Here is a 109,301-nt window from a genome sequence, read left to right as displayed (position 1 = left end):
ATGGGCGCCTATTACACGCTTTCTGAGGCTGAGACAGCTGCCCTCAGTGAGGTAGCCAAATACTTCACTGCTCAGACAATGTAAACACACACACACACACACACACACACACACACACACACACACACACACACACAAACCCACTGACACAATGCACATCGACGAGATGAAAGGGCCAATTTATCAAACCACCAGCCAAGGCAGGCCTGAGGACGTATATGCCAGCATTGGTCTGGAGACAGAGGGCAGGATGTGCCCGTGCGAGTGTGTGTTTAACTTTTCTTTACTTTTTTTCATTTTTTCCTTTTTGCCGTGACAGTTAAGTCGTTGCTCCTAACATAACAGTCACTTTTGCCTCTGGGTCATTTTCCCAAGTAAAATGCATCACCTTTAACGCTGATGCCGGCTGACGTGGCTGCTTGAACCGAGACTTTATAGTTCAGGCGATTGTCAGGTGCTTTGGAGCAAAGCGGGAAAGAGTTTTGTTAAAAAAGAAAGAGAGGAACAGTGCTCGAGTCTCTCCCATGCTATTTCTCATTAAACCGAATCAATGTTCATTCTCGGAGCTTTACAGCGTTTACAAACCCAAACTAATCCACCATTAGAGAGCTGCATGGCAGAACTGCAGAGAAGGCACAGAGCGGTGTTTGGAAAGAGTTTGGTGTTGAAATGAAAGAAGAACAGTACCAAAGCGTGTCTGCTGTTTGTATATATTCTGTCTGAACATCTCGGAGGCTTTGCACAGCACACTGTTGTGTAAGGACATCCGCACTGCATGCCATTGATCAGTCGTGTCTCTCCCTCTCTCTTTCTAAGGAGAGGGGGAGGGGGGAGAGAGATGGAGACACAAAGAGGGGGAAAAAATGGAATTTGACTTTGACGTGACAGAGCTGATATTAGCCAATGCTTAAATATTTTTCGATAGTGACACGTTGGAGGCTCTTCTTGGACTCTTTTTCATTCATTCACCCAACTTTTTACTTTTTGTGTAAATTAATAATTGATTTTCGTACATTAGTTTATCCAGATTTCCCATATTGCAGAGTTGCTGTGTTGGATCTGGGTCACAATGAGTTAAAGTGCTGCTCATCCACCTGGCGGACAAAAAACAATTGAGCATATGAGGATGTATTAATAATACACAAACCAAAGCATACTGTAACACTTATGATACAAGCATAAGATATAAGGCAAATGTATTTTGAAATATTACTGCTTATAGTATTAAAGTTAAAGATAAACTATCAACATTGCCTTTCCAAAACTCGTACAGGACTAGGTCTTTCATCTACCCCCTTGCAAAATAAAAAAAAACTTTGGTCGGAAAAGTAAAGCCACGGAGGAATAGTTACTAGAAAGGCAAAATGAAATCAGCGGAGATTAAATTGATACACCAGATTTGATTTCCACCCATGCACTAACTCCCCAGCTGAGGGAGTGTTTATATTTAGACTTGAATAACAGTGTGTTTATGTGTGAGGGAGAACATTTCAAATGTTAGTCCCCCTGTTTTTGTGATGTCGACTTCAATGTGGTGCATCTGTTGGGTTTTGGCTGCTGGGATACTGGCCTGGTCTGCTTGATGCTGCTCCAAGGTCCAGGGGTAGCCTAGCTGGCTCTGCCAGTTGGTGGCAAGCCGGAACGGGTTGGGTTCCTCATTGTAGTTGGGGGGGAGAAGAAGAAGAAGGGGGAGAAGTAAGGACAGCTCCAAGAATCATGGTCCCAAAAGCATTTCCAAACCTGATATGCCTTTTGTTTATCTCCAGGTCTGACACACAGAAATAGACGTTGACTGCTGCCTGGTCCCTGAACGTGTGCTTGTGCAATGTGTCTGCAGTGGGTTGGAAGAAAATACAAAAACAAGAAGGAAAAGGACAAATCTGGGTCCGTGTTCTCTTCAATAAAGTGTTTATTGGTGACAGGTGAGGGGTAATCCAGAGACGGAGGTTTGATTTCAGAAGCGTCAGCGTGTCTTACACTTACAGCTCAGATCACTTACAAACAGCCATATATAGAGTACAGCTGACACTTAGAGCGCACAGAAGGAGCTAAATCAAAATTAATGTGATCTTGTCACCACTCAGAACACCAGATGAGCAAGAACGAGCGAGGACAGAGGAGTAATTGATATCTTCAGTGTCAACTCCAACACAAATTTACCCTTGTGACGAATGTCGTCTTCCCCTTTTCCTTTATCCACAACTTATTATAGCAATTCAAACATAAAGTCCTGTCCTTATTTTTATTGCCAGGATTGCAATAAAAGTATGTGCCGTATGCCTTACATAAGCAAAATTAGGGAACATTTCTATTCATGAACAGCTCTACTTAAACTTAATTTCATTCCACAAGCCGTGTCACTTGATTTATGCAAACCCTGCCAGCATTGAGTTCGTTCATTTCTCAAGTCGTTAGCTTTCAACCTTTCCAATTTCTCACAACTCAAATTGCTTAACGTTGAGTCATAGCGAGGTGGCAGACGGATCGGTGTGGTGGGTACAAACATGATACCTGTCATCGGGTGTCTGGGCCTGTATTTTTACACTAACAACACCTGCAGGATTGGAATATGCATGAGGGTCTGTCATGTGGTTGATGTGTGAGCAACAAATTAATTGGAAAGTTGTGACTTCGAAGTTGTACATCATATTTCATGCCATTACTTGATTATAAGCTGCATATTTCTTGGCAACATTTACATGAATTGTAGCTTACTACAGATTTTTGTTCTTTAGTTACAACCATCGTACTACTTTTGCTTTTGGAGAGTGTTTATTTTGTTTTGTTTTTTGTTAATATTTAAGTATTGTGCTGCGCTACAAATATTGTCCCCCTTTCTCTGACCCTCCTGGTCTGCAGTTGGTTGCTATGGCCATCTAGAGGAAGAAACACCACAATGCACTTTCCGTCAGTGTGCCTCATACCAATGGTTCTCTAACTTAATTAGCTCCCCTTGTTGCAGGTTGTGGTATATATTTAACGCTTCCCTCTGAAATCGTTATATTGGAATGTTTTAGAGATACGAAGAGGTGAAATAATAATGAGTTTAAAAGAAAGGAAGTATAAATATATTTTTACACAGGAAAAATAGGACTTTTCCTCTTTTGAAATTAAATTGATGAGCCTTTGAAGCGGTTCTAACCTCCAGGAGGAGAACCATGCCATATCATTTTGACACGAGCAAGTATTTGCCCCAAGATGGAAACATCTTTGGATCTGAGTAACCCTGACACAAGTTAATATATGAGGATGAATCGATTGGATTTTCCAGCATATTAATGCTACTTGATTAACTTAATTACCATTAGGATAATCAAAAAATACTGTAGATCTGTTATAAAGGTTACTTAGCATGATTAGATCACAATATACAGAATATATAAATATGACTAAACATGCTTCAAAAAGGATTTCACAGCACCTTATTTTCCTGTTCCAAACAAAGCGGGAGAAATATCCGGCCTGTTGTAGGAGGCACAAGAAGACACAAGATGGCACCAGATCACTGCTCTGTAGCTCGCACGCTTGTGGTTTGAGAGAAGAGGAAAGAAGAACGAGAGAGACGGAGAGAGTGAAGCTGAACCTCAGCAATGTTTTTATGGCGCACAATCAGCGGAGTGCCTCCATTTAAACCAACATTAATTAAATTTACGGCGAGCTGAGTTTACACTCCGGAATTGAGTTTTCTTTACTGAAATCACTTTGAGTTGATTTACTCTAACTTTTCCACTTGGTTGCTCGTAATTAGATCCAAATGACTCAAGCCTCATTACAGACGTCTCCCTGGAATTTAAACACTCGTGTCGACTCGCTGTGCCTGCGTGTGCCTGGGGGAATTTAATTATGTTACAGTACATGATGGCATCTCTGTTCTGCGTGATTCTGTGTGATTCTGTGTTTCGTTTGTGTCCTCGTTGCTTGTTGCAGAGCATGCTGTTGCAGTGTGTTTCTCAGGCATGTGTAGTACTTTGCTCCCCGGCCAACAATCCGTATGATGGAGCTCCTCTCTGGCTTTTACCTGGAGGTGTCATCCTAATCTCTTAAAACCCCCACTCAGCTCTCCACCCCCCCGAATCCCTCCCAGTCCCAGATCCTCCCCTTGAGGATCTCATTTAGATCTCCTTGGGATATTTACACAGACGCACTGCATTAGAGGCATTTTTCCCACAAGCATCAGATTATAAAAATGCCCATATGCATGCATGCACACACAAATGTAAGATTAGTGTCCTTGCGGTACAATATGCATGCCTACAGTTGAGTTTGACTTTACACATTAATCTCTCCATCATCATTTACAAAAGGTTTGAATGGCGAGCTCTACGTCAGTTCTGTGACTTTCCATCCCCTGTGTATCCGTGCTGCTCAGAACAATGACATGATCCTCACATGGCTTTATTCTAAATCCCCAGAAATCCGTAACAACCACCGGCATGAAAGTAAAGCAGGGTAACCCTTTCCAACAAGCCATTATTCTCTTTCTTCTAAACAAAAGGGACTCTGCTTTCCAGCTAACGAGACTGAACCCATGGTCTTGTGGTTTGAACAAAAACATTTACAGGGACCGTATGCACAACTGTGTGTGTGTGTGTGTGTGTGTGTGTGTGTGTGTGTGTGTGTGTGTGTGTGTGTGTGTGTGTGTGTGTGTGTGTGTGTGTGTGTGTTAGTGGAGGTTTTTGACCTGTGCACAACATTTCTTTAGAAAGATGGTGAGATTACAGCAGTGGTTTGAGGGTCTACCTGGGGCCCTCAGCAGGGCTCCCTGGGACCGAGTGTGTTTGTGTGCATTGGTTTGTGGAGGGAAGTCAATAAACTCATGTTAGAAAGCCACCCGCCAATACAATACACACAGGTACAAAGTCATTTTTCCACTCACACCTTTGCTGGACATCCATAAACGAAAAGAAATGTGTTCTTTCATTATTATAAATAATATAAATAAATATAATATAAATATATATATATATAATATTCTCTTTCTCTTGATTTCTCTATGATTCTCCGCATTGTTGTACTACATTATTAAAAAAAAAGTACCATGATGTGCATACTTCCCCGTATACAGTCGTCTGACCCAAAGAATGCAAATGCTCCTATTTGGCAATTCTTTGGTTTTAAACCAAACTAAATAAAGGAGCCAGAAAACATGAAGAAAAGTTATTTGGAAGCAGTGCAAGTGGTAAACAGGCGATCAATTTGTGAGGGCTGCTCCAAATAGTGTAAAGTTTCATTCATAACATAACGTAATTTGAATCATTATTGTGATTCGACAATAATGCAGCGCTTCAGCAATTGTCTATAGTTGGCTCATTCTTCAGTCCAAATGTCAAAATATATTGAAAAAAGATAGATGTAATAATTTCCATATTTTGTACAGCATGTTTTCATCTAATGCAATATTCTACTCAAATATATATACAGCTTTTAAAAACATCATTTTAGCTGTGGTCAAAAAGCTATTCGCGGTCAGCTTTGCTGCACACAAAAATGGCCTCATATTAACGGGACGGTCTAACGGCCCCATAAATTACTTTTATATAACCACAACACAAACTTCTATAGGGATTTAATGGATTTAAAGCTCCGTTCAAAAACCTTTGTAGAAGCTTCAAATAAAAACAAAAATATTAGTTCATCCAAACAGTACATTGATCTCAGCATGCTGCCTCTCTCAAGTTCTGTTTTGGACCGTCACTTCATACATTGTTTTTTTTTTTTTCTTCAAGAAATAATGGCTTTTTTTCGACAGTATTTATTTTTAAATAATGGAGCTGACAGCTAAACATAACTGAGGTTGCATCGATTTACATTATGATACTTTCTAGCTCTATTCAGTAGAAATGAATATTGGGTAAATTACCTTTTGTTCAAATGTAATCTTGTAATATTCATGTTTTGATGAAAGTTGATTAAATACCATTAAGAGGAGATGTTCTAACAGTAATGTCAAATAGATATTGGAATTCCTGATAGTGTGCTCCCTAGTGGGAATTTAGTATTGTTCTTCATTTTTTCTTGGCGAAGTTGTTTTCTTTTTGTCTTCACTTTTCTATTGGTGTTTCACGTCAAAGTGTAAGGTTTTGATTCAACTGTTCTTTTATCGCTGGTAATTCTAAATCATTTTGTGCAACTTCTGCAATGCTCAACTGGATCAGATGGTTTTCAGATCAGATGTAAAAAACGTATAAATATAAAAATATGTAAATATGACTGAAGCACACTGATTGAGTTGACTTTTTTATGTGTTTATTGGCCTGGTGTCTTCGTCCATTTTGACTGATGAAGACACAGTAGTGTCTGCTTTAGCTCATTGGCTGCAATTCAGTCTCTGCGCTCCAATATTGATCATTACCAGGTGAAGCAGCGCAAAGACTTTTTTTTTTTTTGCAATATTGCCGCCAATCCCATTGCATGTCACAGACAAATTACTTGGCTGCACATCTGAACCTTCGTCTGCGGGTAGGCCAAGTAAAAGTATTTAATATCGTTATTTCCCCGGTTGTTGTTGAAAAACTGAAGGAATTTAATATGTAGAAATGTGTTCGACACAGGCCAACCGAAATGATCTCCCGCTTGAATGTGGAACTGCTGTGTTAACACCAAGATGTCTTTTATGCATTGAAATTATGTGTTTGTTTTCTGCTCCTCAAACGTTCTTCCTGTAAATGTGACAATATAATTTCTGAGGAGTGCTCCACCCAGCCGCTGTGCACATTGGGATCCACGGTGCATACTTCTTGTTGGCCAAATGGCCGATTTAGGCCTGAACAAACAGAACATTTTAATGCTACACGGCAAGTGTTTAAACAGGCTGAGAGAAATGGAAGTGGGGGCTTGTCGAAGCCATCAAACAGGATTACCTGCGAGTGCCACGCTAACCTCATTGCATGTGTACTTGTGCTTGATGTATGTGAATGTGTCATTGTGCTATTCTGCTAATTCAATATCCATCATTTTCTACAGTCTTCTCCTCCAGTTCTGGCGTGTCACTATGGACGGCTACGCCAAAGTGTTTGTCTTTGATGTGTGTTTTTGCGTTTGGCCTCTGCTCAGTGATTTATATCTCTCAGGATAACACATTGAAGCATCATGGGGAAAAATGTTACATGATACTTTACCGACATGAGCTATGTAGTTTCTCTGGGCGGGCCGTGCTTCGGTGTTGCCTCTCAGGTGAGTGCCGATTCGAGGCGTCCAGGGGAAAGGCCTACTTTTCTTGCTGCCGTGCTGCACATCCGTCATAGCTGCTGATGATAACGGGCTGTATGCTTAATTGCATCTGAAGATCCATCATGCAGCAGAGAGCTGATCACACCATTACACCAGCTCTCTCTGTTTGACTGCCGCTGTGCGTCCTGTTGCTTCACATCTGCCCTTCTCAGGCTGTTCTCAATCTGTTTTTGTTTTTTTATGACATTGCAGAAAGCCTTAATTGCCTGTTGACTCTGAAGTTTCCTCTGATTGTGGGACTTCTGTGTAGTAACTTCTGTAAAACGTTGATTACATAAAGAAAGGATTTTGGGATTGAGCTCATTATGCTTCTTTGCCGTGTGTGTGCGTGTGTGTGTGTGTGTGTGTGTGTGCGTGCGTGCGTGTGTGTGTGTGTGTGTGTGTTCTGATCTGTTAATGGAATGTGTGCCTTACTGACGTGGCATTTGGAGCGAGTAACGTTTTGGAACAAGATGCTTAGCGAGACGGAGAAATGTGTCATCAGCCGGGGACAGGGTGGGGAGGAGATTTATGTGTTGCTGAGACTGACACAGGCCTTACTCATGTTACTAACGCTCATGAAGTCTTGGAGCTAAAGAATAATCATAAACACTTACAGCCGAGAGCCTCCCAACACACACACAAACAAGGCCAACACATACATACAGCGTGTACACATGCGCGTATGCTTTCACATATAACACACACACACACACACACACACACACACAGAAACACGTTTTTTTTTTTTAAGAGACAGCGTTGCCATTCTGCTGTCCACACAGCTCTAACACATTCTAAATGAACAGACGGGGACAGGGCGGGATGACATATATTTTGTTTTTAAAAAAAAAGTATTAGCTACAGATGGGCAATTAAATTGTTACCAATCTGAGATGCAGATTGAAACATCCTCCGACTGTGTCCTCCGCCTGCAGGCCCTCGACTCTGGTATCCAGAGCCCAGGTGCTTTCGCTGTTCTGCCGCAACGTTTGTTGACCATGACGGGCTGCACTCTGGCTAGCCTCAGGCCTGGAGGTCTTGGTTAGCTCCAGATGTGGTCTTTGGACCCTGGATGATTAGGTATGTAATGGAGGGCCAACTGGACTTGGCTATTGCCTGCCTGGGGGCCCCACTCGGCCAGAAGTGAGGGCTGGGCATGTATGATTTAGATAGACCAGGCTGTCATTGCTTTTTGATGATGCAATGGGTGGTTCTGCCATGCAAGTGAATTGGTCCGATGGGTGTTCCAGCCATGCTTTATGTGTCTGTTAAGTGCACCGAGGTGTGTTTTATGGATTGTTTTGAAGCTACCAAGTGGTAACCAAGGAACAACTTAACTTCCTCTCTGGGCTTTTCTCTCTGTTGTCATTTGTATGTTTTAAATGGAGAGAAAACTGTACAGGCAACTCACATGTGCTGCAAACGTCTCCTAAATCTCTTAAAGGTGTTCTTTATCATCATTCCTGTACTTTGACGAAGTTGACATTTTTAAATTACACGATATTCATCTTCGTTTAAAGGCAGCTGGCATAAGACCTGGGACTTAAGATAATTGGGGGAGGATTAAGAGACCTTATATTAAGAGTTTTAAATGTAGGACAAACTGAATCAAAGATTATTTCAGATGAAACCTTAGCATTCGGCAGAATGCTTTTATACTGCAACATCACAAATTAACTAAATCCCTAAAAGACCGGAGACATTTTTATTTTCATCCGCAGCGCTGCGTTCCCTTAATCATTGGTTTATTTATGCAATAACAAAGCCGCGAGTGCGCATATGAGTACGCTCATGAACCACACAAACGCACCATACTGCACTCACACATGCACTCACACATGCACGCATAAATATAAGGTGCGTGTGCGTCCACATATATGCACGTAGAGCTGTGCCAACTCAAACAGGGATAAATCAAGAAACCCCACCCAGTAAGATTTACTGCCGGACTGTGTGATACGCAACCAGTGGGGTTTGAGGGGTAGCAGGAGGGTCCGCAGGTCCCAGAATGAATGCTAAACTTCCACTTAGTCTTACATTCCTCCGTTCATGTCGCTCATCTGTGTCTGATTGGCACTTAGCTGCTCCAGTGGTGATCTGTCAGTCATCTTTAATGTCCGTCTTTGTGAGGAACACCTTGACCTCGAGAGCGGTGGGGATATTTTCTGTAGAGGTTTTTCTTAATGAGGGACTTCACAAATATAGATACAAATATTTGAGTAAACGTGTGTGCTGTGCTACTTCACCCTCATAAAAAAGTTGAAACAAAACATTTATAAAAGAGGGATTATGTGCAGTTATGTGAGCTGTGGGTCAAGATTATATACTAAATAAATAAAGTAATAAATAAAAGGAGCTTTTATTTCTGTGCTTCTTGTGAAGTTATTATATGAACAGTGTACAGGACGACCGTAGTCATAATTGTTGTTCCTCATCATAAGTTTCAGGAAGATTTGCTGCAGGTCCCTTCATGGAGATCGTCTCCAGGAAATGTTTGAGGCCACAGTCCTTCTTTCAGCTGATCCACATGCTTTTAGTCCGTGCTGTCAGTCATTTAGCTGTCACACATCCAGTTGTTAAAAATCTGTTTGTTTTGTTTGGTCCAGATTTCTTCAGCCGTGTAATTGAAAAGGCACATTGCTGGATCACAGTCACAGTCTTTTCCGAGGGATCGTGTAACATTTTCTCAGGAGACGTTTACTTTAGTACGTGCCCACACCACGTGATCGAAGGTGCCTTTATCTTGGTTGCAGTGCCAACAAAGTGTGCTCCGATACTCCCATCCTGTGCAGTTGAACAGGGGTGAAGTGTATTCTATACTAAATTATAGGCTATCAATAATTTTTGTTCTTCACTGATTTAGATGCTTTATGAAGTGTTTTCCAGATATGTTCCTTCGGTTTCTATTGATATACCTAGGTCATGTTCCAATTTTTTGTGAAAATGATCACCAAATTGAAATCCAGTGATTTATGTACATGGACCCGAATTTTCCATTTATTTTTTTCCCGTGTCGCTCAGCACGAAAACCGTGCCAATGGAAAGTCAGTTTGGTTCCTTTTTCGTGGTGTACACACAACTTAATCACATTAAGTGAGATCCATTAGTTTGAAAGTCGTGCTGAGCGACACAAAACAAGAGGGAAATGTGTGTCCAAGTGTCCAGGAGATTAAAACTCATGATTATTCCACAAACTGCCTTGAAACTGTGCCGGTGCCTCAGACCAGCAGTGTGTTACTATCTATGGACATGTGTGTCTCTCTTTACATGCATTGTAATCAGGCCAAGTCAGTTCCTAACGCTGACTCACAACCTCTATTTGGGGCGACTGGATGCTCCAAGTTCCCTTTATTATAAGTGACGTAGCTTTTAGAGGAAATTAAAGGGGGGAAATAATGAACCAGACTAAACATGCTTTACCTGTGTGTTTGCATGCGTGTGTCAGACTAAACAAGATAAAGAGTCCAAGACAGTAGATGTGGTTCAGATCTACAAGTAGCCACTCTGTAAACAAACATGAGGAAATGTGCAATTAGAATAATGAGCACATGTGGAGCAGCTACAACGGCCACTGGTGGGCATCTGCATAACATTGATGCCAATTAACCACCATGGTCAAAATCAAAAGATGTTTGTGTGTGTGTGTGTGTGTGTGTGTGTGTGTGTGTGTGTGTGTGTGTGTGTGTGTGTGTGTGTGTGTGTGTGTTTGTGTGTGGCACGGCTGACTCAAGTTGAGATGTCAGTATGTGTTTGCACAGACAGTAATGATTCTGCCAGGCAGCTCTCCCATGAAGGCATTACAGTGGCAAAGGCACACACACACACACACACACACAAACACACAAACGACTGCCCCAATACATTCAACACTCCCTTCCTCTAAGGACATTATTCCCCCTTATTTACTCAGGCCAGTAGCACTGCCATGGCAACCAGCAGTGTTTTGGAGAGTGCTTGTTTAGGGAATGTGTGTCGAGGGACAGATGAGCGTACGCATGGGACCCTCTCTGCTTCTGCCGCCACCTGAGAGGGGAAGGAGTCAAACAAGGGGGAAACCTGGAAGGGCAATAAGTCTACAAGCAGAAGACCAGCACTTTTTTTTTATTGCACCTGACCTTTTATGTACACCAAAAACGTCAGTGATGAATGCCATACATAGGTTACCAGCCTACATCATCCCCAAATGTTTCTGTGCACTGTGTAATGCAGCAGCTGTACTGGCTTCTTCCTACTTAAGTATTCCAAAGCACTGTAGCCTACAGCTGAGTTGTGTTAACTCTCTGCCCTCTGATGGCAGAGAGCGAAGAAGAAAAAAAGAAACATTTTAAAATCCAAAACATTTCCTGTCGGGAGTCAAGCAACAGCACCGGTCTGCAGAGCAACCAGTGCACTACGGCTACAGTGAAAACGTGGGATTTGTTGGATGCCCACATCTGTATGAGCTGTTGTGTCAGTGAATGGCTGACCTTGTCTCTGCAGTCAGAGCACTAACTGTTTGAGCTTAAAGAGCTGAGAGCCTTTTGGAGCCACCCGGCTGCAGTTTTAAGCCTGACCAACCCAATTCACTTATTCCCTATAAAACTCAAATCCTCATGACACCTCATCAACAAAACCCCAAAAATGGCTAAACCGGTACACAATTTGCAACTGCCCGTCACTGTAAACCGTAAAAATAAATGACAGAAGTGGTTTTGCATTACAATGAATAACCAAAATGCAGAATTCTTCCTTTTGTGCATAGAAATGAAAAACGAATTAAAACCATATACTTTAGAATTCACTTAAAAGGACTGAGACCAGAAGAGGGCAGTCAAGTGCAGGATAAACAAATATTGGCAGGCTGACACCCATGCATCTCTTTAGATAAAGTTTTTACACTTCATATCATATTTTTATCTTATATGACCATATGTGTGAACAGTTTTTGCACATCATGTCTGCTGCAGGAGGGCTTCATGCCCAACCAGCGAAGAATCTGAAGAGCATGGCTCGATGAGTGAACTGGAGGTGAAGGTGTAAATCCTTCTGCTGGGCAGCAGATACACAGTAGCCCTCAAACAACCAGATTCAACCAGTTATTCTCATCCTCGTTCGTCCTGCTTGGTATGAGACGCGTGTGGTTGCTTTGTGCAGATGTAGTTGCACATCCTGCAGATGGACACGCAGTAAGCACGCGAGGCAACGCTGCCTATAACGGGACTTCAAAGGGAACGGCTGCTCCGTGTGGTTGGAGTGATGAAACTGCCCTTCAATGTAAGAATGTTAATGATCAGGGCTGTGCTGCGTTTGGGGGAAGAATATATATAGAGCCAAGTGGAGAGCGTGTGAAAGAGCCTAAGTGGGTGTACGGGTGTCTATGGTATTTCACAATAAAGGCCCAATAAAACAGTACTTGAACATAATACTTAACTAAGTAATACATGACAGAATAACAGACATAAATGGCACCGTTGGAGCTTAATGAAGTATCGGTGGAGACTGTCCAGCGTGTCTACTCTGGGTGCCGGACAGGCTTGGAGGTTACTGCAGGTTTAGAGAGTGTGACCACAGACACTGATGAATAGAGACCATGTGAAAGTGAGGCCTGCTAAGCTAGGTGAGGGGCTAACTCACAGAGCCACTCGGGGGAAATTATGAATCGGATTGTTTTCGACACTACAACTAGAATTTGGGCTCAGGGAGAGAGAGGGAGAGGGGGGGGGGATGGAAAGAATCACAGAGGATTTATGGTGTCTGAGCCCTCCTGTGAGAGGGCCTTTCCTCTGACAGGCAAGGAAATACTTCTCCAATCGGTCTCCCTGCTGACACCGGTGCGTAACAGACACAAACACCCCCGTGCCCCCTCACTTTCCCTGCATTGCTTCTCGTCTGCCCCCGTGTTTTAAATCTGCTGGTAATGATGCACCTCATTGAAAGTGGTGAGAGCAGGGGAAAGAGAGACTGGGAGGGGGGGAGAAATGAAGAGAAAAAGAGGGATCCATCCAGTCCCCGGAGCCTCAGGGATTCCCGAGCTGTGGAAAATGTGCGCTCGTTGTCTCTTCATCCTCCTCCAGAGAGCACAGTTTCCAGGAAGCGTAGGGGTTAAGCACACACGGTTTGGCACTGACCTCTCACCTCTGATTAGCCTAGCGTAGCCGCTAAGTGGTTCTCTGTGACTCCTCCACTCAGCCTGCCAGCTTCTCAGGCAATTTTCACACAGTAGCAGCAGGCGTGATGTATTTCATATGTCACGTGGCCCCGGCTATTGTGGTGAATGAATAACCAGTAGCTTGGTTTCATTTAGATATGCATGTCCGCTGACCCACTTTAGACCCGAGACATGCAAACTCACTGCAGGCTTTCGGGTCCCGTTGCTGTAAATGAAGGCCTGCAGGCAATATCAGCGACTTGTTTGTGGCTTTGCAATGTGTGATTTTTAAAGCCGTGCTGCTGTGAGCCTAACCACTTGTTCTTTCCTCTTCTCCCACAGCTGACCCATATATGACCTGTTTTTTTCTTGTCATGCCTGATATTAGAAAAGTTTAATCATTGCTGGGAGACATACAAAGAGGATTAACATTCCTGGGTCTCCTACACTCAGACGTTGCCCTTCTCCCTCCTGCTTCTCCTCAGTTTGGTCCCCCCCCCCCCCCCCTTTCTTCCTTACTTTCGCCACACTTTTTACCCAATTTCTTTCCATTGCTTGTTGCTTCAGTCTATTGCACCTTTCATAATTCTGCTAATAGTCTTATCAGCGATCAAAGATGTTATTGACTGCAGTTCTTTCACCCCTCATCTTGCTTTTACGACAGTAAATCTCTGCAAATGCAGCAGTGGACTGGTTTAATACTATCACAAGAAAGTCGTTGCAAAGACAGCATCAGATATTCCATTGTTTGTTTGCATCTGTTTTTTGTGTTTGTTTTGGATAGTTGATCTGCAATTACAGCATTTCACCACAGTGGCTTCTTTCGCTTTCAGCCTGAAGGCAGGAAGTGTGTGTGTGTGTGTGTGTGTGTGTGTGTGTGTGTGTGTGTGTGTGTGTGTGTGTGTGTGTGTGTGTGCGTGTGCGTGTGCGTGTGTGCGTGCGTGCGCGTGTGTGTGTGTGTGTGGGCTCGCTGGTGCCATGTCCTCCATAATACATACAGGATGTGTCTGCTCTCTGTGTATACTGCATCAACAGAGTATCTGTACGCTGTCACCTACTGTACACAGTGCTCTCTGTATGGACAGTAATGGCCGGGCTGCATTTCACTTAGTAATGAGTTTGAAGTGCGGTTACAGTGTACATCTCCGTGTCGCAAATCATCTCCGTGTCTCTTCTATCTATAACCGATCATGTTTATGTCTCCGCGCCCCACTGCCACACACACACACACACACACACACACACACACACACTATTTTTGAAAACATCAGAAATGTTACGGTAGATCATCGCCAACCAGCTCTTATCAGGTGGAACCGACCACCGTGCCTCTTGCCCACTTTATTTGGGTGGAGCACTTACTCCCTTCCAACGCACTCTCCAACTATTCAGCAATGGAATGATTGGATGAAAAACACACACATCAAGATAGGGGGAGTATTGAATGTTTGACATATTACTCACAGTCCAGCAGCACCGGGTGCACATTTGACCCTGGAATGTAAAGCGGGATCCGCTGTCATCTTATTTGACAGTAGAACCCTGTAATGGCTTTAAACCCGACATGTAGGTCCGGCGTGTTGATTGTGACGTGAGATCGTAACACAGATTTTGACCGTGGAAGTCCACAGTTAAAGAATTGTTAGTAGTATAAGCATTCCACGCGTATGTTTTCCATGTGAGGCCGTGTGTGGCCTGAAAACCAGATCGCTTTCTGCAGCGGCTAGAAGAGCAGGCTAGTATTTCCAGAGTGTGTTTGATGTATGATGCTATCTACTGGATGTATAGCACCACCTCGGTGCTGTCTCCAGATTGATGAGTAGTCTGCCCGAGGCTATACAGTAGAGACTCGGCTGGCCTTTGAAGTTCTTTGTTGATGGAGTCGGCCGTCATCGGTCACAGCCTCGTTTCAGCCGTCCTGCTGCATGCTTTAAGACTTGAAGTATTTTCTGGTTGTAGATCCAACTAATTTGGTACCTCATAAGTATTTTACTAGCCACGCTTTTAAAACCAAGTGCTATACAGGTAGCCAAAATGAAAAAAAAAGAAAAGAAAAAAGGAGCAAATATTAAGCTTTATTACTGTGTTGGACCTCTCCCGAGCCATCAGAACAGTTTGAATTCTGGCATCATATTCTACGAGTGTCTACCACTCTTAGATCTAACAGCACGTTTTAATTGCTGCTGGTAGTCGGTGGGAAGCGGCGCTTCGGACACCAATCCAAAATGTCCCATTTAATAAGATGTGACCGATATGGCATATGGTTCACATCATTTCTACGCCCATCAAACTGTTTTAGTGAGCACCGGGGCCCAATAGATATGACTAATGTCATCCTGCAGGCGGCCACTCCTTTCAACACATGGGATGTATTGGATCACACAGATTGGCATTCCATTTATTGATATTTTCCATGACCCGTAGCAACTCAATGGGTGTACAACATGTCAGAGAGTGGCATAGGGTGAAGACTTTAAAAATCGTATTTTACAGTAATATTAAATATTCATGACTAAATAAACCAAAAGGTTTTATTTATTAGGAGTTTAAAAGTACAAAGTCTGCTACCAGAAGTCCCAGTAAGATCCTGATTTAGAAAAGGGCATTTTTTTTTCAATTAAATTATGTCTGGTGCAACTTTCATTTCAGCAGCCGCCGTCATCATTGGCGTGTTGGGCAGGCAAGTGTTAAACGGTGAACTAGCTAGTGTCATTAGCGTTATCTCCCGTGTGCTGTGGCCCACCCGGCCACAAACTGACCCCTCTGTCTGCCTCAGCGCCGCAGCAGCTTTCATCAGTCATAGTGCTGTTCTTCTCGGCCTATCATCAGCCTATCATGCTCTGAGAGGCCCCTGCTCTTACTCACGCATGCACACACTGAGGTGACACAGCGCAGGCTATTCCTCAAGGTTAGGCTTAAATGCTTTCTCCACATGGGAGGCTTTGATACACTATTTCAGCCAGAAATCTCAGAGAATTAGAAGCATATCATCGTTTAACCATTCATTTTTTTAAAAAACTTAATTGTTTTCTAATGATTTCTGACATCTGCCTCATGTTTTGACCTTGTCGAGGAGAAAGAACCTTTACCCGGCACACACCCTAATTGATTGCTATTTGTCATTGACCATGACCGATCACAAACACATATACATGCACGTGCTGATACGGTATCTTCTCCAAAGGCATTGCTCGTTGACAGCAGGCCAATAAAGCCATCATTTTCTGAGGGACGGGATGACTTATTGCAACCATTTCTGTCTCTGTCTCACTGAATACACACATCCATCTCCCTTGTAGTTGCTTTGACAAAGACATGACCCAGATTATACCGTTAAGGCTTTCTATGGTACATATATACTTCTCCTTTTCAAATACTGTTCTTTTTTTTATCCATGGAAAGAAATGTACTCCTTAAACATTTGGCTTGGCTAATAAAACACGGGCGGTTACATGTGCTGCCCTCTGATTAAATAAATCAGACATTTACATGCCACATTATGGCGGGGCTGCTTTGTGGGAGTAGGCTGCTGCTGAATTTTGTCATGCTGTACTACGTTTTACACTTCAGAAAGCAAAGCAGTCCAAGAAACGGACGATATTGTTTATTTGTCTTTAAGAAGCTCTTAACTTGACGCTAGAAAAGTGATTCAGCATGCTCTGGCCTCTTCTGGGGCACCAGTAACCTGACTGACTCTCAGAGCCACTGTTGTATTTGTGAAAACGTGTTGATGTTTGCTTTGGCATGGGGGGGAAACCTGTATATAGTCTATTCTTAGCCTTTGAAAAATTAAATCAGGCAGCCGCCAAGCTGCTGGCTGTGAACTGGGGGACTGTTTCGTGTTGGCGCTTGGTCAACACAGATAAACACACCCATCATCAGTGACAAACCTGTGTGTTTCAAGTGTAACCGTGAGGTTAAATCACAGGTGTGTACAAATGCATGTATGTGTTTATGCTACATGTATGTACTCCCGTCTATATCTGTCTATTTGTGGATGAGCCAGTGCAGCACAGTTTGAGCATTGTGTGATGGGTTTGGCACAGGAGGCTGTTGGTTTGTTGGCTTGTTGGCCCTCTACATCGACAGCAGGTCTACAGTCAGTGAAATGGCAGCTAGAGAAGGGAAGGTGAGGGGCATCCTCCTGCAAACTGTGACCTCAGGATACAAGTTCATAAATGAATTAACCAATCATAACACTCTGCAAAGGCTCATGCTGTGGATTTTCTCAAAGGATTGAGTCTCATCATCAGTTCTCCTCTTTCCGACCTCTTATGGATATTTAATGACACATTCCACATTGGTTTTCATGGGAAAAGAGAATCCAACACTTAAAATCTTGCACCACTGTGCCATTTAGTATGCGGTGAAATCTTATTAACTGGTAACGTGTGATTCAGCAACAAAAAAACTTTGCATACACCATGAAGTTTCTCACGGCAGTGAAATGTCTAGGAATCAGGTCACTGCATCTGAATAATTATTTGAGCGGTGAGTGTTGGCGTGGATCAAAAAGCCTGACGCCATGCCTTCCAGTCAAAGGGTTGGTCCCCCGGGAAGCACCGGTGACACATCCAGCAAAGGACAGCTCATCAAAGGCACGGGGTGCTGAGTAAACAAGGACTTACTGGTCAGAGGTGATGAATGAAAGGTGGCAGGCTAGAATGTCCGTTAGGAGGAGGGTGTGCTTCCAGGAACAGGGGTTTAAGTGACAATACAGGCCGGGGTTTGAGGCGTCGGGGTGGTAGTGTGGGTTCAGTCCTCTGATACTCGAGCCAACACGTCTCGCTTTGTAAGGTAATGGCGTGTGTGTATGTGTGTGTGTCCGCAAATGTGTTTTTGTGTGTGCTGTTGACCAGTGATGCCTCATCCTTTATACGCTGGTGTTGACAGGCAGAGACAGAGGTTGTGTAGAGTGTGATGAAGGAGCCAGATAGCTGAAGGTCAAAACTACCAAGGGTTTCATCATCACTCACTCACTCATATATCGACTGCACTGACCAGAAGATGACTGCGCTCTTCCCCACCGTGGAGCTCAACAGTAGCATCCCAACTGTATGATTCATATTTGGATTGATTTTCCAACACAAACTAAAATGCAGATTACCTTATTAAAATAACACGTCATAATATGTCAAAGGAAGACCATCCCTAGATTTAATTGTAGTAGGGGGACAATTTTTTTTCTGGAAAAAATAAAAGAAGCACAAAAAGCAAGTCATGAGTCAACACACCAGGCGAGCTCAAACATTCATCTGATCATGCTTCAAAGTACAAAAGTCCTCCTTGCTTCTGCTTCTTCAGACTCCTAGTGCCTGAGAGGCTTTTACTGTGAAGTAACTGCAAGCATGCAGACAACATGAGTGTGTGAGCTACTGAGCACTGGAATGCTAACTCATTGCTCTTAATCTGGATTTGTCGCTTTTCCGTGACTTTCCTTTGTCAAAGGATCAGTTTAAAACATTGCACAGGAGGACCTCTTTACAGTTCTAAAGAAGGGGGGGGGGGGGGGGGGGGAGCAGAAGCTAGCTTCATCCATATACATCATGCAGTAGGAGGATTATATAGTCTGTCCGTATGGCTTTTAATAAGATCCCTTGATCACGTTTTATCCCATGATCCCTTGAGCTCATAACACGATTTAAGACCTTTAAAAAAACACTAGGATGCACGGTGGTCTATCTGAAGGCATGGCCGTTTCTCTTTCTGAAAAATAAACATGCACCTACATATGGAATCGGAGTTGATATGTAATTTACATGTGGCGATACAGCTGAGTGCACCTTCTGGCGCTCTCGCTAACGCACCACGTGGATTCCACTTAGTGGAAAGTTCCCCATTCTTTATGTAGGAAGTTGTTTGCCCTTTGAGCTCCCTCTGTCATATTAACTGTATCTCCACATGATGAATAAACCTGCTCCCGTTCTGCAAAAAAAAAACCCTGCAGCCACAGCACAATGTAATAGAGGCCGTGGGACGTGTTTGGAATCCATAGTAATGCACACTGTGTGGTACAGTGTAATTAAAAAAGCAGTGTAATGTCCCACTATGCGGTTTGGATCGCCGCACCGACTCCCTCTCCGCGACTGTGATCTCACTGAGTCTGTCTAAACAAATACTTCATCCCTCTGAGGAGGAGGAGGGGTGGAGTAGACACCGTGAGTGAAGGGGGAGAGAAATCTGTACCATGTAGCGTAATGAAATATGTATTAAAGGGGAGCAAAAGGAGACACGGTCGTCAAGAGAAGACGCATCCATATACAGTACCTGGCCTTGAGGGCTTCATCCTTTCATTGCATATGAATCCTGGCTCCTCATTAAGCTTCACCATGACCCACCTGAAGGGACAATATGTTGATACCAGAACATTCAAAAACATGGTTTTAGTTAAAAAATGATGCATGGTGATTTAGGTGCCCCGTAACATAATGGGAGATTGCAGTATGACTTGAGAAGCGTTTCTTGATCCTGACGGTCCAAACTAACTCTGTCACCATGTGCCGACTTCAGTGCTTTTTTGCACGTCGTTTAAGTCGTTTAAGTAATCCAGAGAGCAATGACTTCAGCAGTAAATGATTGATATAAGTGCTTTCAGCTGCACTTCCCTCACTGTATCTACACATGAAACGAGAGGACATGCTGAGGGTCTGTTCCACCATATTAGTTTCACCTTGTGCGTTTTTTACCACATGTGAGTTGGTGGTTCTCAGATTTTCAAACAATTTCTCAAAGAAACTCATATAAATAAATGTCTTTTGTAAATGAAGGTGTCATCGTTTAGACATGCTTGGACCTTGGACACCACAAAGCTACAGGTCGGGGTGTATCCTCCCAGCCTTCTCCCAGTTTGTGTATTCTATCTTTAATACCCCATTTTGTTTATATACAGTACATGTCAATATCTGTTACCCTGGCAACGGCGCTGCATCCAAGTTGCGTGACTTTTGCATGTTTGAAATACAAGCTCCAGCTCTCACATAGTTTGAGAGTGGCCTCATGAAGGCCGACTGATGAGTGGTGAAAACATGTTCCTGTGTCCTCTCTGCATGTCCTTCTCCAGAACGCTCTGCTCTCTGTCCGTCATCCATTCAACTCCCGGTCCCTGAAATAGAGACACAGATGCAGACATAGTGATGCATAGAGGGGCAGAGAATAAGTAAATAAAGATCTGGACAGAGACAACTATAGAGTAAAATGGTGACCTTGTGCTCGTCTCGGCCAGAGACCTGTATGCAGAACATGTGAGGAACACTTGCATAAAGTTAACAGGATTCAGTTCCTTCATTTGGTACATGGTCGAGAGGATCCTAAGTTTCCAAAATCATGTAAGCTGAGTGGAGAACAGAAGAAAGCAGCATAAATCATTTACATCTGGCTTGGTCCTGCTAGACAGCCACTAGAGATCTGTGGTGGAATACAGAGCTCTGTTTTCCCTGTTAACTTCGGTTTGTCTGTTTACCTATCTGCATACTTTCTGTCCTTCTGTCTACAAAGGTTTATATTCATTCCGATTCATCTGTTGTATTTTGAATCGGTAAGTGGGAAGATGATCTTTGAAAGCTTTATCGTAGGCAGGTTAGGGGAGAGGTTAAATACCTAAACTCTCCACTAGTCATTTAAAACTGAAGAAGCCTCTTGGATGAGACCAGCCCACTGCGGACAAACCCAGATCCGTCTTCGACCTGCAGCCGGATCTCCGGCGAGATTTGGAAAACTCTGCGCTGAGCAGCAGAGGTCCCCCTCCTGCCAGGAGCAGAGCTTCGCCTCACTGCTCTGCTGCTCCCAACTGGGAGCCAACACCACGCTGCTGGAGACCCAGGCCATATTGCTGGGCCCGCTGGAGGGAAGGGAGGCATGGGAGAACCAGGACTGCGCAGGGCTGCACGATTATGGCCAATCGTTGCACACATGGAGGAAATGAGATGAGCCAGGACCGGGGAGAGGATCTTCCCACACCGAATGTCCATCCCTGTCCTGCGGAGTGGGTTCCCTTGGGCAGACACGCCCACTCTCAGCAGAAAGCTGACAGGGAAACCCAGTAATATACCGTATATTACTAGCGCCGTAAGTTTCTTACAAGCTGCTGCTGTAGTGTGCCGGCATTTTTAGATGTGAATAACACAGGCGATCGTGTTGTGGAAAGGCAAAATCTAGATGTATATTAAATGTGCAGCCGTAGTGCTGCAGTAAAATGGGAGGGTTTCTAAATGTAGTTGTCAAGCCATGGGATGAGATACTCAGGAGGTATATTCTTAAGAGCCTGCAAGTGACATAGGAGGGGAGCCAAACCTGATGGCTTGTTGAATTCTGATCTAGGCAGTCCCATTTCACAGTTTGTGGGTTGGGAGCCACTTCGGATACCCAAATGTATTTACACAAGCACTGAAAAACTGCTGACATCTTTACTCGCAGCTAAAATGCTCTTACTCTTACTTAAACACCTGTTTTTCATTGCATGTCTTAGATGTCTCTGCGGTCGGACAGTTGATGTTTTGACATCCCAGGGGTACTCACCCGACCCAGACCACACAACCCTCACATCCCACACTTCTTACAAAACATTTTCCATTGAAAGTTGCTTTCTCCTCTTGCCCAAGTGCTCCGCTATGCCAAACATGTGCTGCTCTTTTGAAATGTTGGATCATTAATGTCCATAAACACTTCAAACGCCGAGGAACGATTGCTCTGAAGCTGGCTCGTTGGAGCTGCATTTGGTGGGGTTATTGTTTTAGGCAGTGGGGGAAAAGTACAAACCGTTTTTTGGACGAGCAAATCTGCTCATGGAAAGGAATCAGATAATTAAGCTTGTGCAGCCTGCATTCACACCGAGGACAAATACCAGCGGGAGACATTTAAGGAATTGGGTTATTGCAGATTTGAGTGAATATTTTTCGCTGTAGGATTTATTGTAAAAACGATAGGTTGTTCTGATATATTGTAAGATTCAATGCTTCATTCACAAATTCAAAATTCCAAACACATTTTGGAGCAATCCTGTGTTATCACGGGAGACATAGAGCTCTGCTTGCACCAAATAATTACACACCTCATTTCCCTTGTTTTGTCAACTTGAAAGAGAAAATTAGTATAATTTTAAATCCTGTGCCAAAAGCAAAACATTATATTTTCCAAGCAAAATTACATGGTCCCGAGTTCTAAAGGTATAGAACAAATACCCGTTTTGTCATCTCGGGGGCTATGTGATGATATCCTGGTATTTATTATAAGAATCCTGGCTGAAGAGACGTGTTGAGGTGCACAATAGGGTCAGTGATAATGAAACAAGACGTGCAGAGCAGAAGGCAAAACAGGCTTAAGCAGAGCTTTAAAAGACTGCTTAAACATGCCCAACAAGGCCGGATATAATGAGAACACTTGTGTAAGTAAATCCAGCTTTTCTGTCATAGTGGTGCATAGCACTGAAACAATTAGTGGATCTATTGATTACTGACAGGCACATCAAATTAAAATGAATCATTTGCATAGTTCTCAGACAACTGAACAGTGTATTCTCGGTCTATAAATCAGGCACAAACTTTTTTATTTCCATGGCTTTTTTTTTTCTTCATTGATTTGCATTTTTAGAGTGACTTCTCTTCCAGCTCATCGTCTGCCTTCCTCTCTGAGCTGAGTAGTTTTTGCCAGCGCACATGTTGGGTTTGGTAAGTGTTGGACCGGGTCCCACTACACAAGCCTCTCTCCACAGTTGGTCCGACCAGATCCAACACACTGAGAAACGAAATGCCAATAGTTCCAGAGTTATTAAGGGGACTGAAGTCTATTATTTTCAACACTTTCTCACTACATAATCTGCATACACCATTGGCCCTGATTCCACCAAATCTAACCAACACATTCACAAGATCAGAATTAATTTAAGACTCTAAACAGTAGATCTGTGTATCTTTAAGAACCCATTGAGTTAAATCATCTAGAAAGAGGACACTTGATAGCAGAGCTACCGAGGGAACAGGGACTATTTCCACCTCACAATAGCAGAATGCCACCCAAACACAGCCTCCCTGATCGGTTTGAAAAGGCACTGACAAGCAGGAGATGGGAGATTACGTCTAATGAGTGGCCAGTGTCCCACCTGACGAGACCGCCTTGTCTCTTGGGGTCTGACGGGGTCGAGGTTCACGACCTGACAGCCACAACACGGAGGCTGCTAAACCCCCCAGCCACAGAGGAGGGCTTTGACTCCGTGCACAATTTAATCAACCGGCATGCCCACACACACCAACGCACTTTCACTTCCCTGTGACCCCTCCGCTCATCCCTGCCCGACCTTGACCCGTGCCGTTGTGTGTGTGTGACAAAAAAAAAGAGAGCGAGGCGGGTCAACAGGTCTCCAGGGAAACTGATTTATTTATTGGCCGATGCTTGTGTTTCCAAACGGGTGTAAATCTGTGCGCCAGCCAGGAGCTTGTTTGTGCACGTGGGCGTGTCAAGACTATGAACTTTTGTTTCCGCTCGTGTGTTCTTGCCAGTGTTTGTTTTGTCTGTGCCTTCGCATCCTGGCACTCTCTCTGTATAAATCCATGTGGATGCGTGTTTGGCTGCACCTATGAGCATCTCCACCTCCGTCCTTTGATGTTGGTGGGTGTGTGTGTGTGTGTGTGAGGGCGTCGGTGCGTTTGTGCGTCTGTGTGCATACGTGTGTGCTTCCCGGGCGGTTGTAAATCTCAAGACTGACATGTTGCTTCAGTAGGGAAACAGCAGGTTTGGGACATACTGATGGCCTTCACAGATGGCTTCAGGACCCTGCCCATGGGAGGCCTTCTACTCCACCTATTAATTTATTCATTTTCCACTGCAGAGGAGACACAGAGGCCAATGTGATTGTTTCCGAGAGCCAGAGTCCCTTGAGAGCAGCTTGGGTGTTTTCTTATCCAGTCCCTTCTCCCCCCTCATTCTTTCCCTCTTCTGTCCCCCTGCCCTCTTTTACCCAGGATGCTGCTGTTGTGTGTGTGTGGTGTGTGTGTGTGTATTGTGTGGATATAACCTTATCACCATGGTGCAACGGGCCAGCTGACAGGCTCTGAATGTCATTGTCACAGCGTCATTGTGTCACAGAGTCGATGTTGGACACTGATCAGCATCAAGAAGAGGAAAGGCTACAATTTCACGTATTACTCCTTTCACACTCAATGTGTCTTTGTTCGATGGGCGAGAAAAGTGTCAATGCAGACCAGAGCCATTAGAGAGGAATTCCTCCGACCAACCTGAGAGGTGGGTTGTAAATCAGATTGCTCAGAGTTGTTTTAAACCGTTGGATTGCAATTTGTCTCACTCTCAAAACGTCAGCATGGGATATCCCTACAGTTCCTCTGTCAGAGCTTTACAGGAACATCCTTAATAATGGCCGACCTCGATCAATTTCCCTGTCGTGGGGTTGGGGGGGCAGAAAAACATGGAGGAAAGGAAGAGCAATTAGCATAATCTACTCCCATTCGGTCCTCATTTCACATCTTGTTATTTTATCCCGACACATTAATGTGAGCGCGTCCCAGAGAGCAGCAAATTAGCTCCGAATCTGAAAAGCAGTGATTTCATATTCCACGTGCATCCTCGAATGGCTGCGTCGCACTGGTTCATAAATGACATTACTTCATTATAATTCACATTCCTCGTGACTGATAACATTATGGAGAGATGACTCCACTATAGCTGAAACTGGCTTTTTTTTTCTTCTTTTATGCTCGCAAGCAATGTTATGGAACGCGGCCGCCTCGCTGTGTGTGTACCACATGTAGAAAGTTTCTCTTGACTTTATTATAGGGAGAAAATGATTCCCTGGCATGCTCTAGGCCTTTTTAAAGGGAGTCTAGAAAGCACACTTATGCACATCAGCAAACACACACACACACACACACATATACACACACAAATGAAATGCAACATCTTTATTGAATTTTACTGAGCAAGGCAGGCCAGGGCTCGGAGCCAGTACAGGCCTTCAGTCCATGTCCTGCAGTTTCCACCCTCTTCTTGCTCTCTTCTTCTAAATGAATGTACAATTCTCTCCGTCCTCCCTTCCTGTAGACAGGTGGTCTCGTGGTTCAGACGAGAAGGTTGTTGGCTTACTGTCTAATGCTGTTTTAATGGCACCTTGTGTGGTGGGTAGAGAGAGGCACGCTGCAGCTAATAGGTCCTCCAGAACATTATATAATGGTCTCTTTCTGTTGTGGTATGCTAGTCATATTTGATTAGCATGTGTATACTGTGTGTGTGTGTGTGTGTGTGTGTGTGTGTGTGTGTGTGTGTGTGTGTGTGTGTGTGTGTGTGTGTGTGTGTCTGCATTAATGTTTAAGTTAAAAGAAGATTTAAAAATCCATCATCTCTTTTCAAAGTAATAACATTTATCTGACTTGTTTTATATACATTAACTTACATTTTCAGTATTTGGGGTTTTTTGATAAAAAAAATAAATAAATAAGAAAAATGTAATAAGTTGCCAATGCACAATGCCTGTCCAAAGACAATGAAGTTCAAAACATCAGCTGTAAATGTCGGGCTTCTTTTTTTTTTTTTTTTTTGTCTGTTGCCCAGAATCAAAAAGTGAGGGCTTTCTTCCAGAATCTCCACCCATCCTGAAAACTGGGGTTAAGTTACAAAATCTAATTTTGAATATTGGATCACTGGATATTTGTTGTTTTTTCGTTGTGACTTGTAATACAGGGAAGAGATGAGCGTTTTACAGCCACCATATTCAGTGTTGTATGTGTGTAAAAAACAGTACACACATTCAGGCATCATTAGCTCATGTCCCAAATGAACTTCATCACACTAGAAAAATATTTTCTTAAAATCCGAAAAAAGAGTCGCAAGTGGATCGCGCACGCCCATTTCTCTGGGTTTAATCAGAAGAAGTTGTGGAAAATGGACAAAATCACCAACCTAACTGGGTGGATGCTGGAAAGTAAAATGAAAAACATCATCTCCTCAAATGAACGATGATGATGTGTGAAGATGAAAATGTGTGTGTGTGTGTGTCTTTGTGCATTTGTGTGTGTGTGTGTGTGTGTGTGTGTGTGTGTGTGTGTGTCTTTGTGCGATTGTGTGTGTGTGCGTCTTTGTGCGATTGTGTGTGTGTGTGCAGGTGAGTTAGACAGGCGGCCACTATTTAACTGTAAAAAGGTGCTGCTTATCAGCGCACTGTAATAAAGTGTGTGTGTGTGTCCGTGCTCGTGTGTGTGATGCCCTTTTTGCACTGCTTTTCTGGAACCAACCAGTGTTATAAAGTGCACGTATGATTGATAGAACTGGTGCTTGTTTAAGTGGACGTCTCAACGGAGGAAAGTGAGACAATGGGAGCTTGTAGTCATATTTTTCCCTAAGATGTGTGTCTTGTGTGTGTGTGCTGGTCCCTCATCAGGCCCTTATTAACTCCACTAAGTGACCTTTCAGGAGGCGCTGATGGGTGTCTGTGGTACTCAGCCAAGTTTCTCCCTCATCTCCTGTTTGATCTTCCCTCATTTTTATGATTTTTTTTGTCTTCGTCCACTTTGACTTCACTGATTTACCACATCTTGATCTATGAAAGCTCCCTCTAGCTCCCTCTAAGCTGCATGTAATCTACGATCTCGGAGCTGTTTCAACTCTCTGGTCAACACTTTACAACCAAGGCTTCTCCACCTGTACGGAATTTTGAATTTCTAGCTCGGTGCTTACCACGTTTGATTGCTCCCAGAGAATTTGTTGGGGTTTTGAAGTCTCCAATAAAGGCAGCGTCTACCCATTTCCCGCCTCGTTTATGTCATGTGTGCACTATCTCCACAATCAGCTGGAAAGGGCTCATCGTTCTGCTGGCGTTCACGCTTCGAGCGGTCTCCAAAAGGCTCCGCGTTTCGGGGAATATGGGCGGAAAACAATGAACATTTTACAGTGTCACAGTTGATCCATCTTGTATTCTGGAGAACAAACATGCCAAATCGTTTTATTGCAGCGAATTAGTTGTGTGCGTCTGGAGTGATTAAGGTCTGAGTGGTTTTGATAAAGTTGGTCAGTTATATTGCAGTCTGCTGTCTGTCTGCGTCACCCCTTTACTCTTTAACATTAAATACTGTTACATTCGTAGCCCAGACTTTGTGGAAGGCTGTGCCCAGTGTGGATCTGGAAGATTTTGGCATATGCACAGAGCTCAAATGACGTTTCACTTTTTTTTTCTTTTTCTTTTTCTTTTTTTTCCTCCTTTTGAAAGAAGGAATAGAGGTGGCCATGTGCACCCCCACAGTACTTCATGTACCCTTGTGTTTTTTGGGAAAATTTCAACATTTTCAAAGGAAATTAAATCGTCCAAACTTGAATTTCTTGTTCATCAGATCAATGTAAACTTTGTCCATGTTTGGACCGTTGGATTGACGAATGGAAACTAACAAAAAACTTGAAAAGTTATTTCCTATCCGTGCCATAGCTTGACTGCATCTAAGTGGCCGGTGAGAAAAATTGAAACTGTCAAACATGAAAATGCAGAACACTTTCTATTACTTTAATATTTTTTAAATGGAAAATCAAGCTAATAAGCATTACACTGACCCTGGAGAGTACATAGCTCTGTATGGAATCAAATGAGAACTGAATTAAGTGGGTGTAAGTGTGCACTCATGTGTTCTCCCAGGCAAACACGTGATAAAGTCAGAAGGTCATGGCCTGAGTATGCACTTTGTGTGTTTGATCGTAACGAATAAGAAATGGCACCTTTCAAAGAAATATTCTTTATAAAAATTTCAAATATATTTTATTAATTTCCTTTTTTGTAAAACAAAGATGTATTTCAGTAACAGAACTACTTACAGGTTAACTGATTAGAAAATATTGTCAAAGTTAAATTCTCATCTTTTACTGCTATACGGCAACAGTGGATTTCGGGTGTTATGTCTGCATGTACGATTCCTGCTTTCATACAAAACGAAGTTTAACTGAAGCAAATTCAAAAATGTAAGTACAAAACACACATCTGAAGAGTGATAAAACAGCGAGTACCAGAGACTTATCAACCCAACATTGTTGGTTCTGTCCCGAGTCTCTTTCTCTCTCTTTCTTTCTCCTCTTGTTTTACGGAAGATATCTTCTCTGCCTTAAACCTCCTTCTCTCTCCAATTGGAAAAAGCAAAAAGAATATTCAAGTTTCCCTCTTTCTGCCACGAAAAAAAAAACCCCAACAAAAAAAACATTGCTGTACAAAGTCAGTGGAAGCATCATCCAGTCCGCCAGTCCGTCTCATCCCATCGGTCTTCTTTCCCAGCAGGGATACAAGAAAAAAGCCCAGTTTTCTAAGCATCTAGTATCTGAATTACCTACTTTTTACATTATTGAAACATACACTTAAGTGGATCATCTACATATCTCTGCTTCGTTGTTGTACCTGCAAGCCCTGTGCCAGTGTGGCCCATTGCACAGCCCCACATGTACTGTAGCGGATCATTTCTTGCAGCTCATTTTACGTTGAAACAAACCCTGCCTTTCCCACTCAGCTCCCGTCCCATATATCTATACATCATTACATTAGCAAACATGTTTTCCTTCCAATAGTTGCCTCAAATCTTTAGGTTCCCATTTCTTGCCATGGATGAGATATCGTACAAGTGATTTGTGATTTGTGCTGCTATATCAGAAGAGGAAAGTACAGAACATTTTCTTATAAATTGCAGGGCGGATCAAAACAGTCTGTTTTTCTTTCTAGTTGTAAAATCTGTGGTGTCTTTATTGCTTTTATTATTGGGAGGGGGCTGCAGAGTGCGCAGCCTTTTCCCCTACAAGCATCAGGACGACCCCCTTGACAACCTGATTCATGTTAAAGCTGAAAAAATAAAAGCCTGGCTGCCCTGCAACCCCTTGACGGACTACGTTGCGGGCTTGTAACAGATTTTTATGCAGGGATCTGGGGTTCAGGGATGCAGAATTAGGATCTATGTGGATCGGGGTTGGAATGTGGGGAGCGAGCCGCGTCACTGGAAGACGGTGTGGTAGGTGGGACACTGGTGAGATTTCATGTACTTGACGGCGAACTTGAGCTCCTTGCTCTTCTTGTCCCACTTGTGAATGGACATGAGCAGCAACTGCTGGTCCACTTTGCGGCCCATGATGAGGAAGTTGGAGCCCAGGCTGTCCAGCTGGGCGCACGGGCAGTTGGCGCCGTTCTTGATGTACAGGGTCAGCTTCTTCAGGTCCTTCTTCCTCAGCACACCCTGCTTCAAGACCTTCTTCTTCTTTTGTGCTGCAATCAGCTTCCGGTCACCCTTCTCCTTCTTCACCTCCTTGATTTTCATCTTGAGGGCTGAGGGAGAAGAGGGAGAGAGATTTTTGCTCTTTATTTTTATTCTATTAAACAGATATTTACACCCTGAAGCTGTTAATGTGTCGCGTTGATTCCCCCCTGTTCCTTTTCTACTTTGAACAGCTGTGACATTTCTTCTTCCTGCAAACCAGCAGCCAGCCCAGGGCTGTGCCAAAGAGGCAGCTATTTTACACGTCTCCTGGGTATCATCATTTAACCTCTCCTGCAGCGTATAAAAACTGCATCCTGTGTGCATGTTTGTGTGTCTGACTTGAGGAAAACCTATAACTGAAAAGGGAGGACATGTTTTTGCAGTTACAACCTCTTTTGATGCACGTTCAAGTTTACGGGTTAAACATTTTAACCCACAACTGAATTCAGAATGTTTGTTACTGAGACAGTCTTTTTTAGAATATAGGCCTCACCTAATAATTACATTTGCAATGTCTGTCTGGTGCTTCCTTATTTAGATTTTACCATGTCAAATATTGGGCTTGTATGTTTTTGCTTTGAAGTAAAGCCTTGAGGAAGTTGAAGTCCAAGGTCAGTCTTAAGTGCTCTTTTTTTTGTTCTCTCTTTTTTAACATCGCATGCTCCTCTCTTGAAATAGTCTGCTTACCTTGCACTTACAGTCCAACACAGAAAACAGAACAGATAACCTCTGTACCTCTGTAACTGCGTTTAGCACACTCTGCCTTCGGTTACAGCAAAGTCCGGTCTATCAACTTAATGAAGTGCTAACTTTTGTCTCCCGCCGAGCCCCGTGTTTATAAGTCTAACGCGAGAGATTAAAAATTGAACCGCCGAGAGAGAGAGAGAGGCGAGAAGGAATTCTCTCGGTGAACATTTTGACAGGTGAAATTAATCACGGGCCGTGCGAAGGCGCGGCGTTGGTATGAAGCATCGCTATGTACCCAAGCCCCGCTGGAAGATCGCCACTTCGCTGCTCGCCTGTATAAACATCCCTCGGTACACTCTGATATGTATATGCAGCACATGCGAAGCGATAGCATGTTCCAGAAGGAATGTGTGCGTTGAGCTGCCTCTCATCCCCATCCTGATTTACATCCAGCTCCCTCACTGAAAGCGTGTGTTTCTGCGCTGCTTTTGCGTGCCTGAGCGTGTGTGTGTGTGTGTGTGTTTTGTGAATGAGTGCATTCATGTGTATGTGTGGGTTCCAGTACAGATAGGAAGGATAAAATAATTTCCCACCCTGCTTTTCGCTTTGAATGCCCACTCATATTCAGGCGTAAGTGATGTAGTAGGTGCCCAAGTCTTTATGCAAACTAACTTTCATTTGTGAGCAGAGGTGGGGGGGAGACTGGTTAACTGTCATTTTGAGGAAAAACATGGTTTCTTCCAGCTAAAGAAAGCAACCTCCCCTACCGACCAGGTGTAGGCTTTGTGTCCGTGCCCTCGCCAAACACACTTCCCTCCCCTTTTCTTCTCTACTCTTGTCACATGTGCGAGGCTGCAGGACGGTGCAGCAAAGAATGTGGAGAGATCCGACATCAAAAGTAAACCGTAATAAAACACCCGAGCACAAGAGTGTACCGAAGATGAATAGGTAACCGCATTCGTGAGGCGTGAGATCAAGCTTGTAATCAGCTATCGCCCTATAGAATAACACCGGCGAGTCATTCCTGCCTTGATCTCCAGATCCATACGTCATGGTTATCTCGACTTCTCTACTCATCCTCGTCCAGTCACATGCAAACAGCCAATAAAATGTCCGTTTCTGGCTCGCTATCCGCTTTCATTCTCATGAAAGGAAGAATCCCTCAAAGAAAGCTCACGTTGGAAGATTGAGATATGTTGCGCTGAAAGGAATCAGACGTGTAAATATCGGTGGAGTCATGATCCATTATGGGTGATGAGCCTCCGTTTTTTTTTTTGGCCGCGGCTCAGGGCGTGAGGTATGTGCACAAAGACATATTTTGTTGTTTCTGTTGGATGTGATGTGTTGGGCCGTTTATTAATTTATGATTTATAATGGGTCGTGTTCTGTATATTCAGGCCGTTTCATAGTCGTGGGCGATTGCCAGACACTTTACGAAACTTGGTGTCTTTTTAGACTGCAGACATTTCCTCTGTGGGACACGACAGCGGAGACAGTCTGGCCACATTTCATTTTCAGTTACACTTTTCTCACTGAAGCTGTTCAGAAACACAAGCCGTGAGTCTCCCAAGGTTCTGACTAGTTAACTGCTTAGAATCTCATGACCGGAGAACATAGGGAGAAGAATATCATTAACTCGATAGTCCATGCATGCAGTGATTCAGCTGCTGTGGAGTACGATGATGGGCCAAAACGCCTTGATAGAAATAATGGAATAATTATGTTCTGGCTTCGTGTTCAGGTCATTACTGTGGGGAAACAGGAATGCTGGAAAGTAGAAAGGTTAGAAAATGGCATTGAATGGACATCTGGGACTCGAAGCTGTTATATTAATTTACCAATTTATGAGAAGAAAAGACTCATGCTAACAGGGGGAAAAGTGCAAAATGAAAGTGTGTTCTGCTTGTTCATGTCTGTGCTCATTACGATTTCCTACAAACACGAACATGTGTTTTATTGGTGGAGACTGAAACATAAATATGTAATGAAAAAAATCATAAAACCAAATGATTATATTTATGTCCACCAACCAAAGATCCCTTAAAATATCGTTGGTGATTGTGTTCAGGTCATTTTAGCCATTTAAAACTCTGTTTTTTTGTTTCTTTTTACAGTAATACATTTTAATGTTGATGGATGGTTTTATTGACAATCCTGTGCTTGTGTATGAGAGTTATTTTGCTGTACTCTTACTTTTCTACACAATGGGAAATCATTATTATAGACTACTTGACAAGTTAGACTTGTAACATAACCTACTGCTTTTAGTTTCATTTTCTCAAATTTCCTGAAATATGTATTATTGTGCTTTCAAGTTATTCTCAAATTCTGTCGTTTTGGGGGAGATCTTTAAACTAACATATCACTAACTCGTGCATACTTGTACTCATCAATGGGCGTTACTCACCGAAGTCGCTGGCGCAGTAATGTTCCATGATGTTGTCTGCCTTCAGCTCATTGTCACACGGAGGGCACACCTTCGACACTGACGGGACAGAAAAGACAGAAAATATATCGTTAGCGACTCCACATAATCACATTACATAAGGTTTTATTAAAGCCAGATTAGCTCATATCTAACGGCTGAGTTGAGGTCATTGTTAATCAAGTGCAGTCAGCAAAACCAAAAGCCGCGTCGGTATGAAATCATTAAGCTCTGAGCACTTTTCAGGCACTTTGCAGCCCACCCCCCTCCTCTTGTCAGAGGCTATTTGCTGCGGAGTGAATACACAGTCCAGCACGGCGACTGATGTTTGCCCTGCAATTACACCGGACAAAATGTTTTTATTCTGGCCCTTGTATATTTTGGTGGTGCGGGCGTGGTCTCCACTGTATAGAAAGGTAAACGCTGCGACGGGAGTCGGACGAACTCAGTGAAAAGTGATTCAGTGCACAGACGCGGCGGCCACTTAGGCCACACACCAGCCACACATTGTGAAACAGCGAAGGGGAAACCGGAGCAACAAATTCAGTTTATTTTTAACTCAAAATGGTCATGCCTGCTTTGCGTAAAAAGCCTGTTTAGGCTCACCAACTTTGATTTGGCAGTTGATTGTTGTTATTGTGCACCCACGCAACATTAGAGAGACCTGCAGGCTTACACTCCGTTTGTTTACTGCGAAATCTTGCTTGTTTCTACAGGAAAGTATGGAAATTTGGATTTAATCAAACATCGCTCCTCACTTCTTCTGTCTATGCCACTTACAAAACTTGCTTTCAAATCCCTCAATCTCTCTTCTCAGACACACAAACACACTCAGACAGGCTTCTTACTGCCTTGCAATTTTCTCCAAAGGCTCTTCAATATAAAAACTTTATTATGACAATTACCACATAAACTCCATGTAATCCACGAAGGGCTGGTTGTAGCAATACACATCTAACATCAGTCCGCTCATCCGTGAAGCAGGGCCCTGGGCTAGTCGGTAGAACAAGGTATAATATTAGAACTGGTCAGGGAGAGGAGGATGTGGTGCAGAAATCTTCACCACACCACATATACACACCGAGAGGAGAGCAGCCTTTTTCGGGGATGTCTGCTTTTAGGGGGTAGCTACATTTTTCTGTCATTCGTTAACCACAATATCCCAAATATATCCAGAACCCCCCCCCCCCCCCCTCCTTTCTGTTTTCCTGCTCGACTCACACTTACAAACACACACACATGATTATTCTATCAGAGGCCGGCCCAGGCCTCTGGGTTAAAAGTCAGGGTTCAAAGGTTATCACCCCAGCCCCAAACCTCAGCGTCTGGGCAGATAATGAGAGGGGTCAGAGTTTAGCATGCTTCGCCACTCGGGTCGCGGGGAGGTGAACCCCCTAACCACCGCCGAGTGCATGTATGTATGTGTGTACGAGTTTGTGTGTGTGTGTGTGTGTGTGTGTGTGTGTGTGTTGGCGGGAGCTGAACCATGTTCTTGTGGAGTAACTGCCAGTTTTTTCTCCTCTGAGGGTTCCCATGCATTCACAGACAGGAGATCGGCGAGGCCTACAGGGTCAGGCCTCCTAATTGTTTTGTGCTGACATGAAGACTGGGACACACACACACACACACACACACACACACACACACACACACACACAGCTCATGAGAGGCCAAAAACTCTGGATTTGTCTGTTTTGAATGATTCCCTTGAAGCTGTTACATCTTATTCAGACTCCACGATAATTCATTCTGGTTTCACAGGGGTGGTATGTTGGCAGAGGGCCCAGTTACATCCATGCCAGAGCATGTGTCAGGAGAACGCAGCCCCTCCGTGAAACTTAGTTGAGTTTGGACCCGAAAACCGCCATTTGGATTTCACTGAGAAATCAATTAGGTGACGACGGCCCTCATCACGGTTCCTGCTCCCCGACGGGGGAATCTCTGCTAGGCTCCGGTGGGAATCACTGCTGCATTTCCACTCGGCTAATATTTTGACATTAGGCAATCCATGTCATCTCAAAGCAGTTTAGGGAATTTTTTGAATTTTTGAATGGTGCAAATTCGGGTTGACTTTGGCCTCGAGTGTCTCTTGTGCGCTGCGTTTTGCCATCTGTGTGCTGGCTTGTTGAGTTAAGTGTTTCCATTCACATTGACGCATTGACGTTATAATATTGTCTCTCGGAGCTGTTGTGCTGGCCGATGAGGAGGGTGGGAGTTGATGATTGAGAGTGAGAGGAAAAGGATGATGGGAGTCGGTCGAGTAGGGAGGTGGTCCGTTGGAAAGCCCTGCTGTTAATCTTCAAACAGCGAGCCAGAGTGGAAATGACGTACGGCAAGAGTCCAGTAATTTAACTGAACAGCTTCACTGAGTCATAGCTCAGAGGTTAATATCACTTACTCCATTGCAGCCTCCCTCCCCCGCTGCATCTTTTTTGTCTCTTGCCCCCCCTCCTCTCTTTCACGTAACCTGGTTTGACGTATTTTGTCCGAATGAGAGCCTGATGAAAACGATAATGCAAAAATATCCTCAGTAGTAGAAAAAAAACCTCTTAAACTCGCTTGAGAAAACATTCAATGTTAATGATAAAGTTAAAAAATGTAATTTGTCGAACAATGACGTACTTTTGGAATTGTAGGCCCCATAAAGAAACCCCATTTTACATCTATGTGAATGTTTGTCCACTGTAATCTCCAATGATGACATCACCGTAGTTATTGTTTTAATTAGTTGGTACAGCAGGAAATTGCTTTGCATTTATTTAATTTAGTGGTTTCGACACAATTCAACAAAAAAACACAATGACTATAAATCACATTTCATGATTGCATCATTTCACAAATGAGCTTAAACTCAGTTTTACAGCCCTCCCTCCTTCACATACGTGCATATCTTCACTCGACAGATCACCAGATCTATTAATATCATCATTCCATCATTGGCAGTGTTTTATGCCTCATCCCCTGCATTCCAAGCAACGCAGCCACTTCTTTTTTTTTTTTTCTTTTTGCAAAAGAACGTTCCATTTAAAGTACGGGTCACTATCTCATGCCTCATTTGGGCCCTTTAAGTTACGAGCAGCAACACTTATGACATAAAACGGTACCGTGCCGGAGATGAAATGCAGCGTGTGATTTATGTCGGAGCGCCCTAACATCTGTTTAAATGCGGCATGCGGACAGACGGAGCGGGACTCAAACACGGCCCACAGGCAGCCCCCGGGGCCCCTAAAACACGGGACCCTCCTCGCGTCTGCAGGAATCCTATACAGAAGAGAAAATACATTCTCAAAAGGCTGAGGCAGTCTTCCATGCACGGAGCATTGGATCACATTTTCCCTTTCATATAGCGGCCAGGGCCACATGAGTAGCGCCCATTGTGCTGCCGGGGACCTGACAGTGCTGCCTGTCTCCTTTAGCACAGTTGTAACTTACACTAGCCGCATCAATGAGTACGGCGAGGACAGACAATATCTTTCACACCATGCAATTTCAACGACTTCGCCGGGACAACGTGCATATTGTCCTGAAAAGCATTTTTCTGTGTAAACGTACAATTTGAGTTTCGGAGTTTACCCCTTGCACTTAAACAGATGGTGCAGGATCCTACCTACGCCCATCATACCTGTTGATTCACTGATGCTGACAGCAGCTAAATGTAGCATCCTTAAATGAGGTGGAGATGATGGGCATTAATGTGCTTTTCCAGACAGACTGAGCTTCTTCGCTCCCAGGATGCCTGGGCCCTCTTTTGTCAGCGGTTTGCTTGTCTTCCCTGGCATAATACCTACAGACTTGTGTTTCACATAATCACACCCCATGGGCCTCCGTTATACACACACACACAAGCCAAAAAATCATCCGCACACACAAGCTGAACTCGGTTCCTCTCGGTTTTCGCTATGACAGAGAGGTGGAAAGTGAATCTGACTCTGTACTGTTAGTTTCCACAGTAGCCCTCGAACCGTGCTATATCGTGTAATTGCAGAATGGCTCAGATAGCATCGGGGCTTCCCGGACAGGGAGAGCAGTGCTTAATGCTGTGATTGATCCAACTCCCCCGAGATTGACCTGGATTACCGCAAGAGTCCTCGTATGATCCTGTGTGAAGAGAATCATCCGTGTTCTTTGACACAGAAGGTTCCCAGGGAACTCGCTTCTGGGCTGAAATGCCTTTTTATTATTGCTGAATGTGTGCGCGTGCCTGTGCGTGCATGGCTGTGTGTGTGTGTGTGTGTGTGTGTGTGTGTGTGTGTGTGTGTGTGTGTGTGTGTGTGTGTGTGTGTGTGTGTGTGTGTGTGTGTGTGTGTGTGTGTGTGTGTGTGTTACAGAGCCAAAAGTTTGTCCTCAGGATGGCCTCATCGGCACATCTGAGAATCTCTGGTTCTTAACAAAATGTCAGTGACTGAGCCTTCGGGCTAGTAGTGATATGGGTTCACTCTCAGTTTCAAACTCTCACACTCTGACACACACACCCACACACACACATTCTGACACACATACTCTCTCTCTCTCTCTCTCTCTCTCTCTCTCTCTCTCTCTCTAATTGTTAAATTTCCCCAGTATTACATTTTTTGATTTCTTATTTCAAAATGTTCAGTCCTTTTCTGCTTCCCTGCATAAAACTTGCTGAGCAGCAAAGACCCCTTCCACACATGTGCATTGATCTCACACCACTCTCTGCAATCCAGTCCACCTCCGATCATTATTAGATTAGATAGGATCAACAAACAGTCGCCTGTTTGAGGAGGTGACAGATGAAGTTTTAGCCGCCGCCTCCACAGCGAGCATGTAAGAGAATGAGTTATGGCTCTGCAAAGTCAAAGTGTCACATAGTTGATCCTCGTCCCACAAAAACAGAACAGCCATTTTCCCTAATGGAATAAGTCAGCTCCGCATGAATTCACCAGAGAATCCCGAAACGATCTAAATACTTATCAGTATGCTGCAAATATTATTGATAAAAGGAGAAGATATGTCACACAAGTTATGATTGACAGGACTGAAATTATGTTTTGGCATTTTCTGGCATTCATTTGGAGTGCTTTGATAAATCAGCATAATGCATCAAGCTAAGGAAAACGCACGTACTGTGTATATCAAATGAAATAAAACACGCAGGAACATTTCTAAAAAGTAGATGAGGAATGGCGATAAATGGTTAAAGGCAATAAGTGGATTAATGAGAATAATAAACCGTTTTTCTTCGAGTCCTTATTGAAAGCAGAGAGGCAGACACTTTTTGTGCTGCAGGAAGCAGCTTTTCTCCTATTCTACACTCGGCCTGCCTCTCCTTACTCTCCCGCTTCCCTCTCCTTTCACTCCTCTCCGTTCGGCTCCTCTCAGGGACAATCTTTTCGCCATTTCCATTCTCTGCCCGCCGCTCTTGTCCTGTCATGTCGACTAATTAGTGGGAGCTCAGTAATTGGCCTTCTAGCTAATTGGCCTGCTGGCTGCCAGACCCAACAAAAGGCCTAGCAGACTGGGACACAGTGGGGACTGTCCCCCTCCACCGTCTAAAGACTCAACCCCCCCCCCAACCCCCAGCACTGACTGCTTTTGTGAAGAGGCTGCTTAAGTAGTCGCGGTGCATACACACATATGCGCACACCTTTTTCCTCTATTTCCCTCTCTTTAGTTCCCATTCACAGCACACTACTCGCCCATCTGTCTGTTCCCTTACTCCTCGACTGTGAAAAATGATATAATATTTTCCTTTTTTCCCCCCCAGAATCCCCAGAGTAGTCATTTCCCCTTCGTATTTCATCCGTCTCGACTTTTATTTGTTTATTTATTGACACTCTGCAGACAAGCTTGTGAGTTGCATGCATGACAACTTTGAAATAAGACATTCTCCTCGTCGCAAGATTGATTGATTAGCTGTTGCTGGATGTCTGCTGATAAAGGTGTGTGTGTGTGTGTGTGTATGTGTCACCTTTTCAGTTAAGATGTGTTCAACATCACAGTCCATTAATCTTAACTTGGTGAGTGATCTGGCTGTCGGAGTCTCTCAGTCTCCTGTCTCTCTGTCTCTACGTCTGTCTCTGTCCCTCCCTGAGGCGTATGGAGATGGCGGGGAGCCGTCCTGAACTGTCCACATACTCAACAACTTTCCCCTGTAGCTTCTTCCTGCTCTCGTCTCTCTCTCACTGACTCTGGATCGTCTCTCACTTAAACTTTCATCTGTCATCATTGCCGTGCGGGGAAACCACATGAGGCTCACGGCCGTTTTCAGGAGTCCTGGCATTTACACTGCAGAGAGAAACTATGCTGGTTTACTTTTGGATTTGTGTCTGCACAACACAATTTCATCTTTTTCTATGACAAGTATTCAAATATTTAACCCATTTAACTTATTTTGTAATGTGTGTATTGGTATGGTTACTTAGCACATCATTACATTATATAACATCAAACCTCAAACTGATTTGAACAATATAAACCATGTTTTGGACAGAATATTTATGAGCTACAGGAAAAGTTTTTTTTATTGATTTATTCAACTAGAATCGATTTTAAAAAAAATGTATTGTAAGATTGCAAAGTTAACTTAAGTGAAGCTAATTCAACATCTTCAGGGTGCAAACTAAAATTAAAGTTATTTAAACTATTGTGTATGTGTGCGCACATGATATGAGTGTGTGTCGGAGTGGGCGTATATATATGCACATAGCTGCCCTACCTGGTGGCTGGGTCGCATGGTTCCCAGTGAACTGCATGGGGATGCAGAGGTCGTTATCAATGGGAAACTTATCACAGGTCAGCATCTCTGGCCACGGAAAGCCGTAGGTCTCCATCACCGGTGCACAACTGTCCCTCACGGCCTCACACAGCGAGCGGCAGGGATAGATGGGCCTGTCCAGGCACACGGGTGCAAACAGCGAGCACAGGAAGACCTGGGTGTCGGCATGGCACCGTTTGGCCAGGAGGGGGACCCAGCTGCCTGCCTGCTGCTTGACCTCTGGCATGGTCTCGTGGTCCAGGAGGTTGGGCAGCCTCATCTTCTTGTAGCCCACATTGTGGCACAGGCGCAGGTCCGCTGGAATGTCCACACACTGGGGCAGCTTGGTGTAGAAGCGGCCATTGTGGAAGTTGTCTGACTGCCAGCTGTAGTAGTCGTACTCATCTGCGGCCGAGACGGTGAGGAGGAGGAGGAGGAGGGAAAAGAGCGACAGGCCCAGTGCCAGGCTGGAGGAGCCCTGGGTTAATGCCCACCTGGGGCTCTTTTGTCCGTGTGCCATGCCTCTCTGAGCCCGGACCGACAATTCAAGAAGGTTGTATCCAAAGTCTCCAAAGTGACTCAGTGAAGACAAAACGCAGAGAGAAGAGAGGAACAAGTTGGGCAGGCGTACAAGCTGTAATCCCTTTTTGTGTCCTGAGCATGGACGCCGTGGATTGAAAACAATGTGTTTAATTCCCTTCTTCCCTGGAGAGTCAGCACTCTTAAGCCTCCCTGAACACCTCCCTGTGTGTGTGTGTGTGTATGTGAGCCTCAGGTAGTGCAGTGGGGAGGCAGCAGTCAAGGAAAGGGTGAGCACAGGACTGCTTATTTTCTAACTTTCCCTGTTCACAACTTCTCACTCTCCTACCCTCTAATAAACTGTCTCCAGCCCTCCCCTTGCTCTCTGTCTATCAGTCTGTAGCTGTAATGAGGAGTACCTTAGGTTTTAAGAGGCAGTGGTAGCTTGCTCTCTGCGGCTGCCTGCCCCCTAGCAGGCTCCCAGACCACTTACCTTCCTACTGGCCTCCCCTACACTCACTCACAACAGCCTCGGCCAATCACAACACTGTGGGCGTCTCCCACCGGCCTTCAGGACACTCCCCCTACCCCCTGTCCTCCACGAAACCCCTCCTCTACAACAAGTTAACATGAGGGAGAAAAAGAGAGGGAGAAACTGCTGGCAACTGTTGTTTTTTTAATATATTGATCTCACTAATATAAGATTATTTGGTCAGAAACACACCCACTAACACTCATAGCAAGCACGGTCACCCTCTTGGGCACGCTTGTTTTTTTTCCTCTCATACATTTCTAAACTTTCTGACATCTATCATATCATCAGAGGCTCAACAAGCTCCCTGCACATTACTCCACATGACAAATTATGTCTGCTTGCCATTTGAGCCGACTCACTTCATAAGCTCAAAACAGTCTGGCATAACAGGCTTCTGCTGGCACCACAGTGTAGTTTCACACACACACACACACACACACACACACACACACACACACACACGAATGCAAGAAATCCAGGAGAAGAAAGTGAATGAAGTGGGTGGGAAAGAGCTGCAGTAAGGTTACTGAGTGTGGGTTGTGCAGCTACAGGTGGCTAGGTGGTTTACCCGCGCTATGGGAGCTATGCTAATGTGTGTGTTGGCCGTGAATAGAGGCACGCTGCTCCGTCTCTTTCTATCGCTGCCACTGATGCAGTGAGGGCCTTCGCCTTGGCAAGCGAAATCCCTACAAGGTCTACAGTCCCAGTCGAGGGCTATATAGCTGTGTGAGCAGGATGTGGGATAACATGGAAGGCGTTCTTGCATCTTCCATTTGACCTTTGTCACGCATTAACGCTCGTCCCTCATGTGAAATGCCGGTTCATGCAAATGATAGTGAAGAGTTTGTGTGCTGGTTTGCCAGCTGACATTTTCATAATCAGGATATAGTAAAAATGGTCAAGACAATCTTGGATCATACCGCGGCTGGATACTGCTGACACTGAGATGAAGTAAAAACACATGAGATTCTGGATTATTATTATTATCTGTATGTGGCAGTACAAACAAAGACTATGAAAGAGAGTGTGTGTGTGTGTGTGTGTGTGTGTGTGTGTGTGTGTGTGTGTGTGTGTGTGTGTGTGTGTGTGTGTGTGTGTGTGTGTGTGTGTGTGTGTGTGTGTGTGTGTGTGTGTGTGTGTGCTTTGCAAACAGTCGGAGGTGTACTTGGATGAGAATCAGGGACAGTATTGTTCTTCGCCTGTAGTGTAGAAGAGAAAATTCCAGAACCAGCAGTCAGTCCAGAAAATCTAATTTAATAAGAATGAAATCAAATAGATAAGATATGTGGATCAATATCAGGCGACCAGGCACATCAATAAAACCCTGCAGGTTATCAGAGCACGGGTGTAGTTTTACAGTGTCTGGACGACACTTATTTCTAAAGCGATTGTGAATAAGATTACCACTCCTTTGAATCATTGCTTTACATCGGAACGGAGATGAACCTGTTTGAAACTGACCTTCCCTGTTGACTTATTGCTGCATTGCAGACAATGAGGAGTGATTTTACTGGGAATCCAAAAAAAAAAAAGAAACTGCCGGCAGAACAAACAAGCTCAATCTTCTCTCGGTTCTCATAACCTGCAATGTGGAAATATGAGACGGCGGTGAGCTGAAGTCACCCCTAAAAATGTCGTCGTCATCACCACTAAAGGCATCGCTGAGTGGATATAAAGAGCTGCTTTGGTTCGCTTGGTTTATAGCCAACGCTCATTGACTACATTTCCTCACCTCTTCTCTCCCATCACTCGCCTCCCGCTTTCATTCTGTTTGGTTATTCACAGACAGAATACACCCCGCTAACCTTTGCACCACGGCTAATCAATATTACTCACAGCTAATAATCTGTGGACCTTACTCTTTCACGGAGGGCTCGTGAGATTGTGCACACCTCACTATCTCTGTGACGTATTTTGTATACACGTTAGTTCAGCGGTGACCTATTTTAAGACCGCTAGTGTTTCCTCTTGATACAGGCACAGTGTACTGCCTTCAAGTCGGTAACAAAAGTGTCTTTCATGGTAATCAATCAACAATGGTTGTCTCCTCTTGTTCTCCTTCCCCTTAACTGGCCCCTGTGGCCACCGGCCAATCAATTCCACTCTTCAGTTTCCGGGCTTTCTGATTGGACAAGGGCTATAAGATTAGGTCCAGCTTGTATTGTTGGGCCTAAAGGTTTAGCATGCTTTGAAAAGAGTGTCTCAGCAATTGTGTGTGTGTATGTGTGTGTGTGTGTGTGTGTGTGTGTGTGTGTGTGTGTGTGTGTGTGTGTGTGTGTGTGTGTGTGTGCGTGTGTGTGTGTGTGCGTGTGTGTGTGTGTGTGTGTGTGTGTGTGTGTGTGTGTCTGTGTGTGTGTGTGTGTGTGTGTCAGAGATGGTGGTGATTGGTACAGGCGGGTTCTGTGAGTGTGAGGGAGACTCTAAAGAGGAAAGGCTGGAGGGTGTGGGTGAGGTGGCCAGACGCCCAGATATGCTGCAAGCGGAGTTTGAATTCCAAACCACACAAGAAGATGGAGGGGATGATGTGAACGACAGGACACATCCGCACTGTTGCATGTCTTCCTCCGACTGGACTTGTACACACTGCAGCAAAGTTCAGGAGGAAACAAAGCCTTTTGTGTACTTCATTGTACTAGTAAATATATGACCTACTATTTTCCTTAAACTCAGTAATCTGCTCTTTTACACAAGTCGGAGTAAATAACTATGTAGCTTATTGAAACCTTACTTAGACGCAGAAAGTTACAGATACTTTTCAAAGAAACGTCTCTTTGCAATGAGCAGATTGTGGATTAGATTTAAAACTCGGAGTGGACTATGCAATGTTATGTAACTACAGTGTACAACAAGAAAATGTACCAGATGTGGAGCAGGCTTTATCCATGCAGTAAGAGCAAACCCCCACCTCCTCACCACACACACACACACACACACACACACACACCTCCCAGCCTCGCAACACAACAATAGGGATTAGTTAACAGAAGACTACTTTCTTTTCCTGTCTATCTCTGTCAAACACCCTGAGATTGTAGCTGTGACCTGCTAGCTGCAGGCTGCAACACATGCATTTTATAATCTGCAAAGTGCAGTTAACAAGACCCTTCTGTTTGACTACAGTTTGGTTTAGTTCTAGTTGTAGCAAGCTTTATTATCTGCAAAATCTGTGCTCTGAAATTGAATTGAATAGTGAGCAATCCATGAGTGATTAAGGTTTGTTGGGTAATCTGCCCCCCCCCCCCCCCCCTCCCTCCTTCCGCCCGCCCTTATCCTGCATGTTTGCAAACAGAAGGGTCAGTCAGTCCACAGACTGCAGTGGATGAAATGAATCAGATGTGCGCTTTAGTCCTCCAAGAATGTCACAGACTTGCACCAAAACTGGCAGCCTGGGTGCCACCAGGAAATATCAGGCTTATACGGTATGACTGATTTCTGCCTCACTTCGGCTTGTTCGCGGAGCCTCAGGCCAGGAATGACCTCGTCACCGGCGACTATTGCACGTAGTTGCTGAAATGTGATGAAATGATGTTGGAAGACTTTAGCACCACACAGTCACATCGTCGTAAAAAGCCCGTAGATGCCTGTCGCAGTGGGCAGCGGTGGAGAGAGGTGCTGACAAGTGTTTGCTCTCTCCTGACTTTGACCCTCTTGTCTTGACACCTCAAGTTTCTTTTGTGTTTGATACTCTACTCTGTCTATTTCCATCTCCACTCCTGCTTCTGTTCTTGCTCCAGTGTTTCTGCTGCAGACGTCAGGGCTAACACACGAGGTCAGAAGGTACACTTAGTCACACAATCAGACAATGTGACAATTTCTCCTCCTCCTGCCTGCCACACACACACACACACACACACACACACACCCCTCTGCACTGTCAACCTAAACCCTTATGACTGGCTTTAGCTTCCCGCCAACTGGAGTCTTTATAAAGGCGCTTTGACCAGATCACCGTCATGGAACCCAATGTAAAGAGACAGAGAGGAGAAAGGGCCTTTTTTTCGTGTGTGTGTGTGCGTGTGTGTGTGTGTGGCCAATATCTAGTCAGCTTCCAGTAAAAACCTTTCTCTGATGGGAGACCCTCTCTGAATCGTGTGACACACATGTACGTAAGCAGCAGCACACCGTACCTCCAACAGACTGTTATTGTAACACGGCCAGAGAGATGATGGCTTTCGTCAGCATTTTGGGTAAAACTTGCTACCGCGGTGCTAGAATTCACACAATTGGTACATGTGTGCGAGCGTAAGTACGCTTGCATATCCAGTTCAATATTTCTACATAGGGGAGGGGAGAAAAAAACCTCCTCCAACGGGGTATGTAGAGTGTTAGCTTCAGTCTCGTCAGTCAGCTCATTTCAAGCAGCATATGTTGAATGTTTGATCTCCGGGATCTCGATTTCGTCGGCGTGTGGACGGATGCACGCACTTAAGTGCGTAGTCAGCTAGTGTGACAGGAAATGAGATGTGAGAGCAGAACAGGGGAGAAGGTGAAAAATGTTCAAGAAGAACAATGGCGACAAGGGTACATCCCGTGAAGAAAATTATTTTTTACAGATGTCCCGACGACAAAGCACAGTCGTGGCACATTTAGCCCACTTTGCTTGTCAAGAAACGGAAACTCTTTTTGACTGATTCGTTACAAGCTGGACAAAGTTGATAGTAACCTTTCCCCGGTGACGTTTTTTAACTATTTGATCTGCATATTTTTAGGAAAATGGGAAGGGATCAGTTTAAAGTAGGATTTATTTTTGAAGGGAATAGAGTCATAGAGTTTTTCGGAGGGGAGTTAACCTAAACTTAAATGCTCAAAGCAACCTCAGGTCAGGCTGAGACCCAGCAATTCCAGCTACATTCACATAATTGGATATGTAGAATAAATAAATGTGGGGCCTTTTTGAAACGCAGATTTATTTAAATAAAGGATGTTTTGAAGCTCTCCAGGTTCCTCTTTGACCCCCGTCCATTTGACTCGCACAACCTGTACGTGAGCTACTGTATAGCCGAGTATTTGCAGCTCGGCTCTTAGTCTTTTGGTATCGGTCCAAGTGTTACGGTTGGTAATGCGAGCCCAAGTGTGAGTGAGCTGTGTGTTTAGGCCGTTACTGCAAAGTCTGCTGTGATTTATGAGCCGTGGCTTCATTGTTAAACACTTTCCTGCCAGTTGATCTGTTGCTGTTTGTGTGTGCATGTCTGTGTGTGTGTGTGTGTGTGTGTGTGTGTGTGTGTGTGTGTGTGTGTTTATCCATCCATCTGTTTGTCTTTCAACATATAATCCCAAATATGTCAGCGAGGACAGTGAGAGCCCATTTTTCTTCTTCACACTATCTCTTCATCTCTGTGTCTGTCTGCGTGTGTGTGTGTGTGTCTGTCTGCGTGTGTGTGTGTGTGTGCGTGTGTGTGTGTGTGTGTGTGTGTGTGTGTGTCTCCACATGCTCGCCCATCTCCGTAATAGCCGGGGTCATCAGTTAAGGATCAGACCTCACCTCTGTTGAGAAATAGAGAGATAGGAGTTTCGACAAACAGGGAAGGATTTTCCCATATCTCAGTGAAAGATCGCATGATAACATTTTTGGCTGATGGGAGAAAAGCTTCTTGGCGTTAATGTCAGCCCTCAGAGGTCATTATTTTAAAAACATTTAGAAAGGTCTCCCACTCACTGGCCTACCAAAAGTTAAACAGGAATTTAATACAGATGTTTTTGTATGATTTATTTGATTGTCCTGAGGTTTGTAGACTCATCTGTGCTACCATGGAGCCTGTTAATCCACAGAGTTCATGATGGGCTCTTTCTTAAATTAGCCGGGACAGTTGACACCATCGAAATGCATCTGAGGAAACAAAGCTGACGGTTGATATTAGTTTCATGTGGTTTTGACCAGCTTGGCTTCAACTTTAGCATCACTTATCCAAGTATTTATTGCGATGTATTCCAGTGACAACACCATGTTGTCTGAAGCATTGTCCAGGCCAGTGACATTGTGTAACTGCATATTTCTACTTACTTCCTGGCTGTTTTATGACTAGTTTGTCATCTGCAGAACAGCCGTCACAAGGTTATTTTCACGAACCGTCCACATCTATCATTGTGAACAATTCTGACACCGAGTTAAAAACAAGAGCGTAAAGGGTCTTTTATTTTATGGCGCCATCGCAATAAAAATTCTTCCAGTAATCAATTTTATGGATGCAGTGACAAAACGCAGGGGTTTTTAAGTTCAAAATGACAAGGAAGTGAAGCTCAATTTTTTTTTTGAAGTCAGTTTTATTTCAGGCAGACAGAAGCTTTAGGTGGACTGAGCATTTATATTTTATATTCATATTTTATTCAGCATTTAAAGTGTGAATTGTTTAGACAGTGGGCGCTATCCACTGGGATTAATCCATTACTAATGTTCTTCCATAGTACCGACTGTATATTTTCGCTGTCCTTGAGCAAAGCACATAATTGGATCTGTTAGAGGCCAGCAGCAGTAGACGACTGAAGTACAAGTGAAAACTGGGCATGACTGAAAGAATGTGACATATTGCATAAGACCATGTGTCTCGAACAAACTCTGCCCAGATAAATGAAGCTAAGAACAAACTAGTTAATTGTTAAGTACAATGGTGCTTTTCACTAATGCAGTGGGCAGACGTGCTACTGTACTGTGTTAATGGAAGAACAGCAGTCTCACATTGGCAGCGAGGCCGCTGTTCCAAACCACTTCATCTGTCCTCTTCCAGTGTGGTTACCATACACCTATGCTAGTTTTGGACAACACAAACTTTGGAACAGGAAAAGCATAATTCTCTCCTCTCTCTCTCTCTCTCTTCTCTCACTTACTCTCGCTCTCTCTCTCTCATGCACATTTACCCCACACATACCAATTTTCACAGATGAAAAATGTCAAGGGCAGACCACCTGGCTATTCCATGCCTGGTCAGAGGAAAATCTTCCCGTCTTCATCAATGAGGTGCTGTGTGCAGCGCTCTCTGTCCCACTCACATATCACAGCCATTAGACAGGCATGTGTTGGGCTGGCTCCAGGGCAGTGCCTGCGTCTCCGCTCACTGAAGTCCCATTCAAAGTAATCTACACTAACCCAACCAATTTCACAGGTGTAAAAATGTCTAACAAGAAGAACCTGAAACATTATTGTGCTGTTCAGATGATCTTTTTGTGAATTCAGCAGAAAGGTCTATTTTTTTTTAGACTATTCAAAATTCTGTGTATTTTTTGTTGTTCTGATCCTCAAGAATTTCATTAAATTTCTTACCAAATATAAAAGAAAAGTCATTGAGATTGTAGAAAGTGAAATTGTTGAATGAGCAGATGGCAGTATAGATGTCTGCTATTTCAAGGGAAATGTATTCTACATATAACGTTTATTTTCATTTACCCCCTTTTAAAGAAGCGCTCTCTAGATCCCTCTGTCTTGAGTAAATTCAGAATCATCAACCTCCTCCTCTTGTGCACCTCTATTCTGTGGGGTCCCACAAGGCTCTATCTTGGGCCCCCTCTCATTCACAATAGAGATGCTTCTTTTTCTTTACTGATAGTTTGTTGTATACATTGTTGTATATATATAAATTTTATTTGTATTTTTGTATGTATTGATCTAAATTTCTATTTTGATTATTTGTCAACGTACTGTTCGCAACTTCAATGATCCCAAAGACCTCATTATCAGCATTATGACACCTTCCTGTCCAGTTTGTGGTACAGTATTGTCTCATCGATCAAATTGTCGAACTTAATCTTCACATAGAAGATATTTTTATCATGCATTCCATGTGGCTGATCACTGGTCTGTCTTTTTAAGTTCTTGAACCAGTTTAGGAATTATTGCTTCAAAAAAACGTTAAAAATGTTTTAAACTTTTTTATTTATTTTGGTCCATATTATCTCCTGTGACTCATAGCGGACGAGACTACATAGATAGTCAGACAGACACACTAATATTTTCCTTTCTCCCACTCATTTTGATCTGCATGACCTGAATAAGTCTGGAACACAGTGAATAACCACCAACACATAATGAGAACAATTAAGCTTCGCCAGAAAGTCTGCGTTTTTGCATGCATGAAAATGTTTCTGCATTAACTATATGTGCGTTGATTTAACATGACCTCCCCCACACTGTACTGTACAGCCTACAGTCAAGAAAGTCACCACTGTGTCCATACATAGTGTGTAGATGTAGAGAATATGCTGCAGAAGTCCTGCTTGCAAACAGACCTGTCTCGGCGAGGTGAGAAAACGACCTGAGCAGCTGCAGGGTTTTTTCAACAGTAGAAACAGACTCTCTAAAGTGCCAAAGATCATACAAAATAAGCTGTTTTTGGAATGAATTACAATATAGCTTTTATTGTGGCACTGTTGGCATTTCCCAGACAAAAGTTTTAAGAATTTCTCTCTCTCACTCTGTCTCTCTTTGCCGTGTCATTTTGGATTAGCAGGCTAAACGCTCTGCTTATTGTTATTAATCTAAATCCATCCAGATGGAGAATGGTTTCAGTTTCATCTACTACAAGGAAGAGCTATTAGACGCTGTATCCTTTGGGGTGTTTTCTCTCATTCTCTCTTTCTTTTTTAGTGACAGCACACGTTTCCTTCTCGTGACAGCAGATTTGAGGACGGGCTTTGAGTCACAAGACAGCTGTTCTCCTCCCTGCATTTATTCAGGTCCACTCCAGGTGATGACAGATACTCTCTTGGTCCTTTTTCTTTCTGAAGCAGTCCGTGATCCTTCCCTTCACCTTCATCCCTCTCCCCGTCCCTCTGTGATTGTCTCTGTCTCCACGTCCGTTTCCTGGGTCGCTCTTCTGATTATTGTTGCAGTCTGGTTACACTTTGTGCCATTTGACAGTTATAATTTCCAGAAAACAGACTCCTCCCTTCCTGTACCACACTGCTGTCATGTTGTATGCATGGCTTTTTTTATAGCACTAATTGTTTCCATTGGATACGGTATAATATACATTAGTCATGGTACTGTGGAGCTATGAACATACAGTAACCACTTTGTCCTGTCCTTACCAGATTTCACATGTTCATAACCAAATATACACCTTAATAAATCTAGGCTAATATTTCTCTACTTGGAACCAAACCATGCAATACATTTGAATATTGATTCAGTTCCTTTTCTTGCTCATTTCACAGTTTCACAAATCCAACACGACGATTTTATTCTGACAACTGACTGGAAAACTTCATCGATTATATCTATCATCGCTGCTGGAGCTTTTGCCTCCATAAAAACTCATTCCTTCACTTTAAAGTGGAGTCTTGGCAGCATGTGAATGCCTGCACAGCTACAGAACCACATTCAATAACCTCTTTTTTCATATTCTGCAAGATCCCAGACAAATTTATTAAGGTCTCTGCGTCTGTACTTCCACATGAAATGCTCGCAGTGTTGGCTCCAACAGTCTAACCATCCCACAGTTTGTATGCATAATCCTGCCCCTCTTATCCATAAAATGCAAACCATCTCTTTCTGACATGTGGACGCTTGACACTGTGCTGCCAAAACATTATAGCAAAAATCTGTCTCCTCCTCACTACAGCTCCCTTCCTCTTTTACTCTCAACCTCTCGCTCCTGCTGTGGTCTCACCTCTCTTTCCCTTCCCCTCTCCCGCCCCCAAAAAAATGTCAAATAGATCGCTGCTGATGGCTGAAGAGTGCCCTAGTTTGTCTCCATCACTGTCGGGAGGTAATGGGACATTTGGAGGACCGTTAGTGCTCATGTTCCTTTGAGTCAGGAGAAGGTGTAATTTCCTGAGGCTAAGGTGGGCTTTAAAAATAAGCTGGGCTTGCTTTTACAGTTTGGAAAATGACTGGTTGATTAAAGGTACCTGAGCCAAGCGATTCTGTGATCTGGTCTGGGCCACCCTGTATAGCTCGATGGGTAGACCGTAGCACTAAGAACAACATTATAATGATGCTTCCCCAGGAAAGAAAAAAAAAAGGATTAATATGGCAAACTAAGAATGTTAAAATGTGTTTCTGTGATTGAGCAGCATTTCTGCTTTTGGCCCTTCCTTGTCAGACCCGGGCCAGAGCTCAGCACAGAGCAGGAAGGCTGTCTGAGTGTGGAAAGCACAGAGCACTTCAAAGCAACAGTCTGGCAAAGAGAGCAAGATGATGGGGGGAGATAGAGGGAGAGGCAGCACATGAGGAGAAAGAGGAGAAGAAGAATATCTCTGTAAACTGCCCTCCAGAGAGAGAAAGACGGAGATACAAGCAGGAACCCAATCCTCTGCATGATTACGTTCTTATCATGTTTCTTTATGTTCTCTGTGAGAACTGATGTTTCGTGTGGTTGAGGGAAATAACTTATTCTTGCCTCTGTAGATGTTGTTTTTATGATAAATGAGTGAAATGACTGTTTATGTTAATGGATGTCTGTCCTTCTGTCTGCCCTGTCTCACACACACTTCAGCTCCTCTGATTGAGCTCAAATAAAGTAGCTAGCAGTTCTGGGAAGAAGTGGGCAGTGTTCTGCTCTGTGTGGCTGCTTCCAAGTATCTATGATAATACAAACCCTGTGTAGTTGAGCCTTTGCGGTTGTTCATCTGTGCAATAGTGTGTCTGTGTGCACTTTATTCATTCATTCCTTTGTGCTCCCAAGCTTGTGTGTGTTTGTAATGAGGCCTGGCATTCGCTGGTGCAGCTAGAGTTCATTATTTCATTTTTAAAAGTCTGCCAGTTGCCGGGAACTGCTGTTATTGTGCATGTCATCTCCAGTTCATGCTTTTGTTTATTCCTGTTAGATGAGAGATGGGTGAGTCTTTGGAGGCATCCCAAGTCTCTTATTACTGCTCGGTCCTTGCTTGATCTGGTCCTCCATCCTGGAAGCCATCGCAAAGCTCTTATTTCTGCTCTGAGGGCCGCCAGAATCGAGGATACAGATGGAAGTCCTTTTCCGCCGCAAGCGCCCCCCTATGGGATATCAGTTATTGATTGATGCTGCAGCAGTTTGAACTGATCTGATACAAACCAGAGTGAAGCTGCTCTGAAGTCTGGTCGTACGGCAGCAGATACTTCCCTATCTCTTGCCAGACGGTAGCAGGGTGAACAGGCTGTGGTTGGGGTAGGTTTTGTCTTTTAATACCCTTTGGGCTCTTTGCTTGCACCTCTTATCACCAATATAACTCATGCTCAGATGGCATCAATGATGTTCTGGTTGGTTTCAATTACCCACTGTAGAGCCCTCCAGTCCTGGGCTGTGCACATCTCATTCCAGTTTGCAATGTTTCCATTGTTTCCAGTTAAATGTGTTTAAAGTTAACAAGAACGTGGCACAAGAACGATGCCTTCTTTAGTTAAGAAATCCAGCAGTTTATCAGCTTTTTCCTCCAGGATGAAGATGTGTGACGACCATGTCGCTGATTCCAATGAACTTAAAACTGGTGTGTGTCTTCACCTCCTTCTTTCTTAAATCAACAATCAGCTTGTTGGTTTTACTGACGTTGAGCAGTAGTTTGTTCTCTGAGCACCACCTCTGCCTCTTAGCAGGACATAGTACACATAACACAGAATGCATGTTGTTATTTATGTACAGGTGCTTGTGAAACAGGCTACAGAGAGAAAACACTGCTGCTCTGGCAGTGATAACTGTGTGCCTTGATCAGTATCATTAGCACAGCGGCCATATGTGCCGACACAAACGCCATCAAAAGCCTCCACAGCTGTTAAAGCCGACTCACAGCCGATCCAGCTGTGATCAGCTGCCGCCGTCATCAGAAACAGCCGTTGCTTCATGTGACACTTCAGAGCAAAGGACGTCTCATTCCAATCCAAACATACTTCCTCGTCTCTTCTCTCTTCGCCTAGTCTCTCTCCACGCATGCTCAGTGGGAGCGACGCGAGGAAAAGGTGCAAGTGAAGGAAACAAGAGGACATGAGATGCACCCTTTAGCTGTTGCTTTCTCCATCACATTTTCTGAAATAGTGCAGGTATACAAAATAACCAAAGGTCCACATCTACCCTCCCAGGTTCCTTTCAGAACAAGTTAGGTAACAAAAATGCGGTGACTTCAGTATCCTTGGCAAATACTCTGCCGTTTCCCCTCAGAACCGAGACGCTGTTCCCCTTTAATTGTTCAAAATGCATGTTTATATTGAATCATTAAAGCATTCATTGTGGCAAAGACACACAAGATTGCAGTTTATTCAAAACAGACAAAAACAATTTGTTCCTTCTGCATCTCGGCCAGATGATAGAGTAATATGAGCTCCTCTGTTATTTTCATTATTAGCCTCAAGTTCAGCTCTTTTTATGTCACTGACTTCCGCTGATGCATGGACAAAGAATTCTAGATATTGTGTATCAGATAATCAACCACTGATTAAGTTTCTCTTTATCTGAACAATTTTAAACACATAAACCATAGCTCTAAATATTAGCGTTGCTTTAAGGAAAAGGGATCAACTTGCATTTCTTGTTTCCTCTTGTCCTCCACTACCACCTTTTGCCAATTTTTCATTGCTCTACCTTTAACTATGGATGTCCACTAGAGGGAGCAGTGGACACAGTTGATCTTTGGCCTCTGGTTGACCTGTCCTGCTTGGAGGACCACGGATCTGAGATGTGACTTTCTTCCAATGCAAAATTACCTTAATACCTCTGATAGACTGGAAGGATTTACTTAAACCTGCCAGAATTGAATTATCATATCTGGGGCTTTCATGAAACAAACAGACACAGCAGTAGGCTTATCTCATGTGTTTTTTTTTTGTGTGTGTTTTTTGAATCAGAAAACACCTTGCACTGTATTTAAGCAGTGCTGTATCCTACCTGCTACCACTAATTGATGAGGAAGTGAGTGCTCCTGATGTACTGTACACTTGGCTCGATTATCAGCCCTGGGGACATGGGCCATCTGCTCTGCCATCTGAAGGCAGGAAACTGGCTGGCTTCATCCTACCTTCTACTATACACCACCACTGTTATGTGCTTCAGCCACAGCAAGACGTAAGCTTCCCGACAGCCTGAAATGCTCCTCTCGCTCTGGGCAACAACAAGGCACACTTGGAATGCGGCCCGAGCCCTCACGTTCAATTTTGATTACAGTCATTTTCATATGGTCAGAGTGAGAGCGATGCCACTGTCTGATTTAATGTAGGAGACGTGCATTAGTCCTCTGAAACCTCATTACCTGCAGGCTCATTTAGTTAAAGGAACATTACCGTGACTCTAATAAAGCGGCGTCTTCCGTTCTACCGGCTGTACACCTGGTGTTTCCTGTTGGGTCCTTTCAGTCCTAATTCGTAAAAAGAGCTGGATCCTTCCGCCCTGTAAATAAACAACAGCCAGATAATTGGCGAGGCTGCCTCGCTGGATGTTTGATGGAATAAGTGCATTTTAATCTGCGCAGAGACTTGGCTGTGAAAAGCAGCTCTACAGCCAAAGAGCACATAGGAACTCTGAGGGCAGATTCTTTTATTTTTTCTCCTTGTGTCTCTTTCTTTTCTTTCCCCCTGACGGGCTCATTTTTCTTCTCTCAGTAGGACGACTGCTGGTAGTGGTATCATTACACTCCAGTACATTACAGAGCACTCAATCCAACAGCTTTCACACTCGTTGCTGTCAGTATCACTGACAGGGCTTTACTGTGCAAAGTCCTGAAAGCTCATAAATTCTGTATGTTTAACAAGTCAAGCTTTTGTGTCTGGCGTCTCACTGTGCGCTGGCAACACCAGGACAGGAGCTCGTGTGTACGTGGAACACTTTAAAGCCACGACTGTCATCAACCAACTGAGAACTCTTTTACGTTCAGTTTCTGCGTCCTCTGCTCACCCCGGGATCCATTCGAGGTGGACTGGACATGGGAGTCTCTAAACTCTCAAAATCACCTATTATGTAAGAAGAACAAAGTCTTCTCTCTTTTTCTCCCTGTCTCTCACCCCCCATCCCTCTTTCCAGGCAGGGAAGACTAATGCCGTGTCATCTGCCTCCTGAGAGGATGAAGATCTTTGTTCGTTACTGGAACAAGGCTTGTTTTTCCTGACATGTTTACACTTCTTTGTGTGTGTCTGTGTGTGTGTGTGTGTGTGTGTGTGTGTGTGTGTTTTCATAATTGACTCATTTCCTCTCATCTGGGTTAATTCCAGCAGACAGAGAATGGTAGATTTTAGCATTCATGGAAACTCCGTTTTCTCCATTAAAATGATTCACACATGCTTTTAATCTGTTAAAAGAACAAAGTCATGAGGCAAACGATTCATATTGATACGGTAACAGCGTAGCAAGCTTGACTTCATTTGGCTATGTTTCCACATTATGCCTTTTGTTACCTAAAACCAACTATTTACAATCTCGGTCCTCTGATCCAGAAAACTGCACGGAAATGTAGTATGATCCAACCTGACTTATTTCAATACAACAGCTTCTTCAAATTGTCCAGCTTTTGTAAATAACAAGAAAATTCAGCTGATGCCAAATATGCAAAAGAAAAAAGCAGCAAATTAAGCTGAATCCTCAATTTGCATTAGAACAAATTATTAGCATTATTAGCTAAGAATCCCCCAAGCAAAGCATGAAATCACATCACGGCATGATAGCAATTAATATTTTTTCTGTGAGCCTGTGGCTGCTGTTTAATACTCATGCACGGTAACCTCTCTGGCTTGGCTCAGAGGGACTTCAGTGTGGCGTCTGATCAAGCAGCGACACGAGCAGAGACGGCGAAGACACATTTTAGTTAACGGTGCTGAAAATAGTGTCGAGAGAACAACCATGACTGTTTTAAACTTTTATTTTTAGGACCTTTTTTTTTTTCTTTGACAAGACAGTAGCAGGCGCTAAGGTGAGCGAAACCATGGCAACAAAGCAGATGTACGTATGTGAGCGCGCTGTGAGTTCCACTAGCTCAGGGGGAAGCTATGCGAGCAGGCTGGGATGTTTTCTCTGCTATAAAAGCCTTTCCACATGTGTCCATCTCAAACCTGCAGGAGCTGAGAGACCTGTCTGCCGTCTCACAGAGCTGTTTCCTAACGCTCTTATCGTCTCTGCAGCTGCAGCAAGGTCATGGTTAAATTGGAACGTATAGTGAGAGCACAAATCCAGCCTCGCTGTCCTCCAGATTAAAGCTGGATAGGCACTGAATGCTGATGAGCCACGGCTCACATGTTAACAGTGTGACTGTGTATTTCATCAGGGGCAGTCATTCTCTGTGTGTCTCTTTAAACAGAACTGGATGTGTCTTTATATGGCAGTGCAGCTGTGTGCATCTAGGCAGGAATCTGTTGGCTCATCTCATTTCTCTCATCCCTTTCCCTCCGGCAGTGGGCACACTGAAGGACTACAGTTGTCACCACAGCGCACAGTGAGGAAATGTTATTCAGCAAGACGGTGGACAAAACTGCAAACCATCACTTTAATGGCGAGAATACAATGGGTGGCATTTTTAAAGTTGCAACAAGATGAAGCGCTCGTGTCCGTCTCGCTAATAGAAAAGAGTCATAACCGTTGCTCGTCGTTTGTCACTATTAAAGGGAGAATGCCAAGCTTATAAATCATGCCTTCCTGGTGCAATGCGCAACAAGCACTACGGTAATATTTCCATGCTTATAGTTGATCGTAACAAAAGCATTTAAATCATTTTCATTCGGAATCCACTTTATGCATCACTCCAACATTTGCATAATGTCAGTTCCTTCCGAAGTACCTCAAACTGGCAGGGGAAATTCATTTGGTGGATGTTATTAGCTGCTTTAATAAACGATATTGCTGCTCACAAGGGATTGGTGCACACAAATCACATCCTCTCTGTCTTTCTGTCTCTCTGTTTTAGCTCTCTCCCCCGTTTTCTTCCTTTTTTCAACCAATGTCTATGAACGCCCAGAGGAAGTAAATCTTGCTGATGTCTCGCCCTTGATCTGAAATCTATTAGAGGAAGATCTGTTTTGCCTCCAGGGCGTCACTCTTTCATTCCAGCTGTCCTATGCAATTGCATCGTAATATTTTTATTTTAAGCCCTGCTTGGAATAAAAACATATTTCTTTACAGCTGGATTAACATACAGCTCATTGGGGATTGTCCCTTTTGAGTGCATCATTTTCATTTTTCCACTGTTATTGGCGAGCACCCGTGAAATCTTGAGTGGATTATTGCATAGAGGAAGTTTTTCATCACTTCTGATTGTGTTTTGGCGCATGTAAGGCATAATAGGGAACATACAGTCTGCCTGTTCAGTTTATCTCTCTGCCTTCGCTTGGCTGCGGCCAATTCTTCTGTTATTCCACATCAAGTATGGAAATTCTCACTGTTTCACCTTACGTACACTACAGTCTTTCTGGCCTCTGTGGGTTTCCTACACTTGTTTCTCTTTCATATACATTATAACTACCCTCATTCTTTCTTGTCATCTAGTCATCACTTTGATCGACTCCTTTCTAACACTGTTCCTTGCAGCTGTGAATGTGGCTCTTCAGTCGGTATGAGCGGACTCCCAAACGTCTTCCTCTCGTTTCTTCTCCGAGGTTTCATCCTGTAATGACGTGTGAATGGAGATGATGAAGTTGCCTTGTGTCTTGTGCAAACCGGTATCCCAGGCGGCACGCAGCATTCATCCAGCCAGCGTTTGACATCAGATATGAGAACGTCCGCTGGCTCCGAAGTGAAAAGTCTTCAGCTCTCGATTCGACGGGCCAGCGAGAGGGACAGATCAACATTCCTCGCAGGAGCCAGGCCAACTGTTGACAGGCCACACAGGCTCACAAACAGACTCCAAATGATCCGACCCCGCACTTATGAAAGATGGAGGATGTGTGGCAGACGGGTCGAAAAATGCAGCCTCGCTGATGAGTTGTGAAGTTCGCTTTAGTTCGACTCTGGTATTCGAAATGTTGGAAGGCATTTGAGGAGATGTTTATTTGCTTTTAAAGATTCCAAGTTAATATATTTTTTTGGTCAGAGAGTTCTCATTTCCTGTCATGTTTGAAGAGAACAAGATCTCTTTCAGTGTGCTCCGCTGACGGTATCTGTGTATTTGTGTGTGAGACAGATTCTCAACGTGTGGTTAAGTCAATAGGAGGAGGGTGTTTACTATGGCACACTGCCCAGATGACTCGGAGATAGAAAGAAAAAAACACAGTATGCATGAACACATATCTCATGCATCACTCCACTGTACAGGTAGCATGTGCATGCAAACGTAGAAGCTGATGACACTGGAGGACACATACCAGCTGCATTACGTAAACAAATCAGCTCCAGCGCTCTGGATCTCGCCATCAGAGGATCATTCCGACCGTCTGCAGTCCTCCCAGGAAACACTATATCCTCCCAACCTTTTCAGCTCTGGTTTGATTTGCCAAGAAGAGGGACACGTCGACATTCCAGGACGGCACAGTCACACACACGAAGACGAGAGTTTTCATGACGATACTCAAACACGCAAATAAACACTTTTGTGTTATCGTGGGGAAGGTCAAAGATCGCAGTGCGTTAATTTCCAACTTTCTGATGCACACAAGTGAACAAATGCATGCAGATACATTAAGGGACAGGCAGATACATTCACTCACTGTCGGTGTCAGACTGCGAGTGACCACCAGCTCCCCCCAAAAACTCTGTTCCTTGTAAAGCATGAATATCTGCAATCCCTTGTTCTGCACATTCACAAATAGAAGAACAAAACTGATTCTGACAATGGACAGGAATATAATAGCCCCATATGTTAGCACATGTGGGTTTATTTATACGTTTCCTGCACACAATAACATTTCTGAGTATTTTAGAAGTTATGATTATGTTTTATGAAATGTAAGGACAAGACCCAGGTGATGATATGAAGTCAACACTAACTCTGACTTATTGCTACATTAACCCTGAAAGTCTGAGGACATAAGAGCAGAGAAACCGCAGTTGTAGTTTTTTTTCCCCTTTTCCTTTTCATTGCAGGTTCAGTATCACCGTCTTCAACGTCTCACAGCACAAACTTCAAATAGAAACTGGCAGTATTTGGAGTGAAGGGGAAACCAAGAATGTTTTGCTAGAATACATATTTCATGAAGTGAAAGGTGAAAAAGGCAATATTTGTGTGTGTGTGTGTGTGTGTGTGTGTGTGTGTGTGTGTGTGTGTGTGTGTGTGTGTGTGTGTGTGTGTGTGTGTGTGTGTGTGTGTGTGTGTGTGTGTGTGTGTGTGTGTGTGTGTGTGTGTGTGTGTGTGTGTGTGTACAGTGCGATGGGTCATTATGATAATTTAAGGCTGTGGCAAAGTTATTATTTTCTGCTGAAGTGCAGATTCACACACACACACACACACACACTGGAAGACCAGGGTGAGGTGTAATATGAAGGCGTCTTCTTTCATTACATTCTCAATATGAATAGGAATGCATATGTTCCACCATGATGGAAGTTTGAAATGTAGCAACCCAGTTATTTTCTCCAGTCTGCTTATATCCACTTGAAACCCAAAACCAAGACCCAATATATTTCATGTTTCAGTCATACATACTGTGTAACCAAAGACACATTTGTGTCAATCTTGTGACCAAATCTAAATATCTGTGACAAACTGCCCCACGCGTAGACCAACTAGCTGAAACTACCACTTGACCACAGACCCCAGCCGCTCCTTTGTTTAACCACTGGCCTGTAATATAGCTCCTTCTTAGCCATGCTAGCAGCGTTGATAAACCCTTTAGATTTATGTGAGCTTCACCAAACCCACAGTAAACACTTTGTTGAGACGGCCCTCCCAAGAAAAGCAGCAGAATTCGTATTGTGTTGGTAAGTTTACATTTACCTGGCAGGACCTCTAGTGGCCGTGTGAGTTATTACTCTGACAGGAGCAAAGGCATGTAGCAAGACATCGTACCTCTGCAAAACCTTGTAGGGAGGCGGTCCGGAAACTTGGGTTTCCAGCCCGGTTCATTCATGTTTGGAAGGCACTGACCTAAGATGTCGTCCTGCTGATATGGGGTCAGATCAGAAAACAATCATATTGGTGTTTTTTCGAAGAAAAGGACAATTTAAATGTTTGACTTGTCTTGGTCCCACTAGTAGTATACATCTAAGCCTTACTGTTCAACATCAATCCAATAGTTTTCTTGTATTTAATGAGCATCACAGCCTCGTATGGTTGCTCCATATTTTTAGTTATTCTTTCTACACATTATGCACATCTATATGCTGAACAGCTCCCTTAGTGCTTATGTGACTGAAAGCCTCGAGCAGAAAACACACGAGAGAATGCCGAATAGGGAAACACACACATGCAAAAACATGTAAATGTGAGTATAAATACACAGACCCCCAACGGATCTGTGCCAACGTGTGATTAGATACGCATCTTTTCAAGCAATCTGGAGCAAGCAGCGGGATCCTGGCAAATAATATTAGTTCTGCATAATTCTCGTTTTGTTAAAGCTCTACCATCTTATTTCTGGATTGGGTTTCCATTCATAAGAGTTGGATGCCTTCATGCCTTTGTGGATATATTTGTGTGTGCATGTGAGCGTCTCTCGCCTCGGGGGGATTGTAGTGAGAGAGAAAGCGACAAATTTAAAGCACATCATGACTCGTGATGTCAAACAAGTAAAAGACAAGAGTTTTATCCCAAAAATAGCCTCATCAAAGTGATCGCATTGTTTTTCTCCCAGGTCTCTAAATCCAAAACATGTCCGTGTCCTTGGGAGCGTCAAAAGCACAAAAACGTGAGCTTTTATCTGCGGCTGCTTCGTTCTGTGCTGTCTTTTTTTTTTAAGGAATTTGAAGTCAACCTCGTAAAAAATTCAACTGCTTGTAAGAATTTACTGTTTTTGGAAAGGAAGAAAGTGGCACTATAGAATAGCCAAGTGGGCTCGATGAATGTTTAATATGAGCAGCTTTCTAAAGGAGCATTAAACATACAGGCTCCAGTGTGATTCACCGCAGCATCACCACTTTCCACCAGAACCAAAGGAAGAAGGAAACTACTGTTTGGCTGCACTGCATTGTCTAAATAGGAAAACTATTGATTAATGCTTAAGAATAGATCGACTGTGATATTTTCCTGGAGACTCACGTTGTCATTCTTTGGTGATTAATAATGTATATTTTTAATATATATTTTTGATGTCATTGGCATCAGTATGCTCCTGTTTTCTTTTTATAGAGCTGCAATAGCAATTTGATACAAAAGTTATAATAATGATAAAGCTCCAAATTCATGGATGATGCACTAAATATTTTGCTTTTCAGTGAATAAATATGAGTTGCTGTTGTGCTTAGACTGGTCGCAAATAAAAACCGAAATGACACTTTAATTGAATTATTGATACTCAATTAAATTATTAATATGCCAGAAAAATGTATTATCCTAAATACTTGAAAAATCACTAATTTACGTTTAGAAGGCTGACTTCGAGGGCTGAATTTGAATAATGATTTCAAATGATTTCCCCCCCAGGTCCATATTCCGCGATAACACTCGCAGGGTGCGCGCTCGGTCACGCACGCGCGCTCGTGCCTCCAGTCTCCCTGCCAAAGCTCTCTTCGCGGTGTCCCACTCAGCACGAGCAAGCGGTTGTCGTTTTCAGCACGGGACAGATCCTGCACCCTCTTTACTGCAATATGGCGACAGAGGTATGAGCTCTTCCGCTGCCCTTTTCTTTTTACGGATTTATGAGCAAAACACCCCAAAAATAATTCGCTATCTCCGTTTGTTCTTCTTTTTTTTTTTTTTTTTTTTCTCTAAATGCAGGTTGAGAAATGCACTCTTGTAAACTGAACGTCTTTGCACGTCGCGCCTCCGATTTCTGTGGTTTTATCGCGTTGAATGTTGAATCTTTATTCAGTTAAATCAGCTGACTGGAGCTGGGTTATCGTGAATGTGGAGAATAGCAGAGAGAGAGGCACGTCGTTACCTCCACGCATGGAAATACTCGTCTTACTTCCATCACACTTTATAAGCTGTGTCATTACAGGCAGGAATCCCCACAGACTGCTTTTTTCCTTTTCTTTTTTTATGCGTTGTCTAGTAACAGAAACCAAAGTCATTGAGACAGTCGGTTCCCAGCTGAGGAGCCTGATGAGAGTGCTGCTGCTGATGATGATGATGATGATGATAGCAGTCAGCACCATGGACAGGGACAGTCTCCCTCTGTCTTTGCCTTTGTCGTACTTTCAAATTGGCTTGACGACTCTTTGTCCTTGCATTTTAAAGAGCCACATAATAAAATACGCTTTCTATATTTGTTTGTGATAAATGTAGTCGACGTGATTGGCAACTCTCGAAATGGCACTTTGCCGGCAGCGCCACATAGGACACAACTACTCCAAACCTCACCCACGGTGTTTGCTGGTGTATTTTTAGCCTCAGTAATGGCAGCTCTCAGGCCAGCAGCCCCCCTCCACCCCCACCCTGTTGTGTCCTTGGTGATGTCACCATAGCGCTGAAGACATAACCGCCTTAGTTATCATAATAATGAACTCACTAGAGCCGGCAGCCATTAGTTTGCAAGTTTGAGTCAGCTTGCGCTCATACAATATTGTGCATGCGCGAGTGTACATCTCTGTCTGTTTGTGTGTTCATATGTGTTGAGCGTCCAATGTATGAGTGGTGTTGCGGTTCAAGCTTAATGGTGCTGCAGGCGAAGGTGCAGTGGACAGTGCGGTGGGCAGTATTCGTGAGTTATTTCAGAGCCTGCAAGGCATTAGCAGAGTGGCCATGAGTTCCTCTGATGGTCTGCCAGCATGCCTGTCCAAGCCCCATCAATTACATGCACACACATACATCTACGCGAGCGCATCCAGCGTGTGCACCCAGGACTGGTTTTATGGCCGTGGCCCATCAATTATCTATGGCATATTAAATGTGAACAGGCTGCTGCAGTTTGTAACTGCCGGTGATTTGAGATAGAGATGAGAAGCACCGTTTACTTCCTATCCTTGTTTATCCCCCCCCGCCCCTCACATCTTTCTCCCCCTCTCTCATATTATGTCAGTACTTACTCTATAATATTTATTGCATGCCAAGTCAGCAAACGAATACATTAATTGTCTGAGTAACATTCGACTCACGCTGCAGACTGTTTGTGCTGCATGGACGGTCTCTGGATCCATTAAGTCCACTCCTGCCAGATCTCTCTCTCAGACCGTAGGCTAGCCCTGGCTCTGGTATTCCACTGTTGACGAATATCGTGTCAAAGCACAATAATCATCTCGGAGGCTGGCAGAGGCTCAGCCCTCTACTGAAGCAATTCCCCACCTTTATCCAAAAGAGATTTCCTCTTCCAGCTTTGGCCTCACAGTCGCCGATCTTTCACCTAAATGTCATGGAAATGTGACTTTTTTTTGTCAACTCTGCCTAAACCTCAGTGATTTACAGACCTCTGGCTAGCCCCGCTTGGCAGCAACAGCGTGAGAAACGGCTGCTTCCAATGGCAGAAAAATAATTATGAAGAGATTAAAAGGGAGAAAGTAATAATGCTGAATAGGCTTTGGGACAAGAATGACACGTCTTACTGAGCGTATTTACTCGCGCGTGCTGTAATTGTATGCGCGCCCTTTGCCATGTCTGCCCACTGGCCTCGCTCACTGCTGCTGTTGCAACGTGTTCCTTGAGTCGGAAGGACTCGACTAGAGGAACATGTCAAGGCGAGTGTAACACAGAGCACAAGATCCAGGCTGGAGAGGATATGAAGGGGGACGATAACAGAGTGGCAACGCCAAAGAAAACATCTTGTGGTGGTAATTTCATTTTAGTCACATCTTTCATCAGGTCATTGATGCATCATGTGATTTTTTTACTTCTTTGGTTCTTGTCTAGTCAGTCAGTGGTTATTTCCTCTCATAAAATATGAAATACATACTTCTTTGCTGTTTGATTTTTTCTCTTAGTATATTTTGATGTTTTTTAGTATTTCTCCGTGAAATGAGTCTCTTCACTCGTCGTCCTTTAACTCATTTACACTCATTTGCAGACAAGAACCCAACTCAAAGTGAGCGGCGTGTGGGTGGAAGCAGAAGTCAGACGGAGCTTCTTAATAGAGTCCCGTGTGATCAGCATGACATTATAACATGGCTGTCTGCTTGTGTACTATATTTAGACACAGTTACAGACTGGATTTGAACCCTCATCTCCCACGCAGGAAAGTAAACATCAGCACTTTGCCAACAGAAAACATTTATCTTAAAGGCTGAAATGGACACAGACACGACCGCTCCGCCAGTAACGTCAACACCACGTGATGTAAGAAATATTTTATGAAGGTCTCTGATATCACAGCAGCATAACTGTTGGAGGACTTCGGCCGGCGCACCATTTTGACCTTTAGCCACAACCCAATGGGTTTAAACTCTGGAAAGTCACAGGTTTCCAAGTTCATTAAAATGAGGGGAATGGTGGGAGCGATGCCCTCTGACATCATGTGTTTGGACAAATAAATGGACTCGGTGTTTGACTGGCTGCCACAGAGACACATGACTCCTGCCTGCTTTGCTCAGCTGTGAGCTACATGTAGCACGGAGATGTAAGACTGAGGTCAGTAAGTCAACAACGAGCCCAAACACACCGTGATGTCCCACTGGCCTGAATGCGGCGCATGTGACACTGCTGCCTCTGGACTGGACTCCTGTCAACTTAAACGCCGGTGTCCTTTCTTCTTTCTTTACTTTTTTAATCTTTCTTTCCTCCTTCCTCATGTCTTTCCTATAATGCTTTTAATCTCCTTTTCCTTCCATCCTACTTTTTTTTCCATCCTTCTTTCAGTCTCTTTCCTCCCCTCAATTTCTCTTCTTTTCTTTTAACCTCATAGTATGAAAATAACCATATACATTGGATACTTGAGTGATTTTTACTGCTAATATCTTTTAGAAGTAAGTAAGTTTAACCTCAAGTAACCTTCAAGCTGCTAAAACTTTGACTGCAGGACCTCTGCAGATCTCATGCCCCTGAGATGGACAGGAAAGGGGAGTTCAGGGAACTAATGAGAGCCTTCAGTGTGCACCTGGATAACAAGCTGGACTGGTCCCCAAATAATACGCTGTCTACCGTACGGGGCAGAGCTGCCTCTTCTCCCTCCGGAGGCTCGGGGCCTTTGATGTGTGCAGAGAAATGTTGCACATGTTCTATCAGTCGGTGGTTGTGAGTGTCCTCTTTTATGCTGCAGTCTGCTGGGGAGGGCAGCCTTACAAAAACACAAAGCGGCTGGACCAGCCTGTTAAAAAGGCTGGCTTGGTGCTTGGCACTCAGTCTGTACACCCTGGGGTACGCGGCCTAAGATCCAGGCCGTCCTGAACAATGTCAGCCACCCTCTTTACGACTTCCTGGCTGACCAGAAAAGCAGCTGCAGCAGGATCCTCTTCTCACTGCTCTGCAGGCCAGAACGGCTCAGGAGGTCCTTCATACCCACAACCATCCGGCTTCAGAACACAGAAATGCCACCGCGCTGGTGCATTAGTCTTAAGTGGACTTTGTGCAATATTTCCTCTCCTTTTTTCTTCATTTATCGACTTACTTATTTATCCATCAATCCATTAATGCATGCATACTCACTGTGACAAACAAAGTATAATCTACATTCTACTTTAATGTATAATCTTAATTAATCCAACTCCCAGCCAGCAGATTCTAACATGGGTAAATGATTCTCAATCGTGTGCTATTAATTGCTCCTATTAATAGAGTGACTTGTTGTTCATCATGATGGCCTGAAGTTAGGGGGGGGGGGGGGGGTTTAAAGCTCTGGCAGTCGGAAAGATTTGTGAGGTGATTTGGGCGTTTTGCGGATAGAAATAGCATCTTGGATGCTATTCTCGGTTGTGAGTGATATGCCCTGTGCAGAGATGAAAGGCTCGCACTGTATTAGGTCTGCTTATTTGGAAATGACTCTCTCAGGCTCGCTTGCTTTCAATTATAACAACACTGCAGTGGCTTCAAAGTATCCATTGAATCAAATTAGGCAAGAGCCATTCAAATATTCAACACACTCTCTGAAATAAAGAGTTTTTACACAATTATTTAAAACTCTGAAATGAAAACATGCGTCTCATTCTGTTTCTCACCCTCTCTTTCTATTCATCTCTCTCTCTCCCTCCCTTTACACCCCTACTGTATCCCTAATTGCCATCCTCTTGAGGGGAGTAATTTAGATCAGCGGGGAGCGAGTTACACTGGCCCACTTTCTGCTGTGTTCTTCTCCGGGGGAACGGCTGTTTGGGTGTAAAACACCACTCAGCACCAAAGTGCTGTGGAAGTGTTTGTTATTACTGCAACTGAGCCTTTCGGTGCTGGAGGAATGCAGCGCGAGGGCTAGCTATGCGTGCGCTGCCGTTGACGTGGCAACGGGGTGCAATCTCACTATGTCGCCCTGTTGCACCTGTGTTGTCAGGTAAAACACCAGCAGGTCATATTTGAGATGTATTTTGGTCGGACTGGTATTTTTGGTATGGAAATGTTTACTTGTGCTTCTCCTCCGTTGCTCAGTTCCATAACCTCCAGGAGCTGAGGCACAGCGCATCACTGGTAACAAAGGTGTTTGTGCAGAGAGACTACAGCGAAGGGACCGTCTGCCGCTTCCAGAGCAAGTTTCCCTCGGAGCTCGACAACAGGGTGAGCACAGACAACACACACTCACAAATACACACACCCAGGTAAACGGAAATACAACACATAGCCTTCAACACAGATGTTTACTCATTTACTACAATGACAGAACGTGAATGACGGCTACGGGCTTGTGCATTAACTTAAACGTGTTTAAGTGCACTCAGCCTTTCCAACCACAAATTGGAGGAAAAAAAAGGATTTGCAGCATGACCTCTAATACCCTGTTATTTAAAACATCTTCTGTGTGTATTCAGAGGAAAGGTGACTCCAAAGAAGCCCTCGTGATTTTATTTCATTTCTTATTTTGTGCACCGGGAGAGAATGTGCTGTTTATTTGCTCTTTTCTACCTGTATTAGCATCTGTGAATGATTATTAATGGTTATGTAGGGTTATTGTAGATTTTTCTAGCAATTAGCATCTGAAGCAGAAAGTCCACACACAGACCGAAACACAGAGAGAAGCACAGAGGGAGTCAGTGCAAAAGGGACCGTTAGACAAACATTTATTATTTTATTAATATAAATCTTCTCTGTCAGATGCTAAAACCACTACCCGTTGCTGTCACACTCAGGTAATTTTTCCATTTTAGCCTCAAGTTTCTTTTTGTACTTGTATAGTGTAAAGTGTGGTGTGTTGATAAATTGTTTGACAAAGTAGGAGTACTTTGGGTTGAGCCAAATGCAGCTGGTATGTTTGGCAGGCGGCTTTATAGCTGAACAGCTTGCTCCCACAGTTATGCCAGAACACTTTTCACAGTCCTTATGGCTTGTGCATGCCTTCATGTCTCTACCTGAATGTGTGTGCGTGTGTGTGTGTGTGTGTGTGTGTGTGTGTGTGTGTAGATTGAGCGAACCTTGCTCGAAGAGACGGTGAAGACTCTGAACACTTATTATGTGGAGGCCGAAAAAATTGGAGGTCAGTCTTACCTGGAAGGATGTCTGGCTTGTGCAACAGCTTATATTGTCTTCCTCTGCATGGAGACACGCTATGAGAAGGTAAAAAAGCAAAATGGTGAATTCTTTTTTTTTTTAATATATATATATATACAGCTTGTTTTGGTTATGGTTACTCAGCGATTTGTTCTTTCCGCAGCTAGAGTAGACCTTCTAGGGGGCTATAGAGTCTGTCCTCTGCTTTTAGGCAAACAAGCTTTCACACCCACAAGCACAATTTACAAATCCTACCCCATAAATATCCTGCATGAGAGGGGAAAAACCGGAACGTCGGGTAGAAACCCACACAGGCCCTGGCAGAACATGCAAACTCCACACAGAGAGCCCTCCAGTGTGCCCACTGTGCTGCCATGATAAACATTATAATTTCAATATTAAAATATTAAAGATATCAAGACAATCAAACGCATTTTTTTTTATGGAAGCCAGCTCTCACACACACAACACATTCAACTGTGTGTCCTGAAGCACTACGGCTCTCTGAGGTCGGAACACGTCGTTATTTACACCCACTGACTCAGGACAGCAGCGCCAAAGAAACAGCAGATACGATCTCTCCTCGCACAAACGTTCCCCCTCAGACGTCCGTGCACTGTGGCTTTTTCAAAACCCGCTCTCAAGCGCACAGCTGTACGCCGGTGGGCAAGGCGCAGCACGCCAGCTGTGACGTGACATTCACCCTCAGCGAAAAAAAACCACGACGTCCCATCTCGGGAAAAAAGGCAGGTGATTAAACCTCCGCGCCGCCCGCGTTGCAGCTTGTCACTACATGTGACGGCACAAGAGCACATAACACAATGGCAGAACGCGGGGAGTTTAATGAAGCTCGTGTGCTGGTACCTGCCAGTGTTTTAGTTGAGCCTGGTGTGGCATGAAGTCCCAACACGCCTCTCTGTTCCGATCTCTGTCAACCACAACATTCATTCTGAGGCTTGTTGCGTTTTATAAGCATTCCCTTATCAAAGCAGTGCTGGGAGCTTGACCAAGAAGCACAGAAGGACATGTTGCCGTGCGGAGCGTTGCACAGACGGCCTCCTTTCATCTCCCTGTCAGCTGGGTGAGCTCCATTGAGACGGCGAGATGCGATCGGCCCCGCAGGAGGCTTGTTTATTTACTCGTTTAACTTGATCATCTTGGCTGAATGACGACTGACGATGATCAAATATACCCACCCAAGTCGATGCAGCCGGTGTGTGTGTGAGTGCTGATAAAGAGGCCACACACCAGTGAGCGTGGATCGGTGTGCAGATTCATTGGAGCACCCGGAACCCCTTGATGCTCACATCTCACCCTATCAAAGGACACTGATTGCTCCCAGCATGTCAGAACAGATACATGTGCAAACAGGCATTCATAAAGCTGCCCTCATGCAAAATGCGTGCCCTCCGTCTCCCATTTTGTTCTTCTATTATTCACAAGAATGTGCCTGCACACATGGAAATCACTCAGACATATGTACACACACACATAATTCCCTTTGTGTTGCACTCGGTGACATAAACAACTTTCATTCTAGCGGAGGAAGAAAACGCTTGTCGGCATGCATGTGAAACAGACTGTGACACCTTTGCTTCATAGGCACTATACACACACACACACACACACACACACACACACACAAAGCTTTTCCCAGAAGGACTGTCACAGACATGCTAGTATAACAGCGGCACAGCTTGTGTACTTGACTGTCATATTGTTGCACTGAAGTGGATTGAGCTGCCCTGAGAGCTCGAGCAGTGAAAGGATTGGCCTTTTCCCTGGACCGCAATAACCCCATTAGTCAGGGCTCTGTATGTCGTTTATTCTTCTCTATGATGCTTCATTCTCTTTGATGACAGTTTATTACAAATAATACAGTTTGTATTATGTCTGTGGAGATACCGATTCAAGATGAATATTGATTTAAAGCACTAACAGTTTCCAGACGTTTCATTAGAAAAGTCTTCTTTTTCTTCTTCTTCTTTGTCTCCTCCTCCTTCTTCATCTCCTCTTCCTTCTTCTTCTCCTTCCTCCTCTTCCTCCAGTGGGAGACATTAAGAAGTATTCCTCTGTGGTTTAGTCTCCACTAGCAGGGGTCACTATATGAGCAGCTGTGCCTGCAGCTGTAACAGGCCTTTGAAATCCCAGAGCAGCGCTGCTCAGTGTGTTGCTCAGCCTTCTATTGTTTTAATCTCTCATGGCGGAGTGCTGCGGTGACCTTTAGTCAACTTACAAAAGAGGAAGTGAGGCTGTCATGCTCAATATGTCAGACGCAGGAGTGTTACATCTCAATACAGCATAGTTGGGAGGATAATCGTAGTGGTTTGACAATCATACAAGTTTTAAACAAGCCCCTCGGTTAGCCACACTTTCAGGTGTCGTCAGTTTCCAACTTGCATGATTGTCTGACCGATCATGTTCCTCCAACAACAGACTTTTATTTCCCACAATGTCACTGTGCTCCCAGATCTAAATAATTAACTATAATGATGAGAAACTACGATTACTGTTTCCTTTTGCTCTACACTGGAGTATACAGCATGTAACGATACAAATGTGTTGTTTTAGTACGGACACGCAGATGTTAAAGTTTGCAGCGGCTTGGAGTGGTGACAGCTCTGTCTGTGTACATGAGGCCCGGTGGAGCGTGGTTGAGCTGATTGACATGGTTATGCAGAGTTGAGGAGAGGCATGGCACATCAGCATTGTTGGTGTCCACGGAGGCGAAGCGGAGGCTGAATAAACCGCCTTAATGAAGCCACTTTAGCTAATATCTGTCCATTTAGCATCACCGGGCATCAGTCAGCAGTCATTTGGTTGCTATCAACAGCATCATGGGACGACATCACAGTGTTTAGGCTTTCATAAACACTCTTGTCTTCGGGGCAAACTGGAGTGTAGCTGTAGCGTAGGGGAATGTATAACATCAGCTTCACTCCACTGCTGCTCTGGGTTTCATTTTTAGCACTTTTGATGGAATACTCACTTGTAAAAACTGCAAAGTCCATTGCCAATGCAATCCAAATAAACTGTCCACCTCGCGTTTAGTGAGTTTTTTTTTCCAATTTGCCCCGACAGTTAACCAAGGCATAGCATTTAGCCTGAGAGAGCCATCTTTGGAATTAGGAGCTAAAGCTTCCAAACGGAAAACTTCAAAAAGCGAGAGAAAAAAAGCTCAATTTTAGTAATTCAATTCATACAGCTTTGCTTGACATGAGGGGCTTGGAACTATGTATAAAAATAACTACCGTACTTAGAGCATAATGGAATTACTTTGAGTTTAGATTATAATGTTCAGGAAAAATAAAGGCGGGCAATGACTCGAGAGAGAGTCGGGATCGTATGCCGTATGCGAAATATGCGCAGAAGAACTGCAAACTCGTTTCTTCCATTTTTCATTTTTTCCACCCCAACGCAGCACGGAGGAGATTAACGTTGCTGCAGCCCTGCTCTTGTTTAGCCTCTTTTTGGTGGTTATTACACAGAGCACTTTGGAAAGTAATGGACCCCCATTACTGATGTGGAGATTATTTTCTGCTTGATCGTATGTTCTTGCTCGTGTTTTTAATGCCTCAAACTGTTCTAATAAAATCTGGATTATGTCAAAATGTACCTCCGTCCTTTAGTAACCCCTCTCCGCCCTGCCCTTGTTTTACTCCAGGTGCTGAAGAAGATATCAGGCTACATCCAGGAGCAGAATGAGAAGATCTATGCTCCTAGAGGTCTGCTGCTCACAGACCCCGTAGAGAGAGGAATGAGGGTTGTATCCTTTGCTCATCCGCTGTTTTAAGTGCGTAACAAATGGATGGAGGACGTATATAAGCGACTGAGATGATGTGGCAGTAGTTTGGGGGCCTCGTGAGTGGAAGGTCACTCGTGAGAATCACTGGAACTGCTAGAAACATCTGGGCTGGATAAATTAATAAGAAATAGCTGCTCTTCCTTATGAATTACCATCAAGGCACTTAAACTACAGCTGCTGATGCGGGGCTGTTCATTGGCCAACTGTCCTTCCCCGGAGTAAATCTGAAGCAGGACAGGGCTGAATTAAAAGCATGCACTCTTCATCAAATGTCCTCTGATTAGAAAAGGGCGACGGGGTGATATGGGGTGACTCTCACAATCCTTTCAAATGTAGGTGATTTTATAGTTTTTCAGAAGTGTTCTCATTGTCAGTCGGACTGATCGCAGCACAGTTCCTCAGACCTGACTCAAAGAACAAGCTCCAAGTCACAGGGCCAAACTATTACCAACACTTATCAGTCAATACAACCCCAAACAATACAGCCTCTGTTTGTGGAGGCGAGTTGGAGACCTTATTCTCCAAAATAAGAGCATAGCACGCGTCTCACTTCTATCACTTTGAGATCCGACTCAGCACCCTTTGAGTGGGCAAATCTAGTGTGAGTGGTATTGAGATCTTCACTTGTTCCTGTTCCTAAAACCCTTTTCAAACGGAAACAAGATGTCATTGTATTCAGAGCGCCTTGGAGACGAGTGTGAGACAGGAAATGAGCGATATCCAATGAGAGGAAACCTGGGACGCAGAGGGAGGAAAGTAGACACAGTGACTTCTTTTGTGTTTTTTTTACTACTCTCTCCAAGTAGGAAAATCTCAAAAGTACACCTCATCTGAGATCAGCTGTTAACATGACAACACTCTGGGAGGGGAAATGAAGTGTGAAGCAGTACAGGAACTTTCTGAAAGTCGGCTCGGATACGACAGGATCCAGCGCTGTGCACGGGGACCGTATTTTCTGTATTTAAATACTCATGATGATCCTTGACGTTCTCCACGTCCTCAGCTAGAGATCAGTGTGTTTGAAGACCGGGGCTCGGGCAGCTCCAGTCCCAGCAGCAGCATGTCGTCGGCGGGCAGCAGCGCTCGGTGACTGGAGGGGCAGCGCCAGGCTTACGGGTACCACCACAGGGGCAGCGGGACGCTTACCAACATCCGCATGCTGAAACATGAGAGCACCAGGTTCTAAGACGAGTGGAGAGCCCAAACAAACAACAACAACAAAAAAAGGCGAGGAGGTGATCCACGGCATTTAAACGCTCCCTGCTGGGGCCTGCGACGCACTCACCTCGACAACAGGCTCACGCAAACACACCGGATGACAGAATCAACACAAAGGCAACAGAACACATAGGCAGCATGCAGAGTGGATGTCAGGGAATACGTTTCACTCTCTCCCTCCGAACCAAAAATAATCACGATTCCTTTCGTTGCCATTTTTCCTTTCACCTTTTCTCTCATTCCACCATGTCTGTTTCCATGAGTCATAGCAACTCCGTCGTATAGCTCTTTCAGGAGGCTTACCCTTGATTAGACTGCATGCCAATGCTTGATTGTTTCTCAGGAAGGTCACTGTCACTACGTCTATCTGCTGACGCATCGGCAGCGTGGGCTAAGGTCTACGCAGCAGCTCTGAAATCTGGAAGGAGAAAAAAAAAAAACGGCCAGCCCTCCCGGGAGACCCGATGTTCCGCGCTCTTGCTGAATGATTGCATTCATGTCAGGTGGTTGGGGGTCGAGCCGTTCTGAATGCTGGCAAATTTGGCCCCGCCGTGGGACCACTCAGTACTCTCTTCACATGCATTTTGGCTTCGGTATCAAACGGCTGACAGAGAGCACCTTGGATGATTTATCCTCCTCATTCACAGCAGTGGATACTAGTGATCCACATCACAGCTGTAGGTCACACACACACACGCACACAGTCATGTAAATGTACACGGCCGAGTCGGACGCTAGCGACATGCACGCACATCCATATGTGAACACACACATGTGGCTGATGCGTTCCTGCACACAGATTTCTGGCAGACACGGGAGTTGGAGTTGAGCGAGCCCCATAATATTCTCTGAGGTCTCAGCTCATTGGGGACGTAAGCAAACCCAAGTCCTGTGTGTGTGTGTGTGTGTGTGTGTGTGTGTGTGTGTGTGTGTGTGTGTGTGTGTGTGTGTGTGTGTGTGTGTGTGTGTGTGTGTGTGTGTGTGTGTGTGTGTGTGTGTGTGTGTGTGTGTGTGTGTGTGTGTGTGTGTGTGCGTGCGTGTGTGTGTGTGCAGTCAGTCAGTCTCAGTCTTTTGCGTTAGATCAAAGCTTGCTGATCATTAAGGAGACATCAAAGAATAACGAGTCCCAAATTAGATCTGAACACACCGACACCTTTGTTTCGGGGAAATAAAACCGCGTGGGTAACAGCGTCGTCTCTTCAGGTGCTTATCATATCCATCCCAGTATGAGAGTTGAGTTATGTAGATTATTTTTGAATTATGCAGCATGGAAAATTCCTCCAGAAATAATCAAGAAATTGACATGTAGAACATATTTGCATTTGACTCAAATACAGTACTGTTAGAGATGTCGAGGCATTTCTGTCTTATCAAGGTCTTTCGGTTCATTGGTGCCATATGTCATTTATGAGTTTCGTATCATCATATAGGGGTCATTTTGTCAGTGAAACAGAGATAGCGCCCTCTAGGGTCTCACGGAGGAAGTTCTGAACTTCTGAAAGTAAAAAAAGATCGAGTGTAAAGACAAACGTAGTAGATTAACATAATTTCTAACTCCTTAATTAAGCCAAATATTCATCCATCAGTACTTATTCACTGCGCTGCCCTGCAGGCTGCTTTCTAGTACAACATCTTCAGTCCTCACAAGACGATGCAGCCTGAGGAGCGTAACTTCCGTCTGTCTTTGTGGGGAAAAGTGGATCCTTCTGTGTGTGTGGAGGTTGATGACACAAAAGATTAATATTATGTAGAAAACCATGTTGATGGCGGTAGACAACGCGCCCACACAACATCGATCAAAAGACAAGAAAAACAACTAAACCCCTGTTTGTGTCTGCATATTTGATTTTTCTTCCCACAGTTTGTCTTCTTTTTTATTTCATTTTGTTTTCTTTAACATCTCCTCATAAAGTGATGCATTAATCAACTTGCGCAAAATAAAACCCTCAGCACAGCCTCTGCCTTGCAACCAGCCTTGTGTACTTTAACCGGAGAGACAACGGTTTGCTTTCGTCTCAGCGGTTCATTTGATTTTCATCCCGACGTCTCACTTCCTGGACGAGTGAGACGAAGCGACAAAGACCACAGCAGTGGAGTTCAGTTGTGCTCGTGTTCAACCTCCTGTTCTTTTTGATGCCTTCATGTTTCATCCCGGTGGAATGGATACCCAACCTGGGGCTGACGGACTGATTAAAAACTCAATCACTGCCAATAAGCGGATAAAGGAGCTCATTGGACAATGTATAAAGAAAATACGTGTGTATGAATTGTGCGGGCGAAGAACTGCACTGTTTGCTTGTCGATGATTACCCACGAGTTTGTAAAGTGTAAAGAAGTGGATGGAAATGCCATAATGCTGTTTATTTCCAAAACGTCACCGCTGCCTAATGATAGTCCCTAAATACATGTTTAATATTTTGATAAATTCAGATTTTGGCATCCAGTGACGGAGCAGCTATGGAAGCATATCGTCTGTACAGCTGTGAGCTGCTGTGCATCTTCTAGTGTTGGTTAATGTAGCATATGATGTTATATAAGTATAAATGACAATCACAGTTATTAATGTTGAACTAAACGATGATGATGATGCTCGTATGGAAGTCTAAAATGTGGACAATTTAAATGCTGAAGTTCTTAAAGGATACGTTCACATCTTTTTGCCATGCTAACAGCTTTAGGGATGGCACTGTTGGTCTGTCTGTTGGTGCACCGCTCCAGAGTGGATATCAAATACCTCGACAAGTAATGGATTGACATGACAGTTTGCTTATCCCCTTCTATACAGCCGTTGAAAGTAACCAATAACTCAATGAAAAGTCTGAACTTGTCCTTTAAGGCTGAGCAGGGTGTGTCATATTATAAAGCATCATGTAGCTTGTTCTTTCGAGAACAACTAGTTTGATTAACGAGGACAGTCGAGGGAGTGGAGATAAAAAATGTTTTCTTGTAAAAAGATGTGCTTTGAGATATATGTATATTATCACGGATAGTCCTCCATCATGCTGAGATAACCTCTGTGCCAACACTTTGGAGGAGAGAGGGCCAAGTGATGATGTATAGTTCATTTCTGGATGTGAATTTAATTTAATAGTTTATTTTTTGTAGTGTATTTGAGAGTGCAGCGAGTTTGTTCAGACACTTGGAGAGATTATTCATAGTGCAATATGATGTCTTCTAAAACATGTTCATGATGGTGTGTGTAAAGAGGGTCTTGGTTCCAGCCTCAGTGAGTCCTTCGGGAGACTAAAACTACATTGATGTTTGATGCTGCATGATGTGTGTGTGTGTGTGTGTGTGTGTGTGTGTAAACAAAGTGAGTTGACAAGAAATCTCTGATGAACAAAGTACCGTGGTTGTGCTGCTAAGAGAGAGGAATTTACATCTTATCTTGATGCTGTTTATGTGTTTACATCCGATTATTTACATATTAACTGAAATGGATATATGTATTTATTTATTTTTCCGAAGCTGATTATTATTCAAAGCCTGTGCTGTTTCGACCGCCTCAAAGAGACGAATAAAGAGTGGTGAAGTCGATGGGAAGAGAGTTATTGCGACTGCTGTTGGACTCACGCTGTGGTTTGGAGGCTCGCTCCACGCCGTGTCTCTGCTCTGAGGTCATGCGAGGTCACGCCAGGTCTCTCACACATTTCTCTGGATCTCCACAGAAGGAAACTCCACAATGAGTCGTGGTCACCTGAGGGCCGGATCTGCAGGTGGTCAGGACTGGAAGCTAAACTCGTGGACCGTGTCCTCAGACGTGGGCGTGGTGGAATGTAACTACATTTACTCAAATACTGCACAAAGACTACTTTTTACTTTAGTATCTGACATTAGTTAACATAAATCAACTAATGAATTATGTTGTATTCTGGATTAATATAGGCAATATACAGTATAAATCATTAAAAAAGTACTCTGCCAACATGAGTTATGTACACATTAATGCATCTCTAATTCTAATAATAACTTAAAATATGTAATGCAGTGATGGGTTTGGGTACTTTATTACTATATTGACAATACTTTTTCTTGAGTGCTTCTTCCACCACTGGACTTCTAGTTTGTACATGAATGTGTCACTTGTCAGAATATTACATCACTCGATGCTGGGATGCAAAGTGATTCAATTTCCATTTGAAATCATTTAATCTAGTTATTTAGTCTTAAAAGTTTTTTTTATTTTTATATATATATATATATATATATATATATTTCTGTGGGATAAAATAAGTAGATGTTTTGGCCATTTGGGGGCAGAACACATGATTGACATATTATGCTTCTATCTGAAATGATGTGTTGGTATTATGTGCACAGTAGCTTCAGTACTCCAGGTGGCCTGAAGGGGGCAGTACAAGTGTAGCTCTAAACAGACATTTAAATGGCTTGGACTCAAACACTGTCAAACTGTGTTCCACTTTAGAGGCTTTACCAAAGATTTAGTTACAAAAAAAAGCTACTTTTTTTTCAGATTTATATCGTCTACTACAAAAAACAGAATCTACATGAATTGATCGATTTCTGGAAACAACACTTCCACTGACCAAATAACTCATGCATAATTGTTCATAACTGACCCGTCTTCATCACAGTTATTTTGTCAGTTCATTATGGGCACTAAGTGATTCCTGCAGAAGTTTTAATGAACACAAGAGAAAGTCAAAATGTGTGTTTTACTGTTTTAACTACATTGTAGAAAACTAAAGGTCAAAATCATCTGTATCAAACGTGCTGTTCTGTCCCACTGCCTCAAGTGTTCAACAAATCGTTTAATCATCATTTTAGGTGGAAGTTAGACCGACTTCAAACTCCGTTTTGTACCCGTGTGTGTGTGTGTGTGTGTGTGTGTACAGTACAGTAGATCCATCAGAGCCTGCTCATAAGGCCAAACATTAGCGATAACGTTCTGGCAGATATCGAGGCGAGGTGTTGATCACAGGAGTGCAGACGGAGGAGGAGGAGCGGTGAGAGTGGACTGATATTTTCTCAAAGACCGCAGAAACATCTCAACACCTGCGGGGAAAGGTCACTCTCACGCTAACCATCGACTCCCTCCCGCCACACAGACCTCTTTTGTTGCTTAAAATCCTTTCTTTTTTTTCTTTTTTTTAACCCCCACCTTCTGCCACAGGTCGTTGCTGCGATTGTTTTGAGTTTCCAAGTTTTGAAATTCCTAATTTCTTCCCCACTCCGTCCGTTCTGCTTCTTCCACACCCTTCCTGCTCTTTCCTTCCTTCTTCTCTAAACAGGAAAAAAGTGGTTTGGGTCACGAACACACAGATGGGGGGGAAAAAGTCACTTTCTGGTATTGATTGGTTAAAATGTTTATTCCTGCAAATGACAGAAAATCAGGATCCCACCAGCTGCCTCTGTGTTTGAGAAGTATTTTGACTGGCAGCGGCGCCTGGCAAACGTAGAGAGGTCATTATAGTGAAGTTTACAATTGTGTGCTTGCATGTAATGCATCAAACACGAAGCCCCTCAGGAGAGCACTTGGCTCCGGAGAAAGGTCAGGCCTGCGGTGACTTTAGGAGAAGATTCTGCTCTTGACACTCGTATGTTACCGCAATCACGCAACGGAAACTAACGAAACAACAGGAATTCAGTCAAAAGGGATTGTTTGTTCACTCTATTCTGCTGCATTAAAACTCTGACTGCTCTCTCAGGCCCACCGAACCTTCATCCACTGCTGCCCAAATTCAAGATCATGGTGCATTAAACCTCTGTGATGCAACAAACAGAAAAGATTTAGTGCTACCGCTGCCTTCAAAACACAAACATTGTGTACACACAACCCCACCCACACACAGACCCCACCCACTGAGTGGCTCTTTGAAGGGACAAAGAGGTCCAGCATGGTGGAAACCTCATGATTTGTCTCTCTGTGTCTTGGCCAGGAGAACGTCCTTTAAACCAAATGTTCCCCCACGCTATACAGCCGCTCTGCATGTTGCCTTTGGCATAAATATCCTCAGGGTTTATTTAACCTCCGTGTGATAGACAGCCCTCGTGTTTGCCACTGGACCGACCCAGTGCAGCCCCCAGAATGCTACATAGACACACCATGTTATGCGTCCGAGGCTCGGGAACGTGTGGTTCCAGTTAAGATCAGTCACTTCTGATCACCTTGGTTAATTGTTAAACAGAAGGACGACTGTAAGGGTTTAAAACAATCTCTTAGGTCTGAAAATATTAATTACAGACCGACTTCTTGCTTTGACCTGCTGTATTTGCACACAGTTTTTCTTGCCAACATTTTGGATGGTTTGGATAAAATGGCCGTATATGGATCCTTTGTCGTCTCGTGTTTCTTGCTCCATCCATGTGTTGCACAGTAGCGATGTGGCTCCCCGGATACAGCAGCTACTTTAGTGAGCACAATGCTATTAATCGATAGCAATGAGCCCAGGACAAAAATAACTGTATGCCTCCTCTCATTACATACTGACATCTGTCCCAGCCTGAAGAAAATAAATGACAATGCATGTATTAATGATCACTTAATGAATTATATTTGATCTGTTAAACATATGGCTTGAAATTAGCAGCAGTTCCAATAACCTACGGCCTACTTAAGCTCCAGTTTAAGTAGGCCGTAGGTGGGTTGTTGAAATTGCTTAATCTGTCATGTCATCGATTTGTTTTTGTGTCCGGGCGACGGTGAAATTAGTCAAATAAATTGAAATCAAACGACATGAGATGTGCTGCAGGGGCATTATGGTTCAGGGATGATGAAGCATTCATTTTATCACGGGCTGCAACAAACCCAAATGCATTACCGGAATTAGGCCTGCAACGGCCCGAAGACATAACAGACAGCACCGCTGCACTCTGAAAACCCCACGCTGACGTTTGCATCAGGGGGACAGGCTGGTTTTCACCAAACCCAAGAGAAAATAAACATCTCTCTCCGGCTGCAGCTGAAAAAGAAACGGCCACTACGGTGTATACATCCACATTTATACAGCGTTTCCCCCTCTGCTCTGGTCGTTTCCGTACAGACACAAATATTCTTTTAACATGTATGTCTGATCGTTTTCACTGAATGCTTCGTGGCGTGTGTACATTGTGCGATTGCTGCTTGTGAGGCATTTTGTCATTAGTGGTCTGAAGCTCACAAAAAAAAAAGGCATCTGGATTATTTTTCCACATGGAGCACATTCTCACATCCAAACAGGCCACACACACACACACACACACACACACTGCTCCAAACTCCCCTGAAACACACACATTGAGCATTGTGTTCCCGATCTTTTTTTATTTTTCACAAGGACATCTCCACTTGCAGTTCATTTCAGCAGAAAGAAACACAGCTGGAGCCTCCGGGACGCAAACAGAGCTGTGGCACACACACACACACACACACACACACACACACACACACACACAGCATCCATCCTGCAGGTCGATGGACATCATTCAGTGACACTGTTAATGTACATCACACAGTTAGAGAATCACAGGGTGAAAAGTTTACCTCTGCTCTTAGTGGCGTCTATTCTGTTATTGCAGTTACTGAAAAAACAATAATTTCTCTACTTTCTGTAGTGACATTCCTCCACTCTCTCTAGCTCTACTTCCAGGCATGACTTGAGTGAAATAATCCATCACTATGAATGTGTTTTTGTTTATTTTCTTCAGTGTCGCCTCATATTTTTGAATAAACCACAGTTTCATTGATGTCAGAGTCCTCCTGCATGTCTGAACGGAGTCGATACAGTAAATACTGTAAACCTTATATTTTGTTGCATATCGCATGTACATATAATCAGGAGCGGTCAAATATAGCCAACATTCTTCAGCGGTATCCTTTTCGCTGATGTACAAACTTCAGAACGACACGTTATAGAATCCCATGGATTTATACAACCATGTCTTTGACAATAGATGACGACACCGTTATTTGCTTTGTGGACAGTAAGTAGCAGAATGTAAGCAACAAAGTCACAAACACCGATATGTGCTTTTTAATACGTGCAATTTTTTGATAAAACACTTGTGGATCTTATTGTTCATGCAGATTGTGAGATTCCATATCAGTTCTGACCCGATAGTGTGATTGAAACTACGAAAAGGTTTCTGTGTTTCCAATAACATCTTTTCAGCGGCCTCAGCTGAACGTTCAGCTATTGGGTGGACGTGATCTTGCTGAACCCTTGGTCTCTCTCTCTCTCTCTCCTCCACAGTCTTCGGCATGACAACATGGTCGATGTGGATCCAACAGAGATCCGCGGTGAGTCATTTTAATTGCTTTAACACATCCAGCAATGTTTGCTTCAGTTTTTTCATGCTCTGTTGCCGCTTAAGTTTCCATAAAAAAAATGTCTCGGAGAGAAATAAGTTCAGTTCTAAATCTCAGGGGAAATGTTAGATATTTACAGGTGGCATCTGTAGTTCGGGTCCAGCTCATGAGGGACGGCTCGGGGCTGATGTCACTTCTCCGCCGTTTCTTGAATGGAATGTTTGAGGTTTTCTGGCCAAATATTTTCCAAAATACACAACACTTGCCTCAGCGGGTGAATAGAGAGAAATCCACGAATTTGGAGGGGGGAAAAAAAATCTGTCAGTCAACATGTTGTCAACATCTTGTGGAGGACAATGTTTTCACTTTTGGGTCATCCTTTCTGCCAAAATATTTATTCATTTCCTGAAAAGATTCGAGAAACACATGGCAACGGGACAGAAACGATGTCTGTAGTGTTTAATAAAAAGTGACGGGTTCCATGTGCTTTATGCATTGCCCTGCGCTCCAGGATGCCGAGGGCTTCGCTATATGAAACACTGCAGTAATGGTTTGTTTTAATTTATTTCAGAAACTCACACCTCCTTCCTTTTGTTTTTGAGGCAAAGAGCCTTGATATTTTTTTTTTATTTCATTTCAATGAGAACGGGTGTCAACATTAAATATTGTGCGTTGATGTTTTATTTTATAATCACAATTTAAAGGATGCGTCTGGTAATATTTTCTGCTTTTCTTACTGTCAATAAATCCCTTTAAAAGGCATGAATCGACCCCGTGAGCAAGATTTTATTTCCGTCACAGACCTCCATTCCCAACAAAAACACAATTACTTGAGTAATATTTGCTAAATATTACATTAGCCAGCTGTTTATGGCAATCACTTCTAAGAAATGAAGGTGATTAACAATAACAAAAATGTGAATTATCTCCACCCTTATAATTTAAAGTCTTATGGTTCGAGAGAAAAATAAATAAATATATATTTTAGAAAAAAAACATGAAAATCCACATCCTTTTGCTTTTGTCTTCATAAAATAAATACATTTGTTCCCGCCTATCCTTGTGCTCACACATACATACCCATGTGTTTAAATTCTTCACTGTGCTGCTGTATTATTCATAGGTAACAAAAATGGGACCTACCATCGGAGGCAGATGGCCTGGCATATGTTCCTCTACTGCCTCTTTGGACGCGGGGCCCTCGCACACAAACACAGAACCTAAAGAGAGACCTGGTGTTCCTCAGCATCTGAGAAAGTCCATTATAAGAATGAGAGTGACTTTGTAAAGATTAACATAGTGCAACTGTGGAGATACAGATGGGGGTCTTAGCGTGTCTCTAATGAATCCGCGTTGCCAGTAGATCTGTCGGCTGTACTGTATACGCAGTGGCTTATACGCCGCGGCTCCACTTATTGACTTGGCCTCGGTTCAGGTCCCGCTAAGATAAGTGCCAGGTGATGACGTGAGGGCTCTGGCGGGTGTGACACAGTTAGTTGTGAAGCCCGTATAGCTCCGAGCGGGCATGCTCCCTGTGCGTTTCTTTATAGTCCAGATGGGGGCCGGGAGCCAAGAGGTGACACATAGCAGCGGCGGCGGCGGCGAAGGAGGAGAAAACATAGCAGGGATCCACGTAGGAGCAGAAAGGAGTAGCAGTGAGGGTGAAAAGTTTACTCTGAGAGTTCTGTACGTCCCCATGTAGTAGCGGAGATAGGTGGGAAGCAAGGAAAAGGGGGAGAAGACAGCGACTGCTACAGTAGTCCAGTCTGGAGACGGGTAGAGAGGAGTGGTAGCACAGAGATGGGGAGCTTCCAGAAAGAAAAGCCGGAGCGCTCGCGTTCCCCGGAAGATCGCGTCCCCCCAAAGTAAGCCACCTGGGCTGCAGAGAAGGAGAGGGCAGGGTAAAGGTTAGAGTCTGTACGGCTGAAAGAGAGCTCATTCACACGGGGGAGTTAGTCATGCAAGACAGCGGGGTGCAGAGAGAGGACACGGTGAGAGGAATGTTAGCACCTCCAAGCCTTCACTCCAAACCGGCATAATTAAGGCAGCTTAAGGCATCCCGTTCCCCGGCAGTGCTTCCTTTGTTCCCCTGATCTCCAGCTAAGTCTACCCACGGCTATGCCCGGACCACTCACCCACGCAGGCCGACCCATCGTCGTTGGGCTCAAAACCCTGGTTGCATCTCCTCTTGGCGCGGCACTTATAGCTGCCGTAGGTGTTGGTGCAGACGGAGCGGTCGGAGGGGCACACAGTGGGGAACTGGGTACACTCATCTTTATCTGAGGGGGGAGGGAGGGGGAGACGAGGGAGGAAAGACACTTTCTGTCTGCATTCGGACACGAGCACAGAGCAGTCAACGGAAACGTCTTTGCTACTCACCTGTGCAGCGGCCGTTCTCGTTCAGAGCGAACCCATGACCACACTGTAAGACACCGTCAGTCTCATTACAAACACACAAATCCTTATGTGTACAGTCTTGCTGTGCTAGAATAATTACTGACCTCAAGTCAGCAAGGTTGTAGAAACTAAACACAAATTAATTGTGAAATATGCAACGTATAAGCACACTTTTTTAATGATCAAGGTCTTGAAACTTTGAGGGATTCGCTCCGACACAAGATCAGGTATTGAAGTGGATAATTAACTTGTCAGTTAATATTGTGCTCCTGTTCTCTAACACCTTTTCAATTTAATTGGCACAAACCAGGGAACACACAGAACCCTCTCAGCACATCGTGGTGTAGCTAATTCTACAAAACGATCTCCGACATGATAAGAATGTAATCGCGGTGAATCAACCTCTATCTCCACAGTGGGAGTGACTTCCTCCTCGTCTCTTGGATAGTGGATCTCCAGCACCGTGTTGACGTCTGAAGGCTCCAGGGGCCGCGCCGCTGAACGACCGTCTGGCCAGTAAACCTCGATGTTGGTGGCGACGTCCTTACCTGGTCAGACATACGGCACAGACGGGTAAAACATCCCTCCTCTTCTCTCTACATGAACTATTCTAATCAGCTATGGAGAAAGCTCCAGAGAGCCTCTGCAGAGCTTAATTAAAGTGTCAGTTCTCGTGGAAACACGTGTTGAGTTACCTTACCACACAGTGATCTACTCAGCAGGTGTTTGCTGCCTGAAAGCCAGAGAATATGTCGCCTGTTCTGCACCCGTGTGACACCCTCTCATGTATTGGTCTGCCAGCAGTGATGCTTTTTGCAAGCGTGAATGTGTTCCGTGCAATCAGTCATTAAAATGAATGAGGCCTGATACAGAGCAGGGCCAGGAAGCAGCAGTGGCTGAACTAGCAGGCCTGCTTCCAGATACAGCACCTGTCCGCCATCCCTTCTGTCCACCCAGCTCCCTCTGACTGGCAGCTTCGTCAATCAATTAATTACTCAACAAAGACTAAATCCACAACTGTTATCAAGCATAAACTGCAACAAAAAAACATGCTGGTTTCAGCGGCTGACATTTGAGAATGAAAGAAATAAAACAAGCAAGCTGAAAATGTCACTGGAATGTGGAAATGAAAACCCACCGAGGCCGAAGTGGGCGACGGGCTCCATCTCACACAGGTACCCTGAGCCGCCGTCGATGATGCGCGTGTGTGGGCCGCTCTTTTTAGTGTACAACACCACTTTAGCTCCTCTGGCGAAAGCTCCAAACTTGGTCCGGGGAATCACTCTCAGCCAGGCGTTCGTGGTCCCCTGAGACAGAACGAGGGTGTGGGTTAAGATTAAGACTGTCAAACTCATATGAGGCTTTTCCAAAATGTCTTACAAACAATCACCAGGTTGACTTTGTAGACGGAGAGCGGCTGTGCTGCACTTTCACCGTGAGATATCAGCAGTTCCAGTCGCCCATCGCCGTCAAAGTCGGTGGCTACGGCTCCTGTAACGATGCAACACTTCAGCAAACGACCCACGCAGGTTTTTGTTCTCCTCATTCAGGGAAGCATGATGTTTCAAAAATCATAGTAATTATGTGGAACAAATCTTATTTTTATTTGAATTAAACATATGGAAATGCCAGTGGAGCTCCAGTGCCATCTAGTGGTGAGATGTTGGAATAGCAGATATGATATTATGGTTGTAAGACAGCTGTCTGTCCACACTCACCGGTTCCTCGCCCTTCAGGCTCCGATGCCTCCCCGATATTCAACTCTTCTATCTGGGGGTCTCCATGCTCTCTCCTGCTCACTCTGTCGAATCAATAACGCAGCAATTACCAATCAAACACTGTAAAACATTGATACTAATGCCATGTTAAACATGTATGTTGGGAAGTAGCTAAGTTAATTTACAAGTGTGTAATTTTGAGATGGCTACTGCAGTTACCAGATTCTCTACAGAGGAAAAGTGTGCATAAAAAACACATGATCAGTATAAAATATGATAAACTCTTTCAGTAAACTTCCAAACTATGTAAAGTAGGTCAAATAAGCTGACGCGCTACAACATTAAAATGCTGCTTACATGTTTATGCATCAAAGATAATCCTCCATTAATGTAATATATATAAATATAACACCTAATAGGGTCCATTCACTATTTATTTATTTTGGATCATTTTTACAAATAAGTAAAGGATCTCAATATGTCTTCTTTCACTCATGACAAAAGGGAAATAATTGTCTAAAATATCAATAAATCTGGCCTGCTATACAACATTTCCTCTCATTTACTTCCCATTTCCTATTTGCAGTTATTATTAAAAATATTTGACAATAATATCTTTTGTCTACTATGTATTTAATGCAACAGGGAATCACTTCAGTATTTGTTGACGCATACTGAGTACAATATGCCTTTTAAAATTCAATAATTATTGATTTTCATACTTGTTTCATTATCACGTTTGTGATTTTTATCTGATCATTATTGTTATCGCTTTGTTCAAAAGTTGTGTTCAGAAGGACGTTCGTTGCAAGAAATCACGCACATTACTTTTAATGCCTTTACCTTTAGTGACAAAGCATTTCTTTATCCAACTTTCCTCAAGTTATAATTTCATTTCACGGCGCTCTAATGTGCTGATCCTCACTGTTAAACCCTTCCGCTCAGCTAAGTATTGATTACTTGCATTGAATTAATTAGCTTGGGCACAATAGTTCCAGCTATCCAGTGCCAGCGTTATATTAGCTGATTCATCTTCACACTTTGGAGCCACAGGCTGTGGAGCAGCGACCCAGGTCGGACATCGTCGTGTCCAGGAAGACAAATTCTCCTCCAGTGACTCCGCTCGTGGGAATATTCAGATCCAGGAAACCTCTGGGGCTTACACTGATTATTGATATTCAGTATGAATTGACCCACCAGCTCATGGCAACATTCATCATGACTTCTGCATCCTGTTCAAAAAAATATGCCAGATCAGATTTTTATTCAGACAGGATGCGTTTATTCTACTATTAAGACCTAAGAGTTGTTATCTCATGTACTGCATTTTGTGAGCGGAGTTCATTAATATTATCAAGAGAGGAAGCTAAACCGTGAGCCAAAAAAGAGACCTGAAACTGTCTTAATGAAAGATTCATTCATGCGTGGAGGAGGAGGCGGGATGCCAGACTAGATAAGTATCCTTGGCTGGGAATTTTAAATTCTTATCGGCTTCCAGGCCCAGTTTTAGAATATTAAATCAAGACACAAAGGTAGTCCATTATGCTCATGATCAAAATGCTATTGAAACTTACTATTATACTTGTTTAACGCGTGTGTGTGTGTGTGTGTGTGTGTGTGTGTGTGTGTGTGTGTGTGTGTGTGTGTGTGTGTGTGTGTGTGTTGTGACGTGTTCTCTCAGTGTACCTAAAGAGCCTGTTGGCAGAGGGGCCCCTGTAGGCGATGTTATTGAAGAAGACCTCCATCTCGTTGTCATTGTCAAAGTCAGCAGCCATGACGGTGCGAACCGGGGACGGCATAGAAAACTTCTGGGATGCAATGTCCTGAGATCAGGGAAACACACACACACACACACACACACACACACACACACACACACACAGATATAAATGTACAGAAGCCAAACGTATGCAGGACGTTTTTTTACTGTGGGGAGGAAATGCTTATAATAAGTACCAATAATAAGATGTTTATTTATTGCAGATGTACAAATTGATGTCACACCTCAACTGCTTGGGTCTGTCATCCTTTCTTTTCTTTTTTAAATGTATGATGTTATTGAATGATTTATAATTAATAATAATTCAGGATTAATTAGTAATAATCCAACACTTTCACAAACATACAATAAACGTCCTTTTAGTTCATCAATATGCCGATGACAGCATATTCTAAAATTCCGTTTCGTTCTTCGCTGTGAAAGATGAGGTTGACACGTGAAGCGCGGCGCGGCGTAAAGCGCTAACATAACACGAAGGTCACGAGTTCAATCTCCACAACATTCCCATCAATAATCAGTGTTCGGTCCTTGAGTTAGACGCTGATCTGTGATCTGCTCACTCACTCATTGTAAGTTACCCTGGCTGATGAGTGTCATCTCCAGCCTAAAGAGATGAACGAAGCTCTTTTTTTTTTTTTTCTTCTTTTTTTTACGTCCTCTGGCATCAGAAAGACTGCAGCTCTCCTGCCCCCGGATAAAAGTTTCCTAGGCAGAGGAGTTTTTGTAGAAGAAAGTAACGGATATCTCCCCGCTTCAGTGACATCGTGATAAGTCGGGAAGAGTTATAGAGCAGCCCTTCACTCCCTCCAGTATTTACTCCCTGTTTTAATTATAAGGCTCATAAAGCCGGGGGTGGGGAGGGCTCACAGTGACCTTCTGCTTCTCAGGTGAAGGAGAGGGGATGGCCAAGTGAGGGCCACAAGGGAGGGAGGGACGCTTCTAAATTTACTATACTACTATATATTAAGGTGGAGGAATAGATGTGCCATCAGGAAAGAGAAAATGACTCTCATCAAAACAAATATGGAGAAACATGAGATTTACAGGATAAGAGCGGAGAAAGTTTATTCCATCAATCACGTAAATGAATATTATAAATGTGTGCATTTTTGATAATGTGCTTATCATATGGAACTTAATTTTACGCTTTGATTCGTTGTAATAATTTTCCTTCTCTTTAAATACCTTTTATATATGTGCGGGTCTGTTTCTGCGTGTTAAGCCTCCTGCCAGGAAAACCTCGCCAATAGATTTTAATTAAAGCACAAACAGGCCTAATCTGCACTTTCTACTACCCAGGCAAGCTGCTGTTTCAGCCCAATTTAATTAGCGGTTTACTGGAGTGATACAACAGCTTCATTATACATGGCAAAGGTCAACACGGCTAGTAGGGGTGTCAGCCTGTGTGTGTTTGGGGGGGGTTTAAACGTGTTGTGTGTTAAAAAAAAAAAAAAAAAACATCGGTTAGCTAATTCAATTTGTCTCCTGTGTGATTGTTCGTGTATTAGAGGGCATTGTGTGTGTGTGTGTGTGTGTGTGCGTCACGCTGATGGAATTGTCTCTGGGCTAAGCATCACACATTAACCCCTTATTTGACCCCAATAAAGATGTCTGGCGTGACGTTTATCTCTTTGGTAAAAGATGCAGTCGCAGCTGCTGACAGATAGATCACCGAGCACGAAAAACCTCCTCAGATTTACACGCAGCAGGGCCGGTCTCTGTCTCTGCCTCTATTAACCCTACTACACAACACATGCACACCGCTGGCTGTCAGAGGAGGGGGGGGGGGGCTGTCTATCGTCGTTGATTGAGTAAATCACCGTCCGTCCATCTTTAAATCCCCACTCAATACCAAAGTGAGCCAGGGCTGACTCATGCTAATTCCCCACCCGTTAATAAAGGTGATAGGCTTTGCACTGCTTGTTCATTAGGCGTTGAAGAACAAGAGAGCAACACAACCTCACTCTGAAACTCATCTATATCATTTGCAGTTCCTGATTCCCGATGGGGAATTAATGCCGTTTACTCCACAGACTGATCTGTGAACTCTTTTCATTGGAATTACTTTCTACCAAAGAAATGTTCCCGACCAAAACTGCTAATATCCATGTACATGGTATATACACATACCGTGTTCATTTGAAGCATATGAAGCAAACTTTTGTGTTACTTTTGGCGTTTGTTTGCATTAAAAGTAGTCCCAGGAAACACTCCGACCCACCTTGAACTTCTGCTTGCGGTTATTCAGCTGCATGTACAGGCGATGAGGTCCGTTCCAGTTCCCGTAGACGATGTCTGTCTTGCCATCGCGGTTGAAGTCTGCCAGAGCGACCCCTCTGCCGTGCTGCATCGGGTCCTCCACACCTTCAGGGATATGGTAAGACACTCTATCACACAGTAAGGTCTATAATTAATTGATCTGGGGCCATGGTCTGTTAAAGCCGAGCTGACACGGCATTTCCAGAGTAGCTTCTGTGTTGTGAGTATTTCTGGGTGAAACAGGTTAGTGGGAGGATTATTTAAAGATTAGCTCCCAACCGTCTGTAGCTCTGTGTAGCGCCAGATCGATTAATGCAAACGTCATGATAATAGCGGTTGGTATCTGATGTGAGCATGTGTCATATTTTGTTTTCCAGTTAGAAAAGAAAAACTGAAAAATATATATAAAAATTCAAACAAAATTGATTTGTTTCAGCATATATTGTTAAGATTCCCAATATGACCAGATATGTGATCTTTTTTCATTTACGCTTGACCTTAAACCGTACACGTTCCTCTCACCAGCTTGTTGCGCCACATCGGTAAAAGTTCCATCTCCATTGTTCCTGAACAGGAAGTTGGGTCCGTACTCGTTGTCGCAAAACACATCGGACAGGGATTGGCTGACGATGGGCCCGACCACGACACCTCGCCCTCCTGCACAAACGGAGACAGGGAGATACGAGGCTCAGCGGTAAGAGAACATTTAAGAAGAGAGGGTGAACAGACTGTTTTAGAAAAGTGAACGGTAAGAGATCATCAGTGTCTCCCCATGCCATTTCCTCTAGACGGGGAACACACACACAGAGATAAACTCATCTAGGAACGAGTGTGCATAAAATAGAAAGAATGCAAAGACGTGACACACGCTGAGCATCTTTTGCGTTAACCAAAAGCTAACAGTAATTTCCTCATGAACAGATCTCTGTGACTGCTGAACACACTCTCAAGATCACCCCAGGATTTTCCCAATGACGTTCTGTAAAGTGAAGTGTCTTCCTAAAGTGTCTCATCTGAGACCAGCAGAGTCTAATTATGGAGTTGAAAGGGCTTAGATTGCCCTTCCAGTATGCAGAGTCAGTGCTGTGAGTCAGAACTCTCTCCTGATTTACTGGCCTGCTCCATCAGCCCAGACAAATATCACTTGCCCCCTATGGCCATAAACCACTAATGTCCCTCCAGAGATATGTAACCATTAGATATGCAACTTCACCGCCTGTCCCTCCGCTCTGATTAACGGCAGTTTGATGACAAAGCCATCCGCCGTACATCATTCACAGCCATTCTGGGCCGGCTCACTCTGCCCCTCTGGTGGCTTCGATGACTCCTCGCATGTAAAAAAGATCTACAGATGATGGTGATTGATTCCGTAATGCTCGGATACAAAGTCATTCCTCAAGTCCAAAATTCACTTGGACATCGGCGTCAAGGACTTTTCAATGGTTACAATGAAGTATCATAGAGGCAGCGCTGTTATCAAAGAAACAAATCACAGCCAAATCATTCATTCTGGCGTTTATTGTTCTAAGATACCAAACAGGAATCCATCACGGGGGTTAAGTGAAGTGTTGATGCAAGCCGGAGAAGTGAGCTGTGGTGCCGTGATGAATTTCAGTGCAGTGCTTGTGAGTAAAAAAAAAAAAAGTAAATAAATAAAAATCTATTTCAAGGTCATCCTTTCACGTTCAAAATTTTTCAGAATTTTCCGACAAGAGCTTTTTGCAGCAACTCAATTAATACACATTTAACATTAAAAAATAAATAAAACTGCAGTAAATAAGAATAAGATGCAGTGCTAGGCTTTGGTAGGTGGGTGAGGCAGTTTATGGTTTTTACACTGTTGCCCATAAAGTTGGAATATTTTGTTTTCAGACACAATCCTCTGTTTATTCCTATTTAAATGCATCAATGCAATGATTACATTATGTTTCACAATTACCCAGGTGAAAATCTATTCATGCATAACATTTGTTTGCTATAAAATGACATTTGCAAATGATTCCAACTTTATAGGCGACCCTATATATGCACATGGATTACACCTATTTTACTTTCAGAAGCCTGTATCCTTAAAAAGAAGCTTATGTGAAATGGCTTTTTGGGTGATTTGAAACCTGTCTTACAAGGAAGACGGTTTCTCACCAGTGATTTTACTGGCCTCTTAAATCCCCTTTTAAAAAAAACAATCAGTGGGAGGGTCAGGAGTGATTCTTTGACCAGTTTGTGAAACAAGACCGGCGACTTCCTGTAACTTAAACAACCTCGGCAGGGATTCGCTCTCTGTTTCCCTTTCTGGCATTTATAGTAACACTTTGATCGAGCTGATTGCACCTCTAATCCTCTGTGATGTAGTGAAGTCCACGACGAACATGCATCCACGCCTTCAGGGGGAACCACAGCCGGCTGTGATAGATGCCATCTCCGGGGCCGGTCTGATGTATGTGTGTGTCGCGTTCTCTCTTTGCTTCCCCGTGACTTTGACTGGAGTAAACAGCTGACGGGGCCAAAAGAGCCCACTTACACTTCTTTCTCTCTCTTTCTTCTCTCACGCTTACACTCATCACCTTCCCTTTCATCCCCCCCTCACCTGGAACCTCTCCAGCTCTCCCTTTACTCCCATCCAGCAGCCTCTCTGTACTGGAGTCCTATATTTCAGAGTCCGTGGGTACAGCAAGAACATGCTCCTCTACAGATGTCTATAAATCAGACTGCAGGTCCAGTAGTCCTGGATGATGGTCTACGTCACACACACACACACACACACACACACACACACACACACACCTACCAGTGAACTTATTGACTCCGGCCTGCTCCGCCACGTTGGAGAGGGCGATGACGCCCTGTGAAAGATCACTCGCAGCCTCGTCCATTTCAATGAGAGCATGAGGACCCACGTTGCCACTGGCATAGTTGGCTATGTATATGGCATAACGGCCTGAACCCTGGGGAAGAAAACAAATATGGTTACCATATATATATTTAATATACTTAGCATAATGAGGAAAGGCATGCATAGCTAAATGTGAGCTGATAAATAATTTGATTCAGTAAAACCCTTAAAGCTGGGGTGGGCTGTTTATTCTGGGAAATTATCGATGATTAATTATCTTTTTGGTGTGTGTGTGTGTGTGTGTGTGTGTGTGTGTGTGTGTGTGTGTGTGTGTGTTGTCATGGTAAAATGTTGTCCTGGATACCACAGGTGTGGTTTTGAGTACTTCGTACGTCTGTAGAAATGATTTTTGTCACTGCGATAGTGTCACAACCAAACTTTACAGGTGCAGTTGAGATAAAAATGAAGACAGCGTTGAAGATGGATGTGGTTGGTTGGTTGGTCCTGGGAATAGGGTCAATTTGGCATCATGTCAGTGTGATCCCATTGCAGGATGGCCTCTAGTATTAGTATTATTATAGTATTTTTCTTATCGTCTACAAAGACCAAACCCAACAACTTGTTAGTCTGTCTGTCAAGACTTTCCATCCCTACCTTCTCTGAGGCTCTCAAGCCTTCCTGAATACGTAAATCTGGCCAGCGTCATATCAGCTGTAACCACCATTTGAGCGCATATGCTGCTACAATTTTGCACCTTTAAACCTGAAGTAACTGTTTTTTCATAGATTCCCTTTATGGATTATTCACTAAAAGCTACTTGTTTCATAAATATCACATTGTTTTCACAACAGCATTTGTTAAAAAAGAAAATCAGCTTTAAATAAAAAGCTGAATATAAAGTTGAGCGCAGCTTTTAGCGAACTAAAACAGGATTATATAATTAGTTACTTGTAATTCCAGACTTATCCTTTTTAAATGATCTTTCTTTTCTTTGCGAATATTAGAAACGGTTTCACCTTCTCCCAATCAAGCCTTCTCTTTCCTTTTTTAATCTCCCTTTACCTCGTTTCCTCCCCTCTACACCCGCTCCCTCAGCTCTCTCTCCCTACTCCTTTCTCTGCCTCCCTTTGGAGATTAATTTCACACTCCATTATCAGTCAGAGTCCCTGCAGACACAAACTCACAGACGGAACCACACTAATAGACTACACACTGGATTCCAATGAGCTTTCCCAGCAGACCTAACATATTTCAATCAATACAAACACATGCACGTATGCAAACACACACACACACACACACACACACACACACACGCTGTTCTTCACAGTGTGTGTGTGTTAACTTTACTATATTTTTACAAGACAAGAAAAGTACATGAGTCTAGTTAATGTAAATGTCATGAAGCGTCACATTATGGCTTGTTGAGGTGGGAGGAGTGAGTTACACACACACACGCACACACACACACACACACTTACACACTTGACAAAATGAGAATGCACTACAATGAAGGCCACTGGCAGTTACTTAACAAACTTAAAAGTCAACGATTTTTCAATACGTCTCCACCCAAGGCTAATTTCCATCACTGGAATTGGCATTGTGAATAGTGGGACATGCATGCCTGCAAAGTGCATGCAGTTGCAGAGACGTGCGACTGCATTGCCCTTTATATCAGTCTTTACAGCTCTCACTGAGAAGCCTCAATAAGCTACCAACTCTAACGTAACGTTTTCCCCCTTCTTTTGTTTTCAAAGGTCCTCTTTTTTTTTTATCGGACATACTTCAACTGTTCTGGCTTAAAATCCACTTATTTCCACGAGCTCCCATCCAGCCTGCCAGTGCAGAGTGAACCGATCCATCAGGTAAAGTGAGACCACTCAATGTGTCACCTTCATCAGATGGTTGAAGACTAACGATGGGCCGTCACTTTCAAGGAGACTGGGAGGGATGAAGCGGTCGGGTGACTAATTATCCCACCTCTCTTCCCGAATGATAACACTTTATTTACGAGTAAGCAAAACTAAACACATTAGCTTTCCCGCCACCTATACGATGTGCTTTGCTTCTGGCCTTTATAACCTTCTACTATTGTTCTAAATCGGTTGTAATAAGGCTTGTTCAGCAATAGTAGAATGCATTCTCTCCCCATCAGCCTGCATGGAAGAACACACACCAGGTCTTTGGCGTCCTCTAAAAGCATTATGCCATTAAAAGCAAATATCTTTCCAATCGGTTTGGCAGCTGCACAACCTATCAGTGTTCAGTGAAATGGGACTGTAGTTAAAGAAAAAATCTATTGTAATCCTTACTGTCCTCTCCCACTATTTCCTTTTTTTTTTTTTTTATCCCGTCCCTCTGATTGGAAGTGAGAACCGTATACGTGTGTGTGAGATAAGAGACAAAGACAAAGTGTGTCAGTCAGAGAGAGAAAAACAGGGAGTGAAGCAGGTTTGGAAAGAGGGGAGAAAACAATGGGGAAAGAGACCGAGAGAAAATGCTACGGGCAGGAAGCAGCAGTGTGCAGTCATCACTCCTCCCCTCGTACGATGTTCTATAAAACAAACGAGCCCTGGCTTCTGTAATTACACTGGTGCGATGGACAGAAGAGAGAAAATGGCACACCATTTCCCCAAATGAACTGTCATAGCACATGCTGAGAAGGGCGGCGTAGGCAGGGCATGAGTTATCACTGGTAAACAAACAGAAGCACCCATGCATGTACGCAGAAGACACTCCGGGGAGTTTTGTGTGTGGTGTGTGCATCTGCATCTAGTCCACTATGTTTGTGCATACATGTGTGTGTGTGTGTGTGTGTGGTACCTTTCTGTCCACACAGGCCACTGAGCGCCCGGCCATACGGTTGGCCACATCTCTGTGTTCGTTAATGTCGTCGCTCAGCAGATCTTCGAAGCGTCCATTACGGAACTTAAACAGCTTGTCAGAATACGTGGCCCGACCTTGATGCAGAGAGAGAGGGAGGCAAAGATTGTGCCGAGAGTAAAAAAAGAGAGGTTATGCAATATTTAAGACAACCGCCGGTGATTGCAAACTCAAGAAGCCGTTGTGGCTGAAAGTGACCTCTATCATTTTTATGTGAGTGCGGTTGTAGTTTTGGCCCCGGAGCTCTCGGATTGATGAATAGCAGCACGAAGCTTATCTGTTATCTGATGAAGACTCCGATGTGATAAGCTTAATATCTGCATACTGATTCTCCTGCTTTGTCTCCGTACAAGAAAAGAGGCACAGACCCCTGCGGGAGCGTGTGCACTAACGCATGATGGGTTTCTTTCTGTGAAAGTGAATCGGTGTGTTGAGAAGCATGTACTGTACCAGAGAAGGCGTTGTTGGTGTTGAGGACATAAATCTCCTCCCGACCGTCTCCGTCGATGTCACACGCCGTCACCCCGATGGCGTTGCCTTGGCGATCTCTCAGGGCGTAGAATGGGGAGCTACGGTTGTCAACGGCGATGTTGACGAGCCTTTTCTTCTGCTTGTCGTACTTAAGCACCAGGTTGGGGCCGTTGTAGCTGTCAACAGGCACCAATGGCACAGCTGTTACATCTTCATTACAGGAGACTGTCATCGGCAATATTGGGCCTTTTTAATTCATGACTTCTCATGTTGCCTAAAGATCCTGACAAATCCACCATCCAGTTGCACCTCAATGTATTGTCTTGACATGGAAGAATGCATGGAATGTATATCTGGTTCTGCTGCATCAATTATATTCATTTTTTAATATATATTTAACTGTCTAGCAGGATTCCAACAATATCATAGTAGGGCAATACCAAATCAGTCAGGTAGGATTTTAAATAGTTCTCTATAAATATTCATGACTCATTAAGCAACAATCTAAATCAATAATGTTTATTGAGAGGTGCATCAGGGCTGTGTGGATGTGCTTTAATCAGATTTGGTTAACAGCGGTAATACGAGCTAATATCCCACCAAACATCTCAATCAAAATGAACAAAAGAGTCGGAACATTTTGTGTTCATCCAGGAAGACATCACTTTGCGTTGACAAGTTGTCTGAGAAAATAAGTATTCAGGGCCTTACAATCATCTGCGTGTCTCACGATCAGTCCCCATTTTCAGAACTGTCATAGCTCTAACCTGGGTTTGACAACAACTAATAGATTTTTCTTTAGGGTGCCATTTAAATCAATCATCATACGGGACAGCTCATTACAGTGTAATTACAGTGATGGGGGGGGGGGAGCCTTGTTCAGGGTGTCTTGATGCAGACGGTGAGTGTGCAGTTAATGTTGTAACATCTGGTTAACGTTGTGAAACGGTGGAGGTTTGGTTTCTGTGAGAAAACCACGATAAAAAAAAGAACATGAACGACGGTCTGCTGAATGAAAGTCCTGTGTTTGTTTGCCCCATCCCAACCCTTGCAAAATGTCTCGCTCATAATTCGTCCGTTGCTCTGAGTGTCTAAAAATGACACAGATGGGTTTCCATTATTAGTTGAAAGCCTGGTAAAGGGTCGGTTTCAAGCCCCCGAGGGATATGTCTGACATAATCTGTTATTGACAATAAAAGTGACACAAAAAGATTCCACAAGGATCTAACAACATTTTAAAACATTCTTTTCTGTTGCGACTGATTCCAGTCTGATTGTAAGAGTTGTCAAACAAAAAGTGGGACGGCGGTAACTTCACCTGACTCGTCCTTCCCTCTTCTGTATTATAAATAGTGTGATAGGAATGCACTTTCACCATGCTGTACTTAAGTACCGACGGTCAGCGTAATAAAACACTCCATCCTCCGATTCTTCTAAACCAAATGAAATGACATCTTTATGAGGTTTTGTGGCGCCAACCTGTCCAGGGATACCTGCTGAATAGGGTGTCTTGGCTAAATGACATTTATTAAGCAGGGTCATTTTGGTCCATCTATAGTCTGTTAAGCATTGGAAAATTCATTGCTGCTTCACTGGATAGAGGCAGGCTTGCCAAACTGTTCCCATCAATGGCTCTCTATCCAATCACATCAATTCTCATCAGCTGAGCGAGCCTCGGGGCACTCTAGCATCTCTTCTCTTTGAGTCCTTCGCCTTTGTCTTCAACCTTAAGCTTGGAAAACGGCAGCGCACTTTTATTTAAGCCTCCGATTGAGAGTAAGATATCACTCGAAGGTGAATTAATCGCTTTGATTGCAGGATGATAAACAAGTGCTTGTAACATTCTGAGGAGATGAATGGGATATAAGGGATTTAGGATTCACAAAGCTGGAATAAAACTAACTTGAGTTTAAAAAAAAAAAGTCTGTTTCACACAACCTGCCTCCCCCTTTTCTCACCCGGCTACAAACATCTCCAGGTCTCCGTCCCCGTCCACATCGGTGATGGCGACGCCGTAGTTGAGCTGGGTGGGGTTGTTGTCGTAGTCGGGGGGGAGGACGCTCTTGGTTATAGCGGAGAACATGGGCTCTGATCGCTGAGCCGAGGAGCTGGCAGGCAGGAACATAAGCAGCCACAACAACATCCTCACCTAAAGGGGAAGAACACACCGTTTCTTTTTATAACAGCTGAAATGTAGGAAGGCTATCATCATGTCCTTGGTCTTTATTACTACTTCAAAAAAACCTCTGCCGATTTTACTCAAACGCATTTTCCATAAAAGCAAAAGTGCAGCAATAATATGTCTGAACTCACAAAGCCGAACAACGATGCTGCTGTTCGTCTGGAGAAAAAAAACGCATAAGAACATCACGATCCCCATCCAACAAATTGACACGAGGCACTTTCCGCTTGAACTATAGCACACTTTGTGGCAGTTGAGGCAAATGAGAGTCAAATAAAAACTGTAAGTCACACACACTGCAACACATGCCCTTGTTGCTAATTCTCCATATCCATCCCCGCGATACTCCGACATAAAGATGAAGATATACCGCCGCAATCAGCAGCATTCTGCAGGGTTAGATCTGAACAACCCATCACGGGCAGACGGCTGAGGGATTACAGGACAGGAAATCCATACGTGGAGCAAGGCATTAGCCGGAGGCCAAGTGAACACAGAGGAAACCAATATGAACTGATATCGCCGATCTGAGGTGCCGTTACCTCGGAGAGAGAGTGACCAACTCTGAGCTGGGAAAGCTTTTTTGGGATAAAAGGGCTGTGTGATGTATCAGTGTTCCTTTTAGTGGTCAGCAGATAAAAGGTGAACATAGGAGGAATTGATCCAATCGACTTGTGATGTGCAAGGCAGGTAGAGGGAAGCTCTCTGATGCTCAAACTGGGGAGACGGGAAAGAGAAAGGTCACCTCATTGAGGCTGAAATAAAAAGGCTCATCACCAACGGCGCCGCAAAACTTTACACACACAAAGCAGGCACACTAAATGGTGTTTACAAGCTGACAGCTTGATTTGCTCTGCATGTGAATTTATGAACGCGGTCGTCGTCATGGCGCTCATTTCCATCCGTGATGCCCTGCATCCACTCTGCTGCAGGTGCTCCCTCTCGGAGTTGTCCAGGTGATGTATGGCTCTTTAACATCTCCCTCAACAATTCAATTTGAGATAAAAACCGCATTGCCGTTTGAGTAATACTCTCAAAGGCACGCCGGCAGGGGGAGGAAGCACCTCCGCTGACACCTGCAGAAATATAGCCAGGGGGGTTAATGCTAGCGCTGCTGGGCAGGAGGCGGCGGCGGCGGAGGCGATAACGCCAGGCTGCGGGCGCCGGTAGCAACGTGTAGACGGTGGCTGTTAGCAACAAGGGTTAATTAACAACACTGGGAGCTCATGATGAGCCTGTTTCTCCCCATTAGAGCAGGATGTAATGACAAATGGACTGAGCAGTTCCAGACTACAGGAAGTAGCTCTACAGACTTGCTCATACACTCCGTGTTAGATAGTGTGAATTAAAAAGAGAAGGAAAGGGGAAACTTGAAAAATGTGGTGGAAAATGTTTTTTTAAGTATTTTTTTTTTAATGTGAGGAATAAACAATTATGGGCATTCAGCTCATAGTCACAGTTAGGCAGCTTAATGTCCATACAAATTAAGATATTAGACTTTCTTTGGATTTATTCCCATGCTGCTGCTCAGTCTGAAAGAGGAAACATGAAATATTCCCAATAATTCAGCGATGCTGGGTAATAACAGGCATGTAAGAAAGGACACACTGATGGTGGGCAATCCACTCAAGGACATGAAGCCACTTTGCCCCACATTCACTGCAGTAAAGACCAAGACACCCCATTTGAGTCTCCAAGTTAAGTTCAAATGTGACTTTTCAACAACATTGGGGGGTTTGAGGATAGGCTAACATCTGCAGGGTCAACAACAATCCTACTACACCAATAGGAAGCAAATCAAAGTAATTTGTAGTAAAACAGCCATGAAATAGCCTTGGGAAAACAATGTCGTTCGAAGCAGAGAAATGTTTTCGATTTGGTTATTTATGTTGGCATTAAGGGGCCATTACCACAGCGTGCAACATCAGCATATGCTTTCTGGAGCGTTGGAGCCCGGCTCTGATCCTGATAACACTGCGACAAAGCGCCGGCAAACATCTTCACTTTCAAACAGGCGCTTTCCAAAGAGGCTCTTCCTCTGTGAAGGACACCCTCACTGCAGAACACACACACACACACACACACACACACACACACACACACAGTCCCAGAGACTTACACTCACTCTGAGCAGCAACAACTGCCATTAACGTTAAGCTCTGATTCATCCATCACTGGCCACGGTGGATACCAGACAATAAAACAACCTCATTCCAGCAAATACAGTGCAATAAGTCACTATAACGCCTCGGCTGCTTCACAACCAAACACTCATCACGTTGGTTTAAAGCAGTTTATATGCAACGAACAAACGATGAGACAATCTTGATAGTTGTCTGGTGTTTTGATAGAAAGTTACGCTCTTGGATTTGTCACCAATATGATACATGACACTGAATAACTTTTGCATGTATGTAGGCCTGATAATATTCATAATAATAACTGTACTATTCTGTTTTTAACATTAAATAATTAACATCCCAACTTTAAATTAATATGAGTATAATAGCAGAAGCATTATTGAATAAAAAAGCTGTGTGGTGAAATGACAATTTTAAACAAAATTGCTGCAATAAATAGTCCATTCACCAGGGAGTCCTTATGAAGCAGCACTTATTACAACAGCTGGTGATACAACAATACACTATAACGACCCATCTGACTGACAGCTCATCATCAAACGTCTTAAATCTGTTACATTAGTTTGTTTTTATTCTCTGTGCAGAAAGTTGCGTTCAAATCCGTCCGGAGGTGAACTTTCTCCCGGCTCTCCGCCTCCAGCAGATCCCAGCGGAGCGGACTCGTCCCGGACCCGGAGAGGAAGGCAGCAGCCTCCTCAGCAGCAACGCAACAAACTCAGGTACTCACAGAGATGCAGAGACGCGAGGAAACTCAACGGCGACAGATCCTCCAGCGACAGACAGCAGCAGAGCGAGACAGACAGACAGACGGGGTGTGGAGAGACGGGGATGCAGGCAGTTAATTGTGCGGTGGATGCCGCGGTTATCTCAAGGGTTTTCCCCCCACGTATTCCCTTTACACAACTTCCAAAAGATTTGCTTTATGAAATCACTTGTGTGATGTTCGAGCCAATGGCCGCACAGCTCGCGAAATATTTAAACACGTGGCCAATGACAGCGCTGGGAAGCGGTGGGTGGGCGTGTCCCCCAGGTGCTTGTTCTGATACGGCGGTGGGGCGCAGCTGGGGAGAGGATGCGGCCCCATATTCTCTGTTTTCCTTTCTTCTGATTCAAGTATGGACATGGGGATATGTTTTTTTTTCTTTTTAAATAAGGAAAAATTATTAATAATTAATGCTGACCCTCTGGCAAAGAGTAAAGTGATTATTAATCACTTCATAAACACAAAGTCTTACATGTGATTATTTAAATAGACAATCAAAATAAACTAAGAGGCCCTTAAATGTTTTTAGTTTGACGGATCAATAGTCTGACTGAAGAAGTAAGAAATGTAGCCTAATTAAAGACTTGCCAATTAAACTCTTTTCATGTTATCTAAGAAGAAGCAGAGCTGATTCAGCATCTCTTTGAGGAGTCACACCAATAAAACAGCATCACATTTACATCGAGCACCGATAACAATGATCCCCCAAAATAATAAATAATTCTTTGTTAGAGTTATGACCAAAAAGTTAGTGTTCTGTCTCATAACAGTCACGTGTGTGTGTGTGTGTGTGTGTGTGTGTGTGTGTGTGTGTGTGTGTGTGTGTGTGTGTGTGTGTGTGTGTGTGTGTGTGTGTGTGTGTGTGTGTGTGTGTGTGTGTGTGTGTGTGAGAGAGAGAGAGAGAGAGAGCGTGAGTGAGTGACAGAGCGAGAGTTTGCAGGTTTACTGCTGCCAGATGTATAATTCTTATGTCATGCTTCACTGAGTCCAGCCTCCCAGAGACCCCCAATGAAATGAGTTATGACTGTGTGTGTGTGTGTGTGTGTGTGTGTGTGTGTGTGTGTGTGTGTGTGTGTGTGTGTGTGTGTGTGTGTGTGTGTGGCTGCGCACAGCGTGGTGAAATGAGATGTTCACATCCCAAGGACGTCTCCCACCATAATTTAAACTCACTGGTGCTGGAAGACTTCAAACTGAAAGTGCTGAAGTCATAAACCAGTGCACTTCTGTCTTTACTGTTATTGTCTGTGATCTGCTGGTGTAAATCCACAGGCAGGTGGCTATGACTCAAACAATGCAAATACCACCGCGGAAATGTTAAGTGCCTTCACACTGTGATTATTGCATTTTGGGCTATCAGATTAAGTTAAACACTGCTTTTTTTTTTTTTTTTAATTGATTGTTGTAGTTCATCTCCCTGATTTACAGAGTTTGCACGTCGGTCTCTGACTCGGTCACAAAAATGTGAAGGGTTAGAGGCAAAAAGAGGAAGAGTCGTCCAGGCTTGACGTAGTGCAGCGCATGATACCTTCAGCTATTTAGAACCTGATCTACAGTCTCTCACAGCAGAGACCAGAGTGTTTTTATTTACGAGGGGACAAAGAGACATCTATCAGCACTCAGCTGAAGCCGGTGACAGTGTGTAGTGTGACTTTGAGGAGCAGAGTGAATTGTATGCCTCCCCCCCCCCCCCTAGGGCACGCTGGGACAAATCCCAGACAGGATGTTGTGGCTTGTGACTCACACTCACGCCAGAGCTTCTCGCCACCTTATTTCACCCTCACCCGTCGCCAAGGTCGTGCCACCCCTCCCTCCCCCGACCTTAAAATAGAGCGTCTTTAAGTGACGATGAGGAATGTGGAAAGCTCAGGGGAAGAATGGGTGGAAAGGGAGGTCGGTTTTTACTACGGCGTAAAGAAATGTCCCCTTTCCTCTTTAAGGGCTGCTGAAAGATGTATAGCGCTACAGCATCATGATGAATCTCCTCCCCGGTGGATAGGGGAACACTTCTCATATCATTAAGCTTTAGTAATGGTCCCAGCGCTGCGTCCTCACTGGCAGGCTCGCCTGGCATTCACTCCTCTGGCTAACAGGCCTGCTGGCTACCTTCAGACCACAAGACCTCCCGAGCCGAGGAAAAAGGTCCGTTTCATGGAGCAATGGTTAGTGCAGCTTCTGGATAATGTGTTCTCGTCAATTTGATATTCTAGTGAGGTATCTTAGTAAGGGCTCTTTGGCAGAGGGGATAAAACTCTTCATTTTAGAGCACTTCATCTGAGGCACCCCTTTAAATGCAGCCAAAGATCCTTATAGTGGCCACTTTTAGGAAGCATTTAGGAATATTGTGGAGGAAAGAAATGCAAAGTGAATCCTCATTTCTTCATTTAAAATCTACTTTGTATTTAAAGCAGCCAAGATGGACTTTTTAATTAGTTTTGTTGGTGCTGTAAAGTTATGTAAATGATATATTTAAATTGATAAAAACCCCATTGCTGGACTTCTTTGTGGAATTTGTATGCTGCATCCCGTACCCTGGTTTGTTGTTATAATGCGTCATGTATTCTCGCCATTACTGCCTGACACAATAGTGATAAATCCAACTTAAATATAAGGCGCAACATTTTAATTATTTTTTTCCAGAAAAACATTCTTGCTTGTTGAACGGTTCGTCCCTCGTTGTTTATCCTCCCACGTTTTTATTTTATACTCTGTTTCATTTCATGCTCAGAATGCATTTCCTGTGTGGATGATCTCCGTCTGTGATGTTTGCACCTGTGTCCTCTCCAACGCTCACCCTCCGGGACGCCAGCGCATGTGTCACGCCATGCGTCGGTGTGACTGCGCTTGTGCACTTTCCTCCTTGCACACACACACACACAGGTACTCAAACGCTGGGATATAGGTTTAGCCAGCAGGGTCCTTCATAGATCAGCCTCCCCTGACAGCTCTCTTAAATGTCCTTGGCAGCCCCCCAACCTCCAGCTCCCCTCTCTCTGTTCCTGCACCTTTTCTTCCTCTCTGGCCGAGCGCTCTGATGGATGCTGCCATATTTCTCTGCCTCTCTCCTCTGGAATGCTCCCATAACCACTGGGCCTTGTAATGCATGACACAATCTGTATATATCCCATTAAGTGTCACTTTGTGAACGAACCTCTTTCTCCACGTGTAGTTTGCCTTGCAGAATGACAAGCGGAGGATGGAGGCTGCGAGCGCACTCTGCTCCTTGAAAAGGCAAGATGAATGTCTCCTGGTAGCCCTCTATACTCTTACAACACATCCTCTCCATTGTGAAAACTGTCCAGCTGAGCTCATACTTGAGTTTAGCTGCTGGAAATTATTTACTTGATTTCCTTCTGTAGCTACAATTCTACAAAGTGTCAGTTTCCCCTTTTTTTCATCTCCTGAAACTGGACGTCCTCATAAGACTCTGAAGAATTATACTTGAAAAAACGATGTTTGTTTTCACCCTCCGCAGTCCCCAACTAATGTTTGTTTTTATTTATTTTTTTACATCATGAGGTTTTGTACACACTCTCTGCGTTGCTATCAATCACATTTTTAATTTAATGTATGAATATGTGATTTATGTTGCTCGGGCTGAAGATATAAATCTATTTTGCGGAGAGAAGGGTTTGGGGGAGGGGAGGGAGGGTAAGAGTGCTGATGTTCCCTTATTGATTGGCTGGCTTAATAGTGTTTGTTCTTTATAGCTGATCTCAGGAAATAAAGCAAATAAATAGTTGAGAAGGAGTTCAGTCACTGTGAGAGAGGGAAGAACGGGAATAGAAAGAAACTAGAAAGCAACAATAAGGAGCAGCAGGAAGTCCTCATGAAAGAATAAGGATAAATACTATTGATTCACATGCAAATTGTCAAAATGACACTATTAATCCACACTGAGAATGAACTGCTAGAATTCCCTTTTCACTTTTGCATCCTTTGAGTCCGACTGAAACCAGGACACGAGTCACATTAAGTTCCCATCACTCTCAGAAGGAGCTGATGCGTTGAGCTATAATGCGCTTTGCTTCCAGGTATCGCTGTCCTTTGTGTTAAGTGCTAACCTCTATTGACATCTTATCACAACGTCACGATTGCCAGAACACGATGTTGCTTTGTAAAACCCAGGAGCCACATAGTTAGACGTCGGGCTCGGGTCTCGTCCTTTTACTGTTAATGCGGAGTGTCAGGCCATTATTTGCTCTAAGACTGTTTTACCATTCTCAGAGGATTTGTCAAATTGATTTGAAAACCAAACTGTGGTTATTGCCCAGGTCCCGGCTCCTTGAGGGGGGGTGATGGATGGAATTTGTCTTGACGTGTCACGTCGGGGGGAAAGGAAAGAAATAACCTTTGGTTAAGTGCTTGACTTTCTGTTCTGCATTAAAGTCATACCTGGATTTAAGAGCAGATTTCACATCTTATCAAAGCAACAAATCATCATTTTAAAATGAGTGGCTCTTTCATCAGCTGTCCGTCTCCAAAGCTTAACACTGAACAGACCTCAGATCAGTGACTTTTGGACCAAACTTGGTGCACACTGAGAGGAGGAGAGGGCAGCATAAATCCAGCCCATTAGCCCAGAAGTCTCCTGATGACAGTTCCCGCCCCACGGCTGATGTAAACCAAACTTCCTGTACGGAGATGAAGAAGCCTGTCAAGCAGCTGCAGCCACCTCGACCCCTGTCACCCTCCCTCCCTGATGCTCCGGCATTAATAGCAAATCGATTCTAAATGAGGGATAAGGGAAACGAGAGACAAACAAAAGGATGCTTCCATCTCCGGTGGAGAGATGTGGAGAGGCGGAGATGCTGGAAGGCAGACTGGTTTAAGAGAGCTGCACGAGGTATTTGAAAGCATGAAAACAACTTCCCCTGTCATCCCCGTCTTCTCCCTCTCTCTGTCTGGCACCATGTCAGCTGCTGAGGATAAATAGCATTAGCTGGTGTGGACAAGACAGATAGCAAAGTGGAAGTGGGAACAGTGACAGTACTGCAAATAAAGAGAGCTGCAGGTTTAATGCTCGTTGCTTGGCGTAGAAAACTGACCGTGACATAACTTCACAGAATGGAGGATGCACGTCTTTCCAACTAACCTGTTCTCCTCTCTGCAATACTCTTCCTTCTATGGTTCCTTTTAACTTTCTCAAGTTTTTCATTTAATTATTGCCTTGTTGTGTTTTCCATCACCAGGTCTTTTGCTTCAGAGTGTCCCGGTCTGCAGGCTTCTCCAAATGACCTGACGACGGGAGTATTTTTGGGAGCACTTTTTCATCACATCATTCCTAATTGTGTATTGATCTCAGCTTTAAAAGAAATGACTATATCATGTCCTCAGTTGGCCTTGTGTCATCATGAACAAATCAGGCTAGTTATATATTCCAACGCTTTGATGCTCAAATATGCGATATTGGATCCTACCCATTGGATCCAGGGTCATATGAGGTCAACTTATTCCAGCACAAGAATACATGTTTTTTTTTTTAATGTAAATTGGTGTTGCCATGTGTTCTGTGGTCTGTAAAAAAAAAAAAAAGCAGTAAAACTGTCCCAGCCGCAGTCAGGCACTATCCCCCCTCCTGTGTTTCTGTCGCTGTCTCCTCAGTGGGATAATCAGCCATTCTCCTGCAAGGTAATTCCTGCTCAGGAGTGCATGTGGCCGACACTGCGGAAATTCATTTTTTGGTTTAATTTCAGGCCTATTGATCGTGGAGCGCTTTACGGCTGCATGACATCCATAATCACAACAATGGTGTGACAGCGGAGATAAATTATGTGGCAAAGGCACAGGGAGAAGGAGGGATGTAGGGATGAAAGGGACGCAAATTGAAAAAAAAAAAAAAAAAAAAGAAGGAAGCACCAGGTTCCATCTCTTACTGTATTCTGTATTAATTACCGAACCCCTCCCTATTACACCCTCCCGAACCCGACCCCTTCACCTGATTGATCTCCCCTCAGAGGCCATAGATTAGTTTTCTTCCCAAACTTATCTGAAATCTGTTTGTTTAAGCACCCATTTAAAGATAGGAGCGAGTGCGCTTGTAATTACCGTGGATACTGTAATATCTATAATTATTATGATTAGTGGAGCAGAATTAAGTCAGTGCCGTAGAAACCACGAGGGGCCAAAGCCACAGCGTGATTATGAGGTTTTGCATATACTAATGCTGTAGTTGAGTGCAAGCCGGAGCAGCGTTGCTGAAATTAATACAAGTTGATCCAAGCAACGAGGCATGCATACTGAAAAGCAAAAAAATGATCATGCCGAACATTTAAATCGTAGCAGCATGAAATGAATTAGTCCCGGTGGAGCATGTTGACCAATATATACAACAAGCCACTGGCTTTTGGGTTTTAAAATAGATCACATTATTTGACTTTTTGTAAGATATTTGTGGAAACATGCACATATTCCTGGAACACCATGGAGTCGGCCCTCAGTAAGCACAAACAGCGACCCAGCTCAGTGTTTGTGTGGCCAGAAACCTTCAGAGACCAGAGAGCTGGTTTGGGCCGGCGGCAGAGGCCACAGCAGGTCTATTGCTTGTGCTAGGTGTGTATACATAGCCCCGCCTATGTGCAACTTCACCACAATTGCTCAATTTTACCTGGCCCCGGCTCAGGAGCAGCTTTAGAGCGATATTATAAATATATCACACAATGAGATGTGATAAATTCAGGTCCAAAACATGACCTCTCGTGGTGTACATGCAGTTAAATGATAACGGTGTCTAGTAAACCGTGGTGCCGGTAATTCAGCAGTGCGTGAAGTAATATGCGTCTTCTTGTTGTTGGAGTCTGAGGTGGCTGAAGGCTCCCGCTTCTAAAATGTCTCAAGTCAGAAAGGTGATAAGGATGCAGCGTTTAATGCAGCTTGGCACTCACTTTTATTTGTGCAGAGGCAGAGAAGGCCTGCTTCTGGAGAGGGGATGAGCCCAGTGGATGCTGTTGCAGGACGGGAACCAGCGGGGTATTGGAGAACGTTGGAGAACGAGGAACTGACCTTATTTATTACGGCCATATGAGACTACATCCGTCTGAATTGATGTATTACAAAATTACAGTATTATATCATTGCATTGCACAAAAGAAATTGTCATGAACAACTTTCAAAATGAGTTGGAAATTTTAGTTTTATATTTCATGCGTTTTATTTGACATAATGCAAAACAGTTAAATACATTTATTTGCATAGAACCACCATATTTTGTATATATTTGCCATATCATAATAATAAAAAAGACTATCCCCAATGTGGCACATAAGAACCAGTCATGGGGAATACGACAAATGTCGTATTTGGCACAGTTTGGTTGCTAGACATGGTCTCAGATTCCCTCCGGATGGCGTACTCAGCACAGACAAAGCCTGGAGCTGGTCATCGGTCCATAAAACGTAAAATCTCCTCTTCAGTTCCATTCTGGTTACTGTTGGTCACCGCACAAGAAGCTACGAACCAAACAGGTTTTTTATTTAGGTGTGACTCGGTTGTTGGGCCTTGGGTTTGGAAGTTTTAACAATAATGCTGTTTTACAAACAGATGGAGATGAAGAAGATGTGGGCATTTACCTGACAGACAGAGTCTCATGAAGGCTGCTGATGAATAGCATTGTGGGACATGTAGGATCCAGCGTTTTTTAAACCAACATTAAGGATACATTTGGATCTGCTGCACTGATTTTGAATTTTCTTTTTTTATCTGTCCATTGCAAGTCCCGAATGTTACAGAATCCACCTCTAAATCCCCTTTTATATTGTGATATTGATTTCAAAAGGTGTTGTTGTTGTATTTTATGTCGCTGTAACGCAACAACAAAAAGTTTCAAAGCAAATTACTGTTGTACTGTTGATTTTCAGCCATGTTGCATGATGGAAAAAAGAAATCATCCCTTAGCTTCTTTATCCTGAGCTGCAGGAATCCTCCGCCGCCGCTATACACATGCATAAATAATGAGACACGGCTTAGTAACAAAACAGTTTCTTGTTGGCGTTCGGGATGAGCGCCACTGGGAGTGAATTGTACAACAAGGCTCCACATCACTGATCAGCTAAAGCTATTTGTATGGGAGGCGACGCCCCAGCCTGCTGTCTTTTTTAGGGAGGGCCAGTGACCCTATCATGGACACGACCTGTTAAGAGAAGCAGCCTTTTCTTATCTGCATGCCCTTGGAGTACGCGCCCATTGATATGCCACCTTGACTCTATCTTCATGCCAAGATGCTTCCAATTATGCGAGTCGCTGGAGTGAGGCAGAGCGTGGGTTTCTGTACGATGAAAACGGGTCCATGGGTAATGTGATCCTGCTGCTTTTCCCCCCACAGGGATGGCTTCTACTCATGGAGAGGAGGGGGGTAAAAAGAACAGCCGATTCTTTACTCAACACTTCCTAGTTCACCACTTTTCCCACAGTCTCATGACCCCATAAGGAAGACTGATTTATTTCATACATGGTTCATCACCGGGGCGTGCATCTAATACATCCAGCAGTTCAGTATGTCATATGTGAGGGGATTTTCGCTGTGACATCAGTTCCTGTGCCATCAATCTTTCTTTAGCTGCTTCTTTAGCAGAGGCGACCACACACTCGGGGGAAGACCCATGACTGACGGCAGGCTGAGGGTGACGAGCTCGGTGTCGGACAGCCGCCGGGGGAAGTGAGAGATGGATGCAGAAGAGGTGTGGAGTTTATAGCCTGTGAAAGCCTCCTCACCTACCTGGATGTTTGCGTCAGCCACTTCTCTTCTTTCATTTCCATTCTCTTGTCAGGCCTCCTCCCAGAAATCTGTCTTTCTTTGCTCCGTTTTTATTTAAACCGCAACACTTTCAGCAAAGAAAATGCTCCTGTTATCACGTTATTCTTCAATTTCAAGTTTCTCATTCACATGCCATTCATTTTGGTTTCCCTCACTTCCAGAAGAGGGCAGCACTTCTTTACCAAATGCTGGTGTAACTTCTGCCGTCTGCCTGTATCCTGACATCCGAAGCTCTCCTGTGTAATTTATTGAGAAACTATGCAGAGAGAGAGAGGTCATCACCTTCAATGTCAAGAAGAAGATGCCGCTCATTCCCCGCGTGCCTCTCGTCACTTTCCCCTCACCTCTCCCGTTTCACCGTTTGGATAGAAGGAAGCTATGCAGACTAAACTGTAGCGTGCCATATACACTGTGATTTATGGAAAGTGCACAACGCAATTTACGGCAGACTTCAGTCCCTTCCACTTGCATTGCCTTTCTTCTCTCACTCTCTCTCCTCACCTCACTTTTTTTGCCCCCCCCCCCCTCCCTCTTTGCCTCTGCTCCACCCTATAATCACGCCGGTTCATGGCTCTCATTTGAAGCGGTATATATAGCAGTAATTGTCAGGGTGCAGTACAGAGACTGGGCAGGCCATGTGTACTCTCTCACAGGGCTGTTTTGCAATAAATCTCCTAGTGGAGAGGATTGGGGGCGGCGGGGGATAAGTACGTGCACATGCACATGCACACGTACAAAGACACATTCACATTCAATGCTCGAGCGATATATATACAGTCAGCATGCAGAGAAGTACCGGTAGATACATTTTTTTACAAGCACCTAAGGAAAGGCATTGCACTAACTTGCAAGTGGTCACTTTGCTTCTATAAGTCGTTGCATCTGACTGACTATTCATTTAGTCTCTCAATGGGCCTGACACGGAAATTGAATGTGTCTCATAATGTGTTTTTCCTT

At 43.8% G+C, this 109,301-nt stretch overlaps 3 protein-coding genes across 4 annotated transcripts; 1 reads left to right on the top strand and 2 right to left on the bottom strand.

Moving 5' to 3' along the window:
- Positions 1–28,053: 28,053 nt before the first annotated feature.
- On the bottom strand, positions 28,054–40,310 carry sfrp5 (secreted frizzled-related protein 5). The gene is made up of 3 exons (XM_084021229.1): positions 39,342–40,310; positions 32,645–32,722; positions 28,054–29,618 (listed from the first exon to the last, which is right to left on the bottom strand). Exons 1-3 carry the CDS (start codon positions 39,898–39,900, stop codon positions 29,290–29,292), a joined length of 966 nt encoding a protein of 321 aa, XP_083877355.1. The 5' UTR covers positions 39,901–40,310; the 3' UTR covers positions 28,054–29,289.
- A 20,539-nt stretch (positions 40,311–60,849) lies between these two features.
- Positions 60,850–75,454, top strand: golga7bb (golgin A7 family, member Bb). The gene is made up of 5 exons (XM_084020694.1): positions 60,850–60,998; positions 65,842–65,967; positions 66,808–66,960; positions 70,559–70,660; positions 71,703–75,454. Exons 1-5 carry the CDS (start codon positions 60,987–60,989, stop codon positions 71,787–71,789), a joined length of 480 nt encoding a protein of 159 aa, XP_083876820.1. The 5' UTR covers positions 60,850–60,986; the 3' UTR covers positions 71,790–75,454.
- Positions 75,455–81,098: 5,644 nt separating this feature from the next.
- Positions 81,099–96,652, bottom strand: crtac1b (cartilage acidic protein 1b; the record flags this gene model as incomplete). Of its 2 annotated transcripts, XM_084020676.1 has the most annotated exons (14): positions 81,099–82,044; positions 82,301–82,444; positions 82,545–82,587; positions 82,965–83,110; positions 83,701–83,869; positions 83,953–84,053; positions 84,281–84,363; positions 85,967–86,103; positions 88,282–88,424; positions 88,842–88,976; positions 91,108–91,264; positions 93,979–94,115; positions 94,489–94,685; positions 96,468–96,652. In XM_084020676.1, the coding sequence occupies 14 exons, from the start codon at positions 96,650–96,652 to the stop codon at positions 81,917–81,919; spliced, it is 1,905 nt and encodes a 634-aa protein (XP_083876802.1). In that variant the 3' UTR covers positions 81,099–81,916. The 2 variants fall into 2 exon arrangements, with proteins under 2 accessions (XP_083876802.1, XP_083876803.1); XM_084020677.1 differs by lacking the exon at positions 82,301–82,444.
- Between the last annotated feature and the right edge of the window lie 12,649 nt (positions 96,653–109,301).

The sequence above is a fragment of the Eutrigla gurnardus genome (assembly GCF_963514095.1).
Source record: "Eutrigla gurnardus genome assembly, chromosome: 11".
In the NCBI taxonomy this organism is placed as follows: Eukaryota; Metazoa; Chordata; class Actinopteri; order Perciformes; family Triglidae; genus Eutrigla; species Eutrigla gurnardus.
The sequence above is the reverse complement of the archived record's forward strand: the minus strand, read 5'-3'. Positions and strand labels throughout refer to the sequence as shown.

Bases quoted from the DNA above. Each gene is read 5' to 3' on its own strand.
- sfrp5 (XM_084021229.1), bottom strand. From the start codon at position 39,900: ATGGCACACGGACAAAAGAGCCCCAGGTGGGCATTAACCCAGGGCTCC. The intron at 32,723-39,341 runs GTAGGGCAGCTA...CTGTCCCGTCAG, and splicing joins CCATGCGACCCAGCCACCAG to TGTCGAAGGTGTGCCCTCCG. The intron at 29,619-32,644 runs GTGAGTAACGCC...CTTCTCCCTCAG, and splicing joins TTACTGCGCCAGCGACTTCG to CCCTCAAGATGAAAATCAAG.
- golga7bb (XM_084020694.1), top strand. The intron at 65,968-66,807 runs GTGAGCACAGAC...GTGTGTGTGTAG, and splicing joins CCTCGGAGCTCGACAACAGG to ATTGAGCGAACCTTGCTCGA. The intron at 70,661-71,702 runs GTATCCTTTGCT...CCACGTCCTCAG, and splicing joins TAGAGAGAGGAATGAGGGTT to CTAGAGATCAGTGTGTTTGA.